The sequence below is a fragment of the Macrosteles quadrilineatus genome, unplaced genomic scaffold (assembly GCF_028750875.1).
Source record: "Macrosteles quadrilineatus isolate MER2022 unplaced genomic scaffold, UCM_ALF_1.0 Scaffold_2__2_contigs__length_208266976, whole genome shotgun sequence".
NCBI lineage: Eukaryota > Metazoa > Arthropoda > Insecta > Hemiptera > Cicadellidae > Macrosteles > Macrosteles quadrilineatus.
This window is the reverse complement of record NW_026542595.1, coordinates 154813103-154934998: the sequence shown is the minus strand read 5'-3', so window position 1 is coordinate 154934998 and position 121896 is coordinate 154813103. Positions and strand designations below refer to the sequence as shown.

At 34.2% G+C, this 121896-nt stretch overlaps 2 protein-coding genes and 4 pseudogenes across 3 annotated transcripts; 2 read left to right on the top strand and 4 right to left on the bottom strand.

Annotated features, from left to right (window-relative positions):
- Positions 1–14790: 14790 nt before the first annotated feature.
- On the bottom strand, positions 14791–16124 carry LOC128986776 (dnaJ homolog subfamily A member 1-like; annotated as a pseudogene).
- A 9997-nt stretch (positions 16125–26121) lies between these two features.
- On the bottom strand, positions 26122–27914 carry LOC128985048 (heterogeneous nuclear ribonucleoprotein L-like; annotated as a pseudogene).
- Positions 27915–34732: 6818 nt separating this feature from the next.
- Positions 34733–35949, bottom strand: LOC128987005 (dnaJ homolog subfamily A member 1-like; annotated as a pseudogene).
- A 3870-nt stretch (positions 35950–39819) lies between these two features.
- Positions 39820–41073, bottom strand: LOC128985047 (dnaJ homolog subfamily A member 1-like; annotated as a pseudogene).
- Positions 41074–41757: 684 nt separating this feature from the next.
- Positions 41758–49263, top strand: LOC128987020 (facilitated trehalose transporter Tret1-like). Its single transcript, XM_054407673.1, has 7 exons — positions 41758–41858; positions 43445–43596; positions 44228–44490; positions 46083–46259; positions 46825–47025; positions 47661–47804; positions 48343–49263. Exons 2-7 carry the CDS (start codon positions 43497–43499, stop codon positions 48868–48870), a joined length of 1413 nt encoding a protein of 470 aa, XP_054263648.1. The 5' UTR covers positions 41758–41858; positions 43445–43496; the 3' UTR covers positions 48871–49263.
- Positions 49264–52913: 3650 nt separating this feature from the next.
- LOC128987488 (proton-coupled folate transporter-like) lies at positions 52914–78290 on the top strand. Of its 2 annotated transcripts, none has more exons than XM_054408356.1 (10): positions 52914–53015; positions 56111–56270; positions 57369–57608; positions 71350–71524; positions 72546–72732; positions 73480–73618; positions 74348–74440; positions 76269–76496; positions 76981–77137; positions 78103–78290. In XM_054408356.1, the coding sequence occupies exons 1-10, from the start codon at positions 52974–52976 to the stop codon at positions 78185–78187; spliced, it is 1506 nt and encodes a 501-aa protein (XP_054264331.1). In that variant the 5' UTR covers positions 52914–52973; the 3' UTR covers positions 78188–78290. The 2 variants fall into 2 exon arrangements, with proteins under 2 accessions (XP_054264331.1, XP_054264329.1); XM_054408354.1 differs by lacking the exon at positions 52914–53015 and adding an exon at positions 55707–55808.
- The last annotated feature ends 43606 nt before the right edge of the window (positions 78291–121896 follow it).

The following is a 121896-nucleotide window of genomic DNA, read 5'->3' as shown; positions in this document are numbered from 1 at the left end:
TTACAATGTTCGAATAACTATTGCCGCTTTTAGTAAACTGAAATTTTTTTTGTATAAATAATTATCAATACCAATCATATCTAGCTAGCTTTTCTATTAGCTTCCCTATAAGTATTAGCTATGTGGTTTACGTTAGCAAATGGATCAAGAAGTTTAGAATTACCTTTTATTCAGGATTATCCTCTATACAGACCATGGAGTGTACAAAGAGTAACCCATTTTTATATAACTGTTTCAATATAGACCTAAGAAGCTTTTAAATATAACTGTTTGTTATGTATATAAACAAACAAAGTAGGCCTAAAATAATACAGTACTTTAGTAAGATGAAAAACCATGTCTTAAAAATAGGTACATTTTTATGTTGATTGACACCTTTATTGAACATGTATGTTCAATAATCATTTTAGTTGTATTACATAAAATGCTTTAGAGAAAAACTTTAGATATCATGTATATTGGGAGGGGAGGCATTTTCTTGATTTGTTTCCTTGAAATGCTGCCGGTATATATAAAATAAATTACTGTTCTTCTAGCTGAGGATAGATTTATGGAGAAAATTGAACACCAATCGGCGACTTTGAATTCATCAGTTTCTGAGACCAGTCACTAGAGAACGCTTCATCGTCACTATGAGGGGAAGATAATCAATTAATATTTTTATAATAAGCCATTTTATTACAAGTCCACTTAACAGTTTTCATTAATACATACTACAGGTCGTCCGGTGGTCGAAAACTCGACTAAATATGTAATACTAGCTGTGTGTCCGTTCTACGTACGGGGATCTTAGTCAGTTGAATGTAACAAAAATCCCACAATGTTGGGTTTTTGGACAATTGTAATTATATTTCTGAAGTAGGTAGGCCATGTATTCTATGGAAAATTACTGGTATCAAGGATCGTCGTCGAAAAGGTTGTTAGGTGAATAAATAGGTAGGCGTACGTGCCCAAGAGATGGGCTATGGGCCTATTTGCTGTATGGTCCAGCAATTGCATTACACGGTGAGTAGAAACAGAAAGTGACACATTGGAAACGCGAGTTTAGCATCATCCGTAAACCTCTGTTACAATCACCCACTGCTGCAGTTGCGATTTTTTTACTTTACACTTTACTCAATCGCCATTGAAGCGCCGTCAATCAACGGAAACCTTGTTTGTAAGCTATTGGCGACAATCATTAAGTGTCCCAGCCATACAACACTGATTCAAGGTCTTTTTTCTGGTTATCAAAACTCAAGAACAATCAATAATAATCAATAATCAATCGTTGAGATGGGGACGCCACCTAGGTGCGTATTTTAACCCAAATATGAGTGAACAATTTTATACACAAAGAATTTCTGATTCCTGGTCTGGATGATGCCTAGTTAATTAATTTCATTTACGGTTACACTATGATATTGCACTTATTGCGATTAATTAAATCCGTTATGTAAGAAAAACGTTTTTAATCTCACTTGGTTGGGATTTTCCACTTTCAAAACGTGATTCGAAATGGTTGCGGTATTTGTAAACAACATTTGTAAACATATTAGTGACAGCTAGAAAAAATAATCTTGATCAGAACAGCTGTTCGTTATTTCATATACGATTATGTGATAAAAATTGAACGAAAATTTGACAAAAATCGCACAAAACTGCATTTTTGAACGTCCATAATTTTATTTACAAAGTAGTGAGGTCACATTTTAATCACTAAAGACACTCTCGTCAATCCAGTGAATACATTAAAATGACTTGGATCTTGATAGGTACTCTCGTTTTCACGGAGAAGATTGCGTAAAATGCCATCTTGAGTGTTACAGACAGACAGACAGAAATAGATATAAGACTTGTTTCTGCTTCTTTAATGCATAAAACATAAAAATAACCTAAAAATATATAATTCTGAGCAATCTACAGACAAAACTCTAATTTTATTTATATAGATACAGACTTTCTTCTTTTTTCACCCCACGCTGTAAATAAAAACATGGAACTAGAATTTCTTCTATTTGTTTTGATTTTATGTTTATATTTGTTGCAATTACGTCACCACACGCATGGCAAATCCACAAGACCCATGTTAATTTTATTTTTTTATTTTTTACTCATTTCTTGTGCTTATTTATTTTTGGGCCAATTTTAATTTGTAAAAGGTTTCTGCACATCTACAGGAAAATTTCTAACAGTGTGCAAAGAATTTCCCTACGATGAACACGAGCTGAGAAAAAAGGTTTTCATGAAACATATGCTTGCCTATTTATTTATAGGATGATAAGATAAGTACCGGTAGTTGCTTATTATAAACAAACTATAACAATCTACATTATTCAAATCTACAAATCATATTCTGTCAATTTATTACATTGCAGTATATTTTACATGAACGCCTAAGTGTATAAGAGGTTTTATACAAGCTATAACTAAGAATACTCGAGCACCCTACCATAATGGTGGTTGAGATTTCCAAGTTAACGGTTAGTTTATGACTACATGGAGTTTATAGCTGCTCTGTTGAGTCATCAATAGAGAACAACGTTTGCTGATGGAGCTGTATACTCTAACTTAACACCTTATCGTTTAGTTTGGTCAAATTGACTTTAATTTGAGCAAATTTCCCATAATTAGGGAATAAGCTATTACCATTTTGGTCCATGGTGCATTATGGTCTCATTGTAATACCTAGTCCCGGGATTGATTTACATTTTCGTTTTGATGTCCACAGAGGCCAAAAACACTATCCGTTCGTTCAAATAAGTATATGTCCGTTAGCACGATAGTTCGAGCAAAAATCGTCTGATTTCAATATCATTTGGTACAAACGTGTAAGCCTACGTAAAAATTTGAATTCTATACTGATGGGAGTCTTAAAGGTCAACTTATTAAAGTCCTTACGGCCGGACTAAACCTATACTCTCCCTGACCTTTAGGAAGATAATTTCGATTAGACCACACCGAAACGAAAACAAAACTACTCTGTTAAAGTAATGATGCTAAGTTGCTCAAAATTTTCTACGCGTGTTTTCTTAGAGAAAGCTGATTTTGCACGAACGCAGAGGAGAAAAGTGCAGGACTCACGATTGCTAAAATCCATGAAGTCACGGGAGCCGGCGCCCTCGTCAAATGACTTCATGCCGCCTCTGCCCCAACCACGAAGGTTACTTCGGAAAGCTTAAAGGTCGTCAGGCACCCCTGGTTTTGTTTTGCACACTCCTGTGCTGCATTTTCGTAGCATATTTAAAGAACTCAACCATAATATGTTCTTTGCATGAAACTCCGTTACAAAGCACGTACAAATAAGACCCTGAAAATAGTTCAAAGACGATGATACATGAAGATGTGCCTGCTCCCTCGTAGCAGGTGCGAGGGAGATAATACAGCTTATTACAGTATAAATCACAAACACATTAACTCAGCACACAATCGAACCGCGGAGCTGCATGTTATCACAACCAGCCAGCCTAGCAGACGACGCTGTGTATGGTGTCTCACTACGTAATGTGCTCGTGCTCTCACTTGAAAACATAAAGCTATTTAAGGGTGGAAAGGGGGTTTCTTTAAGTTTTTTATTATGTTGTCAATTATCTAAAAGTGTCAATTAAGAAAATATCAATATATTAATTTCAACAGTTATTTTGGATCTGGGATTTTTGTATATGGGACGTTTAAAACAAAATAGCATTGATATAGTAAAATAATAAGTATAGAATAACTAACTAGTAAGAAAATAAATAAAACATATAAATTTTAGGTTTCAATATACGAAGTAACATGTTTTAATTTCACTATACATCGAATAAAATATTAGGAATTTTTATGTCTGGTAGTCATTAATAGAATAATGTATCAATTTACTTTTAGGTCATTACTACCTAAATATGATAAGGGAAACTAATCGATCTATAGTGGTCACTCTTTCAACTTAAAATCAAAATGTTAATTGGTTTGGCTATTCTTGTTCTTTGGTATTTTATAAAAGTCCTGGCTCTTTAGAAACACTCCAATCTACACTCATCTGTTTAATATAGATACCGTCAGCACTCTTAGATTGTAAGCACATAGTACAATCATAGACAAATAAGTAAAATACAAATGGCTTAAATTTCAATTGAAAAATAAAAAACACCTCAGAATATTTACAATTTATGCACACCAGCCCCTTCAACTGGACATGTAATACGGTAATACACACCAGGCTTCCGATGTTTCAAAAGGATTAGAAGTATACTTGCAGTATCTGAAGTCAAGGATATTATAAATATTAATTTGTATGTGTAATGTTTAATCAACTGTACCCTGATAAACATACCTACTTATCGTTGCCTAAACACTTTTTCAGCATGACACAAAAAAACCTTTTATTTGTTTAACATCGAAAACAAAATTATCAAAGTTTAACAAGGGAAGAGGTTCTAGAGGTAAAAGTACAGACGTAAAAGAAAACAGAATAAAATAAATTGAGGAAATCACCTTGGGATATTCGTAAAGTCAAATTACTCAAAGGAAATTTAGATAGATTTAGAAAGTTCTCATCCGAAAGGTAATCAAAGACAATCAGCGTTTTGCAGTGTTCAGTCGTTTTTACCACAGTTCATCAGTAATTTACTTCTTTTGAATGTAGAATTCATTACCTTAGCTAATCTTCTCAATGAATAATAAAAGGTTTGATAACAATTCCTATGATCTTATGAATAATTAATTAGGCAATAATGTTCTTTTATTAAAATAGCTTCATATTATCACTTCAAAGGACAATATAGGCGACAATCACTACAACAAGTTATTATGCTTTTGACTTGTTTCTGTTATAGTAGTTAAAAAAAGGTTATTAAGGTTTGATTGAATTAGTTTTAGTAACATCTACTTATATAATGGATTCAGAAAGAAACTATGGTGATGGAATATAATTGGCCAAATTTTACCCATGCTCCTTATAATATTATTATCATGAGAGACCGTATAAAGACAATATCTACTATTCTATACTCTAATATGAGCAATGTTTGCTTGTATATATGAATTATGTATGCTTGCACAAAGATCTCGAAAACGGCTTTGACGATTTTCTTCAAATGTTGTAAATAGTCTATTTCTGGCCTAAAAACGTGTTTACTGCAGTTAGAACCTCCAAAAAATCTAATTACGTAGAAAAATTGAACTGAAAAATCAACATATTTTAACATTTGCCTTATGGGTTGCTAAGTAACCATGTTGGTTGAACCTTTTAGACATTCCATCCCCATGTTAAAGTTGTAGCCAGGTTTTTAATAAAATTTGTCTTAGTTGATGTGAGCCACCTACAGATTGCGCTGATCTAAATTACTGATTTCTGCCGATTACATGATGGTTTTTACGTTCGTTTTTACCAAGTCAAACTGATAGAATGGCTTATTATGAGCTATAGCAACTGTTGTGACCCAGCAAAGCAACTATGTCAGTAACGAAAAATAAGGTACAAAATAGAGTTTTAGACACTAGTGCAATCTGTGACTGGCTCACACAACTACATTATTTTTTTAGTAAAAAATTGGCCACAGCTGATCCATATAGATGGGATGTCTTGGTTGAATAAAATAACAAGGACAATGTAAACAAAGGACTTGTACAATGTACATGTGTAGTATAGTAGGCCATCCACAGTATAATAGTAAATTACAAAACACAGTACAAAGGGTAAAAAAACATCAGTTGTAACTATTGAGCAAAGATTACACTGAAGATTACTCTTTACATTGTAGTAAAGGCTAGGTAAATACCTAGTAGGTGAGTAAATACTCAAGGGAGGTACAGAAGAGCCTTCGATGACGATAGCTGTCAGATCTCCTCTTGAGGGAACACCATTACCGCAACGATACGGAGTTTAACCATCGGCCTCGGTGGTGTAGTGGATAGCGTGTCGGGCTGATAATCCGAAGGTGCCGGGTTCGAATCCCGCTGGCAGCACTAACTTTATGTCAAAAATTTTTATTCATATCAGCAAGTTTGGTTGGTTTGGTTAGGTTATGACAGTTTAATTTTATAATTAAAAAATTAAAAAAAATAATTTTAGGCATTTATAATTATATTTGATGAACAAAACTGTTTTTTAGATTAGTAAACCTTCATTCGATTTTTTCATTATCAGCACGTTTTTAGGTTATGACAGTTTAATTTAATAATTGAAAAATTTTAAGATTAATTAAATAATTTTTTTTTATTTTTATAATTAACCAGGCCTAATAGTGAAGTAAAAATTAAGCGCTGTGCTCTCTACTACAACGCTGTTAACGGAGGAATTTTGAACTAAACTATGATGTCATCGTTGCCTCAATTGTACCTCCCTTAAGTCAGACCCTAAAGGCTAGCAGTGTGGAGTGTAGGAAGCGTCTGTTGCAGTTGGATTAATGTATCTAAAATAGTAAAAGGTAGTAAAATAGTAAAGGCTGGCAATGTAGAGTGGGGGAACCGGTAGTGGCAGTTATCTTCAATCCTAAAATGCTATGGGAAGGGAGGGAAACAGGTCCACGACGTAGGAAGTGGTGAAGGAAGTAGTAAAGGGGAGCAGTGTGGAGTGTTGGAATCATTTGTGGCAGTTGAATTAATGATTCTGCAATACTTAAATGCTATGAGAAGGGGAGGAAACAGGTCCACGACGCGACGTAGGGAGTGGTGAAGGAAGTAATAAAGGCTGTCAGTGCAGAGTGTGGGAACCGTTTGTATCAGTTAGATTAATATATCTGCAATTCTTACATGCTATGAGAAGGGAAGGAAACAGGTCCACGACGTGGGAGATGGTGAAGGAAGTAGTAAAGTCTAGCAGTACGGAGTGTGGGAACTGTTTGTGGCAATTAGATTAATGTATCTGCAATCCTAAAACACTACGAAGGGAGGGAAACAGGTCCACGACGTAAGGAGTGGTGAAGGACACTGCTCGTCTTTACTACTGTAAAGACGAGCAGTGTTAAGTGTGGGGATCGTTTGTGGCAATTAGATTAATGTATCTAAAATACTAAAATGCTATGGAAAGAGAGGAAAACAGGTCTACGACGTAGGAAGTTGTGAAGGAAGTAGTAAAAGCTGGCAGTGCTGAGTGGGGGGACCGTTTGTGGCAGTTTGATTAATGTATCTGCAATACTTACATGCTATGGGAAAGAAAGGAAATAGATCAACGACGTAAAAAATGGTGAAGGAAGTAGTAAAGGCTAGCAGTGCGGAGTGTGGAATGATTTAATGTTCCTGCAATACTAAGACTGCTCTAAGAGTAAACTAATGATCTTCCCCAAGCAAAGCTCGGTCCTCAGGTACTGTACTATAACATGGGTAAAGTTTGCGCAAAATGATTTAAAAACGGCTCCTATGATTTCTACAAATTGTTGGAAATATCTTAGTTTTAGGCTAAAAACAATATCCATGGTAGGCTCTTTAAGCCGGGTTTTCCTAGGCGCGGAAGTGGAGAGTGGAAAGAGGTTCGCGGAGAGCGGACTCCACTTTTTTTAGGCCCCGTTTAGGCACGAAGAGCGGGAGCGGTAGCGGTATCATGAGTTTTATATAGAAGTTTATTGTAGAAATTTGATAGATTGCTCGTCCACATGAACAAGTTTCTTAGGTAAATTAAGAATAAGAATGAGTGGATGTCTACCGAAAACGAATTGACTTTACAACCTGATTATTTTTTAACAAAACTGAAAATATTTGTAGGATTAGGCCTATAGGTTTATTTTTTTACCTCATAACATCATAATGATAATCTCAATCATGATGATAATCAATATAACTAGCTCTTCCTCTACATATTATACTAAGTACACGTGGAAAATGTTTTGTATTTCTAAAAATTGTGTAACATATTTTTTTGGAATACATACAACAAAAACTCAGAAAATCCACTAAGTTTAAAAACGTGATACTGAGTTTTCCTGTCGGACAAATGCATCCCAAAACCCATAAACAAGGCGTTGGTCGTAAAACTCACATAAACTGACGAATCTGCCGCCATTGTTGTTGGATATTGGAATATTTATGATGGCTTTGATGATGAGCAATATCGTCGAGAATATTGTTTTATGATTGTTCTAACTCATATAAAACGACGTTTAAACGTTCCGTGATTTTATGGGCCACCATGTATTATACATAATGTTATATGAACACTATTCGATATTTTTACACTTTTACTTGAAACTGTTGCAGTACATGATATGTAAAGGATGGCATAATGGTGAATAATTTCTACCAGTTATACTGCTCATGCATTAGGTCCAAACTGACTATTACTTGAAACAAAAACAATAACAATCAAATCAAAACAAATACATACTAATTTGACATTCCGAAACCTGGGAAGCCTCTTGACCAGGTAAGTTCTTACCGACCCATAAGTCTTTTACCAATAATGTCTAAGTTATTTGAAAAACTTCTTCTGAAAAGGATACAAGAACTTATTGGCGAAGATGTGATTCCTGCACATCAGTTTGGTTTCAGACGGAAACACAGTACCATAGAACAGGTTCACCGAGTTGTTGACGTGATACGTCAATGTATGGAAGATAAAAAGTTTTGTTCAGCTGCCTTCTTGGATGTTAGCCAGGCATTCGATAAGGTGTGGCATGTTGGCTTGTTATATAAAGTCAAAAAGTTTTTACCCCATTCAATTTATAGCATTTTAAAATCCTACCTTCAAAACAGGACTTTCCAAATTAAATATCAAGACGTCCTCACTAACCTACGTCCAATTGAATCTGGGATTCCTCAAGGAAGTGTCCTCGGGCCGTTTTTGTATATTCTCTACACAGCAGATCTCCCAGAAAATGAGTTGGTAGAAATTGCTACATTTGCGGATGATACTGCGGTTTTGTCTGTTCATCGTGATCCATTTCAAGCTTCTCTAAATTTACAGCAAAATCTGAACATAATTACTGATTGGTTTAAGACATGGAGGTTCAAAATTAATGAAACTAAATCTGTCCACATTTCTTTTACTCTAAATCAAAATTCTTGTCCTCCTGTCACAATAAACAACACCCAACTTCCCGAAGTAACTGAGGTTAAATACTTAGGTATCCATTTAGATAGGAAGTTAACTTGGAAAACACACATTTGGAGAAAACGGCAACAACTAAATTTAAAATCTAATCAGTTAAATTGGCTCATCGGAAGAAAATCAAAACTTAGTCTAGAAAATAAATTATTGCTATATAAAACTATATTGAAACCAATCTGGACATATGGAGTGCAACTATGGGGCTCGGCGAGTACTTCTAATATAGAAATTCTCCAAAGATACCAATCGACAATGCTGAGGAAGATAACAAATGCACCATGGTATGTCAGCAATAGAACACTACATCAAGGCCTTAAGATGCCTACAGTTTGGACGAAATCATGACCATAAGTGAACGATATATTACGAAATTGGAATCTCATCAAAATCATTTAGCTCTTAACTTATTAAACAACATGGATACAATTTACAGACTTAAGAGGCCATCAATTCTGGACCTGCCCTTCAGATTTTTGTAAAGTGTTTTTATTGACAAATTTGTTGTTGAGAGTGCTTAACAGCTATTTTTAATGTTCCAAAGTCAATTTTTCGTATTACATAGTATTTACTTATTGTTCAATATATAATAGAACAGATTGTAAAGTAAATAAAAAAAAAAATACTAATTTGACAGTTACAATCAGTTGATCTTTTGTTTGCAATCCGAGTGACGTCAGAATATGTGGGAATAGCACACCTATGTTTTTTCCTTCCACCATGACTTGAAACTGTTACAGGAAAGAATGTGGTTCGGATTCCACTATAAACTGTAGGTCCCTTAGTTGCCATTAGCTGTATGGGCTATTAATTAACAGCTGTGTCTAAGGAATGTCGGCCTTAGTCACTAACAAGACTACAAGATCGCGCCACTCATCCTACACTCATCCCCATTCATCCTTGGCTTAAAATACCTACTATGTATGGTCGCCATTTCATAAAAAAGTATTAAAAGTATTAAAAGTAATACATGATATATGTAAAGGATGACATAATTGAGAATAATTCCTACCAGTTATACTGCTCATGCATTAGGTCCAAACAGACTATTACTTGAAACTGTTACAATACATGATATATGTAAAGTATATATGTAAAGTGTATAATGGAGAATAAATCCTACCAGTTATACTGCTCAAGCATTAGGTCCAAACTGACTATTACTTGAAACTGTTACAATACATGTGTATATGTAAAGGATGACATAATGGCGAACAATTCCTATCAGTTACACTGCTCATGCATTAGGTCCAAACAGATACTTGTGGGAAAGGTCAACATAGACCACATTGAAACAATTCTGATACACAATTTCTGTCTTTTGAATGTTATATGAGTGTAGATATAACGCAAGGTTTTGAAAGAGGTTTTAGTTTATTCGTATAATATGGCATCATTTTGTGCACTGCTTGGTGTTTTATAATGGGAAACATTTATTACGGCTTTCTTAAAGTTATCACGTTAATACTAAATCTATTTTAGTCAGTGGGGTTTCGTGGGAACATAAAAATTTACAATGCTCACATATTTTGTTTGAAATGGGATTGACAAATATTTTTACAGATTTAGAACCACTACAAAAAAAAACACATTTAAATCACAACTAACTGTTATTAGTATAATAATCAAACTATTGACGTAATTTGTTTTCCGCTCAATTATGTGATTCAAATACATAATGCTAGTTGCACAATTTTTCGTTTACAATCTGCCTTGTCGAGTAAACACTGTTCATGCTAATTGCGACGTTGTAAATCCAGCATTCATCTCGCCGTACGGTCAGAAACCGTGTAATGTGAAAGAAACATTGAAACGGCGTAGAATTATACTGTTTTCATCCGGACGGTGAAAACCGTATAGTGTAAAAGGAGTGTCAGTGGTGATTCTTGCTCTTCATATTCATGGGTTTAGGTAAATTTTAGGTCCATATCCTCGTTGCGAAGCTTGAGTAAGCAACTCGTTTACAATACTGCCAGTAACATAAACAATTCATTTTAAAGATAAAAATTGAAACTCATAGATAAATGGCAGGGAAAGTCAAACAAAACAAGCTAATTACATGTTTTAGTTAATTACTACGAATGGGAACTGCGTTGGTTAAGTAATTCAAAAGTAATTAACAGCTTGCATGATGTGACGGAACGTCTTCTATAATCCACTCTCTGCACTCAAGTGTTCCTTTGATTCAATCAGGTTCCCTTAGAGCTGGAATTACAACTGTAATGCACGCTCAGAAGCTTTGACACTTCACATACTTGATTAACACTCCTAGTAATTTATTTAGGATCAAACTTGTAAACTTCAGCTTCAGCCGTCAACTTGTTAGATGAGGGTTTAAAGTTTCATCTGTTCCAATTGCCACTAATACTGATATCGCGGATACATATTTTACCATTCAATACTATCTACTTTGTTAACATTCAAGATACTGAACAAATTAGGCTTTTGTGTCATTTATAAAATTCTACATGTTCAGTTTGTATAAGTATTAAGAATTTAATGCCTTGAGGCTGTATGGCTATTAGACTCAGGACTTCTTTCCAGTAGCGCTGGGTTCAAATCCACCAGAGGATTACTTGTGAGTGATTAATGAATAGCCTATAATAAAAATAACTCGCCGGTGACTCGAGTTTATCTAGAAATGCATGAACTATCTAGAAGGGATATGATTTTAGTTGATGAGAGCTTTCTCACTACCAGTACCTGAAGACTTACTTCATCAAGATTATTTAATGTTTACTGGACTAAGGCAAGCATAAATTGACATGTCTGAAACACTGTTTTATTGGGATGATAAAATACTCTTCAGTCCTTTTAAACATGCAGTTTCATGTCTCAGGGAATCGGATTTTTTATTTCATAGGTTTATTCGTAGACATAACGCATACAACACATTAATGTCATTGTATTTGTTACTGGCCCTTCTTCTTGTTATGTTTTCTTTTTTATTTATTTGTATGATTACAATTATTTGATAGGTTTTTTATTCAAACGATCTATAATATTACAACGAAACTGTGTTTTTTTATTTCACGATTCTGAATCAACCACTCGACGGATTTTCATGATTTTTGTGTTGAAAGAAAGATAATTTTGAGAACTAGGGAATGTCGAAGCCATAATTTTAGTTTAGGGTCCCAGTTTTTTAGAAATTACGTTTTAATTTTTAAAAAGTCTAGCAGCCGACGCTAAGATTCTAAACTTGGTTTTTGCATAAAATAATTTGCTTAACATAACAGCTGTAAACATTCAGCTTTTGTGTCACAAATTCAGCATTTGGATAAAAATGTAAAGACATACTTAGGGTTGACTTATTTATACTATGTGTAATGCTAATCATTGATACGTTCAATTCTTCTGTAAGAGGATGACAGATTAATTAAATATACATAGTAAAATACTAGGATGTTCAAATTATTTTTTAAAGCAATCTTTGTAATCTTCGATTTGTTTTAGAGCAATATAATTCGTTTTAACTAACAGCTGGTTAAATATAAACTATGGAACTATGAGGTTATTTTATTTACTCTTATTTTGTCATTGATTATAGGAAATAAGTAAGATTAGTAGAGATAATTAGACCACAGTTTAAAATAGTTTAGACCAAAATGAATTAAACCACAGTACAAATCGAGGCTCTGTACACGAGTCTTAATAAAAAAGGATAAATGTAAATTATTTTACTACTCCACTTTTCAAGGAAAGATTAGAAAAATAACAATGTTTACATGTTTTAATTCTTCATGGTAGCTTTTTGTTTGCAATTAATGTTTGCCTCCTTTAACTTTGTTTGGATTAGGCCCGGAAATATTGATATCATAAAAAGAAAATCAAGAATAATCATGAATCACGATTTTAAATTACCACCACAACCTCAGCCGGGTTGTATACAAAGATAAACAGATGGATGACATAGATTGAACACAACGTCAACATTGATCTAGGATACTGCAACTAGACAAACCATCCTTTTATGAAATCGTGTTTAGTTTTGGTTACGTTTAAGGGTGCCTATATCAGCTCCCCCAAACATGAAAATATCACTTTTATTTCAACTATGAATATATTGTAGTTTAAATTAACTAATATGGGAAATTACGATGTACATTTATTCAATGAGGGTGGGTAATTATCAAGGATAGAACTGATAACGGTATGGATAATAAACATTGACAATTACGTCATTAGCTTTACTAGCGTGTTTACTTTTTATATTCCTGCTACATGTGACCAGTTCTTTTTTTTCAAATGAATGTTATTTGAACCAAACAGCTGTTTCAAAACAAACTGTTATTGTTTTTACTTTTATTTGTTTACACTTATTTATTTTGCAATTAAAGCGAGGTGAATAAAAACTAGAGAACTCTCCCACTTGTATTATTTTGAGTGAACACTTGTCAGCAAGTGAATAAAGGAAGAGTTCACTTCCACTACAAGGGAACCCTTTTCTGACACAAGACAACTCTTAAAAACATGTGAATAAAGAAAAAGCAAACACTTGTCTAGAAAGAAAACACTCTTAGATTTACAAGTCAGGGTCAACCCACACTTGTAACTGTTCACTTGCCTAAAATGGCTGCTTTCATGCATATTCGTGAACGAAAACAATATGGGATTAGAAGAAGTATAAGCCCTAACAAGTGCAAACAATTACTCAGATTTGAAGATGCAATAAAAAACAAACTTTAAACAAACATATGCTTATTAACAATTATTGTTAAATACACAGATCAATAAATAAACTTATAACTTAGTAGGCCTGTGTAATTTGTTCATGAATATCCTAAATCTGATTACTTTGGCCGCAGAATTAAGCTGTTTCAAACATTTAAATTGCCCAAGTTAAATTTTTTGTTTTTATTATGAAAAACGAGTGTTCTCTTTAAAAAACAAGTGTTCTCTACAAGTGATCACTTGCCGACGCAAGAGGGAACCCTCCGTACCACAAGACAACTCTCGCGAGCGAACTCTTGTGTTTATTCACATGTTATTTAAGAGTAGACTAGACTTGCTTAGTGAACACTCTCAAGTTATTACTTGTTTTTATTCACCTCACTCGAAATTGATATAAAGGATAGGTGTAACGATTAGTTTTGATGTTAGGACACCAAAGTTAATTATGTGTACTGTAAATTTTATTGGATATTATCGTTTTATTTTAGGTCGTTTCTATTCAGGCCTACTGGAAATTGTGTATAGTAGTTGTATTGTGGTGATAATAATTATGGAATAGGCATAGGTACGCTATGCAAGGTGGTATCGTTGACTAGGTCTATACACTTCTCAATTGACTATTACTCTCTCTTACTGTAGGCTACTTATAATCAGTGTGCGTCTGTGCGAATCGGCTGCAAATCTCACTTCAACGCTTTTCACATCGTAAAAATTGCAGAATTGCTGTTTTATTGTAAAATTATCGGATTTAAAATGCATATCGTATAGGCCTATGATGGAATAAAAACATATTTGGTCACGCAACATTTGTTTACAAGATGATTTTTCACATTAAAACTGCAAGAATCTTTGTCTTAATATGTAAACTAGCTGATCTGAATTGTACACGGTTTTAACTGACTACTGAATTCCCGTACGTAGGACGGGCTAACACCTCGTTGTAAATAGTTTTCAAATATGATTTCTCGTAACCTGCATAAATTTCATGTCACTTGGTTGGGTAATTTTATTTAGAAGTAGAGTTATGTAAAAAAAAGAAGAACCAATAGAGACATTATTGGAAGATTATTATTAAACTCATTTTATTAAGGAACTAAAAATTATAAAACGGTAACAACAAGAAACTCCAAGTAAATCATAACAACTGGTCAAACCAATCAATCAACTAGCTGCACACTGGACCTGAGGCATTTCTGACTCACTTTCTTGTCCTCTGGGTGCTCGTCTTCTAGATTCGGAGGCCATGTCCATATCACTCAGAAGACACTCTTCAGCATTTTCAGGGACGTCTTGCTGAGGCCTTGGTGGTAAACACTGCTCCAGTTGCGCCATCACAGTAGGTGGAAGCACGGATGGAAAATTTACAATAAACTGAACAATAAGTTTACCTTTCTCGGACGAATTAAGATATTGAGGCATCCCCTCCCCTATAACGCACTTGATATCCCCATGTTTTACTATTTCCCCTGGAATGACAGTGATCAGAAGATTCCTGTCATCTAGAGTTCTGATCACCTTTTTGAACCCACATAAGGATTCTACCAACTCAATTTCCATTCGAAAGATCAAGTCACTTCCCGATCTTTTAAACCTGGGGTGCCTCTTTTCATCCAGTACTATAACAATATCACCAGGTTTATACCCAGGTTCTTGGTCTCCTTCTTCTGCAAACGTGATTTTCTGACCGTCGACCATTCCAGGAAGGACGTGGACTTCGAGGACTTTTCAATCTCTTACTGTCTTCTTCCCGTTGCACGTCTTGCAGTGGTCTTTGATGGGGATCTTCTCTCCTTGGCCCTTACAGTCGCTGCACATTCGCTGTATTTGCTGCATCATGCCAGGTCCCAGCTGGTGTACCTGGATTTCCATTCCGGAGCCACCGCAAGTTCCGCACTTCTCAATGGCACCTTTCTTTCCTCCACGACCTTCACACTTTTCACAAACAACATTCTTCTCGATTGCCAGTTTCCTCGTGGAACCCTTGTACAGATCCTCTAAGGATATTGAGAGCTGATGTACAACGTCTTGACATTTCCGTTCGCCCGGCCCTCTTCTGCCACCTCCAAAGAAGATGTTAAATATATCCATCGGGTTGGAGGAAAATCCTCCACCTCCACTTCCTGCCTTCAATGCTTCCTCGCCACCCCTGTCGTAGATGGCTCTCTTCTCTGGGGTTGACAGTACTTCATAAGCCTGCGAAATTTGCTTGAACCGCTCACCTTCACTTGGGTTTTTGTCCGGATGGTACTTGAGAGCTAGTTTTCTGTATGCTTTCTTTAACTCATCTAAAGTACAGTCGGGTTTGACGCCATGGATGTCATAATATCCTGTTTCTTTTACCATTTTATTTATCCAACTAGTCAATGTTGTAACGCAAAACAAGATAAACGAAAACAAATCTGTTTAAAAAATCCAAGTTATTATGTCCCAAACCGTCTAAAACTCAGTAATCGTTTTTAAAGTAGCTGCAAATAAAAATGACAATGACAGTAATGGTTGTTTATTGTTTGGGTATTTTGTAAAATCAGCTGTCTAGGTTTTACAGCAAGTTAGAATCCAATGTGTACACTGACTACTACATTTATGCATTGGTTATAAGTAATTACCAAACTATGTAGATTTATGCTAAATCGTCAAGTTTATTTATAGTAAAGGATATTTAACATGCAAATAAAGATTAAAGAGATAAGGTTTTTAATTAAAAAACATTACAAGTTTTTTGATATATTGTACTTAGATTTTGCAATACCTTATATACTATACAATCTTACAAATGCTCCTAGTTAATCATTAGAGTATGCACTGATTTATTCATTAATCAATTATGCTTAGCAAGACGAAAAATTGCCAGAACGTAAGGCCGAACCTTTACCAATAATGGTTACAACTCAAAAACCAGACTTATTCAACAGGTTTTCAACTTGGTCAACCCTCCAACGAGTCATCGCTTACATTCTACGCTTCAAAAATAACTTAACAAACCAGGTTAAAGAATCAGGATTTTTAAAGCTTGAAGAAATTGATAAAGCAACAATCACTATCTGTAAAATGATTCAACAAACAGTTTTTTCTGAAGATATTTCTAGATTGAAAGCTGGAAAACCTTGTTCCTCCCGTCTTGCGTCTCTATCCCCTTTCTTAGGCGAAAATGGATTGATTCGTGTTGGAGGCCGCCTTAAGCACTCTCAAATATCCTACGCTGCAAAGCACCCTATTGTCTTGCCCAAAACTAACCATGTCACCAATCTCATCGTTGATCATTACCATTTGAAACACTTGCTTGCTAGACCTCAGTTTTTACAAGCCGTTATATCTCAGAAGTTTTGGATCCTATCTTCTCGAAGTGTTATTCGAAGAAGAGAAGAGTTCACAAGTGCATCCGATGCTTTAAATGCAATCCTATGACCACCACTCATAAAATGGGAGATCTTCCTCCACAAAGAGTCCTGCCCTCAAGAGTGTTCAACAACTGCCGGACGGACTTTTTAGGTCCATTCTCGGTTAAACCTTGCAAATTAAGGAAGTCCTGTCCAATTAAAGTATACGTTTGTATCTTCATTTGTTTTTCTGTCAAGGCTGTACATTTAGAAGTTTTTACGGATCTTAGTTCCGAAGCTTACCTAGCAGCATTGACAAGATTTGTCTCTCGACAAGGGTTATGTAGCAACATCTACTCAGACTGCGGAACAAATTATGTAGGAGCCGCTAATGAAGTTCAAAAGATCGTAAAGAATGTCTTTATTCAGAAAGAAACTCAAGAAGCTATTAGTAAGTGTTAAGTAAGTTTTCAGGAAAATGTGTCTATTTCTTGTACTGTATATAATTTATGCATTTGTATTTGCCGCCGACAGAGAGAGAGTAGGGGTTTTCAATTCAACCTAGTGGGGTCAGCACAATGCCCATTGGTTAACTTGGCGGACGGATATTTTTGCGAAGTTTTAGCGTCGCTTCGGGACGCTTGCCCAGTCTGTCGGTTACCGGGTTTACCTAACACATGTCACTTTGACATAATTAATTTTCTCTGCCATTGCGGCTTTCCCTCTTATAGTTTTAATTCTCTATTATTGCCACTCGGAATAGTCCGTGGCCCCTTTGTATAGTACTCATAACATTTTTTCCTCTTTAAATTAAATTAATTGTATTAACCAGTGTGTAAAGTCAGTTTAGCAGTGAATCCTCCCATTCCGGTCTACCGCGGTCGCGTAGGAACTTTGTGAGCGCTCATTTTGGACTGTATAGACTTTTAGACGTGCGTTATTCCGACATCAAGATCAAGCTTCAACATAAGAAGATAGTGTCAAGTGTTGTGCCTTCGTCTTGAGGACATTCTACCATCTACCATCGCAACTCGACCCCGGCGGCGCTTCCTTGCCGCTCACTACGTCCGACATATTCCCAAAGGTACATTCATCCATAAATCATTTATTTTATTAATTAACCCCACATTAAACATTGGTCCTTCGAGCTGGGATTTATTTGAATTAGTCCTGTGGGATTTATGTTTCATACAGTCAACTTTGTCAGAGGTCTAAAAATATTTATTATTCAATTTTCAATGTGTCTATCAAAACTGAAAGGAAGTGTAGATCGCCATATTGGCTTCCTTAGTTTGTTGAACACGAAGGGCGGGGCTTAACTGTAACTACAAAACGTACATGCGCAGCTACAACATAGTTACAAACAACTCCAAACGTACATGTTGTGGCGTTATAGCCCCCTCTCTCTCCCCTCTAACTCTCTCTCTCTCTCTCTCTCTCTCTCTCTCTCTCTCTCCCTCTCTCTCTCTCTCTCTCTCTCTCTCTCTCTCTGTCTGCAACAGGTGATTCTAGTGTAACGCTAGGGCTACTGATACAATCATTATTATTTCTGTAGTCTAGCGCATTGTTACCAACATCCGTTCTGTTTGCTGTGCTGAACGCAAATGCAGACGCTTCACTAAAAATAGAAACCATTTGTTTACATTCTAACAATCTGGTTCAGAGTTAGGTTTACAAATAAACTACCTTTTGTATTTCAATCTATGTTATATGTTACTTGTTTACGCTCAGATTAAAGGTATTTTAAATGAGTCGACAACTTTTTGTGTAAAAGGGAATATTATAATAACATTCGAGAGTTCTATAACTACAGTACATCATTTAATTGTGTTCTTTGACTGTAAAATAAGGAAACTTATCTTGTCAAATTAATCCATGTCAATGTTGTTTTAATATAAGCCAACAATAGTATTTCGTTTTATTCGTGTTTCACTGTTGATATTTGTTTATTGTTTACTCTCGATCATATCGTGGTTCAATCATTCAATTTAAGTTATGTAATATATTTATGTTCAATGTCTAGACATTCAAAATAGGCTAGCTGATAATTGAATCAACAAGCTTAGACCTATTTATTGTTCCATATTAGCCATTCGCTAGTTAATATTAAATAATATTTTAACTTAGCTATTGTTTGCAGTGACCTCCATACTCTAATTAATATTCTACTGGGTGAAGCTCTGAAGTTAATTTTTTTTGCCGTTTTGGGCAGAATTATCTCTTGTATTTTTTTTTGTTCAAATAACTTATTGAATTATCGATAAACTTGTCTCCTTCGGGACAACCTGTTTCGCTTCCCATGGATTTGTGAATCCGTGAGCCTAGTTACTGTAAGCTTTATAATGAAGGCTAGTGTTCATTCTGTATTTCTTTTCATTTTTTGTCATACCGGCTGGCAGTAAATCAATTACTTAATTATTGTACAGTATTGTTTGAAACTTTAAGACTCTGATTTCATTGTTAATGGTAGGCCTATTAGTGTAACCTATGAACGCTTAATTGTTGTAACCTTTCTACCAAAATGCCAGCTAAGGAATTCAAGTATGAAACATATCGTAAGTCGACAGACCTCATTAAGTCTCGTTTTGCAAAACTCGAAGAGACGGTAAGCAAGATTACCGCTAGTGATCCTCCGCTAACTCCGGTGCAAATTAGACAATTAAACACTACATTTGCTGAACTAAAAAAAAAAAAACGTGCGGATTTTGAATCAAATCTACAGCGAATCATCGAGTCTGAAAGCAAAGAAGCTGAGGAAACTATCTTATCTAAAGATGTTGATGACGTTAATGATTTTTACGTCCGCATATCTAGCGTGATTGAAACTAATACTGCAGTGGATCCTGTCACTCCACATTCAACACACTCTGACAGCACTGGCGGTCCACATTTTCCCACCGCCATTGTGTCTGGTGTTAAATTGCCTAAACTAAATTTACAAAGCTTTGATGGGTCACCGCTCAAGTGGATTTCCTTTATTAATTTGTTCGATACTACTGTGCATAAAAGCGCTGCGTTATCTAATGTAGCTAAGTTTCAATACCTACTCAGCGTCCTGACTGGAGAGCCATTAAACTTAGTAAAATCACTTAATCTCACTGCTGCTAACTATCTGATTGCTTATCAGTTATTGCGTGATAGATATCACAATATTCGTCGCTTGACTACCTTACACCTTAACCATCTCTTGGATCTGCCATCTGTTTCCAGTAGTAACCCTAAACAGCTAAGGTCCTTTATAACCACGTTTTATGAGCATTCAGAATCCCTTAAGGCCCTAGATCATGACATTACGGAGAATAATCCACTTTTATCTGATCATTTGCTGCGAAAGCTCGATAGTAAAACTGTTCAAAAACTTGAGCAATACCGTGAAAACAGCAAAAGGGAGGAAGATGAGACTCACTCCCTTCCTAAAGTAATGGAAATAATTAATTTCTTAAACTTAGAATGCTCTCACATCGAAGATGCAAGTTTGCACTCCCAACCAGATTCAAAGGCTTCACATGCTAACACTTCTAAACTCAAAATGGACAAAAGAGTTCATTTTTCCTCTAATAAGAGCGTAGCCATGGTGTCTGCCGCTAATAAATCATCAGCATTTATGGATCATTCTTGTTTTTGCTGTGGTAAGCCTGGTCACACAATATATAAATGTAAGTTGTTCAAAGGTAAATCTCCAAATTATCGCTATCAGATCGTTAAGAATAACCAAAGATGTATCTCTTGTCTCGGTCTGCATCATATAAAGGAATGCCAATCTAAATTCTCCTGTATAACGTGTGGCAATAAGCATCACTCACTTCTGCATTTTAGCAATACTCAAGGTCACTCGCAGCGCACCACTGCTTCAGTTCCCGTGCCGACGTCTGCACAGAGTGCTTCGACTTCGATGACTTGTACTGTTCAGCAAAAAAATGTTCCCCATAACAGTACTGTCCTTCTCAGCACGGCGTTAGTAAAACTCACCGCTGCTAATGGCCAATCCTTTGTATTCCGAGCATTGCTAGATTCTGGTAGTATGTCCGACTTTATTTCTGAGAGAGCTGCTCAACTCTTGGGCACTCGACGCCACCCTTCAAATCTCTCTGTCACGGGACTAGCTCAGTCCCTCACTCAAACCAAAGGCTCACTTAGTGTTAATGTTGAGTCACTCTCAGGTCACTTAGTTGTCCAAAAACACTGTTTCCATATTTTGGATAAAATCTCTATCGATTTACCGAGTGTTGAACTCACCCCGGAAGTACTACAGAAGGTGAAACCTTTCGTTCTCGCAGACCCAACATTCCATAAACCGGGTCACATTGACGTCCTTATAGGATGTACATTATTTCCTCAAGTGCTAACAAATGAATGTCACTCGTTAGGCGATCACATGCCTTATGCTCTTGGTACCATTTTTGGTTACGTCATCGCTGGAACAGCTCCGTGTTCTTCTCCTTCTCCGAGAGCCTCTCATCTCTCTATCTCTCTACTCTCCACTGCGGATATTGATCTTCACTCTTCAATGCAACGTTTTTGGACTCAAGAGGAACTACCTTCCTGTTCCAAAAAATCTGCTGAAGAAATTGCGTGCGATAACTTGTTTGATACCACGCATTCTCGTGACTCTTCCGGGCGTTACACTGTACGACTGCCATTTTCAAGTGAACATGCTCCTTCCACCCTTGGCACTTCTAAGCCTATCGCTGAACAACGCTTCCAATCTTTAGAAAGGAAATTGCAACACTCAAACAATGTGGAATTTCGCAATCTTTATTCGGGCTTCATGTCGGAATATCATTCTCTAGGACATATGGAAATGTGCCCAAACCTCGCTCTGTCTGAGCCACACTATTTCCTCCCGCATCATGGTGTATTGAAAGCTCAAAGCAGCACTACTAAACTCCGCGTAGTTTTTGATGCGAGTTCAAAGACCAGTTCTGGTCTGTCATTGAATGACATTCTTCTCATTGGTCCGAAATTACAGAACAATATCTGTGATATTCTATTACATTTTCGGTTAAATAAATTTGTCTTTTCTTGTGACATCCGCCAGATGTATCGGCAAATAAAAGTCCATAAACACGACCAAAGGTATCAGCTTATCCTTTGGCGTGAAACCCCCTCACTTCCACTGTCAACATACCAGTTGACCACTGTGACGTATGGCATGGATACAACCCTCTCATGGATACAAACTCTCCCGTATCGTCTGAAGACATATGTGGCAAACCGGGTGGCTCAAATTCAAGAGCTCATTCCCTCCCATTGTTGGAGACACGTTTCCAGTACCGACAATCCTGCGGACTGCGCCTCTCGAGGAATCCTCCCTTCAGAGCTTGTCCATCATCCACTCTGGTGGCATGGCCCCCCTTGGCTACAGCTTTCACCCCCAAACTGGCCAACTTCGAAATTCACACCCATCGATGAACACTCTCTAGATGGAGTAAAATTGACTCCACTCACCGTGCTTGTCACTGCTTCTCATTCACCTTGGGATCTTCTTACCCGCTTCTCGTCTTGGGAAAAACTCCTTCATGTCACGGCCTACATCCTCCGATTCATTTCTCACAGCCGCCGGCAGGAACATCAAGCGGGGCCTCTCTCCGTCGCGGAAGTGCAAGCAGCTCAGTTGCGGATCTTCAAGCTAGTACAACAAGAGATGTTTCTTGATGATATTATTGCCCTCAAGGACAATAAGATCTGCTCTACTCGACTACAGCGACTCACCCCGTTTCTTGATGCAGACGGACTAATTCGGGTTGGTGGCAGGTTGAGTAATTCCGAATTAGCTGAGGAAATGTGCCACCCTCTAGTCTTACCCAAGAATCATCACGTAGTCAATTTATTTGTAGACTACACCCACCTAAGACATATGCACTTGGGTGTTCAATTCACACTGTCACTCTTAGCCCAGAGTGTCTGGATTTTATCGGCTCGTAGTGTGGTTCGCTCCCGCATTTTCCAATGCATGACGTGTTTCAAACAAAGACCAAAGCCTCTGTTCCCACTCATGGGCGATTTACCCAAAGCTAGAGTGACCCCTACTCGACCTTTCTTGTCAACGGGAGTCGATTATGGTGGTCCCTTCACCATAAAAATACACAATCTTCGTTCTATCCGACACATCAAAGCATATATCTGTCTCTTCGTTTGTCTGGTTACAAAAGCAGTTCACATTGAAGTGGCTACGGACTTGTCCACGGAAGCGTTTATCGCTGCACTTACTCGCTTTGTGTCACGTAGAGGCTTCTGTGCCGATATATACAGCGACTGTGGCACCAATTTCGTAGGAGCGAAAAATGCCATGCAACAGCTCATCTCAACTACTGGTCAATGCCCTTTACAACAATTCTCCATTCAGCGGAAAATTAACTTCCATTTTAACCCCCCTGCGGCACCTCATCATGGAGGTCTATGGGGAAGTGCCATAAAAGGAGCTAAATATCACCTTAGACGTGTATTAGGCAACTATGTTCCTACTCTAAGCCAATTCATGACGCTTACCTGTCAAGTGGAAGCAATGCTGAACTCCCGCCCACTTACGGCTCTATCCAGTGACCCAAATGACTTGCAGGCGTTAACCCCAGGCCATTTTTTAATTGGAGCTCCACTCACTGCAACACCGGAACTAAACCTTGCCGAAACACCTGATGATCGACTGTCACAATGGCAGCTCATTCAAGCCTTCTCCCAACGTGTATGGAAGCGGTGGAGTCGAGAGTACCTCCACACTCTCCAGCAGAGACTTAAATGGGACAAACCCACTCGAAACCTGCAAGTGGGGGATCTGGTGTTGGTTCATCAAGATACACCCCCTATGTGCTGGCCTCTTGCCAGAATAACTAATGTTACCCCTGGAAGAGACAATATTGTTCGAGTCGTCGAACTCCAAACCCAACATGGGACCTTCACACGTCCGGCTGTTAAGGTCTTCTTGCTGCCGTTTCTGAGTTAAATTGATTAGTTCACCATCAGAATGTACATAGTATAACATAGTTCTTAGTTGTTAAGTTTATTCTCATTTGATATCAATCTTGATTTGTTGTACTTTGTTTTGTTGAATCCTTACTGATTCAAAGCCGCCGGTATGTTAAGTAAGTTTTCAGGAAAATGTGTCTATTTCTTGTACTGTATATAATTTATGCATTTGTATTTGCCGCCGACAGAGAGGGAGTAGGGGTTTTCAATTCAACCTAGTGGGGTCAGCACAATGCCCATTGGTTAACTTGGCGGAAGGATATTTTTGCGAAGTTTTAGCGTCGCTTCGGGACGCTTGCCCAGTCTGTCGGTTACCGGGTTTACCTAACACATGTCACTTTGACATAATTAATTTTCTCTGCCATTGCGGCTTTCCCTCTTATAGTTTTAATTCTCTATTATTGCCACTCGGAATAGTCCGTGGCCCCTTTGTATAGTACTCATACCATTTTTTCCTCTTTAAATTAAATTAATTGTATTAACCAGTGTGTAAAGTCAGTTTAGCAGTGAATCCTCCCATTCCGGTCTACCGCGGTCGCGTAGGAACTTTGTGAGCGCTCATTTTGGACTGTATAGACTTTTAGACGTGCGTTATTCCGACATCAAGATCAAGCTTCAACATAAGAAGATAGTGTCAAGTGTTGTGCCTTCGTCTTGAGGACATTCTACCATCTACCATCGCAACTCGACCCCGGCGGCGCTTCCTTGCCGCTCACTACGTCCGACATATTCCCAAAGGTACATTCATCCATAAATCATTTATTTTATTAATTAACCCCACATTAAACATTGTTTTTTTTTTTTCAAATCAATAACTCTATTTGTCATTCATACAAACATTCAACAGTGACCGAACCTGAGACCGGCTACATTCAACGTACAACTAAGAGCGTTCGTAAATTAGACTAAACACTAGCGTGACAATCCACCGTGAAGACAAAATAATTTAAGACCGTAGTCAAACTTTTTACAATATTTATATTATAATCCATATATTAATACTGTACCGGTTTAAATATATGCGGTGTTCTCATTACAAATGTTACAATAAAGACCACAGACGGTACAGCATCACTTGGTGTTTTATGGCAACGATTGAAAAGTAAAATTTGTCAAACTAGTAAAACAACCAATCCCGGCTCAAACCGGTTCACTTCCGTTACACACTAAATAGTAAAAATCATAACTTCATGAGAAAATAAAAGAAGTGTTAACAATTCTCCTATAAATTACTGTCTTTTAGAACTTAACGGTTATGTTAGGTAAAGTAGGACGTGATGTTGATAAGCGCTAGATTGATATGTTTTACGTTGCCAACAAGTAACGTAATGATAATTATTGGATTAACAAAAAAACTAAAAAAAAACAACAACAATATGTAAATCCTTGCAAAAAAAAGATCTGTCAGTAATTAAAAAGTTATGAAATATTATCTTACAACTAGCTGTAACCCGCGGGCTTTGCCCCGTTTAACTTCTTAATTTTCAAGATTATCTCGTTCGCATGGCTCAATCACGTCCTGGTTGAAGTTTGTTCGCTACGCTCACTCACCTTTAGGTTGGAGCTGGTTCGCTACGCTCACTCACCTTTAGGTTGGAGCTGGTTCGCTACGCTCACTCACCTTTAGGTTGGAGCTCGTTCGCTGCGCTCACTTGCCTTCAGGTTAGCTCGTTCGCTACGCTAACTCGCCTCCAGGTTGAAGTTCGTTCGCTACGCTCACTCACCTTTTGGTTGCAAATTAGCTGTTGTCATAAATGTAAAAGAAATAATAGTGCTGCACCCTGTTGGTAATCCTTGTAACTTTAATGCTATTGAACATCATAGAACAGAACCAACTTGTTTAATTGAAACAGCTGTTAAGATTCAATAATTCCATTTCTCATAAGGTTAACATGGGAAACTCCGGAGCCGCTGGGGCGGAGCCCGAAAGGATTTTTGAAATAAGAATATGCCTATATGTTAATCGGGAATGTGAGCTATCATCATGCCAAATTTCAGCCCAATCTGACCAGTATTTTTCGCGTTCACTTGTCACAAACATACATCCATACATCCATACATCCATACATCCAAACTTTCTCATTTATAATATTAGTAGGATAGACTAACTCAAATTCCCAACTAAATTAAAATACATATTTATAGAAAATAGAATACATATTTAGCAAATTTGTATTACAAATTTGTGTCAAATAACTTACAATCTACAAAAGACAGTAAAAACAATAAAAGACTAATCTAACGCTAACATATATGGAATTTATCATCCGTTTCCGAGTGGCAGTTTCTCTGCGTTTCCGTATGTTTTGTTTGACATTGACAGCAAATAGATTATAAACATCCACAAAACAGATAAACAATAAACAATTTTGGGTAAATTAAAAAAAATAATTCAACTGAGGTGTTAAAGGACAAAATTAAACAAACAATAATGAATTTTACAGTTAGTTTTGTTGGGCTTATCATTAATAATTGACATGTAAAGAGCGAGAAACTGCCACCGGGTTGAGGGTCTACTCCTTGTCCCCGGCATCTAATGGTTCAGATTTGAAGTTGAGGTTCACCGGGAACCGGTTCGAGGAGAAGCACAGCTTCATCACGTAGGGGAATTTGCCACTTGGATTTTTTACAGGGTGGCGATTGCAAAGCATCAATGCAAGAAGTGCCTTTTCAACACTCTGAAACTCTAGCAGGCCTGAGGAACTACGATAACCTTTAATGGGAAACAGCTGCACATTTGGTCTTAGTTCACACTTTTCATAGAAAATATCTCTGAGCACATCTTCTGTGCTGTTTGGAGGGGTGTTGAAGAAGTGCAAAACCTTAGAGGGTCCCTGTTTCCGGTTTTTGCTGGCCATGGAGTTGATGAACCGGTTGTTCTTGCTGCCCATGAAGTCCTTGAAGGAAGGACTGCTGTCTGGCAAGTTGTACGGTTGTGCCACGTCATTCAGGAACGCTTGTTTAGAAAATCCTAGCTGAATCTGCATTTCGCCGACTGAAGTGTTGTTGAGATTGGAAATGCAACGCTCGACAGATATTGTGTCTCCCATCTGGATCATAGCACAGCCTTCCTTAGTCTTGAGAAACGTTATCTTGATGACGTTGCCGTAAAGACAGAAGATGTTGAAAAGTTTGTCCGGATTCACCTTGTCCTTGTCCAGTCCATACACCATCATGACACAGCCACCACTGCTGGTCTGGGTGCCGTTGGGGGGCCCCGTGGGGGTGAGGAGTCCGTAGCCAGGGCCCCGTGGTGCCGGGGGCCCCGGGTGCATCCCCTCCCCACGCCCCATGTAACGTCTGTTGCCATTGACGAACCTGCCCGAGTCCATAGGTCCGCTGTGTGGAGGTGAAGGGGGGAACCTCTCTCCATAGTGGTCGTAACCGTGCTCGTTGTTATAATTGTCATCGTATTGGTCCACATAGCCCCCTCGAAGTCCGTCCCCTGGAGTGAACTTGTTGTAAGGGGTTGGGCCAGGGGTGAATCTGGGGTCTGCCAGCAACGGAGCTGGTCTGTTAGCAGCATCAGCAGCCTTAGCAGGAGTAGGTGTGGTGTAGTCCCAGCTCTCTGAATCATTCTTGTGAACATACAATTTTTTGGGCTTAGCGAACTCAATCTTGATTGTGCAGCAGCCCGAGTGGATGTCAGCCCCGTTCAGTTCTTCCTTGACACGCTTTGCTGTATCTACACTTTCGAACTCAACCATGGCTTGGACGCCGTTCTTCTTGAAGATAACGATCCTCTGCACCTAACCAATGGGCGAGCAGATCGTGTGAAGAACGTGCACTGTGATGGGGTAGAGAGGGTTGACGATGGTGAACAGCAACACATGGTTGGGGGTGAGGTTCTCTGGCCTTTTTCGCCTCAGCTCTTCATTGAAATTGTTAGTATACTGCTCCGTGGTGTGGTCTTCGAGGACTTTTCGAACTCTTACTGTCTTCTTCCCGTTGCACGTCATTTTATTGGTAATGGTTGTTTATTGTTTGGGTATTTTGTAAAATCAGCTGTCTAGGTTTTACAGCAAGTTAGAATCCAATGTGTACACTGACTACTACATTTATGCATTGGTTATAAGTAATTACCAAACTATGTAGATTTATGCTAAATCGTCAAGTTTATTTATAGTAAAGGATATTTAACATGCAAATAAAGATTAAAGAGATAAGGTTTTTAATTAAAAAACATTACAAGTTTTTTGATATATTGTACTTAGATTTTGCAATACCTTATATACTATACAATCTTACAAATGCTCCTAGTTAATCATTAGAGTATGCACTGATTTATTCATTAATCAATTATGCTTAGCAAGACGAAAAATTGCCAGAACGTAAGGCCGAACCTTTACCAATAATGGTTACAACTCAAAAACCAGACTTATTCAACAGGTTTTCATCTTGGTCAACCCTCCAACGAGTCATCGCTTACATTCTACGCTTCAAAAATAACTTAACAAACCAGGTTAAAGAATCAGGATTTTTAAAGCTTGAAGAAATTGATAAAGCAACAATCACTATCTGTAAAATGATTCAACAAACAGTTTTTTCTGAAGATATTTCTAGATTGAAAGCTGGAAAACCTTGTTCCTCCCGTCTTGCGTCTCTATCCCCTTTCTTAGGCGAAAATGGATTGATTCGTGTTGGAGGCCGCCTTAAGCACTCTTAAATATCCTACGCTGCAAAGCACCCTATTGTCTTGCAGAAAACTAACCATGTCACCAATCTCATCGTTGATCATTACCATTTGAAACACTTGCTTGCTAGACCTCAGTTTTTACAAGCCGTTATATCTCAGAAGTTTTGGATCCTATCTTCTCGAAGTGTTATTCGAAGAAGAGAAGAGTTCACAAGTGCATCCGATGCTTTAAATGCAATCCTATGACCACCACTCATAAAATGGGAGATCTTCCTCCACAAAGAGTCCTGCCCTCAAGAGTGTTCAACAACTGCGGGACGGACTTTTTAGGTCCATTCTCGGTTAAACCTTGCAAATTAAGGAAGTCCTGTCCAATTAAAGTATACGTTTGTATCTTCATTTGTTTTTCTGTCAAGGCTGTACATTTAGAAGTTTTTACGGATCTTAGTTCCGAAGCTTACCTAGCAGCATTGACAAGATTTGTCTCTCGACGAGGGTTATGTAGCAACATCTACTCGGACTGCGGAACAAATTATGTAGGAGCCGCTAATGAAGTTCAAAAGATCGTAAAGAATGTCTTTATTCAGAAAGAAACTCAAGAAGCTATTAGTAAGTTTTCCATGGAAAACAAAATTCAATTTCATTTCTTACCCCCCGCAGCTCCGCACCAAGGTGGCCTTTGGGAGAGAACTGTCCGCAGTGTCAAACACCATCTTCGGAGAGTCATAGGTGAACAGATTCTTACTCTTGAAGTGTTCATCACACTAACAACTCGCATCGAAGCAATTCGAAATTCACGGCCCTTAACCCCACTTTCATCTGACCCCAGCGAAAATAATTGCCTAACTCCAGGTCATTTTCTGATTGGAGGACCTCTTTTATCTCTTCCCGAACCTGACTGGAATGATGTCTCAACAAACAGATTGTCAAGGTGGAAGTTTGTTCAAGCCTTAACCCAAAGTTTTTGGAAAAGATGGCAACAAGAATACCTTTACACGTTGCAACAACGAGGGAAATGGAGAAGTCCTCAACCTAACATCAAAACTGGAGATCTTGTCCTATTGCATGAACAAAACCAACCTCCCCTTTCATGGCGAATGGGACGTGTCATTTCAACTTCCCCAGGGCAAGATGGTCTTGTACGAGTTGTAAAATTAAAAACGTCATCAGGAACACTCTCCAGACCTATAACTAAAGTCTCACCCCTACCAATCAATGATGAATAACGAACAGAAGTTAGACTGTTAACCAAAAGTTTATTGTAAATATGTTCATTTCTAAAATACATTTTTTCTCAATACTTGATTATTAGGTGAACCCCTCTTAGTGGTTCACGGGCGGGGGTATGTTCTGTAATATTCAGTATAATTATAACTTTGTTATAATAATGCTTTCTTTCATCTAAAAATAAATACAGATGGCATTGATTTTTTACCTGTTTAATGTTTAAAAACAACATGTGATTTTAACAATGAAATAGTAATTTTGTTAGTTGAAAACAAAACATCAAGCATGAAGATCCCTCTCTCTCTTTTGTAATGTTAATCTCTTTTGTAGCTCTGTAAAATTACTCAAAGTTTATTTGTTATATTAAAACTATTTGTCAATTGTTTCTCAGTGTTTGTAATTTGTGTCATGAAGAATCAAACTCCGCTTATTTTATAAATACAGTCCACTCCATCCACTCCACACACGCTACCGAAATTCTACAGCCTATAATATAAAAATAACTCGCCGGTGACTCGAGTTTATGTAGAAATGCATGAACTATCTAGAAGGGATATGATTTTAGTTGATGAGAGCTTTCTTACTACCAGTACCCGAAGACTTACTTCATCAAGATTATTCAATGTTTACTGGACTAAGGCAAGCATAAATTCAAAACACTGTTTTATTTGGATGATAAAATACTCTTCAGTCCTTTTAAACATGCAGTTTCATATCTCAGGAAATCGGGTTTTTAATTTCAAAGGCTTATTCTTAGACATAACGCATACATCACATTAATGTCATTGTATTTGTTACTGGCCCTTCTTCTTGTTATGTTTTTCTTATTTATTTGTATGATTACAATTACTTGATAGGTTTTAGCGAATTTCCCATATAGGGAATAAGCTATTACCGTAGTACTCATGGTAAGACCTGGACCCGGGACCGATTTACTTTTTTGTTTTAAGGTCCCTAGAGGCCAAAAACACCATCCGTTCAAATTCATATATACATATGTGTCCGTTAGCGCGATAACTCGAGCAAAAATGATCCGATTTTGATGAAATTTGGTATAAACGTGTAAACCTACATTTATTCGAACGAGTTCGCGAATCAGCATGATCGGACTATGGGAACGGGGTTTTATATGGGGTTTTATGGGGTAGAAATAGGGTTTTCCCATTTTTAACCCTAAAAACACAAAATTTTACAATTTCTTTCAAAACCATTTTGTAGAGCTTAAAAAGCAAATAATTTAGTATATTGAAGCGTTGTTGTGCGCCTAATGGTTACGGAGAAAATTCCAAAAAATTGTAAATTTAAAATTCCCATGTTATTCTTATGGACAATAAGTCAACTGTTGTAGTTTGCTTGTTTATGAACATATTTTGATCAAATTTGGAAAATACTTTCATTTTTTATTACTAAACTACTAACATTTTACAAAAATACCCCCGCCGCAGCAAACCTGCCGACTAAGCGAATTTCCATTTGTCTGAATTGATTTTCAGTTAAATATATTTTAATAACATTAGGTTTAACGAGTACCTAGGTTTGCTGCTACAAAGAAACTAAAGTGTGTTTTTGAGTAAAATATTGATAGCTTAGTACAAAATAAATAAATTTGCCAAGTTTGATCAAAATATATTCATAAACAAGCAAACTACAACATTTGACAATATTCTCCATAAGAATAACATGGGAATTTTAAATTTACAATTTTTTTAATTTTCTCCGTTACTAATAATCGAACAAAAATACTTTTATATACTAAATTATTTGTTTTTTTAAGCTCTTTCAAAAGGTCTAAAGAGAAATTGGGAAATTTTGTGTTTTGAGGGTCAAAAGTGAGAAAAACCAATTTTTACCCCATAAAACCCCCCGTAAAGCCCCGTTCCCATGGTCCGATCGTGCTGGTTCGCGAACTCATTCAAGTTTATCCCGCTTTACACCTTTAAACCAAATTTCATCAAAATCGGACAAAAATTACTCAAGTTATCGCGTTCACGGACGTATATATATATATATATATATATATATATATAAGTCTATATATATATACCCCCGCCGCAGCAAACCTGCCGACTAAGCGAATTTCCATTTGTCTGAATTGATTTTCAGTTAAATATATTTGAATAACATTAGGTTTAACGAGTACCTAGGTTTGCTGCTACAAGGAAACTAATAAAGTGTGTTTTTGAGTAAAATATTGTTAGCTTAGTACAAAATAAATAAATTTGCCAAGTTTGATCAAAATATATCCATAAACAAGCAAACTACATCATTTGACAATATTCTCCATAAGAATAACATGGGAATTTTAAATTTACAATTTTTTTAATTTTCTCCGTTACTAATAATCGAACAAAAATACTTTTATATACTAAATTATTTGTTTTTTTAAGCTCTTTAAAAAGGTCTAAAGATAAATCGGGAAATTTTGTGTTTTGAGGGTCAAAAGTGAGAAAAACCAATTTTTACCCCATAAAACCCCCCGTAAAGCCCCGTTCCCATGGTCCGATCGTGCTGGTTCGCGAACTCATTCAAGTTTATCCCGCTTTACACCTATAAACCAAATTTCATCAAAATCGGACAAAAATTACTCAAGTTATCGCGTTCACGGACGTATATATATATATATAAAAGTCTATATATATATATATATATATATATATATATATATATATATATATATATATATATATATACAGGGTGTCCGGTCATAACTGTTAAATAAAATTGTGCATCAAACTACATGGTAATGGCGACATAATGACGCACATTTGAGGTTTCCAACCTCAACCGTTAGAGAATAACAAATACATTAAGGTTTTCCAAAAATTATTGTAGTTGTTATGAAAAAGGTTATATTACTCTGTTAAAAATGCACTAATTGTTAGTTTTAATGTCATTTTCAGAATCCTCACAAAATTGTAAATAGATATAACACATAATCGTTGGGATACGGAAAAATATTATACTTAAATTTCTTCGTTAAACAATTATTTTTAATACCGACGAAAATTTAAATAACATTTAGCAACTTATTTCTCGGTTACCGAGTTCCGCTGAGTTAAACAAATATTACTAAAAACTTCCTTATTTAAAGGGCTTCACAATGGTGTATAATAGTTTTTACCAAGTTTTTAAATTTCCTAATGTAATTCAATCATTGTTGTGAAAAAACATGGTAGGGCAGAGAAAAGCTATTGGGAAGAATAATACATTTAAGTGCAGGCAACGAATAATTTGTATTTTTCTCTCGCATTCAACGCTTTTTTTATAACTATTAAGCTAAGAAAAGAAACATATAGTAGCAAAATGTGTTTGTGATAAAGTTATGGTTATCGTATATTTTTCATATTTCAGATAAGATTTCAATTAACTCGCGGAAGTTCGGTTGTGGCTATACCAAAACTACCCGACATGGATTGGACGTGGTCAACGTGGAGGAAGTGTGACATGGCCTTTCTCGATCTCCAGACTTGAGCCCGTTAGATTTTTTTGTTTGGGGTTGCATGAAAAGTCTAGTTTACTCGACTGTTGTAAACTCTGTTGGGTTACGGGAGAGAATCTTTGAGGCTGCTGGGAAAGTAAGGTAAAAATTGACGTATGAGGTCACAGTTGGCGCGATTCACAAGCGAGCTAGGGCCTACTTGCGGGAAAACGGAATGCACTTTACACCCAAACTGTGATTCCACCTTAATAAAAGTTGGGCTTCGGACGAATTATGTCATTGATCTGATTTGTATTGTGTGTTTTTACTAATATATTGTGTTTTTTTAATAACAAATTTTCCAAAGTCTAAAGAAAATTCTTTAGTTTGATGAAAGTGTAGTCTGGTCAATCATAAATTACACAAACCCTCATCATCAGTGGTCAGCTCATAAAATAGTAAGTAAAATTCATATTTTTTTACAATATCTGTTTTAGTTTAACCGTGATTTTTCACAATAGTGCGTAAAATTTATCATAGATTTGACAGTAGATAATAGTAGTTATACATCATTGTAAAGCCCTTTAAATAAGGAGGTTTTTAGTAATATTTGTTTAACTCAGCGGAACTCGGTAACCGAGAAATAAGTTGCTGAATGTTATTTAAATTTTCGTCGGTATTAAAAATAATTGTTTAACGAAGAAATTTAAGTATAATATTTTTCCGTATCCCAACGATTATGTAATATATCTATTTAAAATTTTGTGAGAATTCTGAAAATGACATTTAAACTAACAATTAGTGCATTTTTAACAGAGTAATATAACCTTTTTCATAACAACTACAATAATTTTTGGAAAACCTTAATTTATTTGTTATTCTCTAACGGTTGAGGTTGGGAACCTCAAATGTGCGTCATTGTGTCGCCATTACCATGTAGTTTGATGCAAAATTTTATTTAACACTTATGACCGGACACCCTGTATATATATATATACATATGTAAAAATTTGAACGAATGGTGTTTTTGGCCTCTGGGGACATCAAAATGAAAAAGTAAATCGGTCCCGGGTCTAGGTCTTACCGTGCCACCTACGGTAATAGCTACTTCCCTATAGGGAAATTCGCTAAAAAGCACTTTTTTACCCTCCCTGTTGCAGCAAACTTAAGTACTCGTTAAACTAATTCTATTTAAATAGGAAATAAACGTGATATTTTTATGGAGGCATTTAGTGTAAATCTAATCAGGTTAATGGAAATTCGCTTAGTCTGCAGGTTTGCTGCGGCGGGAGTATTTTATTCAAACGATTGTAAATAGTTTTCAAATATTAATTCTCGTAACCTGCATAAATTTCATGTCACATGGTTCTGTAATTTTATCCAGAAGTAGAGTTATGTAAATAAAAGAAGAACCAGTGGAGACATTATTGGAAGATTATTATTAAACTCAATTTATTAAGGAATTAAAAATTATAAAACGGTAACAACAAGAAACTCCAAGTAAATCATAACAACTGGTTAAACCAATTAATCAACTAGCTGCACACTGGACCTGAGGCATTTCTGACTCACTTTCTTGTCCTCTGGGTGCTCGTCTTCTAGATTCGGAGGCCATGTCCATATCACTCAGAAGACACTCTTCAGCATTTTCAGGGACGTCTTGCTGAGGCCTTGGTGGTAAACACTGCTCCAGTTGTGCCATCACAGTAGGTGGAAGCACGGATGGAAAATTTACAATAAACTGAACAATAAGTTTACCTTTCTCGGACGAATTAAGATATTGAGGAATCCCCTCCCCTATAACGCACTTGATATCCCCATGTTTTACTATTTCCCCTGGAATGACAGTGATCAGAAGATTCCTGTCATCTAGAGTTCTGATCACCTTTTTGAACCCACATAAGGATTCTACCAACTCAATTTCCATTCGAAAGATCAAGTCACTTCCCGATCTTTTAAACCTGGGGTGCCTCTTTTCATCCAGTACTATAACAATATCACCAGGTTTATACCCAGGTTCTTGGTCTCCTTCTTCTGCAAACGTGATTTTCTGACCGTCGACCATTCCAGGAAGGACGTGGACTTCGAGAACTTTTCAATCTCTTACTGTCTTCTTCCCGTTGCACGTCTTGCAGTGGTCTTTGATGGGGATCTTCTCTCCTTGGCCCTTACAGTCGCTGCACATTCGCTGTATTTGCTGCATCATGCCAGGTCCCAGCTGGTGTACCTGGATTTCCATTCCGGAGCCACCGCAAGTTCCGCACTTCTCAATGGCACCTTTCTTTCCTCCACGACCTTCACACTTTTCACAAACAACATTCTTCTCGATTGCCAGTTTCCTCGTGGAACCCTTGTACAGATCCTCTAAGGATATTGAGAGCTGATGTACAACGTCTTGACATTTCCGTTCGCCCGGCCCTCTTCTGCCACCTCCAAAGAAGATGTTAAATATATCCATCGGGTTGGAGGAAAATCCTCCACCTCCACTTCCTGCCTTCAATGCTTCCTCGCCACCCCTGTCGTAGATGGCTCTCTTCTCTGGGGTTGACAGTACTTCATAAGCCTGCGAAATTTGCTTGAACCGCTCACCTTCACTTGGGTTTTTGTCCGGATGGTACTTGAGAGCTAGTTTTCTGTATGCTTTCTTTAACTCATCTAAAGTACAGTCGGGTTTGACGCCAAGGATGTCATAATATCCTGTTTCTTTTACCATTTTATTTATCCAACTAGTCAATGTTGTAACGCAAAACAAGATAAACGAAAAAAAATCTGTTTAAAAAATCCAAGTTATTATGTCTCAAACCGTCTAAAACTCAGTAATCGTTTTTAAAGTAGCTGCAAATAAAAATGACAATGACAGTAATGGTTGTTTATTGTTTGGGTATTTTGTAAAATCAGCTGTCTAGGTTTTACAGCAAGTTAGAATCCAATGTGTACACTGACTACTACATTTATGCATTGGTTATAAGTAATTACCAAACTATGTAGATTTATGCTAAATCGTCAAGTTTATTTATAGTAAAGGATATTTAACATGCAAATAAAGATTAAAGAGATGAGGTTTTTAATAAAAAAACATTACAAGTTTTTTGATATATTGTACTTAGATTTTGCAATACCTTATATACTATACAATCTTACAAATGCTCCTAGTTAATCATTAGAGTATGCACTGATTTATTCATTAATCAATTATGCTTAGCAAGACAAAAAATTGCCAGAACGTAAGGCCGAACCTTTACCAATAATGGTTACAACTCAAAAACCAGACTTATTCAACAGGTTTTCATCTTGGTCAACCCTCCAACGAGTCATCGCTTACATTCTACGCTTCAAAAATAACTTAACAAACCAGGTTAAAGAATCAGGATTTTTAAAGCTTGAAGAAATTGATAAAGCAACAATCACTATCTGTAAAATGATTCAACAAACAGTTTTTTCTGAAGATATTTCTAGATTGAAAGCTGGAAAACCTTGTTCCTCCCGTCTTGCGTCTCTATCCCCTATCTTAGGCGAAAATGGATTGATTCGTGTTGGAGGCCACCTTAAGCACTCTTAAATATCCTACGCTGCAAAGCACCCTATTGTCTCTCCCAAAACTAACCATGTCACCAATCTCATCGTTGATCATTACCATTTGAAACACTTGCTTGCTAGACCTCAGTTTTTACAAGCCGTTATATCTCAGAAGTTTTGGATCCTATCTTCTCGAAGTGTTATTCGAAGAAGAGAAGAGTTCACAAGTGCATCCGATGCTTTAAATGCAATCCTATGACCACCACTCATAAAATGGGAGATCTTCCTCCACAAAGAGTTCTGCCCTCAAGAGTGTTCAACAACTGTGGGACGGACTATTTAGGTCCATTCTCGGTTAAACCTTGCAAATTAAGGAAGTCCTGTCCAATTAAAGTATACGTTTGTATCGTCATTTGTTTTTCTGTCAAGGCTGTACATTTAGAAGTTTTTACGGATCTTAGTTCCGAAGCTTACCTAGCAGCATTGACAAGATTTGTCTCTCGACGAGGGTTATGTAGCAACATCTACTCGGACTGCGGAACAAATTATGTAGGAGCCGCTAATGAAGTTCAAAAGATCGTAAAGAATGTCTTTATTCAGAAAGAAACTCAAGAAGCTATTAGTAAGTTTTCCATGGAAAACAAAATTCAATTTCATTTCTTACCCCCCGCAGCTCCGCACCAAGGTGGCCTTTGGGAGAGAACTGTCCGCAGTGTCAAACACCATCTTCGGAGAGTCATAGGTGAACAGATTCTTACTCTTGAAGTGTTCATCACACTAACAACTCGCATCGAAGCAATTCTAAATTCACGGCCCTTAACCCCACTTTCATCTGACCCCAGCGAAAATAATTGCCTAACTCCAGGTCATTTTCTGATTGGAGGACCTCTTTTATCTCTTCCCGAACCTGACTGGAATGATGTCTCAACAAACAGATTGTCAAGGTGGAAGTTTGTTCAAGCCTTAACCCAAAGTTTTTGGAAAAGATGGCAACAAGAATACCTTTACACGTTGCAACAACGAGGGAAATGGAGAAGTCCTCAACCTAACATCAAAACTGGAGATCTTGTCCTATTGCATGAACAAAACCAACCTCCCCTTTCATGGCGAATGGGACGTGTCATTTCAACTTCCCCAGGGCAAGATGGTCTTGTACGAGTTGTACAATTAAAAACGTCATCAGGAACACTCTCCAGACCTATAACTAAAGTCTCACCCCTACCAATCAATGATGAATAACGAACAGAAGTTAGACTGTTAACCAAAAGTGTATTGTAAATATGTTCATTTCTAAAATACATTTTTTCTCAATACTTGATTATTAGGTGAACCCCTCTTAGTGGTTCACGGGCGGGGGTATGTTCTGTAATATTCAGTATAATTATAACTTTGTTATAATAATGCTTTCTTTCATCTAAAAATAAAGACGGATGGCATTGATTTTTTTACCTGTTTAATGTTTAAAAACAACATGTGATTTTAACAATGAAATAGTAATTTTGTTAGTTGAAAACAAAACATCAAGCATGAAGATCCCTCTCTCTCTTTTGTAATGTTAATCTTTTTTGTAGCTCTGTAAAATTACTCAAAGTTTATTTGTTATATTAAAACTATTTGTCAATTGTTTCTCAGTGTTTGTAATTTGTGTCATGAAGAATCAAACTCCGCTTATTTTATAAATACAGTCCACTCCATCCACTCCACACACGCTACCGAAATTCTACAGCCTATAATATAAAAATAACTCGCCGGTGACTCGAGTTTATGTAGAAATGCATGAACTATCTAGAAGGGATATGATTTTAGTTGATGAGAGCTTTCTCACTACCGGTACCCGAAGACTTACTTCATCAAGATTATTCAATGTTTACTGGACTAAGGCAAGCATAAATTGACAAGTCTCAAAACACTGTTTTATTTGGATGATAAAATACTCTTCAGTCCTTTTAAACATGCAGTTTCATATCTCAGGAAATCGGGTTTTTAATTTCAAAGGCTTATTCTTAGACATAACGCATACATCACATTAATGTCATTGTATTTGTTACTGGCCCTTCTTCTTGTTATGTTTTTCTTATTTATTTGTATGATTACAATTACTTGATAGGTTTTAGTGAATTTCCCATATAGGGAATAAGCTATTACCGTAGTACTCATGGTAAGACCTGGACCCGGGACCGATTTACTTTTTCGTTTTAAGGTTCCTAGAGGCCAAAAACACCATCCGTTCAAATTCATATATACATATGTGTCCGTTAGCGCGATAACTCGAGCAAAAATGATCCGATTTTGATGAAATTTGGTATAAACGTGTAAACCTACATTTATTCGAACGAGTTCGCGAATCAGCATGATCGGACTATGGGAACGGGGTTTTATATGGGGTTTTATGGGGTAGAAATAGGTTTCTCCCATTTTTAACCCTAAAAACACAAAATTTTACAATTTCTTTCCAAACCATTTTGTAGAGCATAAAAAGCAAATAATTTAGTATATTGAAGCGTTGTTGTGCGCCTAATGGTTACGGAGAAAATTCCAAAAAAATGTAAATTTATTCTTATGGACAATAAGTCAACTGTTGTAGTTTGCTTGTTTATGAACATATTTTGATCAAATTTGGAAAATACTTTCATTTTTTATTACTAAACGACTAACATTTTACAAAAAAAAGCACTTTTTTACCCTCCCTGTTGCAGCAAACTTAAGTACTCGTTAAACTAATTCTATTTAAATAGGAAATAAACGTGATATTTTTATGGAGGCATTTAGTGTAAATCTAATCAGGTTAATGGAAATTCGCTTAGTCTGCAGGTTTGCTGCGGCGGGAGTATTTTATTCAAACGATTGTAAATAGTTTTCAAATATTAATTCTCGTAACCTGCATAAATTTCATGTCACATGGTTCGGTAATTTTATCCAGAAGTAGAGTTATGTAAATAAAAGAAGAACCAGTGGAGACATTATTGGAAGATTATTATTAAACTCAATTTATTAAGGAACTAAAAATTATAAAACGGTAACAACAAGAAACTCCAAGTAAATCATAACAACTGGTCAAACCAATCAATCAACTAGCTGCACACTGGACCTGAGGCATTTCTGACTCACTTGCTTGTCCTTTGGGTGCTCGTCTTCTAGATTCGGAGGCCATGTCCATATCACTCAGAAGACACTCTTCAGCATTTTCAGGGACGTCTTGCTGAGGCCTTGGCGGTAAACACTGCTCCAGTTGCGCCATCACAGTAGGTGGAAGCACGGATGGAAAATTTACAATAAACTGAACAATAAGTTTACCTTTCTCGGACGAATTAAGATATTGAGGCATCCCCTACCCTATAACGCACTTGATATCCCCATGTTTTACTATTTCCCCTGGAATGACAGTGATCAGAAGATTCCTGTCATCTAGAGTTCTGATCACCTTTTTGAACCCACATAAGGATTCTACCAACTCAATTTCCATTCGAAAGATCAAGTCACTTCCCGATCTTTTAAACCTGGGGTGCCTCTTTTCATCCAGTACTATAACAATATCACCAGGTTTATACCCAGGTTCTTGGTCTCCTTCTGCAAACGTGATTTTCTGACCGTCGACCATTCCAGGAAGGACGTGGACTTCGAGGACTTTTCAATCTCTTACTGTCTTCTTCCCGTTGCACGTCTTGCAGCGGTCTTTGATGGGGATCTTCTCTCCTTGGCCCTTACAGTCGCTGCACATTCGCTGTATTTGCTGCATCATGCCAGGTCCCAGCTGGTGTACCTGGATTTCCATTCCGGAGCCACCGCAAGTTCCGCACTTCTCAATGGCACCTTTCTTTCCTCCACGACCTTCACACTTTTCACAAACAACATTCTTCTCGATTGCCAGTTTCCTCGTGGAACCCTTGTACAGATCCTCTAAGGATATTGAGAGCTGATGTACAACGTCTTGACATTTCCGTTCGCCCGGCCCTCTTCTGCCACCTCCAAAGAAGATGTTAAATATATCTATCGGGTTGGAGGAAAATCCTCCACCTCCACTTCCTGCCTTCAATGCTTCCTCGCCACCCCTGTCGTAGATGGCTCTCTTCTCTGGGGTTGACAGTACTTCATAAGCCTACGAAATTTGCTTGAACCGCTCACCTTCACTTGGGTTTTTGTACGGATGGTACTTGAGAGCTAGTTTTCTGTATGCTTTCTTTAACTCATCTAAAGTACAGTCGGGTTTGACGCCAAGGATGTCATAATATCCTGTTTCTTTGACCATTATATGAATCCAACTAGTCAATGTTGTAACGCAAAACAAAATAAACGAAAAAAAACTATTTAAAAATTCCAAATTATTCTGTTTCAAACTGTCTAAAACTTCTAACAGTAATCGTTTGTAAATTAGCTGAAAATAAAAATGCCAATGATAGTATTGATTGTTTATTGTTTGGGTAGTTTGTAAAATCAGCTGTCTAGGTTTTAGAGCAATTTAGAATCTAATGTGTATTGTATACTGTCTACTAATTTTATGCATTGGTTATAAGTAATTACCAAACTATGTGGATTTATGCTAAAAGGTCAAATTATTTATAGTAAAGGATATTTAACATGCAAATAAAGATTGTAGAGATGAGGTTTTTAATAATAAAACATTTCTAGTTTCTTAATATATTGTACTTAGATTTTGTAATACCTTACATACTATACAATCTTACAAATGCTCCTAGTTAATCATTAGAGTATGCACTGATTTATTCATTAATCAATTATGCGTTGCATTAGTAGGTTACCGTTAGATATTGGAAATACCATGAATTAAATCAATACCGCCCAGAATAGATACGAAAAACTACCGAAGAATGGCAAAGTTATTGTAGTATTACTAATAGATATTCCAAGACGGTTAGCTATTTAGTCACCTATGCGCTACGTATGCGTTGTTATCAATAAATTTAAACAAAGAAAGTTTAAAAAGTTTGATTGTGAGGCAGCGTTCTTATCACAGTAACGATACTTCTTTTATCAGTTACAGGTATAGGCTACTGCAACAGCCACCTAGGCTGTACGGTTAATGGAAGAATAATTAGCTTCACAAAAGTGATCTGTTGTTTTGTACTTAGCTTGGATTTAAGTATGAAGGTGAGTTAAATATTTGTGCTTTAGTTAGCCCTTGATGTATGGATTCATAAATATTGATCTAAAAATTACTCAGTGTGGAAAATTAAGCTAAAAAGGTTATTATGAAATGTAATAGGAAGTATAAAAAGGATATAGTTTATCAGGGTTTTAAGGGTATAATTTGTGACGTTAATGACAATGATACTTCTGTTGGGGTGAAATAGTTTGAATTGATTGACTGAATTCTATAAAATAAGAAAAGTTAAAATCATCTAAGAAAGCTGTCTTCTAATAAATGGTATACAGAGAAAGAAATACACTTTATTCTCTACTCTTTAGTTATACAATTATTGAAACATACCAGAAAATTAAGATATGTTGTAGCCACGTTTCAATATTCTCAAAATTGGATTATCTTAAAATGTTTACCACTTTATACGTGACAAATCTCTTTTGATTCAAATTCCAAGTAAATCAGAATTTAAAATACATAAAGCTTGTATGTACGTTATGCTATTTTTTTTTTTTATGGGGAGGAGGTAAAAATGCCTTTACGCACACTGAGGTGCTCAATGGCCACTCAGTAGTGTCGGGCTAGGCCTTTTTAACTACGCCCCTAGGGCTTTCCTTCTGGTTTCTTTAGAAAACTAAGGCCGATCGAGATCGACCTTCTTATCCCGAAGTATGGCCTCGACGAACTGCTTTACACGACTCCAGGTTCCTTCCCCCTGGAGCATAGCTCCAACGATGTTGTCGGGAGTAATATCGACACCGATCTCGGAGATCCAGGAGGCTCGGCGGACATGCCACTTGTCGCAGAATAAGAAGGTATGCTTAGTCGTGTCTGCAATGCCGGGACAGTACATACAGTCTGGGCTGGCAGCCTTCCCCATTCTGTGCAAAAAGGCCTGAAAGTACCCGTGACCCAAAAAATTGAGTCACGAAGTACCCAACCTCACCATGCCCTCGTTCCACCCATGGGCGGATGCTAGGAATGAGCCTGGCGGTCCAACTTCCCCGAGACTCGGCCTCCCATTCGCGCTGCCAGCGGTCGAAACTGCGGTTGCGTTCTTCTCTGGCAGCAGTCTCTCTATCGCATATAATTGGTAGTATCGCACATTGAAGTATCAGGTCTCCTGCGGTAGATCGCCTGTCGCTCCCTCGCGAGATGAAAGACGGGGATGACACTGGCAATTACCACGACTGCAGGCTCGGAAACCGTGCGGTAAGCGGAAGCAACTCGCAAGGCACCTCGACGCTGAAAGCGGGAGAGCCTGTACGTTGTATCGGGTTTTCTTAAGAACGTAGGTAAATGAAACACTCACATATGGTGGTATAAAGTAAAATGATCTATGTTCTCCCTTGATATTTTTTTCTTTTAAGATTTACAATCATATTTAAGCTTACAGTTTAAGTTGGCTTTTGGTTTGATGGTTAAAAGGTACAACAAAAATCTGTAATTTAAATCAGCAAACTCTGTTTGTTGTTCAAGGCAACTACTTAAATTTTTATTCAAAAGTGTTCAACATTTTGAACATTGGAATGGAATGAAAAAATCTATCTATACTCAAAATCGAAATCTAATACTCAATAACTTTTGTTTTCAGACCCCAAACATTTAATTACGTTTATTGGAACAAGATATTTTACGTCAGTTTAATGGCTGTAAAAATGGTTAAAATTGGAATAGAGAAAACCAAGACGAGTGAAAATGAAAATAAAGCAGCTGTTCTTCCACAGTGCGTGGCAGTGATCATAGGTAAGTAGGTGAACGCTTATAAGACACCTTGAAGGTTAATTGGTTTAGATGTAGGCCTACGCCAGTAGATAATATGGATGATAAAATATAGATATATAGACTATATAATTTTACTCGTCTATATATATATTTAGATATATAGACTAGTAAAAACAACTTAAATTTATCCTGTACTCCATGACGTATATATGATTTACAAACTGGAATTGATTAGTTCTACCAGGTTCTACTGAATTTATTTAGAGAAAATATAAACGAATTTAACAAAAGGATTGCAGCTATTGTTTGAAGAGAAATGCAAATGAACAATTAACACATTTTGATTCTGTAGTTTTATATATTTTCTTGTGGAATTACTGGCTAGAGATAGTCCATATATACGGTTGGTAGATGTTGAATGCAACGGTTAACAATATCAGGTGGAAAGAAAACTGTGAAAATACCGTTTGATAGATATATTTCCAAAAGCGTACCCAGGGTGCGTGGTTTGGCTGAGTTGGGCGAGCGGTAAATGAATTGGATATTTTTTTGCCAAAGAAGTCGTGACAGCTAGAAACAACGGAAAACCTTATCTAACATGAAAAACTCCTTCCTAAAAAAAAACATCCGATAATTTGATGTATTCTTGCAGCCAACCTTGGAGCCTTCATGATAGGCACGTGTCGGGGATGGTCCTCTACCTCGGAGTTCGCCCTGACCCAGAGGGAGGAGTGTGGGTTCCCGGTCAGTATCAGACAGTTCTCCTGGGTCGGCTCTCTCATGCCCGTGGGCTGCATCGTCGGGGCCTCGCCCCTCACCGGATGGCTCGTCACCCACCTTGGGCGCAGAACTACCATGACTATAGTTGCAGTCCCGTCAGCCGTAGGATATGCGATGATGGCGTATGCACAAAATGTAGGCCACGTGGTTAATATATACTCTAGGTTTCTTGGTTTACTTTGTAATGTGAAATGGTTATCAAAGACGGTTACGCATAATCAATTCCAAGGGTTTTCAAAAGGATAATTGTATTCCCCAGAGAAAAAAATTTAGTAGTCATTAGTAAGATGCTGACGTTTTAGTGTTTTTGAAAATATACTTCTTCAGAGTAGAAAGGAGTAGAAAGTATTACTATATGAGCTAGTATTATTAAACATTACTAGTGATTTATTACTGTTTCTAAGATAGTCTATTTTGTACCTGCAGTGTATTTTGGGCCGAACATTGGCACACCATGTAACTAATGCAATAGGATTTTCCCCTAAAAACCACGTCAGTGTTTTTAAAAGGTCCTGCTTATAAGGAACTAGCAGAGTACCCGTCCTTCGTACGGGGTTGGCATATAAGTATCAAATGCTTATAGCAGTTATGAGTGAGGACATGGTTTAAGAAATTTCGGTTCTTTTTGAAGTTCGTTCGCTACGCTCACTCACCTTTAGGTTGGAGCTCGTTCGCTGCGCTCACTTTCCTTCAGGTTAGCTCGTTCGCTACGCTCACTTGCCTTCAGGTTAGCTCGTTCGCTACGCTCACTCGCCTCCAGGTTGAAGTTCGTTCGCTACGCTCACTCACCTTTTGGTTGCAAATTAGATGTTGTCATAAATGTAAAAGAAATAATAGTGCTAGTGCTGCACCCTGTTGGTAATCCTTGTAACTTTAATGCTATTGAACATCATAGAACAGAACCAACTTGTTTAATTGAAACAGCTGTCAAGATTCATTAATTCCATTTCTCATAAGGTTAACATGGGAAACTCCAGAGCCACTGGGGCGGAGCCCGAAAGGATTTTTGAAATAAGAATATGCCTATATGTTAATCGGGAATGTGAGCTATCATCATGCCAAATTTCAGCCCAATCCGACCAGTATTTTTCGAGTTTGAGCCACTGGGGCGGAGCCCGAAAGGATTTTTGAAATAAGAATATGCCTATGTGTTAATCGGGAATGTGAGCTATCATCATGCCAAATTTCAGCCCAATCCGACAAGTATTTTTCGAGTTTACTTTTCCCATACACACAGACACCACCTCTTTTTTATAATAGTATAGATAGATTAACAACTGGGGTTTGCAAGTTACTAGCCGTAAAATGTCGTTCCACCCATTACTAACTCTTCTATCATTATTTTAATGGTCATGATTAGATAAAATATTGTAAGGTATTTAATTTATTTTGAAAGAATCCGAGTGGTACTAAAAATACCTTAAGATAACTTGTGTAAAATAAGTAGTACCGGTAACATAGATTTAACTATTACGTTAAGAAAATGGGCCTGTTTTGAAACTAACATATTTTTTTATAATTCGTTGTTTCTCCAACCAAAATTTATCATTTTGGTCCTTCAGAGACGAACATGTAACCAATATTTACTTAAAGGTAGAATTTTTTATAAATATTATTCCCATTAAACGTTTGGTAAGTCATTACTTCATAATCTGACTACTAAAACTAGTAATTTTTAAATATGAGTGAAAAGTGCCAAGTAAATCCCTTTTCATATGATTTTTCAGGTGCCGATGTTATGCATTGGACGTCTACTCACAGGAATTGGCGCTGGTGGCTACGGGGTGACCATCCCCCTATACGTGGCTGAACTTGCCTCGACCAATATAAGAGGTCGTCTCGGGGTGGTCTTTCAAACCATCATCACTTTCGGCATACTGTTTACATACGTCGTCGGGAGTTTGGTAAGTGTTTAAAAAATGTTGCTGTGGTGTTAAGTAGCACTTCATAACGAGTAATAATGATTGACCATAAACTTGACAACAAAATCTGAAAAGGTTGGAAAGGGAGATACTAATCCCAAAGCACACACTGAGAAAATTTGTTTTACTGGTAAAGTGCGCTGCTTACAGAGAAAAAGAAAAAAAAACTTGAACCCTCGTGTGAAATCATTACTTCCGACTAGGCCTATACCATCGTGGTATTATCTCTTAGCTTTAAAATGTCATTATAGTGATTCGAGCCCGGCGCCCGAAGCCCTAAGCCCCTCTCTCTACTATTATAGCAGCTCAAATAAAACTGTATTGTTGTAATATAATGAGTGAATGAACGGAGTGATTTCTCATAATGTTCATAAATAAAAGAAACCACTTGTATCTTTAAAGATTTTTTAAAAGAAAGTCTTCACAAAAGATTAGTTTTTTGTGTACCTACATAAGCAGTTTCGCTAAGTTTCAAATTACTACACAATATATATATATATATATTAGCATGTTTTAACATTTTATAAGCTGTAAATCTGTATTTTAGGTTACATCTTTCTGGCTTTCGTTTCTCTGTACACTGATTCCCATCGTTCACGGACTTATGGTGTTTTTTATTCCCGAATCTCCTATTTACTATCTTCAGAAGAACAAAGATGAAGAAGCCAAAGCTGCACTGCAATGGTTCAGAGGAAGTGAATACAACATTGACGAGGAGTTTTCGAGGAAGAAAAAAGATATTGAAGAAGTAAATAATTTAGGTGATAATGCATAAACACCGTCTTTGTCATTACATGTACTCTTTATTTGTAAATATCGAGATGTATTCAAGTAGGTAAAGTTCAAAATTTTAGACTTATTACACAATAATATTAAAATAAGTACCTTTTTTTCTATTTAGGATCTTTTGATTCGTATAATCAACCGTAAAAAGAACAAATAAGAGAAATTAAGTTCAATTGATCAACCGTAAAAAATAGGCTACTTTGAAAAGTGGCAATTTTTTTACCTAATCAATGTTTTAACCATTTGAATCTCAAAGGAAAAATTGGAAGCTCAAAGTAAGCTCGTTCAGCTATGATATCTTTGAGTAAAAAAGCTAGATGGTATATGCATGGGACATTTATTCCTCTAACCAAATTCAATGGAGGGTATTTTTTGGAGTTCCGTGTCGGTGTTTTTTGGTATAACCAGTACAAATACTAATTTTGTTCCTTTGACATTTGATGTTGCTGTAAAGCTATATGTATAATCTATATCAATTTCCCAAAATAAAATACAAGTGCATTAAGATTTTATACATCAACTATAATTTTCCTAGAAAAAATGGAATGACATGATACACAAGATTGGAGCTTATATAAAAGCAAACATATTTTTCAGGCAAAAGCTCTCAAGCTGACTATTTATGAAGCATTTTCTTCAAAGAGTGCCAAAAAGGGTTTACTCATATGCATGGGAGTGATGTTTTTTCGCCAGTTCAGTGGAGCTAGTGGGATAATATTCTACAACAATGTTATATTTCAGGTTAGTAAAAGTAAACCATAGTCCTAGTAAGTAAAACGAATAGATTGGCTACATGTAGGGTTACTATTAAACTTATTAGCTTTTGAAATCTAATAACTCCTAACAAGCCATATTATTTCACTCTATTTGTCTATCCTTTTAATAAAAGTAACGTATAAACTTGTTACAAATAAAAATTGCAACTTGCATTTGTATTGTAAATACAGTGTCTACGAAAATATCGTATTTTGGTTCTGGTTGCTATCGTGTGATAAATACGGTGTTCCGTGAACAAATTGTTTCAGTAAGATTCCCTGTACTGTTAAGATCTGTACCAGCAAATACACTCAGTTCGTAATATTGATTACAACATATTCTTATACATTACACCTTATACATCTCATACATACATCTTCTTAAAAGTAATTATTCAATAACTGTTAAAAGTTTTTACCCTAACATTTTAAACATTGTTTAAATATAAGCAAACCTTGAAATAATCTTAAATCATGCCCTTAAATTTTGTTGTCCCCTTCTTACACCGACAATTTATTTCTAGGAAGCTGGTTCTTCCCTGAGCCCCAACCTCCAGACCATCCTGATGGGAGTGACTGACCTCACCACTACTTGTTTGTCTTCAACAGTCGTCGACAGACTCGGAAGACGTCCTCTCCTTCTCTTCTCAGACTTTGCCATGTCCATCTGTACATTCTTCATAGGCGCCTTCTTCTTTATGAAAGACAGAGATTACGACGTTTCTTACATAACCTGGGTCCCGGTCACCTTCTTGTGCACATTTTGTCTTGCATACTCCTCAGGATTTGGACCCCTGCCTTGGGTGCTTCTAGGAGAAATCTTTCCGAGAAGAATTGCAGGATATGCTGCATCGATCGTTTGCATGTTCAACTTCTTCTGGGTGTTCATAGTCACCAGGTATTTTGAAGACATCAGTTATGCCATCGGTAGAGAGTGGGTGTTCTTCTTCTTTAGTGCTTGTTCTGCGGTTGGAGTTGTGTTTGTGTACTGTGTTGTACCAGAGACAAAGAAGAAAACAGTGGAAGACATTCTGAAAGAGCTAGAAATGTAATTTTGATGTAGGTATTATGAGTGGAAACCAAGCCAACACATACCTTTAGTTTTGAGAGTGATTACAAGTTTATAGTTTGACAATTTGTCGAAAGATTCCCTCTTTACTTTGGAAATTGCTTCACTGTCTTACAAATAGAGCTGTTAGCCAATGAGTAAAGAAAAAAAACTGTTTTAGGAGTTTAAGTACGATAGGAAAATCACAAGTCCTGAGTGTCTTACCAGTGAACTATTTTAAACTAACTTTAAAACCTATTACTTCCTTGAGAGACCAAAACTGGTGTTACTTTTTTAAGAGGGATCTGTTTTAGTTTGTTAAGTTTTGATGTACTGAGAAGTTCAGATAGTTTCTTTACGTTTGTTTAAAACTTCACAAATAAAGTTTTTAAGAAAAGGATTTTGAACTAAATTTTTACGCCTCTTTCTAACAGCACTTTATAATAAGAATGATTTTGAGTGCCTGAAATGTGTTATACTTGTTATCTTAGTGTTACTTTCTTCGTGTATACTACACTGTATAAAACAATCTGTAACTTTGAGATTCAGGTAAAATTTACTCATTAACTTTACCAAATCAAATGTATGTTTATATCTGTACTAGCTGTAACCCGCGGGCTTTGCCCCGTTTAACTTCTTAATTTTCAAGATTATCTCGTTCGCATGGCTCAATCACGTCCTGGTTGAAGTTCGTTCGCAAAGCTCACTCACCTTTAGGTTGGAGCTCGTTCGCTGCGCTCACCTTCCTTCAGGTTAGCTCGTTCGCTACGCTCACTCGCCTCCAGGTTGAAGTTCGTTCGCTACGCTCACTCACCTTTTGGTTACAAATTAGCTGTTGTCATAAATGTAAAAGAAATAATAGTGCTGCACCCTGTTGTAATCCTTGTAACTTTAATGCTATTGAAAATCATAGAACAGAACCAACTTGTTTAATTGAAACAGCTGTTAAGATTCAATAATTCTATTTCTCATAAGGTTAACATGTGAAACTCCAGAGCCACTGGGGCGGAGCCCGAAAGGATTTTTGAAATAAGAATATGCCTATATGTTAATCGGGAATGTGAGCTATCATCATGCCAAATTTCAGCCCGATCCGACCAGTATTTTTCGCGTTTACTTTTCCCATACACACACACATACAGCAACCACCTCTTTTTTATAATAGTACTAGCTGTAACCCGTGGGCTTTGCCCCGTTTAGCTTCTTAATTTTCAAGATAATCTCGTTTGCATGGCTCAATCACGTCCTGGTTGAAGTTCGTTCGCTACGCTCACTCGCCTTTAGGTTGGAGCTCGTTCGCTGCGCTCACTTTCCTTCAGGTTAGCTCGTTCGCTACGCTCACTCGCCTCCAAGTTGAAGTTCGTTCGCTACGCTCACTCACCTTTTGGTTGCAAATTAGATGTTGTCATAAATGTAAAAGAAATAATAGTGCTAGTGCTGCACCCTGTTGGTAATCCTTGTAACTTTAATGCTATTGAACATCATAGAACAGAACCAACTTGTTTAATTGAAACAGCTGTTAAGCAAATTAAGTTCGAATAAATATAGGTTTACACGTTTTTACCAAATTTTGTTCTTATTAGATTATTTTTAATTGAGTCATCGTGCTAACAGGCATCGGGTTTAATTGGGTCATCGGGCAGACATATTTACATATGAATTTGAACGGATTTTGTTTTTGGCTCTGAGGATATCCAAGTGAAGAAGTAATTTAATCCCGGTTCTAGGGCATATCATGAGACCTACAGTAACAGCTTATTCCCTATAATGTCAAATTTGCTAAAACGAAAGATACACAAATTGAAAGATAATTTTGCATTTTGATGAATGGTTTGGCCAAAGTTCGTGGTTAAGTAATTCCGATGGAGCTCTTTTAATGGGCATCGTTCTTAATTGATATCCATTAACGTCCCGTTTTACTGAGACAGGCAGACAGCCCTTCCCTTTCATATTGCCAGTAATTTGATTAACTACCCTGGAATGGGTCCTGCATTAGGAAATTATTTCTTTTCGTTTTCGTTCATTTCTAAACTGAGCATTTTCAGTAATTACTTGCTTGCTTTTTAAAACTCTGAGCAATTATTATTTGGAAATTTGCGCGTCCCTATCTCAATGATTGATAATTGATAATTCTGCCGTTATGTTTGGATTGAATACATGATTTGTTTTTCAATTTAGGGCACGGCACGTCTATTTATTGATGAATGCCCGTCCAGTTTCAATGTTACGTTAAGCTATATATTTTATTCACACGTTAATGCTGTAGCCAGTTTTAAATGAGTGTGGTTCATGTTCATGACATATGTGCTAATGAAAACTATCGTTACATTAGATACCCCCGCCGCAGCAAACCTGCCGACTAAGCGAATTTCCATTTGTCTGAATTGATTTTCAGTTAAATATATTTTAATAACATTAGGTTTAACGAGTACCTAGGTTTGCTGCTACAAGGAAACTAATAAAGTGTGTTTTTGAGTAAAATATTGATAGCTTAGTACAAAATAAATATATTTGCCTAGTTTGATCAAAATCTTCTATATATATAAAAGGCAAAGCCCTCACTGACTGACTGACTGACTGACTCACTCACTCATCACTAATTCTCCCACTTCCCACTTACCTAGGAGGCTGAAATTTGGTACACTGATTCTTTAGGCATTAAATAGGAAAACTAAGTGGTTTTGATTCTGATCGGACTCTCGGGCTCCGCCCCAGTGGCTCTGGACTATCCCATGTTAACCTAATGAGTACTCATATTTAAATGGAATTAATGAATCATAACAGCTGTTTCAATTAAACAAGTTGGTTCTGTTCTATGATGTTCAATAGCATTAAAGTTACAAGGATTACCAAAAGAGTTCAGCACTATTATTTTTTTAAATATTTGACAACAGCTAATTTGAAACCAAAAGGTGAGTGAGCGTAGCGAACGAACTTCAACCCGGAGGCGAGGTAGCGTAGCGAACGAGCTAACCTGAAGGCAAGTGAGCGCAGCGAACGAACTTCAACCAGGACGTGTGAGCGCAGCGAACGAGCTCCAACCCAAAGGTGAGTGAGCGTAGCGAACGAACTTCAACCAGGACGTGATTGAGCCATGCGAACGAGCTCACGTATGAAGTTAAACGGGGCAAAACCCGCGGGTACAGCTAGTATATCCATAAACAAGCAAACTACAACATTTGACAATATTCTCCATAAGAATAACATGGGAATTTTAAATTTACAATTTTTTTTAATTTTCTCCGTTACTAATAATCGAAAAAAAATACTTTTATATACTAAATTATTTGTTTTTTTAAGCTTTTTAAAAAGGTCTAAATAGAAATTGGGAATTTTTGTGTTTCGACGGTCAAAAGGGAGAAAAACCAATTTTTACCCCATAAAACCCCCCGTAAAGCCCCGTTCCCATGGTCCGATCGTGCTGGTTCGCGAACTCATTCAAGTTTATCCCGCTTTACACCTTTAAACCAAATTTCATCAAAATCGGACAAAAATTACTCAAGTTATCGCGTTCACGGACGTATATATATATATATATATATATATATATATATATATATATATATATATATAAATACATATATAAAAATTTGAACGAATAGTGTTTTTAGCCTCTGGGGACATCAAAATGAAAAAGTAAATCGGTCCCGGGTCTAGGTTTTACCGTGCCACCTACGGTAATAGCTACTTCCCTATAGGGAAATTCGCTAAAAAAAGTGATATATAAAGGTTCTTAAGGAAGTCTCCGACCAATTATCACCTTGTTATGTCTTTTGTGACTGGCGGGACTTGGACATTATACTTGACTAGTCACGCCTATCTTATCTAAGATAATTTTCTCGTTGTATAAAACAATATTTTAGCATTGCACACTTTTCGCACGAATAAATAGTTTTCTACTGTTACCACTATTTCAATCAATGAATTAATAATTGCCAAACAAAGGCAATGTCTACGATTAACGGGAAGTTACAAAGCGAGCTAGCCGCAAGAGGTCAAGGCCGAGCCATAAGGCAGTGCTGATAGTGATAACAGTCCCAGCTGACAGTTGACATCAGCTGATCAACTAAGCGTGTGTTATGGTAGAGTTGAAAACAGCTGTTCGACATGAGAAACTGCCTCACTCTAGTATACCCCGCTGAAGTACAGGTAAGTTGTTATTTTAGTAGATTTGCACTATTTCTGTAAATTCATCGATTTTGCAAATTAAGCACTGTTATACAGTACTACTAAACCTATGCTAGTGATATTTGTGCGAATAATTTACAAGTCTAGTGTTTGCATAGACACTGTTTGATTGTTTAGCTCCTTAATTTATGTATGTTGTTAAAGATTTTGATAAATCCAAGTAGGGTACTTAAGAAGGAACAATATAAGGTTAAAACACAACTAACCTTATTGTTAAAATTATAAAAACTAGGTCTTATATTAATGCTATAAATTTATACAAAATTGCGTTTAAAAATGTAAATACTGAACAATAAAGTTAGTCAGGTTTGTACTTGCAGATTACCATTATGTTGAAATCACAATTACAATTTTCATATAACGTGTTGGAGTCTTATAGGGATTTAGCGTAATTTGCCCTCAAATTAAATGTGTGTAGCTTACATTTGAAATGTCAATCCAATAATTATTAGCTTACCATAGACTTTTTACATGTAGTCAAATACAAAAGGTAAACTATCTATAAATTGAAAAAAATCATTCTCCTGACCATTGCTGATTCATTTTGAATATATAGTTTTACTTATATTCCTAATTATGTTTGGACTTACAAAGCAAGAATGACAAACATGAATTAAAGTAGGCCTATTGGGAATGTAAGCAGGCCTTTTATACCATTGTAAAAAGTCTGAAGTTTTTTTATATGTACTTTTACATGTGGCTAGGATTACGCTGATGACTAACAATATCTTGTAGTAATTATACATTATGCGCCTGGTTATTTGCTGGTATTATTATAGAAAAAGCAAAATCAGTAATTTGGTTGTATATCTGGCAGTGAAATATGTTATAGTGACCTTGTACACAATACAAGGTACAGTACAGGGTACTTGGTATACAATGTAGAGCTTGTAGTCCAGGATTTATAGCTTTTATATCTATAAGAGTGTCGTTGACTTGTTAACAAAACGTGGGATAAGCCTAAGGGAATTCACTTACATTAGTGTTATGAGTGTCAATGAACAAAGAAGATTAGTAAACAGTTATCAGTCTGCCGAATTCTCAAGGCAATATGTGTTTTTAACAAGCGATGTTAACGACCCGGTAAAAAATGAAGTTTTTATCTTCACCCAACAAGCGGATTAATCTCAGTTGGATTTTGTTAATTATAACTTGTGCGGTATCTTAGAATCAAGCAACGTTGTTTTAATAGTAATAACTCTTTGATAATGGTCAGAAAAATATGGAATAATTGACTCTTTATTAGACTTCTTTGTCCAATAAATGAATTAAAATAAAAGTTCCCTGCTTTTTAAATCGAGTAATTCAGTACTGTAATTCGATTGGACTACTGAATAATCAAAATACAACTTTTAGGAGTCAAAAGAGGATTGAATATAGTTAATAGTTGTACAAGAAATTGCCAAAAAGCACTGAGAGAAAAGGGATTGAATAATTCCCTTTCTTTTTCAGTTGGTAGGATATTTTATTTGTTTATTTGGGATGTGGGTGCTTGTTGGTAGAATGCGAGACTTTCTCCCAAATGACTTGTATTCAAATCCCGCTATAGACATTTATGAAAAGAAAAAGACATAACACAAACTGAGCTAAGCCTACAATGCTCATCAATGAAAATATAAAATACAATTGGTCTTACGTGCTCACAATCGTATTCATTAAGATACGGTTGCAATTATTTGTGTCAAGTAGAGAGATAATAGTAATCTTCCGTATCAAAGGCAAATTGTTAAAATGAATCATTGAACCAAATTGATAATTTGATCATTCTACTTAAAGCACTTTTCAAAAGAACCTATCATATACTTGAATACGTAACCGTATGTTGAACATATACTTCTACATCTTTAAAAAATGCTTATTATTATCTCTAGTCCACGCCTAACAATCTGTAGAGGTTTTTGGATCTATTGACGTTAGACTGTTTGCTGACAGAAAGTGATGTTTAATGTTTTATAATGCCTGTTTGTTACAGCTCAAATAAAATCATAACAGCATAGGAACATTTCATTAATTCATCTCACAAGATTCAAATAGTACCATATTTGCTGTGTGCAATGAATTCTTTTTAGATAAAGATGCTCATCTAAACGACGGATAATGTTACCGTCACAGATTTTGATTGCCAGCAAATGTCTTAAAGACTGCCTAACCATGTTTTCTTCTTTACCGTTTTTATGGATCATCTAAATGGAATCCTAAGGCGTGATTCTGTCCGAAGAGTGTGTTAACTTTCAGAATAAATAAATGTACACATCCTATTCACACGATAAAACTGTAACCAGTTTAAAAATAATCATAAACTTTGATGAGTTGAGCCGCCGAAATAGTGTATTGCTATAAATACCTTAGTATGCTGAATACATTAAACGATAAGTAACTTAGAGAGACACTTATTGCAAAATGTAGCATTATGTTACATTAACTTTAATATTATCCAAAACTAAGGTCGACTCATTAAAAAGTACACGTTATCAAAGGTTTGATCAACTGTTTTCTATTAGAATAAATCATTTGTCTACAGCTTGTTTATATAGATGTAGGTCTATATACTTCATTATTTAGAAGTAAATTTATTACTCAATGTATTAATAGTCTTTTGACCGAAAAAAAACAGCTGCTCGCAATACAACGGTAAATAAACTTCTGTCAAAACAAACCCACAACAAACATTGATGTAAAAATATGAGTTTCGAAAAATTATACCGGTGATAAATGCATTGTGAAAGTTTATTCTCCAACACTAAAGTATTTTTGGTAAGTAATTTAATTTTACAACCGTAGATTAGAAATGCATCGGGTATACTATTGCCGTTCGATTTACATCCAATTAGGTGCAAAGATTGATAAAGCTCTTCCCTAATGATTAATCTCTTAGAGACTTTCCTAGATCTATTCCAGAATCATATCCTCTAGAACTTAGGTTAAAGGGTAGAATAGCCTTTAAATGGTAAAATAATATAGTGGTTATCACATCACTGACTATTGAATACTGAAGATGACATGATAAACTCCAATTTCAACTCTTGGTATTTTATTTGTTAAATATTTTGTTTCAGTTTCTAGATGAACGAAGCGAACTTCTGTCATCCACCAAATCTGCTCAAGCTTTAAGCGAAACAAAATCCACACCCCAGAATCAGTCTACGTCACAAATAAAATGGTCAAACGTCATAGAACCAGTGATGTTTTTATACTTGGTGGCAAAGGCACTCTCAGGTTAGTAAGTTGTTATAAATATTTAACATATTACGTAAATATTTTACAATGTAAGACCTCCCACAAAAGATTATATAACTTAAAATTAAGTTAAGGTAAACTAAAATCAAAATAAGTAGTCAAAAGTAATCTCGATCTATTGTTCACACGATGCATACATATTTGGAGAATACCTAATTTTAAATTACCGGTACCTTAAAAATAATCATTATTATAAAAAAAAATAATTAGGCTATCAAAACTTAAACCCATCAACTACTATACGTGTCATGCAGTTTTCTGCTCCGAACTCCTGAAACTTTGCTTTCAGACCGTCAATCCAATCTCAACCCAGACTCAACAAAGTTATCTCAACAACGCTGGCCGGAGTAGTTAGATAACTTAATACCAGAACTGGCCTTTCTCGCTTACAGATGCGGGTGGGCAGTAGTTACAATGAAAAACTAACTATGCCGCTCAAGCTGTCAGAGGTTTGGAGTTTGGGGTAAATGACCGATTCATCGATACGAATAGTTTGAATTTCAAACGGTTCAGATTGGTTGAGGATTGTTAGTTTTCAATTCGTAGTTCACTTGCTGTCAGTTTAAAACTTGAGGAACTTGAGGAGGCTTCGTAGTTAAAGCTCGAGACTATTTTCTTGACAGCACACGTTGAAATCCATTGGCTATAGTCATGACCTAGTGGTTCAAAACCCACCATAAGTCATGTAACCTAATGTAGGTTAGGTTAGGTTAGGTAACCGATGTAACCTAACCTAACCTAACCTATATTGAATACAATAATCATTTCTATGTATAGTTTTTTTCAGGTTAAAAACGCTATCTATGTATTTCTGAACTATCTCTACTAAATCGTAACAACACAAATTGTAACAACACAAATCTTAACAACACAAATTGTAATACCTATGTATAAACGTGGATGCGAGTCTATAGCAGAAGGAAAAAATATGCCTATCTGTAGAATTTAAGTGGTGCTGTTGGTGGTGCCATGTTTGTGTCTAAGATATCTAATATACTGCCTGTGGAATACTACGAACTGGAATTTTCAGTATTTTCATAAACATGTGATATAAAGTTCACTATCTTCATTCTATAGATACAGTCATCACAAACCTCCTAGAGAACCGCACCTGTCTCGTGGAGCTGAACCTTCCGGATCACAACTGCACAGAGCCGATTTCAGCTACCATCGAAGACTTGATACAACCCTCCACAGCTGACGTCATAATGGCGAGGGCTCTGGTGGAATCTTTGATACCTTCCCTCCTCACCCTGCTTGTAGGACCGTGGAGCGACATCAACGGGAGAAAGCCTTTCTTAGTAATAGCACTTGCAGGTAAGCACATGTAAGTAAGGAAGTGATGGATAGCCACGTTGAGGACAAAAGAGAACCAAAATTAAATAGGTACTGTTTTATATTAGTTTTTCCTGTAAAAAGAAACTCGGTCTTTTCCTTACATTTACCCATAAAATATCCTATGGTCAAGTTAGTGTAACAAAAAACCCACACGTAAGTTAAGGGTTGCGCTACATTTACCAAGGGAGGTAAATGTAGGCCCCGTTTGAAAATATAATTTGTAGGCTAGTCTGTTCGTTCAACAAAAAAATTGTAACGAATGATGATACACAGATTAATCAAGTTTACAATTCATCAACGATGGTGTTCTGTCAAAAATTATAGTGTAATTATGAACGATTTTTGAAAATATTACATCCATGAAAATTTTTATAACACGTCAAGAGCAGCATCTTATGATAAATTTGTTCGTCAACACAGACGTTGGTTTTATTTAATTTTATTGACCATTATTAATCACAGATTTATAAAGATGACAATCTACTTTGGAACATACAATGGCCAATTTATATTTAGTAAGGATATGGTTTAAACCCTAATATTACTATCTAACGATCCTGTTTTTTAAAACCTACATAAATTATAATCTTCTCAGTTCTAGGAAACAATCTATCCTAAAAAAACTCTTTTCATTTTAGGAACAGTGTTACATCGTCTTACTATACATAATTGATAGACTTATATGTCATTAGATATTCCATTGTTTTATAAAACTGGTTAAACTAAGGCTATTACATCACTGCATCAAACGGCAAACTATTTGTAAGGCGCCATATTGTTGTCAAAGTTCCATTAGTAAATTGATAGCACAGGGACAGATGTCATCCGAACCCCTCAAGATCAATCAAGTCTTTATAATCTCCTATGCTTTAGGAACCTTTATTATATTTGCATTAATGTTCAATTATTTTCAAATGTACTTATTCTGTTTTGTGGGATTAAACTTTGGCAATGCATGCTGCAACGAAATCTATGACGTATAGAAAGAAAATCCAATTTTAAATGTATAGTTTTAAAATGTTTATTGTGTGGATTAATTTTACATAAAAACTAAGTTGATTGCATGATGTATTGTTGTATATAAATAGATAAGTGATGTCAGAGCGAAACTGAACGATTAATTGATGTACGTATGAGAAAAATTGAATTATCCTGTATATGAGTACTATTTCCAATCATAAGTCTCTTTTAGACTCAATATAATCCTCCATTGAAAAAAATCAAAATAACATGAATTCAGAACTGAGATAAAACTGTGTAGTTGACAGTGAAGATTAAATTCTTTCCTAGTCTTCTTAACCCATTGCCTTATCTTGAAAACAGTGTTTCCATTGTTAAGGCTGCTTTTCTCGTTTGTTTGCTTTCTCGGAACAACAGCCATTGTTACGCTTGAGAAATCTTGCGAAACCTTCCCACAACGCAGCTTATCTTTTCAGTTTAACCAAAGACAATGTAAAATGTTTAAGATTGACACACTTTTAAAATCGATAGGACGTTGTGTTAGAAAATATTATCGATCACACATATATATATATATATGTAGAAATTGTTGTTATGTGTGATTAAAGAAAAGTTTAAAACTTTTAAAATCGTATGTCTAAATCCTAGCAAGAAATTGCTAATATTTATTAGAATTTTTCCATTCATTACGTCAGTGGCTGTGTCGGAAGCATGATGTACTCCAAACCAATACGTGGGTTTTCGTCTTATATACTTAATGCTCGTCATTATAGTATTTTAGTTTGTTCGATAGTGGTTTATCCCATTTTACATTCCATGCATAATGCAAAATAAGGATAATGTCGCATGTTAAGGAACATTTTAGGCTACCACTTACTTATTAATAAAAAAAAAAAAAAAAAAAACCAGTTAAACTGTTAGTCAGGGCCGGACTTGGGACTTCAGGGGCCCCGGGCAAATTTGCCAATGGGGCCCCCATTATGATTATACGAGAATATACGGTACACAATATAACGCATATTACATGCACACTAATTTTAATTAGGCAATGTAAAGGTGAATTAATATGTAAACCTGTTATAATAATAATAATAATAAATGGTCTTTATTCAGCCATTTTTCAGATATTTACAATTCTGCTTTACAAAACAACTCTTGTCATTAACCTACTTAAACTATAAATAAAAACAATCTTCCAAACAATCTAAAAACAATATATGAAATGAAATGAAATGAAATGAAATGAAAATGTGCTTTATTGTACAATTTAGAACATAAATACATTTTTTCACAGACACATAAAAACAATGGTTAATAACCGTCTGTTTTGTTGGCACTAGAGTTGTTCCATTACTTAAGATTAGAATAGTAGGCCTATTGAGCACTAAAAAGATTTATTAATATTTCTGAAATAAAGACATAAGAGAAAAGATATAAGAGAGAACAAAATATTATTACATAAGTGATAAAAAACAAAAACATACTGATCCTAACTTATCTGTAGACGAGTTTCATATACAATTATTTAGATTCAAAAGTTAAATTCTGTCACTATCTCCCATCTATACTTCCAAGCATTTTCTAGATAACTAGCTAAAGCTCGCCAATTCCTCCCATTTATAAATTGATGATATTCTATTTCGTTTAAAAAAAGTTTTCCCAGCCACAAATGTATTATGTGTTTTAAAATCGGACAAAGTGCAATAAAATGATAGACTGTTTCATTTTCATTTAGGTTACATAAAGAACATCTATAATTTTGATTGAGCCAAGGCTTGTAGTTCAGGTTGATAAGCTCTAATCTTGCTTTAAGAATCCACGAAATGGTACGAGTATTGTTGAGTTTGAGGGGACTCTTATCTCCAAGTTCAAGGTCGAGCGTGAGTAACTGGCTGTGATGGACGGAGGTGCGCGCTCGACCAACACACTCCCCCCTCCACCTACAACGTAGCCCCTCCGCTACCGACCACAACTGTTCGCTAAGCTCCGCTAAATCATCATTTTTAAAATTAATATTTATATTAAATTGTTGTCCCAGAAGCTTCCATTCTTTACTCCAAAATACATTCCTTGAAATAATTTGTTTAGCTAAAATTTTGGGCAATCTCCCTGCTGGTAACGTTAAACATTTCAATAAATAATTTAGATTTACATTCAAAGTATAAAAGTATAACTTTTCACAGCATGTTTCCAAATATAATGCATAATTTGGTGTGTTAAAAGGTAAAGAGAATAATTTTTTGAGAAATATTTTTTGAACAGATTCTATTTGATCGCTTTCTATACATCCCCACACCTGAGCTCCGTAGCAGATTGTAGCTCGCACTACCGCTTCGAAACAACACATTTTAGAACATAGCGGTACTTTTGGGTTTTTAAATAAAGCACTCCAGACTGAATTAACAGCAAATTGACCTATTCTGGCTTTTTCTTTGAAATGATTACTCCATGAAAGGGAACTTGTGAACGTGATTCCTAAATATTTGTACTCATTTACCACCTCAATAATTTTACCCATATACCACCATTTGTCGCTCGTCTTCAATTTCCCACCATTTCTAAAAACAATAATCTTTGATTTATTTAAATTTACAGTTAAATTCCATGTCCCACAGTAGGTTTCTAAATTTTTTATCATGTGCTGCAGCCCGGTACTAGTTGGAGACAGAAGAATAATGTCATCAGCGTAAAGCAACATATTTATTTTCGATCCACCAAAATGGCATCCACCTCCTACCGCCTCCGGCAGGTCATTGATAAATAAACTGAATAAAGTCGGTGAGAGATTGCAGCCTTGCCTCAGACCTGTGTTAGTTTCGAAACTGTCAGTTACGCCTCCTTCACACCACACACTCGAACTGGTGTTGTTGTAGTAGTTTTTTAATACATTCAGCATGCGCGTCGATAATCCCAAACTTGACAGTTTAAAAAACATTGATTTTCGATCGATTGTATCAAAAGCCGCACTAAAGTCAACAAAAAACGCATAAAGTTTCCCCCCTTTTTGTGATAGACGTAACTTAACCATACAAGCAAGATTAAAAATGTTATCAATGGTGGAGTAACCTTTCCTAAAACCCGCTTGGAATTCCGTTAATATTTCATTTTCTTGAACCCACGTTTGTATTCTATTGTTTATGAGACTTGTGAAAATTTTGGCCACGCTATCAATAAAAGATAATCCACGGTAGTTTTCAACTAAATCGAGGTCTCCTTTTTTGTGTAGAGGGAAAATAATTGAGGTTTTGAAAGATTTTGGAACAATTTCACTTTTTAAAATTTTGTTGTAGATTATTAATAAAATAAACAAAAAATTTTCGGGTGCATTTTTGAAAAATTCATAAGGAATTCTATCTGACCCCGGGGCCTTATCACCGGGGCGCCCTTACTGCGCCAGAGGGTCTAGGTAGAAGGCCCTCACTGCGCCAGCACTTAAATCTACCCCCTAAAATCAGAACTGTACTGCGCCAGAGCGGTGTTTTCTTTGTAATAATAGTTCTGAGAGAAACTGTCGTAATAATGAGTTATTCAGTGTGATACCGTATACCTAAATTCAGTGTGTTAATCAAATCAAACTTATTTATCCACTTATTTATAAACACTCTGTGACTTATACAATCATAATACCTACTGTATTTTGTGCTAAAACCTATTACTACAATACTCAATCTACTTTATGAAATACAAACTTGAGTAACAATGCTGATCCAAATATTAATATCTGCTTCTAGTTGTTGGTATAATCTATTCTATATATAATTCAGTTTTAAAAATCTTTGTACAACTAAATCTAGAGTTCTACTGGACCGATTTTATTAATTAATGGGTCGTTGGAAAGCTTAAGTCGTGTAGATTTGCAAATAATTATGAATCTATTCTATATATAATTCAGTTTTAAAAATCTTTGTACAACTAAATCTAGAGTTCTACTGGACCGATTTTATTAATTAATGGGTCGTTGGAAAGCTTAAGTCGTGTAGATTTGCAAATAATTATGAAAGATTGTTTTTGTTATGATTTATGGTGAATTTTTTTAAAAAACATGTTTTCCATAAGAAATACATTGAAAACGGCGTTTTTCACACTTTTTATTTGGGTGCGACTTTTTGCGGTCTTTTTTAGTGTTTCCAAGAAGTGTATGGTACCAATTTGTAGGAAATTTTATTCTCTTTCAGAATATCACCTTCCACTTTAGTCGATTTCCTCACCATTTAAAAGTTATTTGCAAAAAAGCTAAGCAACCTCCGAATTTATAGCAATGAGAAAATACTGAGTTAGGGATATTTTTGTTAAACTTTGTACAACTAAATCTAGACTTCTACTGGACCGAATTTGTTAATTAATGGGTCATTGGAAAGCCCAACTCATGTAGATTTGCAAATAATTATGAAAGTGTGATTTTATTAAATCTTTGTGGTAAAAAAGTAAAAATAACAAAAATACATTAAAAACTGTTTTTTCAAGTTTCTGTTTTCAAGTTTCTATTTGTAGCCAGCTTTTGGCTGCCTTTATTAAGCATTTTCAATAGATGCATAGTAGTTGTTTGTAGTAAATTTTATTCTCTTTCAGAATATCCCATCCACGTTGGTCGATTTACCTATCATTTAAAAGTTATTGGCAATAATCTAAGTGATCTCCAAATTTATAGTAGTGAGAAAATACTGAATTAGATATATTTTTGTTAAACTTTGTACAACTAAATCTAGACTTCTACAGGACCGATTTTGTTACTTAATGGGTCGTTGGAAAGCCTAATTTGTGTAGATTTGCAAATAATTATGAAAGTTTGATTTTATTAGATATTTAAGGAGAAAAAATAAAAATAAACAATAATACATTTAAAACTCATTTTTTCCCAAGTTTATATTTCCAAGTTTATATTTGTAGCCAACTTTAGGCTGGGTTTATTGAGTATTTTCAAAAAATACATAATAGTAATTTGTAGGAAATTTTATTCTCTTTCAGAATATCACCTTCCACTTTGGTCGATTTCCTCACCGTTTCAAAGTTATTTGCAAAAACTTTAAGCAACCTCCCAATTTATAGTGGTGAGAAAATACTGAATTAGAGATGTTGTTGTTAAACTTTGTACAATTAAATCTACAGTTATACTGAACCGATTTTATTAATTAATAGGTCATTGGAAAGCCTAATATGTGTAGATTTGCAAATAATCATAAAAGTTAGATTTTTTTTTAAGATTTACTAGGTGAAACCCGTCATAGTCGACAGTTACTGTTGAGGTTGCAAGCAAGATCGTTTGACTATAAATCAATGATAAATAACTACATTTTTTGAGCAATTTGTGTTGTACGTCATTTAGCTGTGTGCTTAGGTAGTCCGATCTTAATAATCAATCGCTCAAATGAAAACTGGTATTTCACTTAAGGTGTTTAGACCAAAACATATAGGGTAATGTAATTAGAACTGCTGGAATACAACTTTAATGAAGTGAAAAATAAAAAAATCTAATTTAAATTCTTTCAAAATATACGTCAAAATGAATGCCGATGCTTAATGGCAAATCTGTGGTTACTCCATTTTTAGTTTAGGGCCAAAATTATGAAAATCGGTTGGGTAAAAGAGTTAACCCGACTCGGAAAAGAAAAACCAATAATTTTTAAAGATGGCAATAATTGGTTTACCAGTATGCATAATCTAACTATCTAATGTTATGTGCTTAATCTGTACCATTAATATTAGAGAGTAAAGTGGTGTATGGGTTTCATAACCATTATTTTACTAGAGACCGTTGTATTTAACCACAACGGGCACTGTTGCTAGTGAAATATAATTGAATAAAATTTTAATTATGATTTTTGAAGTGAATAATTCTGTCACAATCATAATAGAAATAACAATATGTCGAAATTCAGTTTGTATTTTCTATAAGTATACTATATATAGGCTAACATTAATGGGAAGGCGAATGATATTCCAGAATACATTTAAACATTAAAAAAGTGTATTAGTTCCCAATATACAATTTTCCAAAAAGATTTATAATAAAACAACACTACAAACACACTACAAACTTTCGGTCGAGTTTTCAAACACGGGGCTCTAGCTCTCGTTTAATTTAATTTATGCCGGATAATCGATTTAAAACATTAATAATTATTATTTATTCTTGGGTTAGTAAAGTATGTCCATTGCCTTGAATGCGTTCAACATTTTGGACCGCAAACATTTAATCTTTAATATTTATGGATTATCCTAGTTAACCTAAGTGATCAAATTAGTAGTATTCGTCTTAGTACTATAGAATCAATCCAAGTATGTATGATCAAGGTTTAGTATTCAAATAGAAATGGACTAAATAATTTTTCAACGCCTGTTATTTTATGAAATGAACTGTGAGTGGTCTTAATATTTAAATATTACTGTTTTTCTAGTAAAAAAACTTTCATTACTTAATATGCCCTCTGCCATCTCCATAGCCACAGGTCTTATGACTAATTATATGCTAAAACAATACCTAGTAAGAAATCAAATTCTATATACTTGCAGCTTTAAATGAAATAAGAAAAATGGTAATAACAATTACATATTATATGCCACCAATTTTTCATAACTTTTGTTAATCTCTGCAGCAACTATTTCATTTCAACATAACAAACCATACCGCAAAATTAATGTAAATGTCCCTGACTTTAAACTAATTTCAACAATTTTTCCTGACTTAAGAGCATTAAAAAAATTTTCTTAACTTTGTATGTATATGGAGACTTTAAATAAATAACTAAAAAAACTAACAAAGAGCTAGGCAAGTATAAAGAAAATACAATAAGTTGTTATTTGGACATCTCCACCGTTCCTCTAGGGTGATCTTTGACGTAACTATATACGTTTTCAACTATATAACTAACAAAGTTTTCCCCGTTCACTCAAAATTTTCTTCATGATTAAAAACTAAACACTTTAATTCAACGCTAACAAAACGAAACTCAACAACTAAAAACACATTGAAACAAAATAACAACTACAACTCCTCACGTTGAAAACTAACGAACAATTGAAATTATTTCAGGAGGGGGATCAAATACGACAATATAAAAATATGTGACCAATAATAAGTGGGGAAAACAAAGTTGAAAATATGAATTCCAAATGACGAAAGCTGTGATGTTTGTTTACATTCGCAATACCAATGGGTAGATTAACCAGAAGGCGCCCCTCGCCTACCTGGACTAGTGCTGGCGCAGTACGGGTGTTTGCTAGAGAGGGATTATTTAGTCCTGGCGCAGTAAGGGTCTACCCCTTATCACACTTTAATGTTTTCAAAATATTCTTCAGTTCAGCAAGAGTGAAGTCACTATCTAATCGGCAGTTATCTATAAGCGGTTCCGCATAGCTGATCGCACCTGCTCTGATTGGGGGATTCAATAAATTCCTAAAATGTGTTATCCATCTTTCAGGCGATATTTCTCCCACAACATTACTACCTTTCTTTTTTAATGTGTTTATGGACCGCCAAAAAGATTTACTGTCACATTTCATATTACTTAAATCAAATATAACTTTATCATAATAAGACCTTTTCTTTATAACACACAATGTCTTATAAATATTTGACTGTTTTATATAATCGAGTTTGACTATCTTTGAATTTGTTTTCCTATATAGGTTAAGAAGCCTAAACATTCTTTTTCTTTCAGCTAAGCATTTGTAGTCAAACCATGGCTGCTTATTTCCTACTTTATTTTTTCCTACGACATTGTTTTGTTTGTGTTCAGACGACCTTAAGATACACTCCATTAACTCATTCACATTGTCCTGGTTGTTATTTGAGATTTTAACTTGCACTAAGTTCAGCTTAATACGTTCATTGTAATTTAAACAATCATTGGTGGACCATTTTAATTTAGGTAATAAAGGTAATAGCTTCCCCTCATTCTGTCCCTCTGCACCTGGGCTCACAGCAATTAAACTAACTTCACAAGGGAGATGGTCAGACCCCGGGTATGGCACAACTTTAAAATCACTAACCATGGATAGACAGTTTACAGATACCAATGCATAATCAATAACTGAAGAACCCACTGACCCTATAAACGTGTACTCCCCGTCCTTATCACTTCTGGATCTCCCATTCAAAATAATAAATCCCATGTTGTTCATAACATCTAGAATCTTACGCCCTCTCACATTAACTGTCTTATCTTTTGATCTTCTACCATCTTCAAGGTTTGTTGTTATATGCCCTATCTCTCCACCTGAATATCCCTGTTCTTCCCCAGTTCTCCCGTTTAAATCCCCTAACAGAACCCAATTATCCATTTCATTATTACTAATTAAATTAACTAATTCCTCAAAATCTCGCTCCCAGTGGTTATAATTTAAATATAATGGCAGGAAACAAATTGAATTTTGTGCATTAATGAAACTCGCCTTTACAATATTATAATTATGGACCTTATCAACTTCTAAACAATCAATAAATTTTGACTTTTTATTGATAGCAATGATTTCCCCTCCACTATATCTCCCCACCCTTCCTTCTCTCACTGCTAACTTGAAAAACAAACTAAAATTTGACAATTTATCCGAAACTATATTAATATCAGCTTCTGAAATAAAAGTTTCTAACATAAAAACTAAATCATAACTTCTTAAAAATTCTAAAAAATAATTATCATTGAGCTTGTTTTTAAGTCCACAAACATTATACACACAAGCCCTGAAAAGTCCCTGTGGAATACCTTTTCCCGTTGGATGATAGTCTTGACTCGGCTGGTCGTCCTGGGAAGGATTGGCGTCGCCCTCTCACGCCGCGTCTTGGAGTGAGGATGTCATGGACCCATCTGTGTGATGCGGACCCGTGGATGCTGCGCTTCCGGACGTCCCGTCTTCTACCACCTGCTTAGCTGCCTGTGCATAAGTCTGTGTTGGAGTAGGTGTCTGCGTTTGAGATGGTGCTTCCTTATCAGACTTCCGCTGTGCCAGTTTAGTGAGAAAGTCAGAGAAATCGTGACGAAACAGCTTTTGAAGGGCCATCCCTCCGTTTATTGGCCCGTTTCTCAAACACCCTTCTTCCCATGTGAATCGGTGTCCTTTCACATCGAGATGATCGTGGAATAAAGGCATCTTAAGCTTACCCGCCACTCTTTCAATTTCACTCCGCACTGCTACCAAATGGGATCGTCTGTCTCTAATTTCCCTCGGAAAATCCCGATGAATTATATATCCCGTTCCTCTTAACTTTGTAGTCTGGCCGAGAATGTAGGTTATATCCGTATCTTCTGGTATATGGGCAATGATTGACTTCCCGTCTCTACCCAGGGGATGGGCTCTATTAACCCACACTTTGTCTATTCCTAACACATCCTTGCAGAAGTTTCTTACCACCTCCCTAAAGTCAGCATTTTTCCCATACCACGTCAAACCCTTAAAAATGAGGTTGTTTCTTCTTGATCGGGACTCAAGGTCAATTAACCTTTCACAGTTACTTTTCTCCTGCTTCCTTAGGCTAACAACTTCTTCCCTTAAGATCTCATTTTCGGTGACTAATTCCTGTATTTTTACGTTAATGTTACATACATCATCCTTTGTGGCTAACCTTTGAAGCTTCTCATCCAACTTACTTTCTAACAGTTTGCTCATACCTTCCATTAGTTGTGCTAGGCTCATCTCCCCTACTTTTTCGTCACCCATTGCTGAGTTAACCTCGTCGTCCGGACTGTCTGGTGAGATATGTAGTCGGTTGCGCTTACTTCTCGGTTTGGCTGGTGTGAAGTAGTCCCCAATTTTTGAATTTGGCATAAGGAACTTATAAACACAGTCACTGAAACTTCACTACCTCACGGTAACTCGCGTCACCAACTTGCGTTACACTGACAGACGCCTGTTCGCTCCGGACGGTGACGACCACGTTGTCACGGCGCGATCCCGTACTCGACTATTTCACCGTAACGGCAAGCCCTCTGATAACATAAAGTTACGAAATAGTGTCCTCGTAGTTAGCCCTAAGCCCTTATCAACACTCAGATAATCACCACTCGCTATTTACTTTGCTAAATGACTCTTAAATACGGAGCTGATATAAGACTCTACTAACTGCCACTACGTCAGTAGTGCCAACCCCTCCTAAAAACAATATAAATAATCAATCTTCGAAATGAACTCTGTGGTGATACAATGTAAAAACAATCAATATAAACTATCCATAAAAAACAATCTATAAAAGCGATCTGTTAGAATAGTATCATTGACTCCCTTGTCTATGATAGTATGCTGTATTTTGCATTAACTAATTTTATGTAATATTTAAGTCTGAAAATAGCTACAATGTACGGTGTTATGATTTGTTCTTGTTGTAACTGTATTTACAGTTATTATTTAGTTATTTAAAAATTTAATATACCTAGCAGGTACCTTACACATTTTTGCAATACATTAAAATGTAGGCCTAATATCCTTTGCAACAAATAATGAAAATTATAGATAAAAATAAAAATAAAATAACACATACTTGTAAAAGTTTAATTTAAATTTATTTTTTACTGTAATACACATTCTATTTAGTGATTGAATGAAAACGAAACCCCAAATAAAAAATAACTGACATTAATTAATGGAATAATTAGTTATATTTAAACAGGTGCTGTAAGTCAGAGATAGCATTAACTTTTAAAGCTTTAATTTATTTTATAACTTACTACTATGATTTTACTAACAAACCTTTTACTACGTTTATAAGATACAAGTCAAAACAATTTTAAAGTTTACTTTTTATAGATTAATCATTATTCGGTTTAGAACATAGTTATTTTCCCTATAAATGTCACTTCCCACTCTGATATGTTGGCCCCCTTTTCCGACATTTCTTAGCTGTACTAAAACTATTAAACCATAAACTATGACTTATGTTTATTTTCATAATGGTTTTGGTGTGGAATTCTCGTTTGTATAACATGTTAAAGTCCTAGCATGAAAAGTACCATTAAGAACTTAACAAGTTTGAGTTTTTTCTTGACGAGTAAAATGTTAAAGCTAACCATTTATATGAGTAACTGAAAGATGTTTAAATTAAATGTATCCAATATCATCGATTAATACAACACAAACATAACATTCAATACAACATTACTCACTTCAGCTTTGTTCTTTGTAGTTTTTGCAGAATTATTAATAAAATACAAAAAAAAGTGCGAAAATGTCAACCAAAAACACATTGGGAGTAAAGTGATTTAAATTGTTTTGGATAGGCGATAACCGATAAGGCATTGTATCACATTGTATGTATGCGTATGCGCGTGCGTGAGACAGACAGGACTAGTCAGGATCCCTTATCAGCTCATTATCATTTATTGTTGCAGCTGCTTCTGCTTATTTCTTCAATTTCTTGTTTACGATTTAAGTCGACAACGCTCGCCCGCTCCCAATAAATGTAATCAGACGACCCTAGATGTTATAAAATGTCTATATAAATTTTTTTATCGTACTGGAACTGTATGATTTTGACTCTAACGACTAAATTGGAGATCCAAATTTCGACGTATAACCTAATTACTATTTTACAAAACCTTTTAATTGAATGGTTAATATAAACTTCTGCCCCGTAAAATCATGATTGGTATATTCTTAGAGGTAAAAGAATAACATTTAATAAAACATAAACAGAGCAATATTTTTATTTTTCAAAAGTATTGAACAATTAAGGTACAAGTAACAACAACAAATAAGATTCAACTCCATTGAATCTCCATTCAACCCAACACAATTGTACAAGTTACGTTTACGTTAGGACAAGAGTTTTTAGATTATTTATTGTAATTTTTGCCCCAAGCGAAGGGGCCCCTTCAATTCGATCGCCGCGGCCTTACGTTCGTGTGAACGGCTTCATTGAAACTGAAACTGGTCCGTTCAGCCTAGCAGCTATGCTCGTGTAAACTAGGCCTAAGCGCGGGGCCCAGTGCAACCCTGAGGAAAAGTCCCTTGAGTCAAGAATGTTGTTCCTAGTAATACCTTAAAATTCACCTAACAATAACCTTAAATATAGGATAACAACAATAAAGCTGTTAAAAAAGAAGGGCATTCGGTAAGTGTCTGATTAATTTTTGAAGTTATTAATAAAAACTACTGTGCAAGGGGCCCCCTTCGGGGCCCCCCTAGGCCCGGGGGCCCCGGGCGCTCGCCCCGTCCGCCCCTAGGTAAGTTCGGCCCTGCTGTTAGTCCGCAATGAATATTGATTGATGAAATACGGTAACAACTTTTTAAAGATTATCCTTTACTCAACAATACATGACTTTATTCTATAAACTGTATTTAGTTCTAATATTTAATCCTCACAGTTCAAAATAGTAGTAAGAATATATTTTGCCACACTACGAAGTTTTTCGCCATTTTACAAACGTTTATTGGAGGCCGAAAGCTACCTGTTGCTGTCCATGCCAGCTGTGGACCGAGCAGGTTTTTATATCCCTAGGGCCGAAAATCGGGTGCACGCTTACTTTCATAAAACATTAAAATATTAAATATTAAAACACACAATCAGTATCCATGGCATTGCAATAGAATTGTTTTATTGTCACCGCTGCCTAGCAACTATTTATTATTATCTTTGTGATTCCTCAAATTATTTAAGTTGTAGTTGTTTTCACTATTCTATTAGTGTGCATTATTGTGGTGAATAGTGGTTATCGGTTGTTCAACGCAATATTCAGCCTGATGACATATATTTTACATTATCTCTTTAATATTCCCATAATACTCTTAACTCCTTCTTAAAACTCTTACCTTCTAAGCCTCCCATCTGCAGGTCAGATGATTTCCTACCTCACCTGGGGGTGTCTCGCCCTCCTCCACGGCATCAACCCTCCGACGTTCCTGTTCGCCTCGCTGCCGATTTCCCTGACGGGGGGAAGTCCCATCATCTTCCTCTTGGTATACTGCTACATCACCGATATCACTGACGACCATAGCCGCCCCTTCAGGTCAGTTTAAGGTAATAGATACTAGACTTTCTGAAATTTCATAGATTATTCTCACTAACTTTGTCTTTGCCATTTGAGCCACAAGGAGAAATTAGTATTTAATCAGTCGATTCGTTTGGGCTTCTTCGTTGAGGGAGAAAACGTCATAGTGTGAACTGATGTATGGAAATATACGAACGTAAAATTTACCGGGAAACACATTACAGTGAATAAAAAATACCTAACGGGTTCAAATTGTATTGTTATGTCTAATAATTAATTCATTGTTAGTGATTGTAAATTGGTGCTGTTCCTAATTAAACGCGGAATCAAATTATCTTTCATCCTTGTTCGTTTTCGAGTCAGGTTTTTCTAGGTCTTACGGAACAATGTTTTGAACAATACAAAGATAAAACAACTCCCGTTGTGTAAGATTTAGCTTGTTTGAAACGGTTTGGATCATAATTTCTAAGTCAAAAACTTTAAACGTTATTTCCCATCAGAAAACAAGAGCGAAAATTTTAAATATGGGGGGGGGGGGGGGTAAAATTAGAAACAAATAACTTTTTGTGATTCGTGGGTGGTTCGGGACCAAGCCATACAATATTGCCAATAAAGTGCAGTAAAGAAAGTCCTTTGGTGAACAAGTGTTAGTTATGGATACGATGTAACTTAGTGCCTCGACGAAGTTAAAACTGATTGAGTAGCTGATCAACTTATAAGAATATGATTAGGTTAGGTCTAATGTTAAACAAATATTCGTATGGTAATGATCTTCGCTCATTCTCATACGTGACTTCGAAACGTACTCCTATAGTTCGGCCGCTTAGAAAACGACCTGCGCGCTAATGCTAAACCAATGCTGAAGGAGGTCGTTTTCTAAGCGGCCGACCTATAGTTATTTTACTACATTATTTAACTAAACATATTAATAATACACTTTAATGATAACCACACATACTTTTTGTCAAAACTACCAGACTATTATTAAGTCGTACCTTCTAAAACATTGAACTGTCTATTGAGTCCAACTTTGTACCAGGTTGTCATTGTTGACGCTCGCCATCTTCACCAGTTCCATCGTGGGGATCGCATTTGCTCCTGTGATCGTAGCTGTGCAGGATACCCTCAATCCTTATCCTCTTGTGTTCTTCATCAGCACCACCATCCTCGCTGTCACTGTCATCTATACTATCTTCGTCATCAGAGAAACCGTCGATGTCCTTCCAGTAAGTGCGGTCTTGTTAAGATCACTGTGCTCTTTTGTCTTACTTATCGGGTGGGCCATCTTTTTTAGTGGGGTCTCTCAGGCTGACGAATAATAAATATGGCCACATTTATTGTGTAATAATTATTGGGATGGAGACCTCTAGTTTTCGCCGATATTCTTTTTGCCTGGTGGCATTTAAAAGAGGTGTCACTTGATGGGGATCTACGTTTAACATGTTCTAGATACCTAAAAACTTCCCCATTTGGGGTTCCGGCCAAAGCTGGGATACCCACAAAAAGTGAACTTTTATGCCATTTAGGGGTGAGCACAGTTCAGTTTACCTGGTGTAACCCATTAACAAGTTAATAGTGGATATCCATATGTTTTCTTAACTCAGTATAACATATTGTACAGCGAAGTTCTGCTTGGAACAAGGCAAGCAGTTATTTCACTCTTCATGGCAAAAGTAGTTCTATTTCACATTTGGACACTTAAAATTAACCTTATTAATTTAATTAATTAATCGACGGTTTATTAGAACAAAACCTTTAACATAAAAGAATACTCAACCTAAATGTTAATTTGAAACCGCATGGGTCATTTTCTTAAAGGTAACACTATTTGGAGCGTGGGTTGGTGGGAGGGGAAGAGAAAGTTCAAACTTTTAAATTCTTATGGGGTTTTATGAAATTTACTTGTCGTTAATAGTCAATGGAAAACAATTGCCTTAACAGTTTATAACTGGAGGCCTATTTTTGTTATGCAGGACAGAGACAGTTGTTTATTCGAGATGAGTCATCTTACCCACATGGCTGTAGCCTGCTTCTCCAAGCGTGAGGGTAGAGCAAGGTTCATGATCCTGGCTATCATAGCCTGTCTGTCCATCAACGTCTTTATCAATGAAGGTAAACGAAAACAAAACACTTTACTAAGATATAGTACATAAAAAATCTACTTTAGTTGAATACCTGAATACGTTTTCAAAAATATGATTTTGAGCGAAATTCTTTATAGAGTTTGTTCACAAATGTTTACGAGTCTGCTTTTATACATTCTTCTATCAGTGAGAAAAAAAACAATCAGAGGTGGTTTGAGTAGACAAGAAATGTGTACCTTAACTTTGTGTATTAACTTCCACATCTTCATTTGATTTACGTTTAATTGTTCCGTCTGTTAATTCGTTATTTGATTTCAATTTAATATAATTAAGATTGTGTATACAAACCTGTATAGTACCAACTCCACGATCTCTTGCATAGTGTACACTTTTTCTTTTGCATGTATTTAATATTTTATATTTCACAGAGTTTTCGTGTCAATTAGCGTTTGACGTTTGAAATATAGATAACAAGTAAAAAGGGCCGATTCAGTAAACTGTATCTCTACTTGAAAATCTGCAAAAAGTATAGGTGAAAATGTATGATGGTCAGTAACATGGAGTCAGGAAAAAGTAAAAGAAGTTAGTTTTTGCACTCAATATTTTGGGTACCATTAAAAATTGGTTAAAACCCTAATGTAACTTACCGTCTTAAAACATCTAGTTTTGGTATCCTACTTGTAGCTGGTAGCTATGTACAATCTACAAAAATTACATACACTTTTTGTATACACATGTTTTATTTGAAACGTTACAGGCGAAGGAGCGATCCTGTATCTGTCTGCAAGAGAGATGTTTTCATGGTCACTTTCCGACTATACAATCTTCCTCTGCGTCAACTGCATTGCTGGTATCGTATGACTTATTAATAAAAAATGCCTGACGTTCATTTTTTTGAAATGGTTTCCATTCTACAGTAAATCTAATGTCAGTATCACAATGCATATATTTTGTGAGCACGTGTGCTTGACTATTTTGCGTTTATTTTCTAGTGAAGTTTAGAAAATGTATTTTTAGAAAGGTCCAAAACCTGGTTTCGCTAATATACAAAATAACCCCGAAGAGAAATATAATATGAATTTCCATTTAGCCCAAATACCCAATTTTTTGTAAATATAAGGTGGACTAACCCAGGAAATGTCGAATGTCGAAATTATTACTTTCAGTTTTCCTAAAATAGCTACCCCCACATTGGAAACTTAACTTAGAACACAATGTAACTTTTTACCTGGACCTGAGACTAAAGATCTAATGCTCCTACTATACTTCTTCTACCACAACGGAAATTTGGCTCCCTGGCACTCTAAATACAACATTTTACAAACTGATCCCAATATCTACACTTATTCAAAGCAACAGCTTTCTGAAGGTCAGCATTATTTTTGACGATACTTCAATCCAAACGAACAACATTGATTACCTTTTCCTCTTAACAGTAAAATACTTCAATTATTAATCTTATTTTTATCAGTTATTTGACTACAGTGAGAAGTCAGGTAAAAGTAAAAATTTGACTATTTTTATGATTAGTTTTGTTTAAAGCGCATTTAAAGAATAATTAAACATAAACTTATTGAAAATGTCTTAATAATAAATCCTTTCACATGGCTTGTGTACAAAACTGTTTAGTAAAAACACAACATTTAGACTTTTAAAAAGAATACGTAACGGATACATTTGCAATTAGAAAATAAATAAATAAACAACGAAATACTTTATATTTGTGACAAAATATAAAGTCGACGCAAAACCATATCCTGAGAGATCGTATATATGTCGTTTGGTGGCCAATGTTTATGGCGTGAATCCATTAACTCCAGTGTCGATGTGTTCTATGAATGACATTATTCAAATGAACGTCATGTATGGATGATATTATTCAAATGATCGCCGTGTATTATGAACTTTGCATATCATAATTGATTGTCATCTACCGTGTTTTAATGGGTGTGTTATTGTTGTTTGCTAGGTGTTTAATTGCTTTGCGTAACGTAAATGTGTTTGTTATGAAGCATCAATAGTAGTTTCCACATACATTATCTTGATGACATTACACAGTGTTTCAAATAAGCATTCACTGTGTTTTACTGTTCATAATATTGAATGTGGTTTACTTATTTTTTTGTATAACATATATTTTACAAAAATAAAACGCAATTTTAGAGTTGATGATTTCTTTGGACACAAAGTGTGACGTTTTAAGGGTCACTCTTAGTAGCAGAGGTAATTATCCGTTTGAAACGTCTAAAGAACAACCATCTAATGTCACCAAAATTAGTGTAAGGGGAAGGAAAGCTTACTTTAACCAGTTCAAGTAGTAAAAGTAGTGATGTTCAAAGGTGGTTTAGGGTTTTTTGGGTGTTACTAGCCTAGTGATTAGGGTCTCAGTCTTCCGTGCGGGAGAGATGGGTTCGATTCCCAGTACATCCACAAAACTTAAATGGGTTTGGGATACTTCCCTTTGATATTTGATATTGACTGGCGTAGACACAAGCAAAAGACACAAAGAGCGTCAATCTTCAGCTTTCATTCCCAGTAATGGTAAGTCCACTGGCCTATTCTTGCCGTTTATCTAACAGCGCCTCCATCAATAATAATGGTGTTGGTGTTCAACTTTTAATATATATAACAGTTGATTTACCTCACCAAAAGCATGCCCTTTAACAATGGGATTTCAGGTCCTGGGTCCGTGGTAGGAGTATGGCTGTCTACATCACTACTCGGTCTCTCTAACATGCAAGCTGCCTCCGTCACTCTAGCCACTAGATTGATTCGCTCACCTGTCATGGCATTGGCTACTGCAGGATGGCACTTCTACTTGGCCAACCTCGTGTGTTTCTTCTCCTGTGCCTACGCCCCCCTGGTCCGGTCCGAGCTGGGGCGACTGGTGCCTAGGGAGGATCTAGGTATTTGCTAAATACATACTTTACCCATAATTTTGTATAATGCATTCAGGACGAGTGAGACCATGACGTGGTTTTAAAAATCCACTCTAAAATATTTGCCACCATAATTGACTATAAGAACCAAGCTGAATAACATGTGGTTCTCTTTGTTTAATTTTGGCCCATCTTAGCATTCTTTTATGATAAGTTTGTAGTTAAATATTAATACGCTAGTGGCAAATAATCTTATTATTTATCTGGATGTCTTGTATTCTAGCAAGAGTGTTTATATTTAAATAATTTTTATTATTTAAATATTTTGACACACTCTTTTTACAAGTTAACATATCTGTACCCTAATTTGCATTCCTTGTTTTAATTATGGAGCTAGGAGTGTGCAAAATGGATACATTAGAATTTTATTATTTTTTTAGTGTGCTGTGAAATGGTAAATTACTCTTTTGGTTGATGTATACATTATTTGACTGACTTATTGACTGCCCAGGTAAGATATTCGCTTTAACGGCGTTTCTGGAGTCTATGACCACAGTCCCGGCCACACCCCTATACACCACTGTATACACAGCGACATATTTGTACGCTCCTGGCATAGTCTATTGGTTATCTGCAGGCTTCACTGTCATGGCTGTCATATTGTTGACGTGAGTATTTTCATTAATGCAAAACACATTGTTGATTATAATTTAAGGAATTTGTGTTGTTGGTACTGATACAAGAAAATTCTTTCAACTAATTTTTGATACATTTGTAGATATTTGATTGGTATTGTCGGACACTGTGACAGGTCAACGTCTGTTACCATTGCAACTCCTTTTGCATTTAAGTCTTGCGATATATTCAGTATAAGTATGGATGTATGGAAATATGTTTGGAAGGCGTGGTTTATTGTATTGTATACTGGTAAATATACCCAGTGATACTTTTATTGTTATGTATACTTAATAATTTATTTTACAAATTACACCTTGTTATGAGGAGTATTTATCTAAAAAAAAAAGATAAACGTTTAATAACACTAGTAATAATCAAGAAGTTATTGAGTATTTATCGTTTTCATTAGGACTTTAAACTAGATAGGGTGATTTAGCAACTCAAAACACACATTTATACAACTCAAAAGTCACTTCTTGAAACAGTTTTTAGTTTGGAATAAAATAACAATTCACGTATAGGGAACCAAAAACCTACTGCAGGGAGAACAGTGTTTCAGGGACAAGCTATTTAATTTGGAATGTAAAAAATAACATGCAAATAAATTAGAAAACTTAGAAATATAAAAATATTCGTTCAGCTGATTTTCCATCTGATCAAAAATTTTGTCCTATTTAAAAGAACATTTAATGTTCTTTTAAATAGGACGTAAAGAAAATTTTCCGAACACACTGAACATTTTCCGAACACATCGAAGATTTTCCTCCAATACATGCTTCAATTATTTGCGATTTATTGTTTTATGTTGGACTGCACCTCACACAGGAACGTCTTCAAAGAATGCCTTATGAAGTAAACAAATCACAACTTGTAGAACAAATACACAAATACACTAATACAATAATAAACCATCTGTCACCTACATAATGTCTCGATACAAAGTATATGTTCTCAGGTCAGTGGTGATAGCTCAGAGGACGGTGAATGGGGCGTGTTACGTCACAAGAACACATTCCAACTACGCCAGAATACACGAGTGAACTTCAAATAACTCACCTGCAATCCTATCTGTGATATTAAAGCTTTGTATAGATTAGCTAACTTCGATAAACCTTACTGTATACGATTAATAATACTCTCATAGTATGAAAAGAGTTTTGTTTGACCTTATCCGAAATATTAACAAAAGGATATTATATGTTCGGTTAATTTATAACTAACCTCTACCAAAAACACCCACTTTCATCGCCAAGTTTTTTTTTTTTATTTTGCCACAAACTAACCATAAAAATACTGAAGCAAAATCAATAGCAGTAAAAATTTAATTGCGGGATATTTATAGGCTTGACTGATGAAACAGTTGATCCTAGTCCATAACAAAGCTACACAAGGCATCACACTCCATTCTACACTCATCCTTCACTCATATTTGAGTTAAAATACGCATATAGTTAATGAATGAATTCAGAGATAATGGGAGTGTTGAAACTGTTTATTTATGTACTTAATCTTTTGTTGGCCTAGTGTTGCAGTTAAAGAGGTTTTTAATTAACAATACAACACTTTAATTATTTAACTGTAGAGACTGACCATACTTTATCATTTGACATGAATTTAACCATTGTCAAACAAAAATAAATTGTATTGACACGTCTTTAAACTCTCTTACGAGAGGATGTTTCTAGCCCATTTGAGTCACAAAATAAAAGAAAATTTGTCGGTGACCTAAAGTAAATTAATTAAATATCATTTTAAAATTATACTATAAATTAAACGTAAGTTCCGTAAAAAGTCAAGTATTAAATATACTCTATTGTGTAAAATAGTAATTTTATTTATAGAATTATGTGACCAAACTGTTTGAAAAAGGGTGGACTATTGCAGCTTTTCAAATCAAGGCTTCAATAACAAGCAAGTTCGCCGTTTCAAAAGTAAAGAGTTTAACTAGGATATATTTGCAATCAACAGGCTATTGCAATTTAACTAGATAATAGCTGCAACTACAAAAAAATTATCAATCTATCAGATTGGTGGTGTTAGGTTCAGAAAGATATTGTCAACATTAAAAATGAATTGTTTTAAGATTTTGATTTCTATAAAGGTGTAACTTTAACTTTGAATAATTGTAGACTCGTCTTTTTAATCTAATAGTTATTTTCCTATGGTATAATACTATGGCTGATCAATTGTATATACACGTAGATTTTAAAACTGTGTAAAACTTAGTAATTACATACAACTAAATCACCATTTTAATAATAACTCAAATTTTCTTCAACGTATAAAAAAGAGGGCCAGGAGGGTTGAAAACAATTATTTTAATCACGCCTCAAGTTGATACATTGCTATTATATACCATTAAACTAAATGCACTATCTTAAAACGAATCCAGAAAGACATCTCAGCATGAATCAAGATGCAAACTATTTTATTGAAGCCATTCCTTGAGATATGTACGTGATAAAATCTAATATTCGATACGGCAGAGAAATCAGAGAGAATTTATGAAATCTTCAATCTAGGAAGGTAGAATATCGCTTATTCGAAATGCTTCAAACTCAATGTAAAACATTGTCGTAGCGTAGATATTTACCTTTATCTTACTTACATTTACAAATTAGTATAATTTATTTAACCCTATTAAAGAAAAATGTATAAAATATATAACATGCTTTTTTCATTAGTAAAATAATAGTTTTCATTTTGATTATAAAATAAAAATTTGTTTTGCTTAAACATAGGCTTACATATAAAGAAAATAGTGATTTTTTTACTTATAGATCAATAGGCCTACTATTAAAATAACTTTGAAACTGAAGTAGACATCCTATCCATTTGAGCCATTAGCTTTTATTGATTCAAAATGATTACAGTTATAAAATTCATATGAGTGCGCCATTGTTGAATAAGTGTATGAAGCTCTTGTTTAAGGAACAAAAATGAATGTTCTCTTTATAGAACTGGCTGCAGCCAAAATGGTTTACCATAGTTTTCAATTTAATATGATTTTTCAAACTATAGGTTTTGAACATACCAAGCAGAACTCAAAATTATAAAATATTTTTTGGATATTTTACAGTCTAAAAACATGTTAAATCTAAACTGTGTCATTTGTTACTGAGGTTATATAGGTGTTAGGTAATGTTGCGATATGATTTTTATGTATTCTGGTTGTCAGTATTTCTTTGGATTATTGGAAATGTCTGATGGGGCCCAGATAATTGGACCTTTTACCCAGACCAGGAAGACAGCCCAAGCCAGCTTTGATTACACTTATTTAACTAACACACTTAAATACCCTAATTTTGATTGGCTATAAACATAAAGAACGAATATTTTGACAACGAGTCAATCTGACATCAATATCTATGTTCCTATGCGAATAGCCAAAATTCCGCTAGCGCTTTGTAATCATGCCAGTAATTAGAAGTTTTTTTATTTGTTTTTAATAAGTATCAAAGTTGCTTTTTCTTTCTTATTAGGCTGCAATATAAAACGACCCACTCCCACGCACGGGTTTTCCCATGTGGGTTTAATTTCGTATACTTTAAGGTATTTAGTTATAGTTCTATTGTAATACATTATTTGTAAAAACTGTAAAACAATTATTTTATACGGAATAAAAGAAATTTTGATTTGATTGACACCTTCCAAACTAATATATAAATATATGTGAAAAACCTGATTGAAGCAAGAATTGGTTGAATTGTAACTGGTAGATGAACTTAGCAACCCCTTTTACCGGCAACTTAATCTTTTGGAACATGTGCTTTGAAACATGAAAAATATTGTTTGATTCCGTTAGGCGGAATCAAACTTGAAAGCTAATTACTACATTTTCCAGCGTACCTGCGAAGCCAGTGGGTTCCCCCCTGAAATTTACTTCTAGCCTAACGTATTTTTATATTTTACTTAAAACTAATGAGCTAACTTAGCCTTGATGATTATTCATTTTGCACGAAGTTTGAAGACTTGAAGCCTTTCAATTCACGGCAGCGGGCAGAGAGGGGCGAGAGAACAGGTGAGCCGGCTGAGTTTAGAAAAAGAGTGGTTCAAGAAAAAAAACCCGGTCGAACGGCATGCTAGCGCGTAACGCCATGAAGCTGTGGCGCTTGCGTCACAGTCTTAGTTTTTTCGTTGATTTGTTTAAGGTGGATTTAAGCATTATTTTATAACCTTTAATCTCAATAAATATTTAAAAATCTTAATAATTACAGCTGTATTCCAATAGTGATAGACATTAACACACTTTCAATATGTCTACCCGTTTCACAGGCATAAAAAACCCTAACACATTTCTATATCACATGAGAATTCACCATTAACTCTGGCGTAAGAAACGAAAATATTAACTTTTAAATAAGATTTGGAAGGTAGACCAGAGATTAAAATATAAAAAAAACCACGTTTACGATTGCTTTACAAAAGGTAGAGAAATATAAACCTAAAAGTTAGTTTAACGCTTTTAATTGAATCCAATCAACACATTACATGAAAAGTATACAGTTTTATGTCAATTTAGTTGAAAGGTTCTAATTTTTAAGCATCAACAACTCAATAGTCTAACATAGAGTATTCCTAAATCCCCTTTAGTAGGGGCGTGCTATGAATATGTTACAAGGTTCATTATCTTTAGTGCTTGCTATTTGTGTCGTGTTTCACATATTATCAAGGGATTTTATACATCTAGTTTACGTGTAGCGTTTGATAAGCAAGGCCTACTGGGATCATCACGTCCATAATGAATGAGGCCAGATATGGGACATTGGTCGTTATAATGCAGGGTACATTTAAGAGAAATTTGGTCTTTTAACGCAATAGGAAATATACATTTTGACGAATAAAATAATGAAAGATATTTCAAATCAAGTTTTATTTCGTTGATTTCTTTTACTCAAAGGTACAAATGGTTTTACGCTACATTTAAAGTAAACATACAAACTGGGACGTTACCTTATTCTTTAAAATATATTTGAAAAAATTCGGTCCTAATGTGTTTGAAAGTTTGTTATTTTTTCGAAGGTTGCTTATTTGGTCTAAAGGTAGCTATAATATTTTGGTTATTTAAGTAGAGTTTTGATATAGGGGTTTTTTACAAGGAAGGAATTTACAGGCACTCCAAAACGTAGTGTAGTTTAAATCAATAGCTACAGGAAAATTAAAACTACTATATCACAAAATTTAATTTGGATGTGTAACACTTGTGTCAATAATAGATAATGATTTTTCTATTTCTAAAGATTCTCGTGGTTCTTTGTGTAATTTTAATTAAAATTATATTGAAAAAGGTTGAAATGTGGCGTAAGGAATCTTCTGTTTAACGTATATTTTAGGTCTTTCAGGACTTGTTCTATTAAGTTTCCCATTCAAATAAACTGTTTATTTCAACGAAAGTTTACAAAAACTATACATATAATACCCCCGCCGCAGCAAACCTGCCGACTAAGCGAATTTCCATTTGTCTGAATTGATTTTCAGTTAAATATATTTTAATAACATTAGGTTTAACGAGTACCTAGGTTTGCTGCTACAAGGAAACTAATAAAGTGTGTTTTTGAGTAAAATATTGATAGCTTAGTACAAAATAAATAAATTTGCCAAGTTTGATCAAAATATATTCATAAACAAGCAAACTACAACATTTGACAATATTCTCCATAAGAATAACATGGGAATTTAAAATTTAAATTTTTTTTAATTTTCTCCGTTACTAATAATTGAACAAAAATACTTTTATATACTAAATTATTTGTTTTTTTTAAGCTCTTTAAAAAGGTCTAAAGAGAAATTGGGAAATTTTGTGTTTTGAGGGTCAAAAGTGAGAAAAACCAATTTTTACCCCATAAAACCCCCCGTAAAGCCCCCTTCCCATGGTCCGATCGTGCTGGTTCGCGAACTCATTCAAGTTTATCCCGCTTTACACCTTTAAACCAAATTTCATCAAAATCGGACAAAAATTACTCAAGTTATCGCGTTCACGGACGTATATATATATATATATATATATATGTCTATATATATATATATATATATACATATATAAAAATTTGAACGAATAGTGTTTTTGGCCTCTGGGGACATCAAAATGAAAAAGTAAATCGGTCCCGGGTCTAGGTCTTACCGTGCCACCTACGGTAATAGCTACTTCCCTATAGGGAAATTCGCTAAAATGTATAAATATGCATCCCTGAGTTCTAAGAATAAGCTGTTTGTGGTCCTACTATTTAAGTGCTTACGATAGTCATATTTCTTGCAAGCTTGGAGAGCAAAATGTGCCTTTGAATTGGATAATCTTGCCCCAGTGGACATAGAAGAAAATAAAATCCAGGCGATCGCTGTTTTATAAGAGTTAGCTAGAACATAGTGTTTTCTAAAGTTTATAATATTACTACTGTATACCGATGCTAGAACGTATTCTATGCTACGAAACTTGGTTTGGACAACGTCCAATACTTTGTATAAAGCAACTTCTTGGTACACTGCACTTGCCGCAGACATTATTGTATTTGAATTGTTATTGCATCACAGCTCTTAACTGTAGGTATACTAAACTTCACAGTTCAACATGGAACCATACAATAGACGATTGCATGTATTTAGTTTCATGTATAGATCTAAATCTATGCAGAATTAGGGCCTATACATTAAGTTACAAAAATATATTTACCGATGGGGGAAATGCACAGTACATATACTGGTGTGTGAAAAAGGCTTAGTTGTGCAGCCATTTTCCAACACACGTCCCGTTATAGCCATGTTGAGTTATTCTTTTATCCTAGTGAGGTATTTTATGTAGACTTTTTTATATATGTTCTTAAGAAACTTAAATAATAGTAATAGTACAGCAATGGTAATAATTACAGTTTTTTTTTCATTTCTACTTACGTTTCTTATAACTATTATTAAGTGTAGTAAAACTATCGTTTTTAAATTAGACTAGTTTATTTATTATTGTTCAAAAATTTTTAATACTACGATTTGAATGTTAAAGAATCGTTAAACATTTTTAACTATAAAAATTGCGTTGGAATGTTACATGTATTCAAAATAGATTTGTTGAACTTATTTAAATACAAGGTAGGTTTATACATTTCTTTCTATCGATTTTAAAATGCATTTTGATGCTAGTGCTGTTTATAGTAAAAAAGTTTACTTCAAGCATTCAAACTGAAACATAAAAGCAACAACGGCATTAAAACACTCTATGCTTAACGTCACTGTACAAAGGCTACACCATTTGAAGACTAAACGGTCTTCTACAAAATTTGAGCTCACATTTAAGATACAAAAACAGAGTTAAAAATACACTTTTGAAGCAGAACGGTAAAAAACATCATATAATCATATTCTAGGTCAAAATGTTAGTATAGAATGGAAGGACATTTGGAAAAATACAGCCTTTTAAGGATTCAATTCAAACAAGAGTACACCACGTGTTCAACATAAGCCTAAAATGAAGTAAGCAGCAAAAATACCAAATTATGTGTCTAAATAGTGTATCGCAAAAATGTTCACGACTCCTAAAGTAGTCCAAACTCGCTGATGTGTGTTTTTATAACCACATTAAACGTGACTTGCCTACCGTGAATTTGTCTTACTTTAAATTGTAAATCCATGAGTTTTAAGCGCAATAATTATATAAAACCATGTCACCAAAAGAAAAAGATGAAAACTCTTATTTTATTCCTCTAGTATTAATAATGCAATTTGTGCTCAGGGTATGGATAAATTAAGTAGATTATGTAGAATACCTGTGGAATATCTAAAAGAGAAAATAATTTTCGTATGAGGTACCTATTGGCAATTGTAAGCATTGTTTTCTTAAACGTTGGTATTTCACTAAGGGGACATTTAAGCACAAAACGTGTTTACACATTACTCAAAAAGTAAAAATGTTTACAACTAAATTAATAGGGGGGTATTGAACGCATAAAGAAACTTAGTTGGATTAGTTGGATAATGGAATGTTATTTAGTCACTAAACCGATAGCGATAAAATAACCAAAAAAGTATTTGATTAAAAATTATGCCATTGGTTTACAAATGCAACTTTTTACGGAAACCGATTCCCTGATGAAAAACTCAAGTACATTAAAGAAATAAGATTTCACGTATGCTATAAGAAAACTGAGCATTTCCATGATTTACCAATCCAATATCAATAAAGAGTATGTTGAATGCAGAACAAAATGTTTACATTGTTATTTAATAATATGACCAGTATAAAAAAATGGTTGCAAAATATAACCCGAAAAAGCAGAACAACATAGATTTTTTGACTCGTCGTTAATTTTTACCTCAGATCAATATTTTCCCCGACTTCAAAGCTGAAGAATACATGTATGATTTAATTAAACAAAGCTCCATGCTTGGACCAGTAAATTTTAAGTGAGCATTAGTGATCTTTCTTGAAGTGTGCCAGATTCTGACCATTGTGCTTCAAAGATAACGATTGAATGGATTTTAAAATTAGCAACTTCATTTAGAGTAGTCTCTTGTTGGTTGACTTAAATTGATCTATTTTCAGGAAAAGAAAGCTCAAGCTACAAACCAAAGTACTGAGACTTGTGTTTGGAATGAATAGAATGGCTTTATATTTTGAAATAGGTAGGCTCAATCTAAAAAAATAACAAAAAAACACAAACATCTTTTTCGTATAAGTTTATGTTCTATACATAATTTCCTTAGTTTCCAATGCAAACAAAAAACCCTTTTCTTCAAAAGATCAACCCATTTTTAATCCATTCAACTTTTCAACTCTTTGCTTTCTCCTATTACATTTTTTTTATCAAGGAAAAACTATCGCAGTTCATCAAAACCTTAAATATTTTAAGGTTTTATCTTAAATAATAAGGTCTAACTTTTGTTACTGGGTTGTTATATAAGAATGATATCATACTTTTTACTGTAATAAAAGTTGTATTTATTTTTATATAACGGTATGAACGTTTGTTAATGCTATGAAAATAGTTAAACGACACAATGTTCAATTTCTGATCTAAATTTGTCGAATTCTGCTCGTAATAAAGGTAAAACATGTATTTTTTATAAATCAAATACAAACCTAAAAGTTACATGAATGTTTATGGAACCGTAGTTTGTAGTAACTAGGAGTTTGCAGCTGCAATAAAGCTGTCCAAAGCTGAACAATGCAGAGGCAAGTTGCTTGTGGTGACCTACATTGTTTCATTTCTACCATACACTAGTTATATATAAATAAACTAATGCTTGTGTTTTTCTACTACATTACATTACATTATTTGTCATGAGAGCCGAAGCCCCCTGACTGCATACCCGGTACCTGTCGTGAGACTTACCCGGGCCCCATGATGTAGGCCGAAGCTTACGCATCAACCTTTTGCACATCATGGGCGGATGACTTAAGGTCATCAGGCTCACCGGCTGCCGAAGCAGACCCTTCGGAAAGAGGGTTGCCCCTCAATCCTAACCAGGGTTTCCGGCTACTTGTTTAAGCGTCACTCCACCTGGGTTCCACTAGGTCGGGACCTAGAGGTCCATGGTAGAGCGCCCCGACGCATTTAGTGCAAGTAACACTCGGGACCTATCTAATCCCTGACAGGCAAGCCCGCCATCAATAGCCAGAAGGAAGGGGACCGTCAGCACGCTGACGGGGGGAACCCCAACCTCCCATTTACACCACTACCCGATCGAGGCCTTACCCAGTTGCTGGGAAATCAGAGATAACCAGAGCGATAGATCCCCAGATACCCCTGGCGGGCTCGGACCCAGCACCCGATCTACTTCGTTTGCCCGTCAGACCCAACATCACTGCCAGGCCATCAGGGTTTCCCAAAAGGAGGCAGGTATAGAAGTGGGACCCACCCGGATGAACCTATCCACCAGAGGTGGCGACACCCTTGACTCAATTGAGGTTCCGGGAAGAACCCCCCACACTCAAGATAACCATACCGTCCGTGCTCAGAGACAGGGATTGGTTTTTCATAAGTGCCTACAAACCGTTGCCCTCACACTGCGGAAAGTTACGTTGCCCTTGAGTGTCCCCGTGAGCTACGGGTACTTGCCCGTTTTCACCTCCAGGAAAGGTTACTTCCAAAGTCAAGGATTTGCCACACTGAATGCTGGTCGCACACAACAAGCAGGCCGAAGCCCAAAGAACCACAGACACAGGTAGGTTAGAGAATATGATGCACTTCCATCTCTCCTAGAGCTAAACACCCCTCCATCCTGGATAAAGGAATGTCACTGGGACCCAATGCCCAGTCGTCCATGTCTGTGGCCTACTTGAAAATGCCGATACCAACACCGAGCATTTACCTCCCCTTTGGGGGCTAGGTATTTCACCTCCCAGGACGAGGCTACTTCCAAAGTCGAGGATATGCCTCACAAAATGTCAGTCGAACACAACAGGTAGGACGAGCCCGAAGAACTCAGTCACAACCACAAGCTACAGGCAGGTGAAAGATCTATGAACTTAATCAACACTAGCAGAGCTGAACACCCCACCACCCTGAATGGAGGGAATGTCACTGGGTACTCTCACTTTGGGTACAACCCAAAGAGGCTGGCTTGTCCAGTCGTCCATAGCTTGTGGCCTACCTGAAGTGCCGGTTCCAACACCGGGCAATTACCTCCCCTCTGGGAGAGCTAGGGTCCGCGTGGTCGCCCAGGCCACGTACCCACGCAAGCGTGGGCCCCCTGCGGTGTGTTTTTGTACTACGTGAAAGGCTAACACAGCTGTGTATATGCCTTGAAAAGACAGATTATGTGTACAAATAATTTAACTATTAACAGGACTTTATGGCCAATTTTAAAATATGCCACGTAGCGAGTGTTTTACGTTTTAGTATGCCAAAGGCTAGCTAGATTCTACCGATTTCTACGATAGGCCCGGCACGAACTGTGATTCGTTTAATGGCCCCTGGCTTACTCAATTAAAAAGGCTTTAAACCACTTCGTCACTTATTTTGTGTTATAGGGATGGACAAAAGTTTTTTTATGTAAAGTGCCTTCGACTGACACCTTATTTTAAAGGTATTTAAAAAAGGCAATATCAGTGGAAACTAAGCGTGTTTAACTTAACCCAGTACAACTTGACGATCATGCACAGAAAATACATTTACGTGGATTCCCTAAGGGCGATGAACATTTTAACTGTGTTGATACCCCTATACCTCTTTCTTCGAAGAAGCGAAATAAGATGTCTCTATCTCAAGCCAGTTCTTAATGGTAATTATTTTAAGTTTTTTACCCTTAGAGATAAACAGATTTTAAATTAATTTTTAAATGACCTCCATACCGTACTGGTTTGAGAAAAGGTTGATACCTCTAGTTTCTGCTGATATTAATCTTTTATAATGAATGGCCTTTGAAACATGGCGTCACTTGATGGTACTAAAGAATCAGCTGTCTTTCTATTAGCCCACTTTGGGGTCCCAGAATAAGTTGTATGTTGACCAAAAATATTTTTTTTATGCCATATAGAGTTGTGTAAAGTTTATCTTTTCTAGTGTAACTAATTGTAAAGTTAAGAGAAGATTTCCATTGGTTTGCCTAACCTTGTACTTATAATCTATCAAAATTATCATGCTTTTTTAAATTTTGAATAGCTGTTTATATTCTATACGTCAGAATTTACTCTAATTTAATAAAGTACCATCTCAGATATAGCAACACATTGTATACTTTACTTTTTCATTCTATAAAATATCTGAACTTTAAAAACATATTACGAACTTAAATATACATTTCAATTTAAAATCTTGTTTGGTCACCAAAATTTACCTAATTTAAGATTCTTTTAAAAACTATTATTTTAATAGGGAAAGTATTTTAAAATTTCCGATTAAGTGAAAGAAAGGGCAATGTGGTTTTAATTTTGACAGGATGGATGACAGAGTTGAACGGAAACAATTTAAGATCTGGAAACATTTGTTTTTCACCAAGCCTTTCAAATAATATGCTAAACGTATGAATTTGGTCAGAAAATCATATCAAATCAATTAAATTATTATCACTGAGAATGTAGCTTATGACAATTTAAACAACAGTTGGCCGACAGTAGCTACAGTTTTTTTTCAATGGCAATAGATACGTTAGCATTTTTCTTGGTTTGTTAGTACTCTAAACTACAAAGGCTAAACGCAGAATCTTGCCGACATCTTAAACAGCATGCAGCCCATTAATATTAATAACGCTAATACATAATAATGACGCCAAGCAAGAGCCTCGCTTCCTCTGGGTTTACTACTTTCATAATTAATATTAGAAGCACACTTTGTCACGATATTTTGTAAAAAACGGGGGTAAAAATTTCTAGAATTACACAATCGTATTTTCTACTTATAAATTCTGATTTAACTATTAACATTTTGGCCTAGGAGCCTATAGGACTCATACGATGAAGTTTGTTTCAAGATAAATGTATGATTCATGTAAACTTACGATCAAAAGACAGAAGTTAAATTAATTGTTTATGTCATTTTAAGGTGCATTTTATAATATTTTGTTTTTACCATTTGGTAATTGTATCTGTGCAGTAGTAGTAGGCTCCGTATATTTAAATATGTGTTTTTATATCAAAATCTATTTTCAAGCTGCTTAAATCTCAATCAACAAACAAAATACAGGGCTATTCAAAAGTGTGGATCCAACTTCATGACTTTGCATCCCAAAAGGATAAATCCTGCAGACAAAAACCTTACACCATTCAAAATAGGAAATTTCAAAGTTTTTTTTCCTTGGTTCCTTAAACGACCGAAAAAGTTATCGCAACAATGGGCAGCCATTTTGTTTGGCAACCATCAGTCATTGTTGTTAGTAAGATGGCTATGGGGAGAGAGCTGGTCTAGTGGTTAGAGTGCGGGACTTCGGTTTCAGAGGTCCCGGGTTAAAATCCCGCCAAATCACCAATGGATTTTATCCATGTGATAATGCTGCAACCCCTAGGTCTAGCCTGAAGTAATGTGAAAAACAATATTCCGGACTCGTGCCTAGCGTCCTAGGACAAAAAAAATGTAAGATGGCTATGCAGGAAAAATTGTCCGTGTGACAGAGTTTGCAAAAGCTGAGTCTCCTTGAATTCGTTATTGAACCCTGACTAGAAAAAGTATAACTCGTTGGTTTAGGAAATTCCAAGAAATTGCAGCTGTATAATCAGTGATATAATAGATGTTGTCTCGTTTGTGGGATGAATTCGGCTATCGCTTAGATGTTTACCATGCAGCACAGGGGGGGGGGGGATACATTGAACAGTTGTAATCTGTGTAAATAAAACTTAGAAATTGTCTCTTTCTAAGGGAATAAACCAATTTTTTTTCTATTTATACTTTTTGAGATTCAAAGTCCAGAAAATGGGTCCACATTTTTGAATAGCCCTGTATATTGGTCTCTGGGTCAGCATGTCATATTACGGATAACTTGAACAGAAATACTACGCTGTGTGATGTGCATTTGTAACAAAGCTAATATATTATAGAGACACTTTATTTATTTGTAAAGCTAGCTGGCCCGACAGACGTCGTCCTGTCCTATTGTGATTTAATGTCAAATGCTCGTTAATTTTCAAGAAGCTTGTTTGCATCGTTCAATCACGTCCTGGTTGAAGTTCGTTCACTACGCTTACTCATCTTTTGGCTGAAGTTCTTTCGTTACGCTCACTCACCTTTTGGTTGAAAATTTACACATGTATTTTTAACACATGTTATTGTATCTTACAGTTTAATAAAAAAATTTCAATGTAAAAGCAATTTTTAAAACCAAATTACTAGATAACGGTTGGATTGATTATAAATTACCTTAAATAAAAACCTTCCCCTGGCACTAAGGAATACAACAAAAAAGAATCATCCAATTCAGTGCACTCATTATCGAGTAATGGAGTACTATCAACAAAAGGGATAAACTTTTTTAATATAGATTGACATCTTACTACACATTGTAGTCTGCTGTAGAAAAAAGAATAATATTACATAATAATGTTACAAGTTTGTTTAAACCTTATTTTCATTACTGTTATAAGGATGGTTTCTTATAATGTTATAATAAACTTTAGGTTATATATTTTATTTTAAAATATTTTCAGGTAACTTCATGTTATCTTTTCAAAATTGGTTTTTATACGCTTTTATTAGTTTACAAGATACATTTTTTACCTCAACTCGCACTGTTTATTTGCAAAGGAAGGAATTACAAGCACCACATGGAGAGACATTAAAATAGACATACTTTACTCGGTAAAGAGTTACAGCTCCATTTGCAAGACTTACGTTTTCCCGCTGTTTTGCTGAATGTAACAAAATACTGAACCTCTGAGATATATTTTTTTACCAAATTGAGTGATTGACAATTACTTATTAGTGTTTTAAAATTATATTGATATCAATAATTATCAATGCATGGCTTATATGGGTAATAGAATTAATATATTTTACCTATTAATATCGGCATTACTAGTATCGTTATCTATTTGTAACTGATTGGCAGACTAAAATCTACACGTTTTTATTTATTATTATAAAGATTTCTTTATAAATTGTAAGTCCTCATGGACTGTACATTTTTGATAATTTATATTAAATATAAAGATTTACTGACAAAATTTTTACATTGATGATGTATTCTCGAGGAAAGCTAAATTATAATTTTAAATTATATACGTTCTGCAGTTGGCATTTATTAAAAAGTTTTTATTAGCTCCTTTTCCGGTACCAATTTTGCAATTATTTTAAACCAACTTCCTGATGAGCTAGAGACTTGAAACTTAACGTGGGGCGCATGCAATAGATAATAATATTGTTCAATAGGTGAAGATAATTGTAAATTAGCATTCGCCCCATGTTTTTCGTTGTAAATCTTACAAGTATTTATTCTCCCCACATATTTATAAATTATTTTCTACTTTTTAGTCCGTTTAAAAAAGTGGAATTTTTAAAAATTATTTTTATTTATAAAACATTAATGAAAGTACAAAGCTTCACACGTTGGTCTTTATGAGAAGGCCTTTTTACAACAGCATTAAACGTGACCCAAAACCATGAACTGGCTCAGGTCCCGGACCATAAAACCTGCTTGTACTCTAGCTCTTGTATCTGCTTGTACGCATGAAAAAAAATATTTTTATAAAAAAATGCATCCTTGTTTTAGAGTAATTGCCAAAAATCCTTTTGTTATAATTGTCAACAACTGTAAAAATTTCACACAAATTAAGTTAGGCAATTTACAACTTGTCGTATTCTTGTTTTGATTTTGCTTATAAAGGAGTATCCTTATATATAATACGTGAAGGCGATTTCTACAAAACACTACTCCTCCGTTAATAATGGACAGATTTTTACAAACGAGGTGTCAAAGTAAAGCATTTTATGTGTAGATGCCCCCTTTCACCAATTCCTAGAATAAAAGTCCTCGGGCTTTGCCCCACAGGCCATCAAAATCCCAATGCATTTCTTACCAAGAAAAGATTTAGTTTACTTAAACAGACGAAAAATTTGTATTAATTACAGCTTTCCATGTTCATAGTAAACACATGATATACATAAGGGCGTTCGTTTTCAGAGTGAGTTCGTTTCCAGTTAAGACAACTGGAGTAGAGTGATTGATTACGTTATCTTTGAGTTGACATTTTTTTAGTCATCGGAAATTGTGACTACTGTATTACCATTTCTGTTGTTTTTATTACTACAGTATTATTCGTTTTGAAATGACGCCTGTAATACATACTTTGCAATTGCTCGAATTCGAGCAACGTGTGCACTAGTATCTTACATTTTAGCAAATTTCCCATATAGGGAATAAGCTATTACCGTAGTACTCATGGTAAGACCTGTACCCGGGACCGATTTTTTTTCGTTTTGAGGTCCCTAGAGGCCAAAAACACCATCCGTTCAAATTCATATATATATATATATATATGTGTGTGTGTGTCCGTTAGCGCGATAACTCGAGCAAAAATGATCCAATTTTGATGAAATTTGGTACAAACGTGTAAACCTACGTTTATTCGAACGAGTTCGCGAACCAGCATGATCGGACCACGGGAACGGGGGTTTATGGGGGCTTTTATAGGGTAAAAATGGGTTTTCCCATTTTTGACCCAAAAAACATAAAATTTTGCAATTTCTTTCTAAACTATTTTGTAGAGCTTAAAAAAAATAATTTAGTATATTGAAGCGTTATAATGCGCCTAATGGTTACGGAGAAAATTCCAAAAAAATGTAAATTTAAAATTTCCATGTTATTCTTATGGAGAATAAGTAAACTGTTGTAGTTTGCTTGTTTATTAACATATTTTGCTCAAATTTGGAAAATGTTTTTATGTCAACAATACTAACTATTAACTACTAACTATTAAGATTTTACATAAAAAACCCTTTTACCCTCCCTGTTGCAGCAAACCAATGCTTTAAACTGATTCTATTACAATAGGGAATAAATGTGATATTTTTAAGGAGACATTTTAGTGTAAATCCATTCAGGGAAATGGAAATTCGCTTAGTCTGCAGGTTTGCTGCGGCGGGGGTATTGTGTGTTATGCCACAGTTAATTAAATGACAGGCTTTAAAGCTATTCCGTGGCTGTAAGCCTATTTACAAACAAAAGGTTTTTTTGGCTCTTTTTTCAGTTTTTTTCTGTTTTGTGTTATGTTTACTTCCTCTTAACATAATACTATATCTACGTCTAGTCTTGAGTAGAAAAAAGATAAGCAGACAATAAATAAAGAATAAACATAAAACAGGAAAATCTCCGTTTTACGTCTGCGAAACTCAAATAACAAATTAAATAAAAATAACTGTTTTATAAAACGGTCGGAAATATATAATTTTAATACCGGTACATAATATATAGGATAAAAGAACCACTATGAGTTTTGAATATGTTAATAAATTATAGTTTGTGGATGGTAGAACTAGGGGAGAAGGCAGGGTATGTTAATTTCGTAGGTGCAGAGCAATAAAACTGCGGTGTAATATTTAACAGCAATAAAATGCCTTTCGCAGAACAATACAGTAGTGAGTCTGCACCGGTGAGGTCGGGACAGTAATGTGCAAACTGTGTTCTTAGATTTACATTTTTATGGAATTACGTATTTTCTTCAGCAGCCATATTTTTCCACATATTTTATGTACAGAATTATCTACATAATCTAACGTGGGAACCCTATTTGTTCTCGGTAAATTTAGCACAGGAAAAACCTCCTATCCATGATGTTAGTAATGTAACTAATTTTCCTAAAGATAGAAATCGCGAAAATTAGTCGTTTGTAATCACGTCATCGACATTGTTCTTACTACAATCGCAAATAATAGAGATACACATTATCATTGTTATTAAAATATTTAAAAACCCATCTAAGAACTATTTATTTAGTTTACAGCTTAACCTTATCACATTTTAATTAAAACAACTTTAGATCGAACTATAGAGACAACTTTGAAATCCGTCGAGCTTATAGGACTTGTTCCTAACACAAAACATTATGCATTTAATTAATATAAATTAGTTTATATTTTAATTGTATGTACTGAAAAAGGTACGTTAGTTTTTGCAAAGCACCCAACTTTCTTTACTTAACAAGTAGGAGTAGTACATATAAATAGTAAACTGTAGATAGTGTACGATTACATCTTCTAATTATGTTTGTTAATTTTCTAAAATCTTTAACAAGTACAGTAATCACTGTAAACACCATTACTTAATAGTAAGGATTTAAATGTTGAACTGTGCAAGGTTATAATTCTGCTAACAATAAGATACTTAAACATTTAACACTAAGAGAAACCGCAAATTGTAGCAGAACCAGTGTTCATTACTAAACCAACGTGACCTAACCACGCTTAAACGGTTCGTGGTCATTGTAGTGCAGGTGGATTGGCGTATAAAGGGAGTAGTGATATATTTTGTGTTTTCAACTTAATCTCTCTTTTTATGTCTCGTCTAAGGCTAACGTATGAATTAAACTTTTAAGGCACTCTTTTCGTTTGTGACCTATGGGAGGAGTTTAAAATTTTATTTATGTGGTTTTTAAAAGCTCACACTTTTAAGGTTTAGATTTTTGTTAAGGTTTTTAGATAGCATTATTATTTTATCGCAGCTAAATAAAAAAATATATCTGAGCCTAGAACTGAGTTTATTTTAAATATTCTTCTAACAACAAAATTACCCTAAAATTTGTGAAATACCAGCTTTGGTGTTATATTTTAATAATTCAATTGGATTCTGACCATTATATCAATTGAAATTTAATTATATAATTTGGATAGTTGTGAGTTAATTTTTGACCTTAGAGTTGTCCAAGTTAAATATTGAATATTTTGAGCAACATCTGTCAGTTTCTGCATTGATTTAAATCCTGCATGCTTTAGGACAAGATAAAGATAAAACGTATAGGACAAATTCCCTTAAAACCCGTAAGTTAGATTGGTTTTAATTATCCCTGAAGTGGACTTTTATGAGACCACAATTCCCGTTTCTTTTTACATGTGGTCTTGGCATCCTGCCATTGCTGCAGCGTTTTCAATCCTAATCCTAAGAACAACCCTGTATTGAATTGTTTAATCTTTCTTGTACTTTTGTCTTATCAAGCATTCAGATAAATTGTTGTATGTAACATTTTTAGTTTTATGTAACTGAGTCTACAGTAAAAAGTTTTTAACCATCAACAAAGGCAAGAGCTGCTTTAACTATTCGTAATTTGATTGTGGATTTTTTTAACAGTTTAAATTGTATTGAGATGTTTTTACATAACAAATTTAAATAACTCCACTGCTATTATTTAGTTCTTCTAGTCTTACGGAGTAAGATATTTACAACTCTGCAAAAGCTGCTGATATTATCTAAAGAAAGGTGTTTAAATGCTTCCCTATTAAAAAAATTAATGAAAGAATTATAATGATTGTATTTGTAAAATATAATAAACATCAGTGATGTCGAAAAAAAAAACCTTTAATATAAATTGAAAACGCAATTTAAAACTAGTACTTTTAATAATTGATGTGATTAAAAAGGTACTAGTATTATAATATAGGCATCAAGATAGGGCAAATTCCTTTCAATTGGTGTACAAATAGTTTAGTTGCTGTCAACTAAACAAGTTAGGTTGATTAAATTTGAAATTATGTAAAATTAAACCTTAATCAATGCAATGACACGAGAAATAAAAATTAATAATATTAGTTATATAATGCCTTATTCAAATGATCCCATAAGGGTCAAAGAAGAAACTTTTATAACACTAACTACTTGCACTAAGAACGCCAACAATGCTATGGAATGCAATAAGAGGATTAGATGAGAAACTAGATTATAACTTTGTGTCCAACAGATTGTGTTTGTTGTCTTTGATCACGTAAAACATACGTGACATTAATATGTATCCAACCGAATTTAAGAGTATTATTGTCAATAACAATACTTTGCAAACAGTTTAATATTTTCATCTTTAATCAAGTCAGTAAGGAAAAAATATTAGCCATAAAATCTAACATAAGATGATTAACGATCATATGCGTTTAACTGTGCTTGTATGAGTTATTATACTTAATATGGTTATAGCTACATATTAACTTTAAGCGATGTTCCATGGTTGATGTTAGGAGATTATTTCGATGCATTATGAATGCATTACTTCATTGCAACAGTTAGCTTTGTGATACATTAAGCCGTAATAATCAAATCTCCTATAAAACCAGACAATTGTTTATAGGGTAGTTATTGTTGTATATTGTGGCTTGAAATATATTTTCATAAATTTACGAAGGGCTCTTCTCCATTGACCATAAGAATAAAATTTTATTTTAAAGCCTAAATAATTAATTTATTATGGAAAAAAGTAATCGTAAAATATTTAGCTTACAAATTAGGCTTTTAGAGATAGTTATGTATTAAACATTACAAATTATTCAATAAATCAGTGCTTTGCCATCGGTATAGATTTGAACATTGATGAATCAGTTGGATTAATGGGTTTCAGTCGACGACTGTGTCAAAATGGATGAAACCCGTTACGTCTACTGAAACTTAAGCTTTGATATAGTGTTCTATCTTTAAGTGCGAATTGTATCCACACAGTTGCCTTATTTATTAAATACGTTCTGTATATAATTGAACCTGAAAATATGTGCATAATGATTGTAGGCTGTGTAACGTGCCGTTCAGCTTTGTTACCTACTAAGATTTTTTCTACTAATGATTAAAGACATCTGGGTCCAGTTTTCGGTAAAAATGAAGTAGTTTTTGTATCTAGGAGCGAAAGTGGCTCTTTTTGGTACGCAATCGTGTTTTACGATTAAGTAAAAAAAAAAAAAAAAAAAAAAAAAAAAAAAAAAAAAAGCATCGTGTTTTACGATTAAGTAAAAAAAAAAAAAAAAAAAAAAAAAAAAAAAAAAAAAAAAAAAAAAACACCTTTACCCCGTATAATGAACAACTGTTTTCATCATACTGTGGAAATAACCTTCTAATCGTTACAAAATTAGATTACGTAATTTTTGGTTGTACTAAGACATCATCAATGTTTACATTTCTGTTGTTTACAAACACAACTTTAAATATCGTTATAATCCATTCGTCCCTACGGTGATTACCAGCATTTTCCTATAATGCAGAGATAAAATCTTGAGGCTAGGGAACCGAAAAACTTACCACATGTTTTTTCTGTTCCCTATTTGGAATTACCCAATAACGACGATTTGTTAAATAATTAAGAGAATTAAAAAAGGCTGCTTTACGGACAGTATGATGCAAACATTATTTATATTATGTTTTTAAACCCATTGATTATACATTACTGTAAAAATAAATTGTTGGTCACATGGGGCTAATAAATACATTTAATTTTACTCACACAAGTAACACTAACAAGCTAGTGGTCTCCGAGGTTGGGATTAGATGAGAAACGAGATTATAACTTGGTGTCCAGCTGATTGTGTTTGTTGTCCTTTAGAACTAAATCACATGATACAGACGTGACTGGTTGTACAAGAACGGTGATAGTTACACAGCTTGTAGAATATTTTCCATAATGAGATTAAAAACAGCATTGTTTAAAGCATTGTTTAAACAAACTTAAAATATTACTACACTGAGCTGTATTTTCCTGTATTTGATAAGTTAAGAACTATTATTAATTGAGTCGATGGAACAAGTTCAAAGAAAAAAATAATTGTTGTTTTTCAACATTGCTTCCAGGATTGATTGTTTGACAATATAGAATACGTTTACATACCTTAATTACGTCATAAATCATAATTTTTAGTCTGTGTTCTAATGATTTTTTTTAAGAGATAGGCTTGACGATGAAACCGTGGTTTTGAAACTAGTCGCCCAGGCTAAAAATTACGATTGGTGACGTAATTAAGGTATGTAAACTTATTGTTAATTGTTGTATGTACCTATAAAATACTACTTAAACTACAATTAATTAATGATATTTAGTATCGTATTAGCAGTTTTCTATATAAATGGCATGACACTATAATAATCCATATCACGCATTTTAATAAATTTATACTTATTAGGGTTAGGTTAATTTATTGCGCTAAAAGAGTTTCCCAAACAGTTTAAATGTTTTTTGAATGTTTAATAGTGGTTAAAGTAAAGGAAAGTGGGAAATGTATTTATTTATTAAGGTGACATAGACAATTTTTATAGTTTACGTTACAGCTTTTTCATGTAAAAAAATATTTTCCATGATGACAACTTACCGAATGTCTCAACAAAGTCAATATTATTCTAATACATCAACACTTTAAGCACGTGAGGTAGTTTAGACTCACAAATGACGGTCATATTTTCACCCAGGAAGTACCTTCTGCTGATAACTACTTCCTTTAATATTAATATGGATACGTCTATATAATTATATAAAACAGTTGTAGAATGTACTTCATCACTTTCAGCATACAACTAAATGTCGTTAAGGGATTTTCAATTCTTAATAAATGTCAGAACAACAAAGAAATCTTGTCAATCACTTAAACATTGTAATAATTAGCTACATTAGTATAAATATATATTTGTCTGGGTAGCCGAGTGGTCGTGATGCTCGCCTTCAAATCTGAAGGTCGCTGGTTCGATTCCAAGCGAGATCGTTGCCAGACCCTGACAGACCCGGGTGCCATTTGTCATTTGCCTATGAAATAATAATGTTTTTTGTGCTATCTAGCAAAAAGGTCGATGTTAGATAGTAATAAGATCAGGATTTGGACCGTCCCCTTTCAAAACGTAAAAACACACAAAACATGAAAAAAATTATGTATTGCACTGAGTTTGTTTCAATTAATTTTTGCGTGATAAAACATAAGATAATTTTTAAACGTATAAAACAAGTAACCAAACTTTTATTCCTTAAGATAATCAATATTAATTGTGTGAACACAGGAAAAGTTTCTGCATGCCAAATCCGTCCAATGAACTACGAAGTATTCCGCATGAAATACATATAAAGAAGCTGTCCAGGATATTTTCTTTAAAAAACACATATTGAAAAACTATATTTTATGCTATCGTAGGTATCTTAAAAATCAATTGATATCCGTTAGTAAGTATTTTAATTTTGTACACAGATAATATCGTATATCATTGGAGAAATTACATTGGAGAAAATATACTGTATACAAATTTATATTATCAAGTGGAAAATATGATCATGGTAAAATTAAACATACTCCCACGATACTTAGTTTAGTAAACATAGAACTTAAGTGCGTAATTTGTACTTTTATATTTTTTCATGTGTGTGTTTTTGTGAAAATGGACAAATAAATGACTATGTGTAAATGGAAAAGGATTACGTTATCCTTATTTTAACAAAATGAGTGACATCCAAACTTACTTATATAACTGGATTAAAGACCTCGCCTACAAACCATGTCTTTTAAATATAGGATACCTTAAGTATTTATTTCAATTTTCCTTATAGTAAGATTGGCAGGGATACATTTAGTTTCCACAACTTTCAAGTTGGTTTTATAATTAATTCACTTAATAAATATGGATTTTTAATAAATAGACTATACCAATTGGCCTTAACAACCCAAAATGTAATCAATTTAGTTCAAATCCATTTATAGAAACACAATAATTCTTACAACCCAATGGTTCGTTATATTACATAAAATATATCACATTTACTCCATTTAATCTCAGTGAAATGTTTGTAATTTCCAAGTAAAATAAAACAGCCGTGTAAAGCTATAATCTGCAGAGGTAAAACTAAGGCGAGCTGGACCGTTAGGTGGAAGATTCTATCTTGGTTTCAAGATTTACACGCCAACTTAGAAAAGAGTATTTCTCTGTAACTCTTGGTAATTAGAAAAAGGTTTACTTTTTGTACGTTTCAAAATACACTATTGTAAATACGTTATATCAAATATTATTTTATCACGACTATATAACAAGTTGAATAAGTAAATTGTTGTCTCGTATTTTATAAAGATTTATATTTTTATGTTCATATTTCTGTATTTAATAAAGTGCAAGTCAAAATATTTTCAAAATTTTGCAATCTACTATTGACTGGGTTGAAGCAGTTTAATTGTATACAATTGTGTCCGAATGTTTCATATTATTGGTTCTAGAAAATTGTCTACGAAAGACTTTTAGTAAAAGAACAGTTAGGGTTAAATGAAAACAAATTACATTTACATTCAAGTATGAAGGAAGACCTTGATCACTTGTCAACTTTTTCAATCAATTATCATTTATCAATTATTTAAGATGGGGACGTCTCTGTTGGATTTCTGTCAAGCTTTGGCTTAGTTGATATACTTCAACTAACCCCTTTAGCTATATACAAACTTTGGACGACGTTCCATAGTTAGGATGGCGATCATTTTTGTGATGTCACCACCGGCTGTTGTATTATTGCACTGAGAGGGGGACATTACACAATAAGACTAGCTACAGCCCCAAGTCTCAAATAAACATACAATAATGTATGTGATGTAGTATATCATCTCTAGGGACAACATTTGAGAAATTTACCTAGGGCTGTTCCCTACTAATACACTCTTATACCTCTATTTTTAACTAATCGTCTACCACAAAAGTAAGATTATAAACATCCTGTTTAGTCTTTCTTAGATAGTGAAGAGTATTGATCGGAATTTATATACAGTACCTATTGACGCCCTGGTGTTTTCAAATTCCCACAAAGATAACACTGCATTTGTCTCTTAAAAATCCACTCCCTTAGCTTTCAAAGTTGTCAAATCGATCGTAATACTACTCCATAATTTTATGAAGATATGAACAGCTAGTTCGAAAGGTGTTAAAACCGAAGTTTTTTTTTTAAGCAAAATGGTAATGTACCTATGTCTAGCTTAAAGTGACGTGAAAAATAATCTTTGGCCAGAGCTTGGCAAAAAATAGACCATATCCTTAATGGATTGTCAAATTTATAAGCACAATAAAAGGTGACATATTCTACAAAGTTAACGCAAATGAGTTTAAATTATTTAACCAAAATGTAAATTTAGAAGTGCCTTCAATCAAAAAAGAACATTAAAATTAACCAACAATGCTCTTTAACGTTTTCTCACGATATTCATACTCTACTGTCAGCTTGCTGGGATCGAGAACAAGACTATAAATTTAGCTATTGGCTGTTATATTAGTTAGGGCCGCTTGGTCAGCATATTGTGCTATCTGCTAGGGACACTCACCGATAACGGTTAAATTTACTGCAGGAGTGATAAAGACTAATGCTCACTGCTACAAAGTAATAAACAATCTTAGCATCATAGTGGTAAATGAGACTACGTAAATATTATGCAATGCCACTCTAAAAGTAACAAAAGGTCGATGTAAACTTTTACCATAGAATAAATAGTAGCTTATAATACGAAGATGATTAAGAGTTAATTGTACCCATTACAAAGTGTAGTAGTTTTGAATAATAATCTCAAGAGTATGAACTGAACTACACCTTTGTTTTTAAGTTGTCAGAACTTACTTTTAGATTCTTGACCCATTGACTAACTATAAACCATGCTTTGTTTGGATACAGAGTATAGAAGGCGTATGCCTTTAGAGTGAGAAATAAAATCATTTAAGGAAACATAAACTACCCCAGATATCAGTGGTTTTGGATTATCTTCCCAGATTAAAAGGCTAAGTAAAATATGGTAAGGACAGGTCTATATAACATTAAACTCGATGTTACTAGTATATACAATCTGAACAAGTATACTCGTAAACAAAACTCTTTTTAATATATTGACAACACTTGTCAATAAGTTAAATAAATTAATATTACAATTCTAAATTCTTATCTTCATAAATAAGTCAATCCTAATTTTAGTTAGCTTTATTATGTATACACTAAACCTATTTAAACATACGCTCGAAATGACACAACTAACTGATTATGTTACACGTCACAACAAATGTTAAAATTATAGTAAAAAGTAGTACTTATAAATCTTAATTTATCATTTCGTACCATAGTTGGATACGATAGCTTGCTGTGGGTACGACCCAGAACCCGGCAAAATGGCTCCACGCCAAACAAGAATGTAAAAGAACTGCTTCATGAGATCATAAAGGCATTCCTTGGATGTGGAACATTTTGGCAAGTTCCCCTCAGATGAGACGCAGAATTGAATTTCTTCTCCCTTGGGTCATTTGGTCTTAAACGTGGACAAAATACTTAGCTTAAGTATAATTACCACATCTACCGTAAGTTATTCATTTATGGTACTTTCAAACAAAATAGACCATGGTGTATGTAAACCAAATTATTTAAATATTAAATTTGGTATGTTTTGAATAAGTGAAGTATAAAAATTCGTAATAAGAAAATGTAAAGGAGTGTTTTGAAGGTCCTGGTCTTTCTAATTCTGCTAGTGCCGCTGAAACTGCAATTTGTAATTCTTGGCGTATAGACACTTTGTCCTGCAGGTGTAATGAAATGCACATTATAAAATTAAGTAGGCCTACATTTTATCAAATAGAATGGTAAGAAAAGACAATTAGGTGAAACATTAATGCACTAGATACTAGTATATTAGGCTATATTAAAAACAATTGATAGTAAGATATAATAATTCTATCAAATTTAAGTCATGAACTAAATCATATTATTTTGAATACCAAAATGTTGTCAAATGAACTAATTTTTAACCATTAATAACCAGATAATGATGGTTTGATCTCCTATTTAAAGGTATGTAGGTTAAAAGTGCTTTGTAAAATCGGGCAAATTCTACTTAGTCTCTTGAAGTTGAATGTTTTGTAATATAAAAGTGGTCACTTTTTACGTTTTTGTTTGGCAGACGTTTACGTCTTTACAGATATTTAGTTTTATTAAATCTCAGAAGATAAATTATAATTATGTTACTATATCAGCCGTTCAAATATCTTCTTCCGAAATTAATCAATGTTATTATTTTATTCGATTCCAAAGTAACGCAAAATTTAGGATTGCCCATCTTGTGTGTGTTTTTTTTTAGTTTTCTTAACTATTATAGTGTCTGAGCATTGCGTTAGATATTGTCACTGAATCAATTAAAATCAAACAAGGGTAACGTTATAACGGTATCCAAACTATTATCCATTTATTTCGTATTTACAATTTCAGAACAATTAACAAAATTTAATAACATTAAGAGTGATGCACTTTTGAGGTTGCTTTGTACCAGCGAAACAAGAAAAAAAAAATAAAACCACGAATACTTGTACAGAACCTGTAAGGATCATTAACATAAACAAATGACATTGCTGACCGCAATCTTATATTAATAGCATTTACAGATGGTTTAGACAGTTCCATTTAAGCAATGTTAAATCATGTTTATTTTCAGGCCAGAAATATCATTTGTTTATGTTTATAATCCATGCCGGTTCTGTTCCTGTATTCACGCAACTAACTATTTAGGGTAAAGAATGTCTGAAACAGATAAAAATTAGCATTCATGCATTTGAGCTGTTCAGTAAAAAAGTTTGCTTTTTAATGAGTTTACAAATTATAGTAAAACATGCTTGCCATAAATCAGTGGAGGGGATTTTCAAAACTCATAAATTTTGGAATATTTCAGCTGAGAATGATAAAAGGTTTGGGAACCACACGTGTTTCGTTTAGAGGGTTATTTATATTCTCTGCTGCCAGAAACCATCGATCATAATATTGTCTTTCAAATGTAAGATTGTTAAAGATGCTTAATGCACTGATGAATGAATCTACTAACCATGAATAAAAAATCTAAAGAGTATACTGTAGCAATTCTCCATCACGACTAATGAAAACTATGTTATTATCATTTTCTACGTCACCACCGAGGTATGTTGTAGATTAAAGTTTATATAACAATATTAAAAGAAAGTACTTGGGTGTGAATAGTATAATTAATTGTCTGTAAACTTAAAGTAGCCTATATTAGCAAGTGGCCTCACTACTTAAAATTGTAGAAATTTCCATGCAGTTACTAACAGATTAGCTGTTTCCTTAGCTAAATGATCTTAGTCTATAAAGCCCGGCGATCAAGAACTTTCGGGCCCAGTTTCAACCATGATAAACTACTGTTTATTTGTAATATTTGGTCAAACAAATTTAGTGTGCAGACAGGACACGAAGTATTGCAGTGGTGTATTTTGCTTTGAACTACAATATTGAACATTCAAATATAACAATCAGTGAGGAAGGTAAATCGATACAGGTTGTACTTTACAAAACGAGATTGTTATTCAACAGGACTACCAACACAAAGCAAACAAACTTCTCTTTTGTGTTACACACGAGTTAATACAACTGATTATGTTAGACGAGTTATTTGAGTAAGTTTAAGTAAATTGAACGAAGCGTTATGCAAATACGATTACTAAATCATAATTTCAGGTTAGCTTTTAGGATTGATTGAACGCTTGAATTACTAATCTTTATTAACTTACAAGTAAGTGTTCATGAAAAGATTCAGTATTTGTTAATCTTTATAACACATATTCCTAAATTTAGTATAAAACCAGCATACAATAATCGTTCTAAAACTGAACGTGCTGAACCTACAACTATTCTAACTGTCTAGTAACCATGTCAGTAGAAAAAATTTCTTTAAATTTTGTTGTCAACAAAATATATGTTGCTGACCTAAATCTAAGCATTGCGTTTATAATACAAATACTAACGTAATGAAGAAAGCTGACGTTCTTAAGGAAAATGTTGTTTCTTAATTGAATTATTGAAAATTGGATCAAAGATTGTATATAATAAGTCTTAAAAATGTAAACGTTGTAAAGTATATATTTTTCTCGTAAGTCTACTGTCCTTCAGAAACAGTTTAGTATAAGACACTACATCTTTCTAATTAACGTATAAATTACAAAAACTATTTCCCTAAAATACCTATCAATTCCTTATTTAGCCTCACTACAAATACTTGTTATGGTTTATTAACCATTTGTCTACACAACCCACAGCTCAATGTTACAGTTAATTATATCAAAAAAACAAAATTGTTAACAGTTATTTTTAGTTATTTTTCTTTATTTTAAATATTTCAGCAATCAACCTAAATAGTAAAGAAATGAATACCTTAATCATGGTTAGACCTAAACTTGGGGCCGATTTGTTTTTTCGATTATGGGAAATGCATGTCCCTATATTATCTAATTCATGGAAGAAGTTTATTGCATCGTATAGAGTCCCATTTAGTTAAAAACTAAGGTTTACATAAAAAAATATTTTACCTGCAGGTCTATTTGTTTTTCTCTATACTTAAACCTATAATGTGACAGTTTAAACATTATCATTACCATTATCAATTAAGATGGGGATGTCACTTAAGGTGATATTTTAAACCTAATACGAGTGAAAGATGAGTGTAGAAAGGAGTGAGATGATCTGTGTAGCTTTGTTACTGACAATAATCAGCTGTTTCATTAGCCAGGATCACTATTGGAAGTCCTGTGATCACTGACCACTAAGTCTGGTTTTGAACCTTCTATAAACTACTATCATGTTTGACCGGCAAGCTTTTTATCACCAGGCAAGCACTATAACCACTCAGCTACCCAAATATGAAAAGAAGGTTTTATTGTACACACTCTATGTTTTGTACGGAATAAAATATTGTTCTAAAGCTGAAAGTTTGTAAAAAAAAGCATGATTAACTGTTATATAAACTCAAGACAATCCGATTCTAATCAACACGAGAGAAAAGTACCCCTTTAATTTACTCTTGGTTCTGGGTATGTAGTTATACATAATTAAGTATTGTTATCATGATGTATATTTTACAAAGCTTCAACGAAGGAACCGGAAACTAAATTTAGATTCTACCCAGTGTTTTCCATCCGGCCAACCGCCCTCAATATAGACGACCTCATCCACACTTTACAGTTGGGGTGGTGGTTTATAGGTCCTAAAGAAGGTTTGGAGGGGCGAGAAATATTAAAGCGTCTTGTTTTTGTAGCGTCAAGGGGGGATGTTTTAGGGTTTTCTTCCTCTTACATGTCTGGCCAAGATAGTGATTATTTTTAGTAGAAGTTCAATTACATAACTATACAGTGCAATTGATTTTGTAATTTTATTTTGTTATAACTGTATACTCAATATATTATTTACCACTCCGACACCTTAGATTACGTAAATGAGTACTGAGAAACATCCATTAGTAAATTTCTTTATATTTTTTCAAAACCACATCAGATAATAGAAAAATATACAGTTAAATTAATGTTTTTTCAAATATGATTTTTTACACACACACACAATAACCTTATAATATTTGATGATAGAAAAAGAAGATAATTATTTTTATGAAGCCCTACTGTAAGATAAGGTGTTAATATAAACAATTCTTCCATTTTATCTTGAGAAAAAAGAGTAATCTTTTATTGTTTATAACCTGTCCTTGATCATTGTTATTTAAATTATCCTGACTAAAGAAAAAATTGATCTTAGTCAGTAACAAAACTATACATATGATCATCTCAATACATTCTACTCTCATTGTTAATTGATTTTCAATTGGAAATACACACTCAAGGGTGCGCAGCTCTCTAGGACTTTGAATTTGATCAAATTAATCGGTTTCATAATTGATAATGTCTCTAACTTATATTTTACAGATTCAAATTTCTTTCTCCTAACTAATATATTTTTCCTTTCTAATCCTAACTCGTTACTTGATTTTGGTAATACCTAATAAACACTAAACAATTAACTATCTGGACTGTCAAAATTGAAAATTATTTGTAAGTAGGAACAATATTTATTGAAATTAAACATTTTCAGCTCAAAAATGTCAATATCATATTTTTTATAAGATATGTGATGGAAAATCAATCATACATATATTTATGGGTAACAATAAATAATTGCAAGCTAAAACGAGGTCCTTGAATACCTAAAATCCTTTAATGTTCTTTGCAGTTATAACTTGGAAAAATACTTATCCCCAGAGGTTAAACGAAAGACAGCCGTACCATTAAGTGGTAGATGATATCTCGTTAACCAGATTTACAGGCCAACTTAAGTAAGCTTATTACTTTGTAACTCTTGGTAATCAGAATGAAATTAAATTCCTTAATGGACTTAATACAAAATATTTACTATTGCACACCAATAAATTATTAACCTATTTTTCTTTAGTTACACAAAATTGTTTATATAACCATGTGATACGAAATATGAGATTAGGAATAAAGTTGAAATATTGAATAATAACCTCAACTAACATACATATCTTTCCCTTGATAAACTTGATATATTCTATAGTTTTAAACAGAATTGGGTAGCCTACCCCAATTAGGCCTAAGTTACTTAAAAGGTTAAACAAACAGGTGAAAGACTCAACAGTGTAAGCATTGGCTTAATAAATATACTGAAACCTCACATACATTAGGATACTAATATTATTCCAGCTTCCCATAAGCTGTATTAAGTATATTAAGGGTGCGAGTAAAGTTACAGTGGTGACGATTAGTAAAATAAGAAGGAAACACATGCTTTCCGAGAGCATTAGGGTTGATTCTAAGGTCAGTAAATGTGATTTAAAAATGTTTCGTTGGATAAAATTTAAAATAAGAACATTGCCAATATTTAACCAGTTTTTATATACAATTTTATTAAACCCAATATTACCAGTTCTTCTTGAAGTTTCCTTAGATATATTAGATGAAAATATATTTGATTTATCGTGTAACAAAATAATGTGTACCAAAACTGCTTCCCATAGTCGGTCATACAATGCTACACAATGCGGAAATAAATAATTATACAGTAATAAATTCGGAAAATCCAAAAAGTAGTTTTAAATTGAATGGTATTTAAATATAATATTTTGATCTAAAAATATATGTGAAATGTACTTTATGTATTCACAAATGGTAAAAATCAAGGACTATGAATTTATAGTTATGATTTTATATTTTAGCTATAAATCAAAGCAAAATGTTTCAAATATACCAGATTGCAATGAAATAAATAACAATTTAAAAAAAACTTTTTAAATATTTATTAATATTAATATTTCAAGGAAATGTTTTTGATATAATCTTATAAGCGTTTTTTCTTAACGAAAAAGGTTAAGTGGTATTTGTGGTCTAAACATCTGCAATCAAGGGATTCTCAGATTTAATATCCTCCGATCAATGATTGCCTCCAACACCAACATTTACCATACAGTAGTTGTTTGGTTTTCTGGCCAGCCGAAGCCTAATTATCTCTTTAAGATAACTAATTGAGCGGAGCGAGCGAAGCGAGCGTAGCTCTTTGGGATCAACTTCAATGCAACAAATATAGCAACATCACTCAATAACGGCAGAACACATTTCAGCCAAACTTAACAAGATTACTTAGACTAATAGTGAGATGGTTTATAAACAAACAAATTTCAATTAGATAATGCTAATGCAATTTAAAACGAACTTAAAATTTCCAAATTTTAACATTAGGCTTATGGGACTAAAGTAGCCATATGACAGTTTTTTGTTTACAAAAAAAATGTAAACAAGAGAATCATAAGGTATTTCTGAACTTTCTAGACTTTTCTTTGAAACGTTTTTAAACCATTCCTATGATTTCAATAAACATAGCCATGCCGTTAAAACATTTTTTAAGGCGCGAAATTCACTGAAAATCGAGAAAATATACGGAACTACTTTCTCAATGCGCCGAGCATAAGCAAGGAGCGGAGGGATACGGACCAGTGACTACTTTCTTGGGAACCTATTTGTGTTGCCAGCTGATTAGAAACAGCCAAAGTTAGAAATCAGGATTTAATAAGCGATATATTGAACCGAATCGAAATCGATATTTAATCCGATAATACATCACAGGTTATATTATGTTGAATTACATCGACGGAGCAGTAAGTTATTACACTTATTAATAAAACGCAGATTGAACACTGATCTAATTTAGGCATGTGGGGAAGGTAGGTCGGGGTTTATGAGTATTCGTGACTACATTTAGTGTTTTGAAGTAAGGTTAGATTAGGGAGGTAAAGTGTAGGTTATAGGTAGGTGATCGAGTTGTTTATTTGTGTTGCACCAAATAAACTGATAATATTTCCCTGGTCAAAACTACCATAATGTACTTTTGGAAGAGGTATCTGAATAACAAGATGTAGTAAAAACAAATCAGAATTATTATAATTTTAATCAATAAAACCAGCACCGTTGACTTTTTTACATTTAGTTACTTATACAAATATCAAATCACGTTTTTTCCGCTCAACTGGCTTTCACCTCTCTGAAAGCAACCCTAGTTTAAGTTTAAAAGTGTAACATAAGACCTTGAGCAATATTTTTCTCACACTTTTATGAAATTTATAATTTATGCAAGGTTAAAAGAGGTCGCCAACCTCTAAAAAAATATATTTATAACCTTTTGATTTTAGTTAAGTTATTTCCAACGCGACGAGTATTAAATATTTAAGAAAAAAAATTAAATTATTTTTATTTAAATGCACTAATGAAAATATTGTACTGACAGGTTGCATTTTAACGGCCATACTACAATTTAAGTAAAGTTATTATGGCACCATATTGTTATTAAATTTATATCATTGTTAAATTCTACTCGAGGAATTTATATACAAATATTAGGCTATTCCCTAAATGAATAACTGTATTAAGCCAATTTTAAGACGTACAATTCTCACTAAATCCAATAAAGATTTTAAAAGCATTTTTAATGTTTATCTTTATTACCGTAATATTACTGTTAATACTGTAACACATTTTCTAGTCATTAACTTCTTAAGGCCTTAATACCCGTTTGAAGTTGAGATCTGAGAGGAAAATTTGAGTAACGATATCTTATTTAAAATAGATTAAATTGCATCATCCCTGCCATCACTCTTATCTCGTCTTAATCCATTTCGGCATTCGATTACTCAGCGATTGATGGAATTTTCACCAGAGAACGTCGAATTGTGTCCTGTGATATGAGATTTATTAAACTTTATATTGCAAAACCTTTTGTTGAATTAATAAGCTCATAAATGTCTGCCCATATAAAAACGTGTGCTTTTACTTAACCCATTCAAGAACATTAAGGTTTTATTTTTGCATTCAAACGTTAAACAACTTGTTCAGTTAACTTTCAATTTAAAATATAAAAAAATACTTCTTAAGCAAATGAAAATACGCATTAATCATTTATAGCATGGATTATATTGTTGTTAATAACTGTTAGATATTTCATGTCATTTGTAATTTAACATTTTAGGTATTACGTGACCATGACTAGATTGCATTCTTCTAGTACCAATATTAATGTTTGACGAGTTAAGAGTATCTTAGGCAGCAGTTATTCTTCTCAGGATAAGGATGATATATCATCATTAAACGGCGTTGGTTCCACCCAGGAAAAGATCATGATCTTCATAACAACTTTTTTCAGATTGGACACTTACTTGGTCGAAGGAAGTTAATCTCAGCAGTTTGACCTAAACTCAGGAAACCAATGTGGAGGTGTCATTCATTCAATACTTGTCACAGGTTCATATCAAGACTTGTAATTCACTCGTGACTTGTCATTGAAGCGAGTGAGACATTCGCCTTTAATACCTAGGTTTCCGGGAATACTTTTAGTGATACGTTAGGTTGCTCGTTGTTAGGTGGTATAAGCTGTTAAAGGTGTTAGTGGTATAAGTATCAGGAGTCCTGTCCTGGTCGGAACCAAGTTTGGGTCGGCGAAAATCCATTCAACGTCTGCTTCTGTTAATTGATATCTAGGTTCTTGTTTTATGCAAACCTGGCGAAAAAACAATAAAATAAAATAAAAAACCAAATCCAAACATTACAAAAATTCTTAGTAAACAATGGAATGAGTACTAACATAGAATGTCAACACAATGTTTCGTATGTTACGTGTAAACAACTGTTAAACAGTAGCGGACCTTGTTGGAACAATTTATTTAACACAATTGTCATCCAAAGCAACACATCCCTTGAGACGCTATTAAATAACCACTTAATTTCCCACTGGAGTTTGAGGCACCGATCGCAGCATTTAAATAATGCTGTTTTATTAATAAAAAGATATCACCTCTAAAGTTTTGTATAATATTTAATTTTACATTTAATTTGTTAATACTAATTGTTATTGACCATAGCGCAGTTGTAAAACAAATTAAATAGTGAATTACCTATTTTAACTGAATAAAGTCGCAACACATTATTTGTTATACTCGTTTAAGATTCGCCCTTACGTTCTGATTTTTAAAGTATTTAGATTCAATCTGGAAGTCAAGTAAGGTTACATTTATACAGAGAAAAAAGAAAACCCTAAAAATCTATTTTTTTAAAATCGAAGATTTGGGGATTATAGTAAAGGAAAATTCCAATAAATATTATATCAGCGTTGTTGTTTGAGTCTATTTACTGAGTATTAAATAAATGTTTCATATTTGCAGTGTCCATCACAATAGACATTAGGACATTATTCTTTTATGAGTTAGGACATAAAGTTAGAAGAATGTTTAGCCCAAGATGATTTACTAGCAGCGCTTGCAATAAACCAGTAGACTGTCGCAGTCATAACTTACACACAACCAAAGTCGCTATATTAGGAGCTAAAAGAATACAATTGTATTGCTAAATCACCCTCTATTGATTTTTAAATTTTAAGTAACAATTTTGTTTTAATTATATTATTATTAGTAGCATATCCCTTTATAAATTAAAAGTATATTTGATACATAATATATTGATAACTATGTTATTCAACAATCTATGAATTGTGGATATTTATAGGCATGCACTGTGGATGCGATACTCCCTGCTGTGGATTAACGTCCGCACTAGTGAGTACTACGACTACCCGCAGTGCTATCCTGATAATTAGACCAATTCGTATATACCAAGGCAAAAATTGTGGTTCAGATTCCACTATAAACTGTAGGTCCCTTAGTTGCCATTAGCTGTATGGGTTATTAATTAACAGCTGTGTCTAAGGAATGTCGGCCTTAGTCACTAACAAGACTACAAGATCGTGCCACTCATCCTACACTCATCTCCATTCATACTTGGCTTAAAATACCTACTATGTATGGTCGCCATTTCATAAAAAAGTATTAAAAGTATTAAAGTATAATCAGTTGAATCTATTTTTTTGGGACAGTGCATATTTAAGTAATGATAATTAGTTCAAATGTCATAGTAATAGATATGAGGTAAACGAACAATAAAGATACACTGCAGTAGTAGTTGTTCATTATCAGTAGGGGTATTTTACTCTTTAGACAGAGTCAAAACTACCGTTTGTAACACTTTCAAAGTAAGTTTCGTTATGTCAATTCTTTTAATTTTTCTTAGCGAAAAATCGTCTTTTCTAGTATTCGTGGCCGATACTATTTTTCAATTTTACTTCACTAAAAGCTAGACTGTTTTTAAAATTTGTTATGAGGGGTTTGTAATAGCAAATTTGTTTAAGGTAGGATAAGTGTTGGCCTAAATTTATTTAGTCCAAGAACTGTGTTAACGACATAAATCTACGATCTGTATTCTCAAAATGTTTCTATCAACTTCTAGGATATGCAATGGCCCATCTATAAACAAGAATGCATAATATTTTTGATGACAGTATGTAATTTATTGGCCGATATGCGCTCCTTTTTTGTAATACGCTTGACGAAATGCCTCTTTCTAGTGAATTTCCTAAACGAATTTTTCCAAACCTCTTTGATTTCTTTTATCTTACAAAGGTTTCGCAAAACGTAGCTCAAAAATTACTAAAAATATTAATAAATTATGAAATAGACGCTTTTGTATAAAAAAAAAACTTAGGATGGAAATTTTTATTTAAGTTACATTGGTTGTTTCGATATGATACATATTTGTAGCATACAAAATGCAAAAACATTAGTTTTTATTGAATTTATGTTTACTGCAACACTAATAGGCATAATAATTTAGGTACGTGTACTTATAAGCTTAATTTTTAAATGTAACAAATTTGTAACATAATACTATACCATATATCCAATATACCATATACCAAATATACCATATATAAAAAGTATCAACGTAAAAATGTGTTTAAGCTTGGAGTAAAAAGTTATGTGCATTATTTACAAAATTAAGAAAAAGAGACATTACCAGAAGGTGCTTCACCTGGATAGAAATATGACTATCATTTGTTAACTTTAAGTACCTCACGTTCTTACAATGCTGCTCTAAGGAGGAGAATAATATGGATTATGTTGTAAACATTTATGGATTAAGGATCATTAAAACATACTTTATATATTTTTTTATTTTTTTTATTTCTATATTATAAAAGGCTTGATTTCATGATATGTGCATTACTTTTTTGTTATAATTAATGGTTTATGATTAGACGATTTTATTTGGCTAGACTAGGTTTAAAATATCCAAAATGGTAAGTAACAAATTATAAACAAAAACCCACTCGCAAAAACAAAATAGGCACCATACGAAACTAATTAAAGTGTTTTCAGCTGATCCTTAAGTATGAACAATTGACTAAGGCAATATGCTTAGCATATGCTTGTACTGTTGAAAGTAAGTAGTATAACCACGTCTAAATAGCTTACTTAGAACAAATATTGGTTTGAAAATATGCCAATTAGTTCAACTCAGCAGATTTATATTTTTTATTAAAATGCAATTTGGAAAAGATTAATTTTGAGGGAACCGACGTATCATATTTTACTTAAATACATTATAAAGAATTGGTTCAGGCTCATTGGCGGTATATATTTTTAATGACATAGCGGATAACTGCTAACATACATTTATAGATGTCTTGAAAAGAGCGTGGCTTTATTTAAAAGAATCAAATAATCCAACGATAGGAAATGAAAGACGCTTTACAGGAAGGAATCAAATCAGAGTGTGGGAGAGACAAGTCGTTCAATAATATTTTTCTATCAAGCATCAGATACGGTTTTGAGTAGATGTTTAAATGTGTTTCTGTTTACAAATATAACTTTTTGTATTACATTCATTGCTTAAAACGAGCTATTTCAAGTGAGTTAGGAAACTAAGTAACTAAGTAAAAGGAAACTATGTTTTTTAGGAGTTAAACTCACGTAAAAACCCAAATAAAAAGTATTTATTTTATACACAATGCACTGAAATATGGGACTTAAGGGCTTGATTTAAAATAAATAAATATCCAAGGAATTTGGCATAAAAATGTATTTTAAAATTCACTGAATACTACGGATATCTTATTACTGATATTAATGCTAAACCAACGTTCTATTATAATTATCTACATTTTGAATACAACTAGCTCATAATAAAGCAAAGTACGGTGATAAAGCTTCGTTCTATGAAAAATATATACATGATAGTTATATTTTGTATGAAAAAGGTTTGGTTTGGTACTTTTTATCACCTCTTAAATTACAATTCGCGTGTGAATGAGGTAAGCCATCGGCAGCCCAGTAACGTGTGGTGGACAGGTCAATTAGTGTAAATTAAAAACACGTCAATCAATGGCCACTAACCGTAGCGGAAAATAGAGTATTAGTTAACTGGTTAGGTAATTAATTGTGTCCGAGTATTTAGAAACTCTTTTTGGTTGTGATATAATTACGACACTACCGTAATATTACTTAAAATAAGCCATTTAAATTTGTCTCTACAGTATACATAGTGGTCAAAATCAATCATTACCCAAGTAAACAATAATTAAAACTATGTCTTTAGTAATTCGTGCGTTATAGTAACAGAAAACATGATATCTGATCAAGTTTGAGCTCATAACTTGTAATTATGGGAACTAGCTAGTTATATTGAAAAAGTTTATCAAATAAATATTGCAATAGTAACAGTTAAAATTATGCACAGTATATGGACTTTTATATAGTTGCTACAAGATACTGTAGGCCTATGTTGAAGAATTTGTTTAAAATAAAGAAGTTATTTCAACACCTTTTAAAATAGTATAGTAAGAGTTATTTTTCGCTTATGTTACGACTAATGCAAATTTTGAATTTAAATAATTCCCGATCAGCAGGGGTGATGTAATTTACAGAACAATCAGATGTTACCAGCAGAGAGCATTGTCAACACTGAGGGTTTCAAGATAGACTTTGATAAATCTCTCAAGATTACAGTACTTCTCTAATCTCTAATTATTTAAGTTTAATCTTTTTTTATTATTCTTTATTAAAAAATCAAATACTTTTTAGTGCAAACTTCAACGTCTTTAAACATTTACAATTAGGTAGATTTACAGAATCTAGTTTCGAAAAATAAATTTGCACACTATATTTTTTAAATATAATATCACATATATTTTTCGATATAAATTTGAAATGTTTTTGATTTATTTTTTTACACTTTAAAACAACAATATTTTACTAAATTTTATTTTATGAGGCTTTAAAATAGTTTGCACCTAAAAGATTGATAGTGTTTATTTTAAAGTTTATTATGACCAATATTATTAGTTCTTCATGAGCAATACTATTATTATATTAGTAATAATATTGTTTGATCACGTATTTTCACCCCAATACATAGGTTTATTTTCTTAACTGATTATTAGTTAAACTACTATTTTCTTTTTGTAATATAAGAATGTAAGTCAATGGTTTCTTTTAAAGTACCTTCCTTTATTTTTAATGTAAGTTTGTAAAAAACAACACTTTATCTTCACTATATCTTCTATCTGGCCTATAGGACTGACACAATTTATTGACCTCAAAATTGATCATAAGAATAGTCAATAAATTATGACGAAAATCAAAAATTCATTGTTTTATTAATTTTTGTATAACAACAACCATGTTTTATTTCACATTTAATCAGAAACTAAACAAATAAATATATGATCTGATAAGGACCAAACTTTGAAATAAAACTCTCATTACAGATGATAAGGATGAATATTGAATAACCTATGATATTTCATAATTTTAACACTTACACAAAATTTTCTGATTCTCATTGAAAAAGTGAACACAGAAATACAAAGAACGCAAACTGCAACTTTTAGAACATACAAAACTCAAATATGTAACTAACAATAAGTGATTACAATTTTATAAAACAATAATACAGTACAAGTTAGTTAGTAATAAAAGCAATGATTGATTTCTCAAGCAATCACCACCTCAATCACCACAAAATTTGTGGTCCAAACACTCCCAATCAAGGGATCCTCAGATTCAATAACCTCTGATAGATGATTGCCTCTATTACTAACATATACCTTCGTGGTTTGGTTTTCTGGTTTACCAGTAAATTTACTCATTCATTATCTTTATATGCTAATATTAATGTTTATTATTTAATTAATAATGATTGTTTACAAAATATTTTGCACATTTTTAAAACACATCTTTAAACTGGGTGAAATGTATAAAGTATATAGGCCTAAAACACTTTTTACCTATAATACTCTACAACGATAAGATGTATTGAGTTTTTTTCGTCACAGCAAAATTGGAAATCATTGTGTATAAACAATACCTTAAAGTCCCTTAAATACATTTGGTAACGTGATTTGTTTAGTAAATTGATCAGTTTAATTAAAAATTTTGTTCCTTCTTAATTAATATCTTGTACAATCTTAGATTATAAACTAACATCATGTAAAATAATACAAATCATTCGAGTAAATGACAAACTTTTAACAGAAAGTCTTTTCTGTAAATGTATTTCTTCAGTACCTTTTCTGTAAATGTACTTCTTCAGTGGTACTACATCACTGTTTTAGACTCTTAATACAATAATCGCAATGTTAGCTTCAATAACTCATACATTTATAAAGCAATAGAGCTTTAGCTATTTTGGAAAAATATGAAAATCTTTTAGTAAAACGTTTGAAACAGTAAACAACACACATAAAAGTAAAAAGTTAAAAAGGTAAAAAAGGTATAAAGGTAAAAAGTTAACAGACAAGTTAAGTAACAATAAGAGTAGTTCAAAGCTAGGAAGCAAAACAGATTGTTTTATAGGCTTAAAACTTACACCACGTGTAAACTATTTTCAATGAAGAACGTTAACAAGAAACTCGCTTTTATAATGAATGTGTAATACGTATGACCGTATACCTAAAACTAACATAAGCAATGTTGGTTTCTGCAATAAGTAAGCAAATGCATATGGTAGTTTACCTATAAAATATAAATTATTGTTAAATCATCTTATACTGGATAGCCCTCAACGAAAGCCCTTTATTGAAGAGGAGTGACCAGAGGAATAATAATGATACCGGTAGCCAATGTTAGGCCCCTATTAGACGAGGTAGCCTGGCGACGTCGCCAGCGACCAAACTGGCTACTCAGCTTGTCAAGGGTCATTGATTCTTATGGATGTTATTACACGAGGGTAGCCAGCGACGCAGCCACACTTTGGCGACCGACTGGCTACCGAGCCCCGTCGCCACTGCGGTAGCCACTGGCTACCCATATTGGAGACGCTGCGTTGTAGCATATGGAGCTTATTACACTAGGTCGCGTTAAAATGTCAAATACCCTTTAAATCCGCTTAATTTATCAATGGGCCTTTATCATATCGTAGTAAGCTACATAAGGCACAATATTTTACAATAGTTTACATTGACAAGTAACCAGCGTTCCTCCTGTTGGAGGAGGGAGAGGTCTCTATTACAGAAAAGGGTTTACTGTTAAAAAGCTTGTTTCTAAATTGTTAGGCGTGTATTTAACTTCAAAATTGTCTTTTAGGGGTTCATTCAAATAAATATTACAAAGCTAAAAGCTCTTGGTGTTCAGAAATATTTTGGTCCAGGGCAGAAATTTTGTCTCCTCCATACTATATCAAGCACATCCATTCTTTAATGCTCGTTACAATAAATGATTGAATTAATCAACTTAAGGCTATAGTCATTTGGTATAATCACTATTACTATATGATGTTGACAAATACCATGTAATCAATTTATTTTGTTAATTTAACACAATATATGCAATATTGTTTAGTTGATATTATCTGTTAGTCCTGAAAGATGGAATAATTAATTATAAGGAAAACTATAAAAAAGGATTTTTTTACTTACCCAATTAAAGTTACATTAATGACAGCATAACATCTTCAATAAAAGGGTATTAAATAGCGAACCTGATTTTAAAGGTTTTTAATATTCTTATAATGTCAAAAAGGACCAAACTATAGCAGATATCGAATTGAAAAAAATAGTAAATTTGTTATGGAAATACAAAATCAAACAAAAAGGAGCTAAACAAGCTCTTCAGGAAGTAATTGAGTTGAAGTGTGGGAGGGAAGGAAGTCATTTGATAACATTTTCTATTTGAGTTTAAAGTGTGTCGGTCCACTTTAACGCGCTGTTTTATTTTTCTCGTTTGGATAAAGCAATTTTTATCAAATCGAAAATTCTTTCATTTCCAATCAAATCTTCATTTTTTACAGTTTTACAAAATGTAATATGTAAAATAGAGGTTTATAACCGATTAACTTAAAAATATACTTAATTAATCCCACACGGGAAATCCCACGCGTGGGAGCTAGTCGGTTTGTCTTGCAATAAAAAGGAATGAGAAAACATAACATAACATGATACTAAAGCTGCAAGGAGTACACGCCGTATTATGATTTTTCAGTTAGTATTATTCACAATAGGTATCAACGCATAAAGGCATACATAATTAAAGGCATTAATAAAGACATATGTTGTTTCTAATAATTAAATAATAATTACTAATTACCAAATATTAAATTTAAATAGTTATAATTTGTTATAATGATTAATGATTGCTTATAACCAATTAACTATGTATTTCGCCACCAGTCTATCAAAATAATCTTGTTCAATAATTTTTTTTTCCAAAATAAATTTTAAATTGTAATACTTGTAATAGTAATAAGAGTGTGTTGCTTCCTAGTAGTTAGCGTCTCGAACTTCCGTACGGGAGGAACGGGAACAATTAATTATTAACACAAAACTTTAACGGGTTTTGACCCTAAAAGCGTTAGGATTCAGTTAATTAAAAATACCACTGACGTAGAAACAAGCAAAAAAAAACTATTCATTATTCCAGTACTAACTAAACTATTTCACTATTTCAAAACTATATATTTTGAAAACTATTTCAGTATTCATTGGAATACTGCAGATTATATATTACATAATTTGCAGTTTTCCAATTATTACACCTTATTTAACACTAAAACAATTAAATTTTTTGTTAGCCTGATAAACATATATGAACCCTTGGTATCTATATTACCAAGTATAAGTATACCCGAAATAATAAAAATCTACATACTTTAATACCGATTTTGGAAATTACAGTTTTTAAAATTATCCATAATATGAATGCTTGGCTTACTTTTCGCTTTACCAAATACGGATGTATTCATGTAATATGGTAGAAAATTTGTGTTTAGTAAGTTACTACGTTTTTAAAAAGTTGCATGGTTCTTAAAGAATCCAACTATCCATGGGAAAAAATTGAATTTATAAAATTAATTTAATTCATAAATTAAATAATAAAACTACTGTTCATAACAAAAGGTTGCATTTATGTGGGTACTTTTAAATGCATAATTGAAATACCTATGGACGAAATGATCAGTGGTTTTGAATAATTTCTTATCTTTGATTATTATTACAAACAGTATGTTTGTTCTTTATCCAGAAATGTAAGTTCTCATGCCTTTTTAGCATAATACAGGAATTAGCCTACTTTTAAAACCTTTTATTTAATAATAATATATCACCACCAACAAATATGTAATTTCCACATTTAAATGGGTCTCATAGAAAGAAAAAGAGAAAGTAAAATAAGAATGGATTAGGATTTAAAACGCTGCAGCGATGGCTTGGTTCCAAGTCCGCATGTAAAAAGAAAAGGGATTTGTGAGGTTATAAAATTCCACTTCAGAGATAATTAGAACCAAACTGACGCTAAATTTCATAGACTAGACCTACTGAGGAAAGTTCAAGCTTAAAAAGTATAACAAGCCTATTAGTAGGTACCTTGATCTGGAAAAATAAAGGTCCAGTACCGGAACTGGATTGTCTTTTATTTTTAAGCAGTCATAAAATGATATTCTCCTAGACTATTTAGAATATTTAGAATATAAGAATATTTGTTTAGACTGATCTGAGAATAGAAGCATTAGATAAAACTGATTAAGTCTATGATAGAGAAGTTTACGGTTAAGTAACTTATCACTATTTTGTGCTAACTAAGCACAGTTTCAATCATAGAGTAAGTTAAAGCGTTTAGAGATGTAATGTATGACCTAACGCATGAAAAATAAAATAATACCCCCGCCGCAGCAAACTGCCGACTAAGCTAATTTCCATTTGTCTGAATTGATTTTCAGTTAAATACACTGTATGTGTATATTTTAATATTATTAGGTTTAACGAGTACCTAGTTTTGCTGCTACAAGGAAACTAATAAAGTGTGTTTTTGAGTAAAATATTGATAGCTTAGTACAAAATAAATAAATTTGCCAAGTTTGATCAAAATATATTCATAAACAAGCAAACTACAACATTTGACAATATTCTCCATAAAAATAACATGGGAATTTTAAATTTACATTTTTTAAAATTTTCTCCGTTACTAATAATCGAACAAAAATATTTTTTATACTAAATTATTTGTTTTTTTTTTAGCTATTTAAAAAGGTCTAAAGAGGAATTGGGAAATTTTGTGTTTTGAGGGTCAAAAGTGAGAAAAACAAATTTTTTTTATAAAAAAAAATAAAAATTTAAATCACAGCAATAAAATAAATGAAATTACTAAAACCACAATGTAAACACTAAATGATATTGTCCTATTTGAAGTTTCACGGCTTACGGTTACGACGGCTGATTTAGCTAGTCAAATGAACAACTAACAAACTAACAAAAAACGTGTCAAATAACGAACTTTATAACATTAAGTTAAATCGAAAACATTCACGAAACTTATTATTATAATCCGTGGTACAAGAATCAGATTTTTTAACGCTGTAATAAAAATGCCTTTTATTAACAAAGGTTTAGCATGCAAATTTTATAAGTTGACAGTGAGGACTTCACTTTGTTTCGTCCAACCAATTATATAACTTTTTACAACAGAAACTAACACTGTACGGTTTTCAATTGCGTTAATATTTCTTAAAACCTAAATAAACTATCGACAACAGCTATGCTCAGTGTAGTGTTGTGGTTTATTATATTAATAGAATAAAATATTTAGACATATTTTGAAAACATGATGTGTATTCTAAGTGAGTAAACAAACAACTGAACTGTAAACATATCGACAATTAATTCATCTTAAAACATCTGACAATAACACCAGCTGGTACACTACACATCTCCCCTTCTTCTAAGAGCTGACTGCCGTTCGCAAATGATCTGCATGAC

Bases quoted from the DNA above. Each gene is read 5' to 3' on its own strand.
- LOC128987020 (XM_054407673.1), top strand. From the start codon at position 43,497: ATGGCTGTAAAAATGGTTAAAATTGGAATAGAGAAAACCAAGACGAGT. The intron at 46,260-46,824 runs GTAAGTGTTTAA...TCTGTATTTTAG, and splicing joins CATACGTCGTCGGGAGTTTG to GTTACATCTTTCTGGCTTTC. The intron at 47,026-47,660 runs GTAAATAATTTA...CATATTTTTCAG, and splicing joins AGAAAAAAGATATTGAAGAA to GCAAAAGCTCTCAAGCTGAC.
- LOC128987488 (XM_054408356.1), top strand. From the start codon at position 52,974: ATGAGAAACTGCCTCACTCTAGTATACCCCGCTGAAGTACAG. The intron at 71,525-72,545 runs GTCAGTTTAAGG...ACTTTGTACCAG, and splicing joins GACCATAGCCGCCCCTTCAG to GTTGTCATTGTTGACGCTCG. The intron at 72,733-73,479 runs GTAAGTGCGGTC...TTTGTTATGCAG, and splicing joins AAACCGTCGATGTCCTTCCA to GACAGAGACAGTTGTTTATT.